This window comes from Loxodonta africana, chromosome 11 (genome assembly GCF_030014295.1).
Source record: "Loxodonta africana isolate mLoxAfr1 chromosome 11, mLoxAfr1.hap2, whole genome shotgun sequence".
In the NCBI taxonomy this organism is placed as follows: domain Eukaryota; kingdom Metazoa; phylum Chordata; class Mammalia; order Proboscidea; family Elephantidae; genus Loxodonta; species Loxodonta africana.
In genome coordinates this window covers 38174990-38280841 of record NC_087352.1, presented here as the reverse complement: position 1 = coordinate 38280841, position 105852 = coordinate 38174990, and the positions used below count along the sequence as shown (strand labels likewise).

At 39.7% G+C, this 105852-nt stretch overlaps 1 protein-coding gene across 1 annotated transcript; it reads right to left on the bottom strand.

Annotated features, from left to right (window-relative positions):
- Positions 1-1164: 1164 nt before the first annotated feature.
- On the bottom strand, positions 1165-104930 carry CD226 (CD226 molecule). The gene is made up of 7 exons (XM_064294413.1): positions 104471-104930; positions 97400-97552; positions 96759-97097; positions 48067-48414; positions 20738-20840; positions 8314-8368; positions 1165-5731 (listed from the first exon to the last, which is right to left on the bottom strand). Exons 2-7 carry the CDS (start codon positions 97443-97445, stop codon positions 5618-5620), a joined length of 1005 nt encoding a protein of 334 aa, XP_064150483.1. The 5' UTR covers positions 97446-97552; positions 104471-104930; the 3' UTR covers positions 1165-5617.
- Positions 104931-105852: the final 922 nt, after the last annotated feature.

The following is a 105852-nucleotide window of genomic DNA, read 5'->3' as shown; positions in this document are numbered from 1 at the left end:
TGGACGAAGGGCGGCCCCAGCATAGCTGTGTATCACATGCAGAGCCACTTGCTGCCTCTCGGCCTAAGTCAAGGTTCTAAGGGAACCTCTTTACGAAGATACAAGTGTTGGGGTACCTGCTGCATCACAGATCTTGAGAAATGATTTAGACCACTGGTGAAGAGTTTAGGATAAATTTCTGGTAAATCCAAAAAAGTAAGCTAAAAAGAGAGGATTATTCACTCTAGGTAGGAAAAAAAAAGTTATGTAGGAAAGAAAACAATTTTTACCACATGTCTGAACTGTCAAGAGTGTCACCAGGCCATAAAAAAATAAACACCATATAGTCATATAATCAAAATTTGAAATGAATATTTTGGGAGGATGGGCAGAGGAGAAGGGTGTGCAAGTGTGGTGAGTTTAGGGAGCAGAAGGAGAGCTAAATCAATAAAATAATGTCTAAACTCACGTAGTGGTATGAGTGTGCTTTTAGAGAGATGGACAGAAGTAAAATAATCAGGAGAAGTGAAATGTATTGTTTCATTGGAGGGGAAATGGGGGAGGGGAGGAGGCTCTATTTTTCAAAAAAAAACCCCATTGCGCAGCTATTTGACCTTTTCAACTAAATGCACTTATAAAATACACAGAACCTTGCTGTTAAGAATTGAATTGTGTATTCTCAGCAATATAATCCCATTTGGGAATGGGTTTTCTCTGTTATGTTAATGAAGCAGTGTTAGTACAGGGTGTGTCCTAAATCAATCTCTTTTGAGATCTAAAAAAGTAAGATTAAGCAAGCAGAGAGGAGAGGAGAGATGGGGGAAGATAGATGCCACACCATATGAAGATCACCAAGGAACCAAGGAACAAGGACTTTCCCCCAGAGCCAACAGAGAGAGAAAGCCTTCCCTTAGAGCTGGCACCCTGAATTAGGACTTCTGGTCTCCTAAATGGTGGGAAAATAAATTTGTTTGTTAAAGCCATCCACTTGTGGTATTTCTATTATAAATATATATATATATATATAGCAGCACACATAACTAAGATAGTTGCATTGAGAGAGAAAATACAAAGTATCAGTGATTTTTCCATTTTTTTTTTTCTGCATCTAACATTTCATGATAATTTTACACTGTAGGAGTTTTCCCCTACTGTTTGCTGGCAATGAAACTAATGATTATGGAGAACTGTTTTATTCATTCAAAACAACAAGAAGACAGGACATCCAGGTAAACATTTACATACTCTACACAAACCAAGTAGCAGAAATTGCAGACTAAAACCTGACAGCATGTTCTAAATAGGATGACAACAAAATTTATCATTCAAATAGGTACGACAGGCATAAACCAGAATCAACCCAGATGTTCCTCACCCATAGCCCAAAATTATATCTTTTCTCACAACATCTTACAACATAGTGCTTTGAATCTGGAAAATATATATGTAAGCCAATCTTGAAATTTTATAAAATTTCTTTAGAAAGCATTGGGCAGTTAATTCTAAATGCCACAGTTCTGCCTATTGCCTCATTAGCAATAGAGACGTTAAAAAAAATTGGTTTAACTTTTCAGATAAATAGTCAAGAGCCCAGAGAATCAACTAGAATAATTCGAATGAACAGCCCAATGAAAAAATATACTAATTTATGCAAAAGCCTGAATGTCAGGGTCAATATTTCTCAGACATTACTTCTTAACAATGGCCAAACTATTAATCCTTGCGATCACCAAACAATGATGCTACATGTTTGTATTTTTTCATATTTTTCAAAGAGATTTTCTTATCACTATGTGGAAAGAAGCTAAACTTTGTACTCGGTTTAGCATCCCTACCTATGCCTCATGAGCATCTTTATTCTTCATTATCTTCAGCTGGAATTTCATAAAAGCAGCACAAAATAGAGCACATTATTATAAATCAAAGAGAAGCATTTTGATCAAGGAATTGATTTCCAATTTCAAAGTGGACCCTACCAATTTGGGCAAAATTCCTGTCTTTGAGATTTAATTTTTAGTTAATACAGTTCTATATCAATCAACTTCACTTGGATGTTTATGATAAAAGTAAACCTAAAAAAGTTATGTTTGTCTTAGTTTATCTTGTAAATTGATAGTCAATGTATTTTAAAATCTGTGTGCACAGTGTTTTTAGGAATAAAACGAAGTACTCGAAACAGTCTACGATTTTCAGTTTTTACTAAGTGAAAATTATAGTTCTCATCCATCTGTCTCCCAACCATAAGCATGAAGACAAGCTGATGAAATTTCTATTCTATTTCCTCTGAGTACATAAAGGCCATTAGATAACATTTGAAGGTCCCTCTGATGATAATACAGTCATAGTCAACACACAGTCATCATAGGTTAGTAAGACGCATTCTTTCCGACAAAATACGTTCTCCAACTATGACATTTCATCAGCTCCCCTCTACCTTGTCATAACACAGCAAATCCCTTTCATTGGTTACTTTAATGTAAATATTAAAATAAGGGCATTCAAAGGAAGCACAAATTTTTATTTAATGTTGTATTATACATTCACATTAAGTTGCATATGTAAAAAAGAATCTTAGGAAACATATTTCCTCCTAAGCAGCACCTTTCCAAAAGATTTAAAACATAGTTTATTATAATTCTGATCTTTAATTCTGTGGACCTGTTTTGATCTATTTCCTTAAAAACAACTAGAAGAGTTAGTAAAACAGATGAGGAAAAACAAAACATATAATAGGTAGAATTCCAAAACTCTAGTGAATAAAAGCATAATGTTACAAAAATAAAGCAGTTGTCATCGAGTTGACTCTGACTCATGATGACCCCACATATGTCAGAGTAGAACTGTGCTCCATACTGTTTTCAGTGGCTGGTTTTTTGGAAATAGATTGCCAGGCTTTTCTTCTGTGGTACCTCTGGATAGACTCGAACCCTCTACCTTTCAGTTAGCAGCCAAGTACATTAACTATTTGTACCACCCAGGGACTCCAATGTATAACATTAAAAAAAAAAAAAAAAAGGAAAAAAAAAAGAGGCTAAAATGCGAGCGCTTTGTTGAGTGGAGACCTCCAGAGGAAGGAAATGAATGAACTGAATTCCGTCAGGCTAGTTCAAGTTATGGGAGCACTAGGGGAGGTTAGAAAATTTTCAGCAGAACTTAAGAGGTTTGCCAAGTGCTGAAAAACACCCTGGGCTCTGCAGAGGAAGGACAAATAGAGAAGAGATAGCGTAGGTAGTTCTCATAAATTTTTAAGTGAGAGATTTTTCTAAAAGAAATTTAAAGTTCCCACAGAAAAAGACAAGTTCTATTTGTCCTGGAGGCTTTGCAAATGTTAAGTGGTGTGCCACAAAAGTCTACCGTGAAACCTGAATAAAAGCCACCAGGACAACACTATCTGGCTGTACTCTTCACACCCCCAAGAGTCACTCACTTTCTCTGTTGAAATAGGATTTACATTTCCATATATTGCAGTCACCTATATTAATCATTGGGAATTTGGTTATCAGAATCTTCCAGAAAGTAATATTTTTACTTTAAAAAAAAAGACAGTTTTCCTTTTAAATGATGCTAAGCCCTGATGGCACAATCATTAAGCACTTTGTCAACCAAAAGGTTGGTAGTTCAAACCCAAAGAGTTGGTGGTTCAAACCCAAAAGGTTGGCTTCATGGGAGAAAGAACCGGCAATCTGCTCCTGTAAAGATTACAGCCTAGAAAACCCTATGGGGTAGTTCTACTCCGTCACATGGTGTCACTGAGTCAAAATCGACCCAACAGCACCAAACAACAACACGTTTCTTTAAGTTTGCTTCACTGTGCAGCTGACAGAGACTCAGCAATGCAATCTTTCATAGGTCTCATACAGTTTACAATACAGTAGATCATTTTCTTGTAAACTCTTTCAGCTCTGTTACACTAGTATCTTTGTGGAAACACTTCATGAATCCAGATGTAAAGGTCTTCCAGCAAACATAACAAAAAGGAGAGTTGTTCACTCTTCTTGTGTATGCACAAGTCAACTGGGAAGTGGTCATTTTCTCCCGTCTCAAACAGATAGGGCCACTCACAATTTCCCTAATTCATAGAATATTTGCATCATCTGGCATGCATGCCATTTAAAGCTAAAGTCATAAAAATATTCACTGATTCACTTAAAATAAATTACAACCTAGAATCTGTCTAGTCAACATGAGAAATTGATTTTGTCTTAAAAAAAAAATTTTTTTTTTAAGATTATTGTGAGAAGTCTGTAACTTTGATATTGAAATGCAGCTTTAATCAAAATGAGTAATGAAATCTTTTAGAGATGAATAAGCACTACATTTGGTAATGACCATTGTGGCTTCAAGGTGACCATGGTAGTTATATCTAGTCCCACAAATGCTTGTCATTGTTTGCTTCCATCTAGAATTTCGATAATACCAGATACATCTCCGAATGCTTTGATTTTCAGTGACGTCACTAGGATTGTCTTTGGCCAGTTTGTGAAACAGAAGTTTCTCTTTGTATCTTCCAAGTCTTTGATTCCTTATCATGCTCCCCGTGCCCTTCCAGTTAGCAGGTTCCTTTTCCCTCGATTTTCTACCCTACTCCCGTATATCACCACCTTCTACTGTCATCCTTTTTCTTGTATTCAGGATTCACGTCATTATTTTTAAAAGGCCTAAGACAATTTATATATTAAAAAAGTAATTCTCAAAAAAAAAAAATCAAAAATATGAAGTTATTATCAAACCATCTACTACATCTGATCATAATTCTGGGCTGAGTTCTTGACAGAATAAAGATAAATTTGTTTGTGAATAGAAAGGGAAGAGATCTCCCTGTCACATTTAACCCTCTTAATCACCCATTAATCACCCATTTATTCTATAGCCAAGTACTCTTCTGGACTATGCTGACACAGTAGATGCTAAAAGTCGGAAAGAGTACACTAAGCTAAATCCACTTCACTTTTTAGTTGGTTAACAAAAGATATCTTGAAATGTCACTGCAGTCAACATTTGTTTGTCACCTCCCCAGCTTCCAGTCTCCCCTTTCCAGCAATATCTGGAATTTCTCAGTAGTGTAGTTTGGCCTCACTCCCAGCTCTAGAAGTAAACCCTTAACTGACTTAAACCATTTCATCCTTTCTGGTCATGATGCCAGTTTAATGATGGACAAATCATTCAATTTGTTTGTTTCATCAGAGAACAAACTTTCTAGCAGACAGAAACAAGGATGTATGGGTTGCCAAGAGTTATCGGCACCCATCTTGGAAACACAAAAGGAGAGTGTACTGAGAGTAAGGCCAGCACTAAGAAGTGGATCCAGAAACCAGCTTATACTCATACTTAATTCTAGACGCAGCATTTAAGCCCTAATAAATAAGCCTTGCCTGAAGCTAAATCTGCTCCTGGGTGGTTCCATTACACGATTCAGTAAGTTCCCTCTTATATATAAGCTAATTATATATAAGAGTTCAGGTTTACTGAAACATTTCTGTTAAGAATGTTTTCTAGACAATGCTGCATTTTTCCTGTCAAAATGAAATAAATACAGTCAACCTGCATCTAAGGTAGACACTGGATAACAGGAAGAAATTGTCCAAAGATTTCATGTTCATAATACTCATTGTTAATTTTCTCAGATCAAAGAAAAAGCTTAGACTCTAATCTTTGGTCTACGGGGGAAGGCTGGATAGTTGACATAAATATCCTCTCTTGCACCATCCGAGGGTTGGTTGGTAGAGGTGGGACTTCTGTAGTTGTTGGCTGTCTAGAGAGACAAACAGCAAAAGATTTTGATAATATTCTTCACCTCAGCAACTAAAATAGACAAACCATAAATCTGCTCTTTTCAGTTCAATCAAGATACAGGTCAAATTCCCATTGAGATTAATTTCATAACACATTCCCTTCATTGTGCTGAACTTCTGTTAGAAATCATATTCTTGATTTGCGGCATTCTGCGTGAGATGCAACCAAAGCTTAATCGAGATTAGTGCTTGCCATATTGTGTTATGAATTACCTGCTTAGGTATTTAGCTTCGTCTCCCAATATTAAGCTACTTTTGATGAAAACAATTATTTATTCATTTTTATATAAAACATCTTTGTGTATGGGGTTTCCATGAGTTGGGCTAACTCAATGGCCACTAACAACAATTAGAATGTCTAATATAGTATTTTCCCATAGTAACCCCCCCCCAAAAAAACCAAAACCATTGGTATGAATCAATTCCAACTCATTGCGACCCTATAGGACAGAGTAGAACTCCCCCATAGAGTTTCCAAGGAGTGTCTGGTGGATCTGAACTGCTGACCTTTTGGTTAGCAATCATAGCACTTAACCACTATACCACCAACGTTTCCTTTAGTAGATACCCATTAATGCCTGTTGAGTGAATGCCTTAATAAATTAATATTTTTTAAATCATACAGTGTCATGGCTTGAAAAATAAGCAGCTCTGAATACAAGAAAAAAATTAAAAAATAAATTGTCATTCACTTTCAAGATGATGTTATACAATCATTAATCTTCCCCACTCTAACCAAGTCACTTAGACCACCCATAAGTAGATAACGGAAAGAATACAGGAAAGAGATGGGAAGGAGGGAAAAAGAAAGACAAGAAGGAGGGAGAGGGGGGTAGGAAGGGAAGAGAAAGGAACAAAAGAAAAGAGGAAGGAAGGGAATGGAGGGGAAGGAGAAGGGAAGGGAGAGAAAGAGAGAAATGTCCCTTGGTGGGTAGTTAGAAATTTAGAACTGTTTTGGTGTTTGCAACAAGAGAGTTTAAGTGTCATTGTTACATACATAGCCTGCCTAAACAAAAGAATCAAGAAGTTCTAACTTCTTGATCTTTCAAAGTCCAAGTTACTATCTAATTTTCTCCAGTAACAATCATGAAATGGCACAAGACCAGTCAACGTTTTGTCCTGTTATATATCTATTATGTTATACGTAAGTTCAACATGAGTTGGAGCCAACTCGGCGGCAACTAACAACAAGAACAAACAGGAGCCTTAAAATGTTCGATGTCTAATGTAGAAAGTTGCAAAGATCCTTTCCTCTCTTGAAATTCATGATAACAAATTTGGCTTTGGACTGGATTAAGTGGTCAACAGCTAAGGAAGAAGAAGGAGGTCCAGAAATTGTATATGACCAAAGCACCACTTCATTGCATGCTAGGGTGCAGATAAAACAAGGCAAGGCTTCTTGACTCTTTGCAGTTGAAAGAATCATCCCATGAATTTGTTAGGGAAATTTTTTTTTTTTTTTTTTTGCAAAGAGTAAGTACTTAATAAAATAAATTGAAGATAATAGATTAAGAAGTCTGAAGCACACGTATTAGATTGTCAGAAACTAATTTTTACTTTTAGGAGACACAGAATTCAATTGCAAATAATTAAATTGAAGGGAAATTGATGCAATGTGGATAGAACTTGGGGAAAATGTTTTATTATAAAATTATGTACAATCAAATTTCTACTAGAGAGAGATATTTGACTGATAAACCAAAAAAAAAACCAAACTCTTTGCCATCAATTCCGACTCATAGCAACCCTATAGGACAGAGTAGAACTGTCGCATAGGATTTCCAAGGAGCAGCTGGTGGATCTGAACTGCTGACTTTTTGGTTAGCAGCCAAGCTCTTAACCACTATGCCACCAGGGCTCCATTTGACTGATAGTACCATTTTAATCAAACAATAAGGGGCAGGAGCAAGGTAGGGTGAGGAGGAAAAATTTATACTTTCTCAGGCTTCTATAACCATAAGACAGTTCTTTAGTTTTATAACTATCTTGAGCATTCATTAAATAATAAATTAATTCAAATATAGTAGTAATAATAAATAGCATGCATTGTGCCCTTTTATGTGCTTGATACATTTCTGAGTCTTTCATGCAGTCTAATTTAATTTAATCCTCACAATAACCTTATGACATAACAAATACTGCTATGCCCGTTTAACAGAGGAGGAAACTGAGGGACTCAGAAACATGCCAAGGTTCACACCTAATAAAGCAGCAGGGCCGGAATGTGAAGCTAGTGCATTTAACATCCGTGACCTACTGTGCCATCCTGCCTCCCGAGTTCATGCCAATGTTGACCATCATGATGTCGGTGGAATGGCTCCTTTATTTATATTAATATGAAACAAACTTAGTCTCAAAGGGTGTTGATAAAAGGAAAGTAGTTCAGAAAATAACTATTTCCTCAAATAGCTGACACCCAAATTATAGGCAACTACTCGCTTGGCCAGGTTATTGAAAGAAGAAACAAAAATTGTTAACTGCAAAATGGACTGACTTTACAAGACATATGATGCACAAAAATGACAATTCTGAGTGAACTTACCTTATTTCGCGTATCCCAAGGCCCTTGAAATAGACCTCTTTTCTGTTTCCTCCTTCTGGGAATACATATTCAATAGAGGATATTAAGACATTAAACTTTAGCACTAGTATTATTTCAAATTCACTATGCTTTAACCTGTACCCCTAGCCCATATACACTTGTTAAATGTGTTGAAGTAACTATCCACAGTTGCCTTATACATACTTACTCAAAATTCTATGAACCTGAAATCTTTTTCATAAATTTTTTTTTTTCTCCAAGATGGTTACAGATGGTGAAGACAATTAAGTGGATATCCAGCCAGTGTACATCAGTTATTATTTCAGTGATTTTACCAAAGAATTGTTCATAGTGGGGTTATTACACAGATGGCTCAAAGACCGCTCCAAATAACCTTAGGACTTACAGATTTCCCACAATAAAACCACTTAAATTTCAACGGTATAACTTTTTGGATGACAATAGTAACAGTGAAGTTTTATGGAACCTTCCTGGTGTTATTCGAAACCACCGGTATGTGTTACCTTACTTAGATTTCACCATCATGCTGTATTTAACAGATGAGGAACTTGAAGCTTAGAGAAGAGCCACGAGTTGCCCCAAATCCTGTGTTGGTCAATGGTAGTATTAGGATTTGTAGCCACAGCCCTTCCTCTTGACTCTCAGGCTCTACCTCCTCTGGAAGCACGTCTTTATGCTGAATGGGTCATCTAGAACCACACTATTAAATAAACTCTCCACAGTTCCCATGAAAGCTATAGAAACCTAACTTCAGGAGGAATCTTAGAAGAGAAAGCACAAAAGAAAAGTGACAGCTGTAACTGAATGCAATAGATGAAACAACTATAACCAAGTGCTGTAAAACCTGTGAAAGCTGGCACCTGTGTAAGGCGGAAACCTGTCAGAGAAGGAAAACTAAGAAATTTTCCACTAAAACGGGCAATAGAAAAGTGATAAGACTGCACCCTGCCGAAGGCAGAAAACTTGCGAGACCTTGAAAAACAAGGCAGGCTCGTCGAGGGCAGGCTCTCACAGGCTTCACCGTATGTGAAAAGAGCTGTGGGGAGATGCCGACTATCTGTTAGGTCTCCCTAAAAAGAAGATTCTTGATGAAGAGCAGAGAAAATGGGTTACATAAAAATTTAAAGATTTTTTCTTGTCGTTTTGTTTTAAGAGGTTATAATTCCTCCATGAAAATCTTGAAAACCTGGCAAGGTAGTCTCTAAGTAAGGAAAGGTTGTCCATCTGATGGATACTGACCTCTGATGGCCTCTTCTGGTCACTTTGCAACTCTAGTGCAGCGTCAGCAGAATTGCAAAGAATCTCTTTAGCAAAATGGTCGTGTGAATATGGCAATAAACAAAGGTTTCTGAATAGATGATAGGATCTAATACTCATAGATTGTTATTATGTGTAAGGTGTGTTTCTAGATGTTTTAAACAGTTTAAGTCATTTAATCCTGAATAGAAGCCTATGGTATGAATGCTATTATTAGCCTCTTTTCACAATGAGAAAACTGAGACACAGGTTTATGACCTTTGCTCTTTGGTTAGATCATGGTGTACAAGGCTTGCTATCCCATAATATAAACTTAACATTCCCAAATAGATCCAAATATAGATTGATAGACAGAGAGAAAAAATAAGCCTAGCGTATACAATGTGACGAAGAAAAGAAAAGGGCATATGGTGCTTAGAATCAGATGATCTGTGTCTACTTGTACTCTGCAATTTTCCAGCTGAGTTATTTACATTTCTAAAGTTCAGGCCTCTCGTCTATAAAATAAAGACAGTAAACATAATGCAGATTGCTCTAGGTTGACCAACCATTCCAGTTTGCCTGGGATGGAGGGGTTTCATGGAGCATGGGACTTTCAATGCAGAAACAGGGAAAGTCCCAGGCAAACCAGGACAAGTTGGTCACCCTATTTGTTGTGAACATCAAAGTAGACAACTGTAAAAATCAATGTCTAACATTTTGCAGAGGCTCATTAATGCTAACTTGCTTCCTACAAACACAGGCATCCATCTATAAAATATATTTAGGCTCCTCTCATGTTTATCAGGGCTGCACACTTCCCCTAGCCATGTCCATTAATAGTGTTCCTCTCCTATCACTAAATGACAACGAAGCAAACAAGTCACAAAGCAACTATTCAACTGCCTCTGCACATCAGCTACTGGCCCTGGTGTGAAGTGAGAGCTCAGTCTGGTTCGGTGCCCTATCTGATTTATCATGTCTTCTGTTTGAGTCAGTGCACATGAAGCTGCAGAGTTCGGAAGGGCGATGTTTAAGCCCTTGGGCTGTTTTTTTCAAAATGTTCCCATTTGAAGTAACAAGATACTAGTGGTGAGGCAGATAAAACAAGTTCTTTTTCCTCTGTGGGTTTCCTCCATCCACTAATCTTCTTTTTACCACATTTAACCATGGGGGACAATATATTCTATAGTTCAGTTTAGCTGTTCGTGTAAAAGTGATACATTTTCATGAAGCAAATGCCATTATGTCTGACATCTATGACCTGCAGACATCCACACTGTGACTCTCTCGCTCTTGGTCATGTTGCCCATGTTACTGTGGTTTCCCAGCATCTCTGCCCAATGTGCGTTTTTTATCAACCAAGGCAAAGCAGCAGAGAAATCCTTGGTGTCACCAACATCCTGAGTTTCTTACCCTAATTTGCTCATTTCTGATCAGAGAAAGACTTGAGGGCAGCCTGTGGTGGAGAGAGGTAAAACGACCGTTTCATGTTTCAGTTTAATTAGACAAAGGCTTACTGAACATCCATTATTTGGAAGGTGAGTGCTAAATGCTATAAAACACTAAACGATGAATAAAACACAATGCCTGCCATTATGAATAATAGGGGAGACAAGCATGAGAAAAATTAAAATACAAAGCAGGGTGGGAAGAGTAGCAGATAAGATGATGACATCATGTCTATTTGCAGAGAGGGAGAAACAGTACAACCACAGAGCGAGGACATGCTCCCTGTACCTCGGATTATGCACAGGGTTAAGGTCACATATGGGAGAAGCAACATTTTGGTAGATACCCAATGGAAGGAGACCTGGGTGTAGTCAATGAAAAAAGTTATATTTTTAACAAAATTTGTCAACATCAGAGGAGTAAGTAAAGTAGAAAATATGAACTGAAAATGAACCTGGGGTCAGAATCCAGACATCTTCAATGACAGGGTTAGTGAGTTTTAACTTTTGTCTGGGCAGTGGGACAATAACAATGCTTTTAAACAGGAGGATGGCATGGCCAGCCCAGCTTTTAGGAGAGAAACAAGGAGAAGTTGGCTGGGTTAGAAAGAGAGAAGCTACCTGGGAGCAGGAGGCCAATCTGAGAGCAGGTTGGAGAGTTTTACAAAAAATACAGGAGAGCAATAATAACAGCCTCTGAAAAGGTAGAGGCTGGGCATATGGAGAAGAGACGATGGGTGAGAAACGTACTGAAAAATCCACTGAACAGACCCACATGTGTTGGGCGTGTGTGGGGGGGGCGGTATTTTCTTGGTAATATTACTGGGCTAAAGAGTTGGTATATTCATTCACTCAACAGACATATGTTGTGTCTACTGCAGTGTGCCAGACACTCAAAATGTGGACATCAAAGATTTGGTCCCTCCCTCCTTTAAGAAGAGAAACTTTAGTTGGAACACAAGTATAGGGAGTAATTCCAACGTAATATGATTACAGCTAAGAAATTCAACAAATACCTGGAAAAGTGGGTTGATAAATATGGGCAGGAAGGAGCCCTGGTGGTACAGTGGTTAAGCGCCTCAGCCACTAACCAAAAGGCCAGCAGTTCAAACCCACCAGCCACTCCTCAGAAGAAAGATGTGGCCGTCTGCTTCCTTAAAGATTATGGCCTTGGAGACCCCATGGGTTAGTTCTACTTGTTCTATATATAGAGTCACTATGAGTTGGAACCGACTCGATGGCAACGGATTTTGAAAGTCTTTTACCTTTTCAGTCTCGTGGCACACTTGAGAATTTTCTAGGATATTCTAGATTGATCCTTTCTTCTTCTCCCATGTTTCAAAACAAACAGACAAACAAAAAAACCCAAACCCATTGCCATCGAGTAGATTCTGACTCATAGTGACCCTAAAGGACAGGGTAGAACTGCCCTATAGGGTTTCCAAGGAGGTAACCTTTATGGAAGCAGACTGTTATAGCTTTCTTTCGCAGAGTTGCTGGTCAGTTCGAACTGCCAGCCTTTCCATTAGCAGCTGACCACTTCACCACTGCACCACCAAAAAGCCTAAATAGCAACCTATCCTCTTAAAGTAGCCCCCTCTCTAACCCCTTTAACCCTCAATAATTTTTAAAAATAGCACCTTGATTGCTTTTTTCTGAGCATATACAACAATAGGAAATTTATTTTTTGCTTTTTAGAATTTGAGCTTCATAACATCTTGCTCATCACACCACTGTGCACAATATATATTTGATGGATGAATAAATGAAGGCATTATCGCTGTTAAACCTTGTTTTGCCCCTTCCCAAATCAGACAATCAGATCAGTCAATCTTTCTCTCTCACACCACACCACACCACACACACACACACACACACACACACACACCCTCTCACTCTACAGCGTTTTCCTGGGGAGGAGGAAAATAGGAAGAAAGAGCAGAGACATCAGGCAGCCTGCTGCCAAGAATATGTTAACATGGGGCAGACTGCCAACTCCCACTACTTCTTGAATGAACGACTCTAGCTTTTTCCTCTAATACTATTAAAACCACTTCTCCCCTTTTGTGTAAGAACAGCACTCAAAAAAGTGTATGTGGGGGCAGAGCCAAGATGGCTGAATAGACAGACGCTTCCATCGAGCCCTCTTTACAACAAAGACACAAAAAAAACAAGTGAAATAAGAATATTTGTGACAAGCTGGGAGCCCTGAGCATCAAAGGCAAGCTTAGATGACAAACTGAGGGGCAGGGGGAGGAAGAGACCGTTCAGAAGTGGAGAGGAGTTACCGGACCTGAATCGCAGGGAGCCCTCAGGCACCATTCCCAGAGCAAAGGCAGCGGCTGTGGCAGTGGCGGCAGGCTGATACTAGCATTCGGCCACAGTTTCCTCAGAGAAAAGCAGCCAGCCACACAGCCCACTCACACCTCTGGAACCTGAGAAGAACTGCGCTCTCGGCAAAAGCTAAGTACTCGCATATATTTTACCACGCCCCCCACCCCCAAGCTGGCTTCAGCGGCTGAATCCCTGGGCCTGAGATAGACCCTGGTGAGCACCTAGAGCCATCGTCCCAGCCTTGGGAAAGGAAAAAATTCGCAACTGGGGGGAAAAGACAGTTTGCTATCTCCATTAACCAGGGTAGCTCAGGACAGAAGCGGCTCCTGTCTAGGCACAAATCATCTGTGGACCTTGAGTGCATTTCCCTTCTGCATGGACCTGTGTGGGCCTATTTCGGGAGAATAGGCCCTTGTTGGCAAACTCCAACCATTTCAGCTGTGCAGTGGAGAGGTGGGTGTTTGACATTTGACATTGCTTTGCCTATTAAACAAAGTCCTCACCTACCCACAACAGGGACCTAAGGACTGGTGGCTCCACTCAGGTCACCCAGAAACCCACAACAGGGGTCCAAAGATAACTGGTACCTCCCAGTCCTTACAATAAAAACTTTGGGTGCCCATGATCCCTCTGCAGAACCCACCCAGCAGCGCACTCTAGGGAACAGAGACGCGTATTCCTCAGAGACACTTGGGGGTCGGTTCTCAGGCCCCTACCTTGTTCAGAGCATGACCCCCTGCTGCAATCAGATACCAGTATATACGTCAATCACCCCTGCCCCTCTAAGACTGTAGAACAGAGCCTGTACCACACACTTGATATCAGCTACCTAGAAACCTGAGCTGAATTCATACAAGAAAACTGAATGGACTCCTAGACTGATATACCTGACAACAGCTCTAGCCAGCTGGGGACAGGACACCAGAGCTCCAGGGGCAAAAATAATCAAGCTAGCTCACTCAAACAATCCATAGGGGTATACCAAAACAAACAAACCAAGCAGCTATGACACAGTAAGCAAGCACAAACTAATACAATAACTTATAGATAGCTTGGAGACAACAGTCAATATCAAGTCACATAAGGAAACAGACCATGATCACCTCAGCAGGCTCTCAAAACAAAGAATCCAGGGATCTTTTAGATGAAAGTGCATTCCTGGAATTACCAGATGCAAAATACAAAAGTTTAATATACAGAACCCTTCAAGACATCAGGAAGGAAATGAGGCAATATGCACAACAAGCCGAGGAACACACAGATAAAGCAACTGAAGAACTCAGAAAGATTATTCAGGAACATAATGAAAAGTTTTAATAAGCTGGAAAAATCCATAGACAGACAGCAATCAGAAATTCAGAAGATTAACAATAAAATTACAGAATTAGATAACTCAACAGAAAGTCAGAGGAGCAGAATTGAGCAAGTAGAAGCTAGGATTTCTGAACTCAAAGATAAATCACTTGGCACTAATATATTTGAAGAAAAATCAGATAAAAGAATTTTAAAAAATGAAGAAACCTTGAGAATCATGTGGGACTCTATCAAGAGAAATAACCTACGAGTGATTGGAGTACGAGAACAGGGAGGGATAACAGAAAATAAAGAGAAAATTGTCGAAGATTTGTTGGCAGAAAATTTCCCTGATACCATGAAAGATGAGAAGATATCTATTCAAGATGCTCATCGAACTCCACATAAGGTAGCTCTCAAAAGAAAGTCACCAAGACATAGTCAAGCTTACCAAAACCAAAGATAAAGAGATAATTATAAGAGCAGCAAGGGATGAAAGAAAAGTCACCTACAAAGGAGAGCCAATAACCTCGTTTTTTTTTTTTTTTTTTTTTACTCAGCAGAAACCATGCAGGCAAGAAAGCAATGGGATGACATATTTAAAAAATTGAAGGAAAAGAATTGCCTGCCAAGAATCATATATCCGTCAAAACTGTCTCTTAAATATGAAAGTGAAATTAAGACATTTCCAGATAAACACAAGTTGAGGGAATTCGTAAAAACCAAACCAAAACTACAAGAAATACTAAAGGGATTTCTTTGGTTAGAAAATCATTAATATCAGGTATCAGCCCAAGACTAGAACACTGGGCAGAGCAATCAGAAGTCAACCCAAACAGGGAAATCCAAAAAAACAAAGATTAAAAAAAAAAAAAGAAGCCCAACACAGGGTAACGGCGATGTTATTATATAAAAGAAGGTAACATTAAAACATTAAAGAGGAACTAAGAAATGTAATCATACACCTTCCATATGAAGAGGACGACGTGGTGAAACAAAGAAATAAAAGTTAGTTTTAAATTTAGAAAAATAGGGGTAAATAATAAGGTAACCACAAAGGAGACAAACTATCCTGCTCATCAAAATAAAATACAAGGGAAAAATACAGACTCAGCAGAAACAAAATCAACAACAACAAATAGGAGGAAAGGACAATATATAAAGTAAATCCACTCAGCACATAAAATCAAGTGGGAAAAAGAAACCATCAACACAAAAAAAAGACATCAAAATGATAGCACTAAATTCATACCTATCCATAATTACCCTGAATGTTAATGGGCTAAATGCACCAATAAAGAGACAGAGAGTGGCAGAGTGGATTAAAAAACAAGATCCGTCTATATGCTGCCTACAAGAGACACACCTTAACGTTAGAGACACAAACAAACTAAAACTCAAAGGATGGAAAAAAATATATCAAGCAAACAACAATCAAAAAAGAGCAGGAGTGGCAATATTAATTTCTGACGAAATAGGCTTTAAAGTTAAATCCATCAGAAAGGATAAGGAAGGGCACTATATAATGATTAAAGGGACAATACACCAAGAAGACATAACCATATTAAATATTTATGCACCCAATGACAGGGCTGCAAGATACATAAAACAAACTCTATCAGCATTGAAAAGTGAGATAAACAGTGCCACAATAATAGCAGGAGACTTCAACACACTGCTTGCGGTGAAGGACAGGACATCCAGAAAGAAGCTCAATAAAGACACAGAAGATCTAAATGCCACAATCAACCAACTTGACCTCGCAGACATATACAGAACATTCCACCCCACAGCAACCAACTACACCTTCTTTTCTAGTGCACATGGAACATTCTCTAGAATAGACCACATATTAGATCATAAAGCAATCCTTAGCAGAATCCAAAACATTGAAATATTACAAAGCATCTTCTCTGACCATAAGGCCATAAAAGTGGAAATCAATAACAGAAAAATCAGGGAAAGAAATCAAACACTTGGAAACTGAACAATACCCTACTCAAAAAAGACTGGATTATAGAAGACATTAAGGATGGAATAAAGAAATTCAGAGAATCAAGTGAGAATGAAAACACTTCCTATCAGAACCTTTGAGACATTGCAAAAGCGGTGCTCAGAGGCCAATTTATATCAATAAATGCACACATCCAAAAAGAAGAAAGGGCCAAAATCAAAGAATTATCCCTACAACTTGAACAAATAGAGGGCAACAAAAGAAACCCACAGGCACCAGAAGAAAACAAATAATGAAAATTAGAGCTGAATTAAATGAAATAGAAAACAGAAAAACAATTGAAAGATTTAACAAGACCAAAAGCTGGTTTTTTGAAAAAATCAACAAAATTGATAAACCACTGGGCAAAATGACAAAAGAAAAACAGGAGAGGAAGCAAATAACCCAATAAGAAATGAGATGGGCGATATTACAACAGACCCAACTGAAATTGAAAGAATCATATCAGATTACTAGGAAAAACTATACTCAAATTTGAAAACCTAGAAGAAATGGATGAATTCCTAGAAACACACTACCTACCTAAACTAACACAAACAGAGGGAGAACAACTAAATAGACCCATAACAAAATAAGAGATTGAAAAGGTAATCAAAAAACTCCCAAGAAAAAAAAGCCCTGGCCTGGGCAGCTTCACTGCAGATTTCTACCAAACTTTCAGAGAAGAGTTAACACCACTACTACTAAAGGTATTTCAGAGCATAGAAAAGGATGGAATACTACCAAACTCATTCTATGAAGCTGCCATATCCCTGATACCAAAACCAAGTAAAGACACAATAAGAAAAGAAAATTATAGACCTATATCCCTCATGAACGTAGATGCAAAAGTCCTCAACAAAATTCTAGCCAATGGAATTCAACAACATATCAAAAAAATAATTCACCATGACCAAGTGGGATTCATACCAGGTATGCAGGGATGGTTCAACATTAGAAAAACAATTAATGTAATCCACCACATAAATAAAACAAAAGACAAGAATCACAGGATTTTATCAATTGATGCAGAAAACGCATTTGACAAAGTTCAACACTCATTCATGATAAAAACTCTCAGCAAAATAGGAAAGAAGGAAAATGTCTCAACATAATAAATGGCATTTATACAAAGCCAACAGCCAACATCACCCTAAATGGAGAAAGCCTGAAAACATTCCCACTGAGATCGAGTACCAGACAAGGATGCCCTTTATCACCACCCTTATTCAACATTGTGCTGGAAGTTCTAGCCAGAGCAATTAGAGTAGATAAAGAAATAAAGGGCATCTGGATTGGCAAGGAAGAAGTCAAAGTATCTCTTTTTGCAGATGACATGATCTTAGACAAAGGAAACCCTAAGGAATTCTCCAGAAAACTACTGAAACTAATAGAAGAGTTCAGCAGAGTATCGGGATACAAGATAAACATACAAAAATCAGTTGGATTCCTCTACACCAACAAAAAGAACATCAAAGAGAAGATCAACAAATCAATGCCATTTATAGAAGCCCCCAAGAAGATAAAATACTTAGGAATAGATCTTACCAGAGATGTAAAAGACTTATACAAAGAAAACTACAGTACACTTCTGCAAGAAACCTAAAAAAAAAAAAAAAAAAAAAACCAAGAAACCAAAAGAGACTTACATAAGTGGAAGCACATACCTTGCTCGTGGATAAGAAGACTTAACATTATAAAAATGTCTATTCTACCAAAAGTGATCTATACATTTAATCCAATTCCGATCCAAACCCCAAGGACATTCTTTAATGAGATGGAGAAACAAATCACCAATTTCATATGGAAGAGAAAGAGGCCCCGGATAAATAAGGCATTACTGAAAACGAAGAACAAAGTGGGAGGCCTTACTTTACCTGATTTTAGAACCTATTATACTGCCACAGTAGTCAAAACAGCCTGGTACTGGTACAACAACAAATACATGGACCAATGGAACAGAATTGAGAATCCAGACATAAATCTATCCACATAGGAGCAGTTGATATTTGACAAAGCCCCCAAAACAGTTAAATGGGGAAAACACAGTCTTTTTAACAAAGACCCATACCTCACTCCATGCACAAAAACTAACTCAAAATGGATCAAAGACCTAAATATAAAATTTAAAATGATAAAGATCATGGAAGAAAAAATAGGGACAACGTTAGGAGCCCTAATACATGGCATAAACAGTATACAAAACATGATAAAGAATGTAGAAGAAAAACTAGATGACTGGGAGCTCCTAAAAATCAAACACTTATGCTCATCCAAAGGCTTCACCAAAAGAGTAAAAAGACTCCGTACAGACTGGGAAAAAGTTTTTAGCTATGACATTTCTGATCAGCGCCTGATCTCTAAAATCTACATGATACTTCAAAAAGACAAATAACCCAATTAAAAAATGGGCAAAAGATATGAATAGACACTTCACTAAAGAAGACATTCAGGTAGCTAACAGATACATGAGGAAATGTTCACAATCATTAGCCATTAGAGAAATGCAGATCAAAACTACAATGAGATTTCATCTCACTCCAACAAGGATGGCATTAATCCAAAAAACACAAAAGAATAAATGTTGGAGAGGCTGTGGAGGAATTGGAACACTTCTACACTGCTGGTGGGAATGTCAAATGGTACAACCACTTTGGAAATCGATTTGGTGCTTCCTTCGAAAGCTAGAAATAGAACTACCGTATGATCCAGCACTCCCACTCCTTGGAATATATCCTAGAGAAATAAGAGCCTTTACACGAACAGATTTATGCACACCCATGTTTATTGCAGCACTGTTTACAATAGCAAAAACATGGAAGCAACCAAAGTGCCCATCAACGGATGAATGGATAAATTATGGTATATTCACACAGTGGAATAGTACACACCAATAAAGAACAGTGAGGAATCTGTGAAACATTTCATAACATAGAGGAACCTGGAAGGCATTTTGCTGAGTGAAATTAGTCAGCTGCAAAAGGACAAATATTGTATAAGACCACTATTATAAGAACTGAGAAATAGTTTAAACTGAGAAGAAAACATTCTTTTGTGGCTGAGAGAGGGGGGAGGGGGGGAGGGTGGGAGAGGCAGATTCACTAGTTAGATAGTAGATAAGAACTACTTTAGGTGAAGGGAAAGACAGCACACAATACAGAGGAGGTCAGTACAATTGAACTAACCAAAAGCAAAGAACTTTCCTGAATAAACTGAATGCTTCAAAGGCCAGCACAGCATGGGCAGGGGTCTGGGGACCATGGTTTCAGGGGATATCTAAGTCAACTGGCATGATAAAATCTATTAAGGAAACACTCTGCATCCCACTTTGAAGTGTGGCGTCTGGGGTCTTAAACGCTAGCAAGCAGCCATCTAAGATGCATTAATGGGTCTCAACCCACCTGGATCAAAGGAGAATGAAGAACACCAAGGACACAAGGTGATTACGAGTCCAAGAGACAGAAAGGGCCACAGGAACCAGTGACTACATCATCCTGAGACCAGAAGACCTAGATGGTGCCTGGCTACAGCCGATGACTGCCCTGATAGGGAACACAACAGAGAACCCCTGAGGGAGCTGGAGAGCATAAGACCAGACTTAATGGTCTGAGACTGGAAGGACCCCAGGGGTCATGGCCCCCAGACCTGTTGGCCCAGGACAGGAACCATTTCCGAAGCCAACTCTTCAGACATGGATTGGACTGGACAATGGGTTGGAGAGGGATGCTGGTGAAGCGTGAGCTTCTTGGATCAGGTGGACACTTGAGACTATATTGGCATCTCCTGCCTGGAGGGGAGATGAGAGGGTGGAGGGGGTTAGTAGCTGGCGAAAGGGACACGAAAAGAGAGAGTGGAGGGAGAGAGCAGACTATCTCATTAGGGGGAGAGTAATTGGGAGTGTGTAGCAAGGTGTATACGGGTTTTTGTGTGAGAGACTGACTTGATTTGTAAACTTTCACTTAAAGCACAATAAAAATTATTAAAAAAAAAATGTAAGTACTGAGACAGCTTGACAACTACTGGGTTGTTAATAGAAACCCTCTTACATCACAATTACTCAGCTGAAACAAGATTCAGGATAAGTTGTAATACTCACCTGTTACAATAAATGACAATGACGATGGTAATTAGGATAACCAGCAGCAACAGGAAAAATGCCCCTCCAGCCAAGAAGAGGGTATATTGGTTATCTGTTTTACCTACGAGAAAAAATAATAATATGGGAATTAGGAACTCAACTAAAACCAAGTAAAAGGAAAGTAGGAAACTGAGGAAGGGCTGATAGGTCATTAGACAGTAAGTACTCAAAACAAACAAAAAATCCAGTAAAAACTAGGATGAGAAAAAAAAAAATGATGAGAAAGGAAAAAAGTTATTTTTTTTTAGAATTCCCTAAATATTTCTGACTTTTCACCCAATGTTATTTTTATATTTGAGTACATTCAACATAGAATTGTATGTAATTTTGATGTTTATATAATTAGAATTTTGTTTAAGAAGTATATTTATTCAAGTTAAATCAATGAAAAAAAAAATCAAGAAAAATATGTCACTTCAATTCAGTCTCTAACTGAAAAGAACAGTGGCCCAGGACCTGAAGTACTCATCCTCGTTCTGTCACGATTTAGCTGTTTGACCTCCAGCAAAGTCCTTCACCTTCTCTGTATTCATTTCTTCATCTGCCAAGAGTGGCAATGATAGCAGTCCTAATTACATCACAGGATGGTGGCAGGAATCTAATGAGCTAACACCGTAAAGGACAAGCAGCTACTAGAGGGGCTTCTCCTCTGGAGGGTGAGCTCAGCCAGCTCAGAGATGGTTCATATTTATTTTATATCTTCCTCCCCACAATGCATCTCACCCACCCCCCACAAACAGAGGGCCTTGAGAGGTGCTTTACGTGAAGAAGAAACTCAATAAATATGTGTTGTTGGGAATGGAAGTTGGCTTTATTGCCACCTCTCTTTCGGTTGTACTGTTGTACTGTGGTGGATTGCATGTAGCTGTGATGCTGGAAGCTATGCCACTGGTCTTTCAAATACCAGCAGTGTCACTCAAGATGGATAGGTTTCAAATACTAGCAGTGTCACTCATGGTGGATACATTTCAGTAGAGTGTCCAGACTAAAACAGACTAGAACTAAGACAGAAGAAAGGCCTGACAATATACTTCTGAAAATTATCCAGTGAAAACCCCTATGGATCACAACGGAATACTGTCCAGTATAGTGCTGAAAGATGAGTCCCCTAGGTTGGAAAAAGGAAGACACTCAAAATACACAGTGGCTACAACAATGGACTCAAACATACCAACAATAATGAAGATGGTGCAGGACCAGCCAACATCATTCTGTTGTACATAGGGTCACTGTGAGTCGGAGCCAACTAAATAGCAACAAACAAAAAAAGCTCTTTGGGACAGCAAACTTCCAAGTCTCTCTGGACGAGTGGGCAAGGCCTGGCTGAAGACAACAAAAGTTCCCCCTCTCATATTGCAAGCTCAAACACAGTGGCAGGCTGTCTAGAATTCTACTGCAACCTGAAAATCACACTTTTTGACTGATTTGTCCCTGTCTTTTTTTTTTTTTTCAGAGTATTTCTTCCTTCCTAATCCATTATCTAGCTGCAATTTTTTTCAGTATAAGACCTCAAAGTCTAGCCTCACCCTTTCCTTTGTAAGCTTGGCTACAAAAACTAAGAAAAAAAAATGAACATCATTTTTATTTCTTAAATTTGTTTAACCTGTAAGGTGAATGAAACCAGGAAATACAGGAACACTTCAAAGACGTGTACGTAGAGTTTGAGAAAGGCTTTTGTCAAAATATGATAGGGAGAGGGAAAGCTAAATTTATTCAGAACAAAAATAAATAGATTAATGATACACAAAAGGAAAATTTCTCCCCATTAAGAAATTAACCCTTTAAGCTCACTTAATTGTGCACACGAGGAACCTTTACATAGATCAAGAGGCAGTTATTCAGACAGAACAAGGGGATACTGACTGGTTTAAAGTCAGGAGAGGTGTGTGTCAGGGTTGTATTCTTTCACCATACTTATTTAATCTGTATGCTGAACAAATAATCCAAGAAGCTGGACTATACGAAGAAGGGCGGGGCATCAGGATTGGAGGAAGACTCATTAACAACCTGTGATACACAGATGACACAACCTTGCTTGCTGAAAGTGAAGAGGACTTGAAGCACTTACTAATGAAGATCAAAGACCACAGCCTTCAGTATGGATTACACCTCAACATAAAGAAAACAAAAGTCTTCACAACTGGAACAATGAGCAACATCATGATAAACAGAGAAAAGATTGAAGTTGTCAAGGATTTCATTTTACTTGGATCCACAATCAACACCCATGGAAGCAGCAGTCAAGAAATCAAAAGACACATTGCATTGGGTAGATCTGCTGCAAAGGACCTCTTCAAAGTGTTGAAGAGCATAGATGTCACCCTGAAGACTAAGGTGCACCTGACCCAAGCCATGGTATTTTCAATCACATCATATGCACGTGAAAGCTGGACAATGAATAAGGAAGACTGAAGAAGAGTTGATGCCTTTGAATTGTAGTGTTGGCGAAAAATATTGAATGTACCATGGACTGCCATAAGTACGAACAAATCTGTCCTGGAAGAAGTACAGCCAGAATGCTCCTTAGAGGCAAGGAGGGCGAGACTGTGTCTTACATACTTTGGACATGTTGTCAGGAGGGATGAGTCCCTGGAGAAGGACATCATACTTGGCAGAGTACAGGGTCAGCGGAAAAGAGGAAGACCCTCAACGAGGTGGATTGACACAGCTGGCTGCAACAATGAACTCAGGCATAACAACGATTGTAAGGATGGCACAGGACCGGGCAGTGTTTCTTTCTATTGTGCATAGGGTCACTATGAGTCAGAACCGACTCGACAGCACCTAACAACAACAATAAAGCTCATGTCATGTTATGAAAAAATAAACAGAATAACTCAATTACTTTGAGTTTTAACACAGAACTATAAAACTTGTTATACCTAAGCTTACCCTAGGTAATGCAAACAGTAACATGCTTAGATACTAGTCAAAAGCTTGGAAGTACGAGTCCACCCAGAGGTGCCTCAGAAGAAAAGTTTGGAGAAATGAAATAATATAAAAAGAAAGCAACTATCATATTTAGGGAAAAAGAAAAAAAAAAAAAAGCCTGGAAATCTACTTCTGAAAGCTCAGCCATTGAAAACCCTGTGGGTACAGTTCTACTGTGACATATATGAGGTTGTCATGAGTCGGAGTCAACTCCACAGCAACTGGTAACAGGTTATACCTAACTAATTTGAAGGTTAAATCAATCGAGCCATCGTAGTGAGAAAATGAAAGCTACAATTTAAAAAATTCATTGACATTATTCTGGGAAAATTGCTTATTTTTTGAAATACTAATTAGACTTTCGTTACACTTAATATACTAAAAAAATTCTGGATGGATTAGAGATCTAAATTTTTGTAAGGTAAACATTAGAAGAAAAATAAATATTTAAGCTCTGGAATGAGAAATGATTTTACAATTTGGAAAAACAAACAAATAAGATTGACTAGGCCAAAACGGACAAAACACCATGAGGACATAACTATAGTAAATATCTACACATCCAATGACAGGGCACCAAAATGAAAAAAAGAAATTGACAGTTCCATAATAATAGTAGGAGACTTCTACACACCACTCTTGGTAAAGGACAGAACACCTAGAAAGAAACTCAACAAAGATACAGAAGATCTAAAGGCCACAATCAACCAACTTGACCTCATAGACATATAAAGAACACTCCACCTAACAGAAGCAAAGTATATAATCTCTTTCAACGCACATGGAACATTATCCAGAATAGACCACATCTTACGCCACAAAGCAACCCTCAACAAATTCAAAATACTGAGATAATACAAAGCATCTTCTCTCTCCTCTGATCACAATGCCATAAAAGTAGAAATTAATAACAAGAAGAGCAAGGAAAAAAAAATCAAATACATGGAAACTGAATAACACCTTGCTTAAAAACCACCGGCTAATAGAAGAAATCAAAGATGGAGTGAAAAAATTCCTAGAAGCAAAGGAGAATGAAAACACATCATACCAAAACGTTTGGACACAGCAAAGGCACTGCTCAGAGTTCAGTGTATAGCAATAGATGCTCACATCGAAAAAGAAGAAAGGGGCAAAATCAAAACATTAGCTATACAACTCGAACAAATAGAAAGAGAACAGCAAAAGAATCCCACAGCCACCAGAAGAAAGGAAATAATAAAGATCAGAGCAGAAATAAATGAAATAGAGAAGAGAAAAACAATAAAAAGAACCAACAAAACCAAAAGTTGATTCTTTAAAAGGACCAACAAAATCAACAAACCACTGGCCAAACTGACAAAAGAAAAACAGGAGAGGAAGCAAATAGTCCAAGTAAGAAATGAGGGACATTACAACAGACCCAACTGAAATAAAAAGGATCATAACAAAGTACTATGAAAAACTATACTGCAACAAATTTGAAAACCTAGAGGAAATGGACAAATTTCTAGAAACATACTACCTACATAAACTAACACAAACTGAGGCTGAAAATGAACAGGCCCATAACAAGAGAAGAGATCGAAAAGGTAATTAAAAAAAAAAAAATTAACAAAAAAAAGTCCTGGCCCAGATGGCTTCACTGGAGAATTCTACCAAACATTCAAGAAAAGCTCACACCAGTACTACTCGAACTACTTCAGAACATAAAAAAGGAAAAGATACTTCTAAATTCATTCTATGAAGCCAGCATAACCCTGATACCAAAACCAGGCAAAGACACCACAAAAAAAAAGAAACTTACTGACAAATATCTCTCATGAATATGATGCAAAAATTCTCAACAAAATTCTACCCAATAGAATTCAACATCATATGTAAAAAAAAAATTACACCCGACCAAGTGGGTGTCATACCAGGTATGCAAGGATAGTTCAACATTAGAAAATAAACCAACGTAATCTGTCACACGAATAAAACTAAAGAATCACATGATCATCTTAGCCGATGCAGAAAGGCATTTGCTAAAGTCCAGCACCCATTCCTGATAAAAACTCTCAATACAATAGGAATGGAAGGGAAATTCCTCAGCATAATAAAGGCCGTCTATATAAAACCAACAACCAACATCATTCTCAATGGAAAGAGGCTGAAAACATTCCCCCTGAGAAGAGGAACAAGACAAGGATGCCCTTTATCACAACTCCTATTTAACCTTGTGCTGGAAGTCCTAGCTAGAGCAATAAGCAGAAGAAATAAGAGGAATCCAAATTGGTAAGGAAGAAGTAAAATCATCCCTATTTGAAGATGTTATGATACTATATACATAGAGAACCCAAAGGACTCCACAAGAAAAATGCTGGAACTAATGGAAAAATTCAGCAGAATAGCTGGATACAAGATAAACATACAAAAATTAGTTTTGATTCCTATACACCAATAAAGAGACTTATGGAAGGGAAATCAGGAAATCAATACCAATTATGATAGCCCCTAAAAAAAAAAAAACTTAGGAATAACTCTAACTGGGGACATAAAATGACCTATACAAAGAAAACTATAAAACACTACTGCAAGAAACCAAAAGAGACCTACACAAATGGAAAAACGTACCATGCTCATGGATGGTAGACTCAACACTGTGAAAATGTCAATTATACCCAAAGCGATCTACAAATACAATGCAATCCCGATTCAAATACCAACAGCATTCTTTAATGAGATGGAAAAACTAATCATTAACTTTATATGGAAAGGAAAGTGGCCCTGGATAAGTAAAACAGTATTAAAGAAGAAGAAAAAAGTAGAAGACCTCGCGCTATCTGACCTCAGAAGCTGCTATACAGCTATTGTAGTAAAAACAGCCTGGTACTAGTAAAACAACAGAAACATTGACCAATGGAACAAAATCAAAAGCCCAGATGTAAATCCCTCCACCTACAGCCACCTGATCTCCAACAAGTGCCCATAATCCAACAAATAGGGAAAAGAGCACCTTTTTAACAAATGGTGCTGGCAAAACTGAATGAAATAGGACCCATACCTCACAACACCTGCAAAAACTAATTCAAAACAGATCAAAGACCTAAATATAAAACCAAAAACTATAAAGGTCGTGGAAAAAAAATAGGGTCAATGCTAGAGGTCCTAATACATGGCATAAATAGGATACAAACCATAAGTAAAAATACGCAAACACCAGAAGAATCTTCTAAAAATTAAACACTTCTGCTCATCAAAAGACTTCACAAAAAGAGTAAAAAGAGAACCTACGGACTGGGGAAAAAATTTTGACTGTGACATATCCAACAAAGATCTAGTCTTTAATGTCTATAGGAAAATCTAACACCTTTACAACAAAAAGACAAATAATCCAACTAAAAAATGGGCTAAGTATATGAACAGACACTTCTCCAAAGGAGACATTCAGGCAGCTAACAGGCACTTAAGGAAATGCTTGTGATCACTAGCCATTAGAGAAATGCAAATCAAAACTACAATAAGATACCATCTCACCACAACATTACTAAGATGAATCAAAAAAAGAGAAAATAACAAATGTTGGAGAGGCTGTAAGATTGGAACTCTTATTTACTGCTGATGTGAATGCAAAATGGTACGACCGTTTTGCACAACAATGTGGTGCTTCCTTAAAAAGCTAGAAATAGAAATATCATAAGATCCAGTAATCCAACTCTTAGGAATATATCCTAGAGAAATAAGAGCAGTCACATGAACAGACATATGCAAGCCCATGTTAATTGCAGTATTCACAATAGCAAAAAAGATGTAAACAACCTAAGTGCCCATCAACAGATGAATGGATAAACAAACTGGTACATACACGCAACTGAATACTATGCAACAATAAAGAACAATGATGAATCTGTGAAACATCTCACAACACGGATGAATACGGAGGGCATTATACTGAGTGAAATAAATCAATCACAAAAAGACAAATACTGTATGAGACGACTATTATAAAAACTCATGAAAAGGTTTATACACAGGAAGAAACAATCTTTAATGGTTATGAGGGAGCTAAGGGAGGGAAAAATACTTACTAGACAATAGATAAGTGGTAAATTTGGTGAAGGGTAAGATAGTACACAATGCTGGTGAAGTCAGCACAACTCGACCAAGGCAAAGTCATAGAATCTTCCTAGACACAACCAAATTCCCTGAAGGATGGAATTACTGGGCCAAGGACTGGGAACCACGGTCTCAGGAGACATCTAGCTCAATTGGCATAACATAGTTTATAAAGAAAATGTTCTACATCCTACTTTGGTGAGTAGTGTCTGGGGTCTTAAAAGCTTGTGAGCGGCCATCTAAGATACTTCACTGGTCCTACCCCATCTAAAGCAAGGGAGAATGAAGAAAACCAAAGACACAATGGAAAGATTAGTCTAAAGGACTAATGGACCACAACTACCATAACCTCCACCAGACTGAGTCCAGCACAACTAGATGGTGCCCAGCTACCACCACCGACTTCTCTGACAGGGATCACAAAACAGGATTCCAGACAGAGCTGGAGAAAAGTATAGAACAAAATTCTAACTCACAAAAAAAGACCAGATTTACTGGCCTGACAAAGACCAGAGAAACCCTGAGAGTATGGCCCCCAGACACTGTTTTAACTCAGTATTGAAGTCACTCCTGAGGTTCACCCTTCAAAGATTAAATAGACCCATAAAACAAACAATAACACACATAGCTCAACCATGTATGTGAGACTAAATGGGCACACCAGCCCAACAGCAAGGACGAGAAGGTACAAGAGGACAGGCAAGTGGGACAAACGCAAATAGGGAAATCAAGGTTGAGAGAGGAGAATGTTGACATGTCACGGTGTCGGCAATCAAGGTCACGAAACATTAATTGTTTAATGAGAAACTAATCTACTCTGTAAACCTTCATCTAAAGCACACACACACACACAAAAAATTGACTAGATCAAAATGAAAAATATCTGTTATGTTGAGATTATCGCCAAAAAGTAAAAGTGCCTTTAATATATCCTTAACCCAGTGCCACTGAGTTGATTCCAACTCATAACGACCCTACAGGACAGAGTAGAACTGCCTCATAGAGTTTCCAAGGAGCACCTGGCAGATTCAAACTGCTGACCCTTTGGTTAGCAGCCGTAGCACTTAACCACTACACGACCAGGGTTTCCTAATATATCCTTACTGTTAAAAATAAGTTATTTTAAGACAATAGGAAAAATACAACTTCCAACAAAAATGCACTTAGAGAATAAGTTTATATAAAAGGAAAAGCATGGTGAGGTAGACAACCTCAAACACTATTCAACCAAAAAAGCAAACCTGTTGCCACTGAGTTGATTCAGACTCATAGCCACCCTATAGGGCAGATTAGAATTGCCCCATGGGGTTTCCAAAGAGCAGCTGGTGTATTCAAACTGCTGACCTTTTGGTTAGCAGCCAAACTCTTAACCACCGCATCACCTCTATTCGGGGAGTAAATGCTGCTATAACCTATGTCTGGAAAGAATTCTGTCTCTATGTGTCAGACCCTTTAACTAGATACTTGCACCTTTGATTAATTACTCTCAGGAAATAATCAGAAATGTCAACACAGAGTTTTGTGAAACATAACAGCAAAAAAAATTCTTATTTCTTAAAGGGAAGACTATGCCCTGGTGGCTCTCAAACTTAACCTGCATCAGAATCACCTGAAACCAAAAAACCCACTGCTGTCGAGTCGATGCCGACTCATAGCGACCCTATAGGACAGAATAGAACTGCCCCACAGAGTTTCCAAGGAGTGACTGGTGGATTCAAACTGCTGGCTTCTTGGTTAGCAGCTGAAGCACTTAACCACCACGCCACCAGGGTTTCCGAATCACCTGGAGGGCTTGTTAAAACACGGATTGCTGGATCCCACCCTCCAGACATCTAGTTTAGTAAGTCTGCTTTATCCAATAATTCTCATGGTTAACAGCTTCCAGGTGATGCTTATGATGCTGGTCCGGGGCCCATTCTTTGACAATCACTGCGGTAAACATTAGAACTGTTTTGTAAAGAATTCTAAAGAAATAGGAAAGTGCTGCCTACTGATTAAAATTAAGACAAAGTCCAAAAGCAGGATTCACAACTGCATATGCTATAATACCTCAGCTGGGGAATAGAATATATTGTGTGTGTTGGCCAGGGTGTGGCGGGGGGGGTGCCTGCAAGAAAAATATGTCAGCATTTTTTAGTGATGACCTCCAGGAAGTAGAATTTAGACTATTTGGTATTTTCCAAATTTCCTAAATGATGTATTGCTTTGCAATTATTAAAAAAAAAAAAAAAACTACAAAATGTAAAGGTTTGCGTACTTAGAATAATCTACCAAATGGGGGTGGTTAGATTTGAAGGGCAAGGTACAGATAGCTTCTCTTAGATGAATACTCGGAATGCTTAACAATTCAGCAGTCATCCTTCATTAAGCTCTACATTACATGAATTTGAAAGTAGAATCTACTTAAAAGCATGGCCATTTATATCACACTGATCAACTATAAATCCAAATTTCAAATGTCATTCTTTGATATGAAATATGTTACCTCTTTTTATCCCCTTCCTATAATGTTTGACCTTTTGGAGTCAGATCCATTTATTCATTCACTCATTTAACACAGAGCCTTCTAGTGCATGCTGAGTCCCTGGCATGATGGATAAAGTGGTGGGTAAAAACAAATTTGGTGCCTAACTTAATGGCATGCACATAGTTTTGAAAAGTTCTGGATAATTTTAAGACGCCCATGGAACAAGCATTTGCTCACAAGAAACAGGGTAAAAATGGGGGGTTAGATAGGACTTCAGTTACATGCCATAAACAAACAAAAAAAAACCCCAGTGCCATAGATGGTATAATCTAGAGTGTTCTAGCCTACAGCCAGTATCGCCTTTGTCTCTTTCCCTGTCCTCTCTCTGTTGCTTTGTGAGGAGTGGTTAGTACTTAGGTGCCAGGCTGGTATTACCACACAACTTGTTTAGCCCTGCATGGCTAAACAAACAAACAAGAAAAACTTAAAAATAAAGGGAATTGGGTCTGGTTGACTGCTTTCGGAAGCTAATCAATAGCTCATAACAACCATTTTCCCCCCAAGTTCTGTTCATAGATCTCAGGCTGAAAAATGTCAGCCCTCAAGCTCCTCTCTTAAAGAAGGAAGAATTATTGCCCGTTCTCAACAGGCACTTTTGCTGATTTTTTTTTTTTTTCACTTACGCACCAATGTTGTGCTGATTCACAGGAGGACAAAAGTGTCTTGACACATAAAGCCATTATTTTCCCTCCCATCACAAGAGATTAATACAGTTAAAACAATTTAAAGTCAGTGAAATATATAAATGAATAATTCACTCCTGGACTGTGACCCTCGAGGGTAAGCTTCTGTCAGTGACAAGTATTTATGACTGAGTTATAAACCCTAGGATGGACTCATGATAGAAGTTTGGCCAGGACCATCCCTCAGAGTCAGGCTGCTAAAAGTAGGCACAAATGTCTAGTGTTTACCCTTCGTCAGGATTTGGGGTGGGGTTAGGGAGTGAGGAAGCCAAGTAATCTAGAACCTAAATATCTGGACCAAAATACATGCTAAGAAAACTCATGGAGCCTGATCCTCCGGCCAGCTTTGTGCGGGTCAGGGTAGATGTCTGTTAAAATGATTCTTGCTTTCATACCTTATTATAAAGGGAGTAAGAATGGTAGCTGTCATACTAGGTACGAATGCAATGTACACTTGTGTGAGTTCGCTGGGAGGAAGTCTGTGACAGCCCACAAGCTCTACATTCCCAAGACCATTCCAAATTTTGACTCACTATATGATATTTTTTATATGATGCAGGAAGGAGCCCTGGTGGCACAGTGGTTAAAGTGCTTGGCCGCTAACCAAAAGGTCTGTGGTTCCAACCCACCAGTGGCTCCTCAGGAGAAAGATGTGGCAGTCTGTTTCCGTAAAGATTACAGCCTTGGAAACCCTATGGGGCGGTTCTACTCTGTCCTATAGGGTCTCTATGAGCTGGAATTAACTCAACACCAATGGGTATGGTTTGGGTTTTGGATACACATTCAAAATTAGGGTTAAATAGATAACTCATTTGTATTCTTTTCATGTTGAAGTAGTTATACATAAAAGAGGATGCTTTTTTTTTTTTTGGTTCCTGTAGCTGGACTTGCCTTCCTGGGGAAGGGTAGAGGTAGTGTTGACGAATACATAAAGTAACTGTAGCTTTGGAGGAGCACAGAAAATAATGGGAGGCCAAAGGTTGTTGAATTTCCATGAAAACCAGAAACATGCATCTGGTGAATTTTGGTATGAAAATATTATTCCAAGTTTTCAAATGGTCAGCTTTCTTTGTGCAAATCAATTTTATAACTCTGTACTTTGAAAACATTTCACTGTTTCATAGCAAGAAGGTCCTAGGGAAGAAATTATTTTCAGAGAATTAAAGGGTCATGTCATCAACCTCTAATCCTTCTTCTGAGTAAATAGCAACTACTCTTCCTCCAAATAGAAGTATTGTCTGATTTCCATTGAGAAACTAAAGGCACAGAAAATCTAAGCGACTCTGCTGTACTTTCAGAGCAGAGCAAGAGGGAAGTGAAATCCCAGATCAAGTCACAAACTTTGCTACAATGATTTTGCTTTGCTTGATGGAAAATTGTTTCCCAAATGGCTTAAGTGCTGCTTTAAAACTTTACCTTAGTTGAGAAACAGACAGGTTAAGAGAGGCTGGAAAATTTGCCTACACAATATAGATGACTGTCTCAGCTGCATTTTCTGGCTCATTGTGTGCCATTATGCTGTTCTGTGGCCACGATGCTGAATCAGGATTGGTGTGTGACAAGGGTCTCTAGGTCAGCATGGAAAACACAGGATGGTGAACACCTTTGATTTAACATACTCATTTCAGAAAAATTTCAATGCTGTCTCCAAATCTTAGATGTCACATCCTTATTTATCTTTCTTGAGCACTTACCTTGATTTTATAAATACACATTATTTAAAGGAGACTGCAAAGATCCCTGGTGGCACAGTGGTTAAGTACACGGCTACTAACTGGAAGGCCAGCAATTTGAACCCACTAGCCACTCAGTGAGAGAAAGATGTGGCTGTCTGCTTCCGTAAAGATTTACGGTCTTGGAAATCCTATGGGGGCAGTTCTACTCTGTCTTCTAGGGTTGCTATGAGTTGGAATCGACATGACAGCAATGGGTTTGGTTGTTTTGTTTGTTTCTGTGTATATGTATGTATGTGTGGGTATGCATATATATCTTAAGTCAGAATTTCAAGAAGTACACACGGCTGGCTCACTTTCTCAGGCTTATATAATAGTGTTATCAAATCAATTAAATACGTGACCCTTAAACATTTCCTTCTGTCTGATATTAACTTGTCACCATGGCTATTGAATTCAATATCTTGTTTATTTACATAAATATGCCATGTATTAAAGAATGACTAAAGGCAAACATTTTAGGATTTTGTGCATAAGAAAAAAATTAATAAATCGATACGTGGGGCTTCCAAAGCAAACTAGCAGACCGATTGCATTAAAAAAAAATAAAAAAGCAATGTCTCTTAAAAGAACTGATTTGAGCAGAGACAACTGTAAAATAAAGACAGAATGACATAATCGGCCATGATTGAGTAATCAACACGCTTGTGATTTTAGAAACAGTATGTTTCATCTGGAACTCAGTTACTGCTCAGAATTTTAAAAGCCTAACTAAACTGGGTTGAAAATTGTAGTTGATCCATTTCAGTAGGGGCTATTTGAACTTGCAAACAGTGACACCAGCACCTTGGGATTCTGGCCACATCATTCTAGTTCGTAAATTAACTGTCTTGGATGCTTTTTTTCCTATGTCAGTAAAGGTAACGAAAGGCTGAGGATCATCACACTATTTTCCATCGCAGACATGACATATCTGCAGCCCAGTGCCTACCAGCTAAATCCCCATGTCTATAATCTTCCTGTCTATTGTAAGTTCATAGAATGGGACAGAAGGCTTTGAATTGATACAATCCTGAAAGAAAACATCATCTTTTGTCTACAACCTGAAACTGTTCCAGAATCCAAATCAATAGGAAGAAAACTGGTTGAATTATAGCAGAAACTACAACCAGGGGTCTGTGAGTGGTACAAAGAGTTAGCAACCGGTTGCTAACTGGAAGTTTGGAGGTTGGAGTCCACCCAGAGGCACCTTAGAAAAAAGTCCTCATAATACACTTCTGAAAAATCAGCTACTGAAGACCCTGTAGAGCACAGTTTTACTCTAATACATATGGGGTCACCGTGAGTGAGAATGGACTCGATAGCAACTGGAGGGAGGGACAGACGAGAGAGTAAACAAAGCTTATTTCTCTTCTGCAGCATGCTTATAATCTGACTCAGGAGCATAGGGTCTCAAAGTCAGTAATCTCCCCTAAACCATCTTTAAGCAAGATTTCCCTCTACCACTTTACTATCTCAAGAATAGACTCGATGCATTGAACACCCTTGGAAATCCTATGGGGCAGTTCTACTCTATCCTGTAGGGTTGCAATGAGTCAGAATGACCGAAGACCAGAAGAGTTGTGGGATGACATCAAGGACATCACACATGAAGAAAGTAAAGGTCATTAAAAAGAGAGGACAGAAAGAAAAGACCAAAATGGATGTCAGAAAAGACTCTGAAATTTCCTCTTGAACATAGATTAGTTAAGCAAATGGAAGAAATGATAAAGTAAAGAATTAAACAGAACATTCTAAAGGGCTGCTCAAGAAAACAAAATGAAGTATTATAATGAAATGTGCAGAAACCCTGGTGGCGTAGTGGTTAAGTGCTATGGCTGGTAACCAAAAGGTTGGCAGTTCAAATCCTCCAAGAGCTCCTTGGAAACTGTACAGGGCAGTTCTGCTCTGCCCTATAGGGTTGCTATGAGTTGGAATGGACTCAATGGCAGTGGGTTTTTTTTTTTTTTAATGAAATGTGCAAAGATCCAGAGTTAGAAAATCAAAACCAAAGAACATGCCTGACATTTTTCAAGCTAAAAGAACTTAAGAAAAAAATCAAGCCTCGAGTTGTAATATTGAGGGTTCTATAGGCAAAGTATGGAATGATGCAGGAGGTTTCAAAAGAAGATGGAGGGAATACACAGAGTCGCTGTACCAAAAAAAACTGGTCATCCTTCAACTATTTCAGGGGGTAGCATATGGCCAAGGACCTATGGTACCACAGGAAGAAGTTCAAGCTGCACCGAAGGCGCTGGCAGAAAACAAGGCTCCAGGAATTGACGGAATACCAATTGAGACGTTTCAACAAACAGATGCACTGATGGGAGCACTCACTTGCCTATGCCAAGAGATTTGGAAGACAGCTACCTGGCCAACTGACTGGAAAAGATCCATATTTATGCCTATTCCAAAGAAAGGTGATCCAATTAAATGCAGAAATTATTGAACAACATCGTTAATATCACACACAAGTAAAATTTTGCTAAAGACAATTCAAAAATGGTTGCAGCAGTACATCAACAGGGAACTGGCAGAAATTCAAACCAGCTTCAGAAGGGGACATGGAACCAGGGATATCATTGCTGATGTCAGATAGATCTTGGCTAAAAGTAGAAAATACCAGAAAGATGTTTACCTGTGTTTTATTAACTATGCAAAGGCATTTGACTGTGTGGATCAAAACAAATTATGGATAACATTGCAAAGAATGAGAATCCCAGAACACTTAATTATGTTCACGCGGAATCTGTACACAGACCAAGAGGCAGTCGCTCGAACAAAACAAGGGAATACTGCATTGTTTGAATTAGGAAAGGTGTACAACAGGGTTGTATCCTTTCACCACACTTATTCAATGTATATACTGAGAAAATAATCCGAGAAGCTGGACTATATGAAGAACACAGCATCAGGACTGGAGGAAGAGTCATTAATAACCTGTGATATGTAGATGACACAACCTCGCTTGCTGAAAACAAAGAGGGCTTGAAGCACTTACTGATGAAGATCAAAGATTACAGCCTTCAGTGTGGATTGCACCTCAACATAAAAAAAATAAATAAATCTTCACAACTGGACCAATAAGCAACATCACAATAAATGGAGAAAAGACTGAAGTTGTCGAGGATTTCATTTTACTTGGATCCACAATCAATGCCCATGGAAGCAACAGTCAAGAAATGAAATGATGTGTTGGGCAAATCTGCTGCAAAAGACCTCTTTAAAGTACTGAAAAGCAAAGATGTCACTTTGAGGTGTGCCTGACCCACCCCAAAAGCCATGGTATTTTCAATCACCTCATATGCATGAGAAACCTGGACAGCGAATAAGGAAGACTGAAGAAAAATTGATCCATTTGAATCATGGTGTTAGCGAAGAATTTTGAATATACCATAGACTTCCAGAAGAATGATCAAATCTGTCTTGGAAGAATACAGCTAGAATTCTTCCTGGAACCGAGGATGATGAGACCTCGTCTCACATACTTTGGACATGTTATCGGGGGGACCAGTCTCTGGAGAAGGACATTATGCTTGGTAAAGCTGAGGGTCAGTGAAAAAGAGGAAGACTCTCAACAAGTTGGACTGACACAGTGGCTCCAACAATGGACTCAAACATAGCAATGATTGTGAGGATGGTGCAGGACCAGACAGTCTTTCATTCTGTTTTACATAGTGTTGCTATGAGTCAGAACCAACTAGACGGCACCTAACAACAACAACAATCACTCTATTTACTGATTCTACCTCTGTCAACACTCTTTCTCACATAGAAAATATATGTGAAGAGTCTCTGGGTTGTGGCTTATGATTTCCCTGTGAATACATCTGTAATCTTAATTTACAGACCCCTTCTCCCATTTCCTCCAGTTTAGAGCCCTGGTGGCACAGTGGTTAAGAGCTTAGCTGCTAACCAAAAGTTCATCAGCTCAAATCCACTAGCCACTCAGTGGGAGAAAGATGTGGCAGTCTACTTTTGTAGATTTACAGGACAACACACAAAGATAAAATGTAAATTAAAAAAAAATTTACAGCCTTGGAAACCCTATGGAGCAGCTCTACTCTGTCCTATAGGGTTGCGATGAGTCAGAGTCAACTCAACGGCAATGGGTTTGGTTTTCTTTTATCCTCCAGTTCTGGTGGAAAGCAATTATGCACCATTTATATTAAAAATGTAAAATAAAAAAAGAAAGTTTAAAAAAGGAAATAGACTTTAAAAAAATTCATATGTGGAAACAAAAGTTCGTGATAATTTTCTACCTACACACTGCAGCTGATATTCTGAACATTTAGGTGTTTTTGATAAGTAGTTGTTAAACCTCAAATGTTAAATGTTGATGGAGAAAATCTATAAATAATCAAGCTAGAAAACGTAATAAAAGGGACATGTCCCTACTAGAACAAACAGAAGCATTAGCATAAACTCCATCAAGAACATTTGTTGAGTATATTCTCAAAAGACACTTTGACAACCCTAAACAGAGATCCAAAATTTCTAATCTCAGGAATTTCCAATATAATAAGAATCTGAACCATTGCAAATGGAAGCAACTTTTCAGTCACTCGAACAATTTCCAAGTTACTAAATTTTTTAAAATTCAAGATGCTAAAAAGTTCAATGATAAGGAAGCAGTTAAAGCTAATGTGAAAATAACATGGAGGCTATGAGACAAGAACAAAACTCTGGTGCAAAGGAGGTAAAAGTGGTGAGAATTAATAAGTTGGTTAGTAGTTTGGGTTAAATTGTGTCTCCCCAAATTTATTTGAAATTCTACCTGTAAATACGACTCTGCTTAGAAATAGGGTTTTCTTTTGTTATACTAATGAGGTCATACAGGAGTAGGGTGGGTCCTAAACCTAATCCCTTCTGAGTGGTGTCAAGAAAAGAGCAGAACAGACACAGAGGCATACACAGGGGGAAGAGATCTTATGAGAAATTGTCTACAAGTCAAACGATGCCAAGGAACATCCAGAGCTACCAACAGAGAGGGACCCTCTCCTGGAGTCAGTGCCCTCATTTGGACTTTCAACTTCCAAAACTGTGAGGCAATAAATTCCTGTTCTTTAAATTTACCCACCTGTGGTATTTTTGTTACAGTAGCCTTAGGAAACTAAGACAGGAAAAGAACAAAGTAGGAAAGTGTGAGTAACTGTGTCGAGGCAGTGACAAGTACAAGCTAGCCTTTATATCACACTGATGACACCTCTCTCCCCTTGCCCAGGCCACATTTGTACCCAGTAAATGTGGATAAGAGATAGCCTATTCAGATTCCTTCCTGCAGTACACCATCAAGCCCTATAGGCCGCGAGGATCTGCATCAGCTGAAGGAAGGGGCACTTTGATCTAATGTGCCTGTCCAGAGGAGGTGTCATTTGTAATCTGTCTATCTGCAGTGGGCTCCTTTTTGTGATTCAAAGGCCCAGTATGTGAGAGTGGTAGCCTACTCTGATAGCTCAATCTTTCCTATACTGATCATTGCCACTGTCCCTGTACTAATTTTCTCTGCCTCAAATTTCTCTTTTTTAATCTATACTGAACTATTGGTCTTAATCTTCCTTGAATGCTATTTTGCATATTTTATTTGTGCTGCTCACCACAATCTGTTTTACCCTGTTCTCTCAGTTCTGATCAACAATGACTCATTTCTAACTTGATGGTTTAGCTGAGGCGCCTTGTTGGTGCAAGAAGACTATAGAAAGACATGACTAACTATGGTTTCATTTGAATCAAGCAGAAGTTTGTCAAAACTAGCCTCCTCCACCCTGGAGAAGTAACGCACTATTGAAGAAGAAGAGTAATGTAGGAGGCCTCGCCCTACCTGACCTCAGAACCTACTATACAGCTACAGTAGTCAAAACAGCCTGGTACTGGTACAATGACAGATACACTGACCAATGGAACAGAATGGAAAACCCAGAGGTAAATCCATCCACCTATAGCCACCTGATCTTCGACAAGGGTCCAGAGTCTACCAAATGGGGAAAAGACAGTCTTTTTAACAAATGCTGTTGGCGAGACTAGATGTCCATCTGCAAAAAAATGAACAGGACCCATACCTCACACCATACACAAAAACTAATTCACAACAGACCAAATAACTAAATATAAAACCAAAAACTTTAAAGATCATAGAAGAAAAAAATAGGATCAACACTAGAGGACCTAATACATGACATTAACAGGATATAAACCATAACTACAAAACACACAAATTCCAGAAAATAAGCTGGATAACTGGGATCTTCTAAAAATGAAACACTTATGCTCATCAAAAGGCTTTCCAAAAAGAGTAAAAAGAGAACCTACAGACTGGGGAAAAAAAATTGGCTATGACAAATCTGACAAAGTTTTAATCTCTAAAATCTACAGGAAAATCCAACACCTCTACAACAAAAAGACAAATAATCCAATTAAAAAATGGGCAAAGGATATGAACAGACACTTCACCAAAGAAGACATTCAAGCAGCTAACAGACACATGAGGAAATGCTCGCGATCACTAGCCATTAGAGAAAAGCAAATCAAAACTACAATGAGATGCCATCTCACTCTGGTATTACTGGCACAAATCAAAAAAATAGAAAATAACAAATATTGGAGAGGGTTCAGGGAGATTGGAACTCTTATGTGCCACTAGTGGGAATGCAAAATGATACACCCATTTTAGAAAATGCTATGGCACTTCCTTAGAAAGCTAGAAATAGAAATAGCATATGATCCAGCAATCCCACTCCTAGGAATATATCCTAGAGAAATAATAGCCATCACACAAATAGGCATATGCACATCCATGTCCATTGCAACATTGTTCACTATAGCAAAAAGATGGAAACAACCTAGGCGCCCAAATAAACTATGATACATACACACCATGGAGTACTACGCAAGGATAAAGAACAATGATGAATCTGCAAAGCATCTCACGACATGGATGAATGCAGAGTGAAATAAGTCAATCACAAAAGGACAAATATTGTATGAGATCACTACCATAAAAACTCATGAAAAGGTTTAAACACAAAAAGAAACAATATTTGGTGGTTACCAGGGAGGGAAGGGATGGGGATGGAAAAACACTAAATAGACAATAGATAAGTGGTTACTTTGGTGAAGGGTAAGACGGTACACAATACTGGGAAGCCAACACAACTCGTCCAAGGCAAGGTCATGGAAGCTCCATAGACACATTCAAACTCCCTGATGGACCAAATTACTGCACTGAGGGCTATGGGGACCATGGTCTAGGGGAGGAGGAAAGCTGATAATAGGGAACCGAAGATCGAAAAGGGAGAATGTTGACATGTTGCAGGGTTGGTAACCAATGTTACAAAACAATATGTGTACTAATTGTTTAATGAGAAACTACTTTGTTCTGTAAACCTTCATCTAAAGTACAATTAAAAAAAAAAAAAAACTAGACTCCTCCAGAAACTTTCTATGAGAGCCGATTTCATTTTGTTTGTCCTAGTTCTTACAGTCCATAAACTCAGTTTAAAAAGTAGTAGTCTTAAAAATAGGGACCCTAGGGGCCCTAATATACAGCATAAATAGGACACAAACTGTAACTAACAATACAGAAACACCAGAAGATAAACTAGATAACTGTGAGCTCTTAAACATTAGACACTTAACAAGGCAAGGTCATGGAAGGAAGCACCACAGACACATCCAAACTCCCTGACGGACCAAATTGCTGGGCTGAGGGCCGTGGGGACCTTGGTCTCAGGGAACATCTAGCTCAAAGGACATAACATAGTTAAAAAGAAAATATTCTACATTCTACTTTGGTGAGTAGCATCTGGGGTCTTAAAAGCCTGTGAGTGGCCGTCTAAGATACTCCACTGGTCTCACCTTGTCAGGAGCAAGGGAGAATGAAGAAAACTAAAGATACAAGAGAAAGATTAGTCCAAGGGACTAATGGACCACTTCTACCACTTTCTCCAGAGACTGAGTCCAGCACAACTAGACGGTGCCTGGCTACCACCACTGACTGCTCTGACAGATATCACAAGAGAAGGTCCCAGACAAAGACCCTCTGGGAAAAATGTAAAACAAAATTCTAACTCACAAAAAAAGACCAGATTTACTGGCCTGACAGAGACTGGAGAAACCCCAAGAGGATGGCCCCCGGACACACTTTTAGCTAAGTAATGAAGTCACTCCCAAGGCTTACCCTTCAGCCAAAGATTAGACAGGCCCATAAAACAAAACAAGACTAAAAGGGTACAGCAGCTCAGGGGTGGGGACTAGAGGGCATGAGAGGACAGGAAAGCTGGAAATAGGGAACCCAAGCTCGAAAAGGGAGAGTGTTGGCATGTTGTGGTGTTGTTAGCCAGTGTCATAAAACAGTATGTGCCCTGTTTAATGGGAAACTAGTTTATTCTGTAAACCTTCATCTAAAGTACAATTAAAAAAAAAAAAAAAAAAGAAGTAAAAATAAATAAATAAGTAAAAATTAAGCACTTATGATCATCAAAAGACTTCACCAAAAGAGTAAAAAGAGAACCTACAGACTGGCGAAAAAAAATTTGACTATGACATATCCAACAAGGGGTTAATCTCTAAAACCTATAGAATACTTCAACGCCTAAACAACAAAAAGACAAATAATCCAGTTAAAAAATGGGCAAAGGACATGAACAGAAACTTCACCAAAGATGACATTCAGGCAGCTAACAGACACATGAGGAAATGCTCGCAATCACTGGCTATTAAAAACCAAGCCAAACCCATTGCCGTCAAGTGGATTCTGACTCATAACGACCCTATAGGACAGAGTAGACCTGCCCCATAGGATTTCCAGAGTGACTGGTGGATTCAAACTGCTGACCTTTTGGTTAGCAGCTAAGCTCTTGCATACATTAGCCATTAGAGAACTGCAAATCAAAACTACAAGAAGATACAATGGAATACTATGCAACAATAAAAAACAACGATGAATCTGAGAAACACCTTACAACACGGATGAATCTGGAGGGCATTATGCTGAGTGAAATAAGTCAATCATGAAAAGACAAATATTGTATGAGACCACTATTACAAAAACCCAAGAAAAGGCTTACAGATAGAAAAAAAAATCTTTGATGGTGATGAGGAAGGGGAGGGGTGGGGAAAAGAAATCACTAACTAAATAGTAGACAAGTGCTAACTTTGGTGAAGGGAAAGACAACAGACAGTGTACGGGAAGTCAGTACAACTTGACAAAGGGAAAGTCATAGAAGCTTACTAGACACACCAAACATCTTGAGAGACTGAGTTACGGGGCCAGAGGACTGGAAATCATGGTCTCAGGGGATATCTAGGTCAATTGGCATAACATAGTTCATAAAGAAAATGTTCTACAACCTACTTTGGTGATAGTAGTATCTGGGGTTTTAAAAGTTTGAGAGTAGCCATGTAAGATATATCTACTGGTCCCATACAGTCCAGAGCAAAGGAGAATGAAGAAAACAAAAGATACAAGGAAAATATTAGTCTAAAGAACTAACGGACCACATGAACCACAGCCTCCACCAGCCTGAGCCCTGAAAAACTCCATGATGCCGGCTACCACCACTGGCTCTGACAGGGATCACAATAGAGAGTACTAGGCAGAGCTGGAGAAAAATGTAGAACAAAATTCAAATTCACAAGAAAAGACAAGACTTACTGGTCTGACAGAGACTGGAGGAACACCCAAGACTACAGCCCCCAGATGTCCTATTCAGAACTGAATTTACCCCGAAGTCCACCTTTCAGCCAAAGATCAGACAGGCCTATAAAACAAACAATAACACACATAAGGAACACGCTTCTTAGTTCAATCAAGTATATGAGATCAAATGGGCAACACCTGCTCAAAAGCAAAGGGGAGAAGACAGGAAGGGACAGGAAAACTGGATGAATGGATAGGGGGAACCCAAAGTATAAAGGGAAAGGGGGAGGGTGCTGATGCATTTCAGGGATTACAACCAATATCACAAAACAATTTGTGTATAAATTTTGAATGAGAGAAAAAAAAACAGTAGTCTGCCCAACATTTAGAAAGTCTTAAAAAAGACTTCACAAAATTCTTTTGATGAATCTTAAAATACTCCTCTCATGGATAACGAAAATCCAGAGGATCATGAGAGCCAAGAATAATTTTGGTCACTGTCACTATACAGACATTCCTTCAGTTCCTTGTCCCTGGTGTCTGGCCAAGTTCCAAATTCAAAAAGTCAGTATGGAGCAATTTCACATTACTTCCCAGGTCAGGAGAGCAAAAGGTAGGAGACAAATGATTCTTTTCATTCTGCAAAGAAAGTTGATAGCAAATCGGGGTCCAATTCATGCTTATGTGCCTTTCTCCCCATTCAAAATACATCAAGGCCTGAGTATACAATGTATTAGTTGACACTGGTGGTCTCATGGGTGATTTCTGACCACCTGGTACTTGCCAGAATATAAATTTAAGTAGGAAAAATTCAGGAGAAGAGTGCTCAGATGGTGTGTGTATGTGGCGTATATGGGGAAGTGTGTGTGTGTGTGTGTGTGTGTGTGTGTAGAATATGAAAGCCCTAAAAAAACTGTTTTTGTCCTGATACATGCTACAACTTGGATGAACCTTGAAAACAGGCTGAGTGAAATAAGTCAATCACAAAAGAACAAATACTGTATGACCGCACTTATATGAAATGTCTAGAATAGGCAAATGTATAGACACTAAAGTTCATTAGCAGGAGGAAAGAGGACCTCATTACTTGGGGAATACTGAGCTTGTGTTGAGGGTGATGGAAAAATTTAGAAACGGATAGTGGTGATGGTTGGATAACATGAACGTAATTAACATCACTGAATTGGACATGTAAAATATGTTGACATGGCAAATATTTTGTTTTGTGTATATATGCATATGTATGTATATATGTGTGTGTATATATTTACATATACACACACATACATACATACACTTACCCAAAAAGCCAAACCTGCTGCCATCAAGTCAATTCCAACTTATAGCAACCTTACAGGACAGAGTAGAACTGTCCTATAGGGTTTCCAAGGAGCAGCTGGTAGATTCGAACTGCTGACCTTTTGGTTAGCAGCCGAACTCTTAACCACTGCGCCACCAGGGCTCCAGTATATAATCACCATGGTTTAAAAAAAAAAAATCTCTCTTTGGACTCAACACTATGCCCTACAAAAAAAAGTGGATGGGAGCTAACAAAAGGATGCATAGCAGTTTAGAAAATCTGAGTCACAACCACCTTTCCCCTGACAGTCTAAATAAATTAAATCTGCTCCACGGCTTATAACTGTCTCTCAGTTTTAATCTCTGCATTGATTTTTGACCAAACAGCCTCAAGACTTGAAATAATCAAATGGCACGAGAGAAAACGTAGATTATATATTTTGTGTTCCATCTGATGCTTTTATTTCAATCTTCACTTACAGTCCCCGAAAAAAGGAATTAAACCAAAACATGCAGTCAATGAGTGTCATCCTCTGCCAACTATAACATTTTATTAATGGACACATTGCCCAGTTGATATTATTTCAACCTGTCGATTGAACAACAAAAAGCCATTTTTGGGGGAGATGGCATGGAAGAAATTTGTTCTGCATAATTAGTGTATTGTGTTCCACCTGTATGGTATCAAGATTCTGGGAGAAATCAAGTCAAGCACAGAGGTCCCTGTAACTCCATGACCTTCAGCTGTACAGGGCCTCCAGGATGACTGCCGTGTTTGTTTCTGCACCACTGACAAGTGGGGAACGTGGTGAAGATATAGCTCTTTAAACTTCGAGAGTAAAAGAAGACAACCTGGGACATTGCCCCGTATGCTAAATTCTAACAGCTAACATCCTGAGAATAGAAGGAGATGGTAACATAGACACCAGTGGGAACCAGTAGCTTGGACTCTTGAAGGAAGGAGCAATTAGATTGGAGTCATTCAAATATTCCAACAATGTACTAATCTCGGATAAGGGATTTAGTGTTGAAATTCTACTCAAGTGAAAGCAACTCTGTTTCATTAAGTATTTATACCATCTTTTATTTTGCATGGAAATCCTAACTGCATAGTGGTTAAGAGCTACAGCTGTTAACCAAAAGGTCAGCAGTTCAAATCCACCAGGTGCTCCTTGGAAATCCTATGGGGCAGTTCTACTCTGTCTTATAGGGTCACTATGAGTCGGAATCGACTTGACGGCAACGGGTTTGGCTTTTGGCTTATATTTTGCATTCTTCAAATCATAAAAGAGTATGTCTTTTCATTAAAAAAAAAAAAAAGGCCATTTTTGTGAGTGTCCAAACCAAATGGACTTTCACTTTCACCTGGCAGATTTTTGACATTGTTTAAAACTTACGTTCAAAGAAAAGCAATAGTTTTGTTCAAGAAAGTAGTCAAGTTTGGACAAATGACTTTTTGAACTTCATTGCAAAGAGTTTAGTAACTACACTGCATAAGAACCTGTCATATTACCTGCATTTTCTCTATGGACGAAGAGGTTTATAATTACTTTTCCGGCATGTAATGGACAATATTTTGTCCCTATGTGTTTGATAATGACTCTTTATGACAGTTTTCTCAACAGAACACTTTCTTGCCTTGGTCTCTGAAAGAAGGCTAGCATCTGTGTTCACTCTTTATTTTTCCTGCCATGTTCAAAAAACACTCTGCAATATAAGGGCTCTTTTTAGATGAGAAATATTTTCTGTATATGTCTGAAGGAATGGAGTCAACATATAAAATGAGGAATTTCTGTGAATTTTTCCTTCCCCCAAAATGCATCAGCCCCTCCTTTGCATTACCTTGGGTCCAATGTATATCTCACTCACAGCTCCTATCAGTAAGTGGAACAAAGCAGGAATGACGTAGTCTTCTACAAAAGGTGGTTCTGTATGAAAAACCACCTGTCTCTGCCGAGTGTCCTCCTTAGTACACACAGCTGCAGCAATGGCAGCAGCAGAAGCTGATGTTTTTACAGAACCTTTTCTTCTTCGTTTCCGATGCAAGAACAAATATGAGTCTGGGCAATGTAAACAGAGTCCATAAAGGCGGAGAGCCCCTGGGTGGTGCAAATGCTCAGCTGCTAAGCCAAAGGTTGGCGGTTCTAGTCCACCTAGAGGTGCCTCAGAAGAAAGGCCTGGTGATCCACTTCTGAAAAATCAGCCATTAAAATGCCTGTGGAGCCCAGTTCTACTCTGGCACATGTGGAGTCACCAGGAGTTGAAGTTGACTTGATGGCAACTGACTTGGCTTTTACTGGCTTTCTGGAGAGTCAGTCAAAGCTCAGGAAGCCATGGCTGTAAAAGTCTAAAGACAAGCTGACTGGAGGCAGAGGACAGAAAAGAAGGAAGGAAGAAAGAAAGACATGAAGGAGGGAGGGAAGGAGGACAGAGTGGGAGAGACGGGAAGAAAGAAAGGAGAAGAGAAGAGGGCAGAAAAGGTAGAGAAGGGCAAGGAATGGGAGGAGGATAAAATAAAATAAAATTTCTGTCACCAATAAAACCTAATTATTTTCTGCGGCGTATCATCTTCAGGAGAAAGTTTGCCTGGAGGCAGAGTTGGGTGATGCTGAGATGCCCCTCCCACTCAGTTGTCACACAGGCCATAGCACAGACCCCACACGGTCTCTATGTTGGTACTTCAGGAAGTGAAGCCATCACTTTTCCTTATTCTCACACACGGGTGAATTCAGGTTTTGTGGGGCCCAAAGCTTACACAAGTTAGGGCTTCATTAAGACAAAGACAAGAAATTACTAAAACAAAGTTAGTACCGCACCTTGGAAGGGGGCCTGTTCACGTGAGAGGCTCTGAAGGTAAACTTCGTTGGCTTCAAGATCTGTCCTTCTGCTTCCAAGTATGAAAAGTACTGGCTCTGCTCCTGGCAAATTAGTGCCCACATGATCAAACACCTATTGAATTCCACCCAACACTGGTTCAGCAAACACTGATCTACCCTATCTTATTATTTTAGCCACCACTATTGAAAAGTTGTAATATAATTGGGAATATAGGAGTTGTATATCTGAAATATACAGGCTGTCAGTATCACGTATTTTTCAACCTCCCTCTAAATTATTTTTTTTAATTTCAGGAATGTGGCAGATCAAGAAAACAGAAAAGATTATTGTCAAATCTGTGATTCACAGGCCAGGAGCCCTGGTGGTGCAGAGGTTAAGTGCTTGGCTGCTAAACAAAAGGTCAGCGGTTCAAACCCAACCAGAGGCTCCACAGAAGAATAGACCTGATGATCTGCTCCCATAAAGATTACAGCCAACTTATACCAAAAATATTCCCTGAAGTGCTCTTAAAACCAAACAGTAGTTTAACTTAACTATTAAAGAGTGTCTGCCTTGAGCACATGCTCTTTTAAGAACTACCTATATCAGATTAAAGTGACAACAGTAACTCAAAGATTAGATAGGAGCCTTAGGGGGCAGTGAGTTTATGTTAATGGGAGGAGAACAACTCAGAAAAAGAGGATGAGAAAGGTTGCATAATTCAAAGAATGTAATCAATGCCACTGAATTGTCCATGTAGAAATGGTTGAATTGGGTATGTTCTTCTGTGTATATTCTCAATGACAACAACAACAAAAATTTATAACTAAGAAAACCCTGTGGGGCAGTTCTACTCTGTCTTACAGGGTAGCTATGAGTTGGAATTGACTTGACAACAATGGATTTTCGTTTGGTCATTCACAGATTAGCAAGATAAAGAAATATCAAATACTAAAATTCAGTAACTGCCAACCAGGGTTATGAACTGGTTCGAACCACTTCAGTCATGGCCAATGAAGCAAAATTTGAACAGACCTGAATTTTTTAAATTTGAGTGATCCACAACCCTAACTGGCACAGGAACAATTACGAGTCAAAGCCCTGGAATGGGAGACTCAGAAGAGGTGTGGGTGAGCCCTTTCAGGAGCCTGGTGCTTGAGACTGGATTATTGTCAGGACTGAGAAGAGGGATACACATTCAAAGCCATGTGGCCAGCTGCCACCTTTGATTTGGGGACCTGTTTCCAGCCCAAAATCCACTGGACAAGAGATTTGTTTGCTAGGTAACAAGTACACTGCCCTCGTTTTCTAATAGAGAGATTAAGTTTCTAACAGGGCTTTGACCCATAATTTTTCCTGTTCCAGTTATAGTTCTGGCTCACCCAAATTTAAAAAATTTGCATCTGTTCCAGTGTCATTTCTTTGGCCATGATTCAACTAAGAAGAACTGGTTCAAAGCCCTGCTGCCAATGTGCCTAAATTCAACCGTTAAAATAAAAATTCTGAAGAAAAGTCATATTAAATAGATGAGAAAAGACAATGGAAACCAATCCATGGTGGTTGGCTTTCCCCGTTTTGACACTTGACAACCTCCGTGCTTTACTCACCATCAGTCACGGTCAGCCTCACCACAAAGGTCTCCTTCTGTCCTGTGCTGGCCTCAAAGCTGCACCGGTAAAGTCCTGAGTCAGAGGCAGTGACATTTTGGATCACAACGAAGCTCTTTCTCATTCCCTGGCTGCAGCTGGTCAATATTTGTCTTTGGTACTTTGAAGCATAACTTCTCCCTTGGGACAAGTTGCAGAAAGTTAGGAGATCAATCTGATGGGGCTGGATCTTTTCCCACATAACTAGTTGCATTGGCTCCTTGCTCTGAAGCTGATAGGTGAGTGTGATATTTTTTCCAGGTTCTGAGTCCAGATGTTTATTGGATGGCACAGCAGTCTCAAAACGATCTGAAAAAGAAGAATGGAATGATTGGACTTAGGTCACCATTTTTGGATATGGAGGTAGAAGCCACCCAGAACCTTCAACCAAAATGATTGGTGACATTACTTAACACAGTTTCATCCATTGTCAGGGATAACTTTACATCACATTTTTGTAAAAGAAAATAGCTAGGAAGAGGCTGGTACATAAACACTAAAGATGATGCATGTGTTCACACGTGTTCCCTTGAGTTTTACTTGGTTAACCATATAGTGAGAAACATAACTGAAACCCCCTGGTGTTTCTCGTGGTAGTGATCTCATTAAGAGCTAAATTTCAGAGCAACACTGCTCTAATAGCATTGGGCTGGTGACTCAAACATTGACTTTGAGTACTGAATGTCCAGATTATTATTGTATCAACTAAGGAGCACCTGGCTGCTAACAGAAATGTTGGTGGTTCGAACCCACCCAGTGGCTCTGCTGGAGAAAGACCTAGCAATCTGCTCCCATAAAGATTACAGCCAAAGAAATGTTATGGGGCAGTTCTACCCTGTCACATGGGGTCATTATGAGTCAAAATTGACTTGAGGGCACATAACAACAACAACAATCATACCAACTAAGATTTGAATGGCCACAAAGAAGATACCAGATCATTTTCACTAAATAAGCCCATTTTTCATGTACACAGAATTGACTTACGAATAGGCAGAGTAGGGACCCACACATGGTATGAATTCCTGGGCACCAAGAAAGCCTCTTTTTGTATTCTGCTCTTTTTATAAGCCGCCACTCAGAAGCAATTAGGTTTAGGACTCCCGCCTCAACTGAGATATGATCTCATTAATGAAAGAAAACCTCTATTTCCAAACGGAGATATTTTGCCACCATTCTGCCACCATTACTAGAATGCTGGAATCACTGAAGATCTAAAGCAATGGTTCTCATAGAGTATTCTGGGGATCCCAAGGTCCCTGTGTCCCTCTCAGGGGACCTGCAAGGCAAAAACTATTTTTGTAATAATAACAATAATAAAAACCCAAACCCCTTGCTGTCAAGTCGATTCCAACTCATAGTCACCCTATAGGACAAAGTAGAACTGGCCCATGGAGTTTCTAAGGAGCACCAGGTGGATTCAAACTGCTGACCTTTTCATTGGCAGCCATAGCACTTAACCACTACACCACTAGGGTTTCCCTTTGTAATAATAACCCACTGCCATCCAGTCGATTCCGACTCATAGTGACCCTATAGGACAGAGTAGAACTGCCCGATAGAGTTTCCAAGGAGCACCTGGAGGGTTTGAACAGCCGACCTCTTGGTTAGCAGCAGTACCACTTAACCACTACACCACCAGGGTTTCAATCAGGTGTAATTGATGTTTTTTTACTTTCCTTCTCTCACAAGTATACAGTAGATATCTCTGGAGGCTTTGGTATCTAATAGGATGTGCCCATGTAAATTCTTGTGTTTTTAGTTTTGCTCAATTCTAATTTCTAACTCAGTAAATATTAAGAAATAGAACCCACATAAACAAAAACTCTTTGGGGTCTTCGTTTATTTTTAAGAATGTCCAGGAGGCGGGGCCAAGATAGACGCTACCCCAGATCCCTCTTGCAACAAAGACTCGGAAAAACAAGTGAATCAATCACATACATAACAATCTACGAACCCTGAACAACAAACACAGATTTAGAGAAGGAGAACGAACAAATACGGGGAAGCAGCAACTGTTTTTGGAGCCTGGAGCCAGCGTCCCACTCAGCGGAATTTCTGGAAAAACAAGTTTCCCAGTGATGGCTCGGAGACAACAGTTGATATCAAACCACATAAAGAAGCAGACCATGACAGCTCCTACAACCCCCCAAATAAAAGAATCAAAATCTTTCCCAAATGAAGATACAATCCTGGAATTATCAGATACAGAATATAAAAAACTAATTTACAGAATGCTTCAAGACATCAGAAACGAAATAAGGCAAACTACAGAAGAAGCCAAGGAACACACTGATAAAACAGTTGAAGAACTCAAAAAGATTATTCAAGAACATAGTGGAAAAATTAATAAGTTGCAAGAATCCATAGAGAGACAGCATGCAGAAATCCAAAAGATTAACAATAAAATTACAGAATTAGACAACGCAATAGGAAGTCAGAGGAGCAGACTCGAGCAATTAGAATGCAGACTGGGAAATCTGGAGGACCAGGGAATCAACACCAACATAGCTGAAAAAAAAACAGATAAAAGAATTTTAAAAAATGAAGAAACGCTAAGAATCATGTGGGACTCTATCAAGAAGGATAACTTGCGTGTGATTGGAGTCCCAGAACAGGGAGGGAGAACAGAAAACACAGAGAAAATAGTTGAAGATCTCCTGACACAAAACTTCCCTGACATCATGAAAGACGAAAGGATAGCTATCCAAGATGCTCATCAAACCCCATTTAAGATTGATCCAAAAAGGAAAACACCAAGACATATTATCATCAAACTTGCAAAACCAAAGATAAAGAGAAAATTTTAAAAGCAGCCAGGGAGAAAAGAAAGGTCACCTTCAAGGGAGAATCTATAAGTTCAGACTACTCAGCAGAAACCATGCAGGCAAGAAGGGAATGGGACGACATATACAGAGCACTGAAGGAGAAAAACTGCCAGCCAAGGATCATATATCCAGCAAAACTCTCTCTGAAATATGAAGGCGAAATTAAGATATTTACAGATAAACACAAGTTTAGAGAATTTGCAAAAACCAAACCAAAGCTACAAGAAATACTAAAGGATATTGTTTGGTCAGAAAACCAATGATATCAGATACCAGCACAACATGAGGTCACAAAACAGAACATCCTGATATCAACTCAAAGAGGGAAATCACACAAAAAAAATTAAGATTAATTAAAAAAAAAAATGCTCATAACAGGGAATCACTGAAGTCAAAATGTAAAAGATCACAGTAAGCAAAAAGAGGGACTAAATACAGGTGGCATAGAACTGCCATATGGAGAGTGATACAAGGAGATATAGAACATTACAAGTTAGGTTTTTACTTAGAAAAATAGGGGTAAATATTAAGGTAACCACAAAGAGGTATAACAACTCCATAACTCAAGATAAAAGCCAAGAAAAACCTAACAACTCAACAAACATAAAGTCAAACACTACGAAAATAAGGATCTCACAATTTACTAAGAAAAACATCGCAGCACAAAAAAGTATGTGGAAAAATGAAATTGTCAACAACACACATAAAAAGGCATCAAAATGACAACACTAAACACATACTTATCTATAATTATGCTGAATGTAAATGGACTAAATGCACCAATAAAGAGACAGAGAGTCTCGGACTGGATAAAGAAACATGATCCGTCTATATGCTGCCTACAAGAGACACACCTTAGACTTAGAGACACAAACAAACTAAAACTCAAAGGATGAAAAAAATATATCAAGCAAACAACAAGCAAAAAAGAAGAGGAGTAGCAATATTAATTTCTGACAAAATAGACTTTAGACTTAAATCCTCCACAAAGGATAAAGAAGGACACTACATAATGATAAAAGGGACAATTGATCAGGAAGACATAACCATATTAAATATTTATGCACCCAATGACAGGGCGGCAAGATACATAAATCAAATTTTAACAGAACTGAAAAGTGAGATAGACACCTCCACAATTATAGTAGGAGACTTCAACACACCACTTACAGAGAAGGACAGGACATCCAGTAAGAAGCTCAATAGAGACACGGAAGACCTAATTACAACAATCAACCAACTTGACCTCATTGACTTATACAGAACTCTCCACCCAACTGCTGCAAAATATACTTTTTTTTTCTAGCGCACATGGAACATTCTCTAGAATAGACCACATATTAGGTCATAAAACAAACCCTTGCAGAGTCCAAAACATCGAAATATTACAAAGCATCTTCTCAGACCACAAGGCAATAAAACTAGAAATCAATAACAGAAAAACTAGGGAAAAGAAATCAAATACTTGGAAAATGAACAATACCCTCCTGAAAAAAGACTGGGTTATAGAAGACATCAAGGAGGGAATAAGGAAATTCATAGAATGCAACGAGAATGAAAATACTTCCTATCAAAACCTCTGGGACACAGCAAAAGCAATGCTCAGAGGCCAATTTATATCGATAAATGCACACATACAAAAAGAAGAAAGAGCCAAAATCAGAGAACTGTCCCTACAACTTGAACAAATAGAAACTGAGCAACAAAAGAATCCATCAGGCACCAGAAGAAAACGAATAATAAAAATTAGAGCTGAACTAAATGAATTAGAGAACAGAAAAACAATTGAAAGAATTAACAAAGTCAAAAGCTGGTTCTTTGAAAAAATTAACAAAATTGATAAACCATTGGCCAGACTGACTAAAGAAATACAGGAAAGGAAACAAATAACCTGAATAAGAAACGAGAAGGGCCACATCACAAAAGACCCAACTGAAATTAAAAGAATCATATCAGATTATTACGAAAAATTGTACTCTAACAAATTTGCAAACCTAGAAGAAATGGATGAATTCCTGGAAAAACACTTCTTTTTTTTTTTTACCTAAACTAACACATTCAGAAGTAGAACAACTAAATAGACCCATAACAAAAAAAGAGATTGAAACGGTAATCAAAAAACTCCCAACAAAAAAAAGCCCTGGCCCGGACGGCTTCACTGCAGAGTTCTACCAACCTTTCAGAGAAGAGTTAACACCACTACTACTAAAGGTATTTCAAAGCATAGAAAATGATGGAATACTACCCAACTCATTCTATGAAGCCACCATCTCCCTGATACCGAAACCAGGTAAAGACATTACAAAAAAAGAAAATTACAGACCTATATCCCTCAGGAACATAGATGCAAAAATCCTCAACAAAATTCTAGCCAATAGAATTCAACAACATATCAAAAAATAATTCGCCACGATCAAGTGGGATTTATACCAGGTATGCAAGGCTGGTTTAATATCAGAAAAATCATTAATGTAATCCACCACATAAATAAAACAAAAGACAAAAACCACATGATCTTATCAATTGATGCAGAAAAGGCATTTAACAAAGTCCAACACCCATTTATGATAAAAACTCTCACCAAAGTAGGAATTGAAGGAAAATTCCTCAACATAATAAAGGGCATCTATGCAAAGCCAACAGCCAACATCATTCTAAATGGAGAGAACCTGAAAGCATTTCCCTTGAGAATGGAAACCAGACAAGGATGCCCTTTATCACCGCTCTTATTCAACATCATGCTAGAAGTCCTAGCCAGGGCAATTAGGCTAGACAAAGAAATAAAGGGCATCCAGATTGGCAAGGAGGAAGTAAAATTATCTCTATTTGCAGTTGACATGATCTTATACACAGAAAACCATAAGGAATCCTCCAGAAAACTACTGAAACTAACAGAAGAGTTTGGCAGAGTCTCAGGTTATAAGATAAACATACAAAAATCACTTGGATTCCTCTACATCAACAAAAAGAACATCAAAGAGGAAATCACCAAATCAATACCATTCACAGTAGCCCCCAAGAAGATAAAATACTTAGGAATAAATCCTACCAAGGATGTAAAAGACCTATACAAAGAAAACTACAAAGCTCTACTACAAGAAATTAAAAAGGACATACTTAAGTGGAAAAACATACCTTGCTCATGGATAGGAAGACTTAACATAGTAAAAATGTCTATTCTACCAAAAGCCATCTATACATACAATGCACTTCCGATCCAAATTCCAATGTCATTTTTTAAGGTGATAGAGAAACAAATCACCAACTTCATATGGAAGGGAAAGAAGCCACGGATAAGCAAAGCATTACTGAAAAAGAAGAAAATGGGAGGCCTCACTCTACCTGATTTCAGAACCTATTATACAGCCACAGTAGTCAAAACAGCCTGGTATTGGTACAACAACAGGCACATAGACCAGTGGAACAGAATTGAGAACCCAGATATAAATCCAACCACATATGAGCACCTGATATTTGACAAAGGCCCAGTGTCAGTTAATTGGGGAAAAGATAGTCTTTTTAACAAATGGTGCTGGCATAATTGGATATCCATTTGCAAAAAAATGAAACAGGACCCATACCTCACACCAAGCACAAAAACTAACTCCAAGTGGATCAAAGACCTAAACATAAAGACTAAAACGATAAAGATCGTGGAAGAAAAAATAGGGACAACCCTAGGAGCCTTAATACAAGGCATAAACAGAATACAAAACATTACCAAAAATGACGAAGAGAAACTAGATAACTGGGAGCTCCTAAAAATCAAACACCTATGCTCATCTAAAGACCTCACCAAAAGAGTAAAAAGACCACCTACAGACTGGGAAAGAATTTTCAGCTATGACGTCTCCGACCAGCGCCTGATCTCTAAAATCTACATGATTCTGTCAAAACTCAACCACAAAAAGACAAACAACCCAATCAAGAAGTGGGCAAAGGAAATGAACACACACTTCACTAAAGAAGATATTCAGGCAGCTAACAGACACATGAGAAAATGTTCTCGATCATTAGCCATTAGAGAAATGTAAATTAAAACTATGATGAGATTCCATCTCACTCCAACAAGGTTGGCATTAATCCAAAAAACACAAAATAATAAATGTTGGAGAGGCTGCGGAGAAATTGAAACTCTTATACACTGCTGGTGGGAATGTAAAATGGTACAACCACTTTGGAAATCTATCTGGCGTTATCTTAAACAGTCAGAACTACCATACAACCCAGAAATCCCACTCCTCGGAATATACCCTAGAGAAACAAGAGCCTTCACACAAACAGATATATGCACACCCATGTTTATTGCAGCTCTGTTTACAATAGCAAAAAGCTGGAAGCAACCAAGGTGTCCATCAACGGATGAATGGGTAAATAAACTGTGGTATATTCACACAATGGAATACTACGCATCGATAAAGAACACTGACAAATCTGTGAAACATTTCATAACATGGAGGAACCTGGAAGGCATTATGCTGAGCGAAATCAGTCAGAGGCAAAAGGACAAATATTGTATAAGACCGCTATTATAAGATCTTGAGAAATAGTATAAACTGAGAAGACCACATACTTTTGTGGTTACGAGGGGGGGAGGGAGGGAGGGAGGGAGGGAGGGAGAGGGTTTTTTACTGATTAATTAGATAAGAACTGCTTTAGGTGAAGGGAAGGACAACACTCAATACATGGAAGGTCAGCCCAATTGGACTGCACCAAAAACAAAGAAGTTTCCGGGATAAAATGAATGCTTCAAAGGTCAGCGGAGCAAGGGTGGGGGTTTGGGAACCATGCTCTAAGGGGACTTCTAAGTCAATTGGCAAAATAATTCTGTTATGAAAACATTCTGCATCCCACTTTGAAATGTGGCATCTGGGGTCTTAAATGCTAACAAGCGGCCATCTAAGATGCATCAATTGGTCTCAACCCACCTGGAACAAAGGAGAATGAAGAACACCAAGGTCAGACGACAACTAGGAGCCCAAGAGACAGAAAGGGCCACATGAACCAGAGACCTACATTATCCTGAGAGCAGAAGAACTAGTTGGTGCCTGGCCACAATCGATGACTGCCCTGACAGGGAGCACAACAGAGAACCCCTGAGGGAGCAGGAGATCAGTGGGATGCAGACCCCAAATTCTCATAAAAATACCATACTTAATGGTCTGACTATGACTAGAGGAATCCCAGCGGGCATGGTCCCCAAACCTTTTGTTGGCCCAGGACAGGAACCATTCCCGAAGACAACTCATCAGACATGAGAGGGACTGGACAGTGGGTAGGAGAGAGATGCTGAAGAAGAGTGAGCTAATTATATCAGGTGGACACTTGAGACTGTGTTGGCATCTCCTGTCTGGAGGTGGGATGGGAGGATAGAGAGAGTTGGAAGCTGACAAAATTGTCACGAAAGGAGAGACTGGAAGGGCTGACTCATTAGGGGGAGAGCAAGTGGGAGTAAGGAGTAAGATGTATATAAACTTATATGTGACAGACTGACTTGATTTGTAAACGTTCACTTGAAGCTCAATAAAAGTTAATAAAAAAAAAAAAAAAAAGGTCCAAGGGTCCTGAGACCAAAAAAATTGACAAACCTGATCTAAAGAATAAACTTCAGGGATTATTTTTTAAAATTCAAATGTTATGGATTGCATTGTGTCCCCCAAAAAGATATGTGGACGTTCTAAACCCTGGACCTGTGAATATGACTCTGTTTGGAAATAGAGGTTTTCTTTCATTAATGAGATCATATCTCAGTTGGGGGGGGGTCAGTCCTAAACCTAATCTCTTCTGAGTGGTGGCTTATAAAAAGAGCAGAATACAAAAAGAGACACACTTGGGAAACACAGAAACCATGTGAGACCTTAAGCAAAGGAACTCCAAGAATTGCTGGCAGACACCAAACCTAGGAGAGAGTCCCACAGAAGGAATTGACACAACCAAGACCCTGATTTGGACTTTTAGCCTCCAGAACTGTGAGAAAATAAATATCTGTCCTTTAAAACCCTCCCACTTGTGCTTTTCTGTTATGGTAACACTAGGTAAGTAAGACTCACAAGGAGTTATTTATTAGTCATTATTAACTCCTTGTTTAATATGATCCTTTTACTGCTACTAAAAAGAAGTTTTTGTATACCGTTTAAGTAGAGAAGAGAGCCTGGCAGTAATGGTGCCACCAAGCACCTGGACATTAGACAAGGAATGCAGAAAAGTGAAAACTACCCATCATAAACTTCACCTGTGCCACCATGTTGCCCAAGGCTGGCTGGGAGACAGTTTCTTGTTTTCCAGTTAAAGAAAAAAAAAAAGAAGAAGAAAAGAAATGATACCACACTTGAAAAAGAGATAGAATGTGAGAAATTAAGTCTAAAATACAGTAAGAAGCCCTGATGGCACAGTGTGCTGTAAGATTTCTATCTATATTAAGGTAGAACACTATGTCTGTGTTAGTTTCAGCCCCACAGAAAAGTGCTCCTTTTGCCAAAATGTCGAAAAGAGAAATCCACAGCACTCCACGTTTTCAGTCTGTAACCATAGAGTTACTTACCAGAGTTAACACTTTACCCACATAACAAGCACACAGAAACAGTTCATCTCTAAGTAACAAGCTAACAAAAGAAAAGGGAAGAAAAAACGGAGAAAATTCATAAGAAGTGGAAAAACCGAGAAAATAAAGTTAGCAGGGAAATTAAATAAAACAGTAAGAAAGGGAAAAAGATGCATATTTGTCTCACACACTTTTTTTTCCTCTCCTCTGGATGCTGCCCTCGTCCAATCTCAGGAGCAGTCTTTACCTCCTAACCAAAACCTGCTTTCCCAGGAAGCAACCCCATGTACCTGTTCACACGGGTATGAAGAGAGAGCCTCTCAGAAGTGTCTGCATTTTCAGAAGGACAGATCCGTGTGTCAGTGGAGAGTGTCTCCAAGGATAACCTGCTAGGTGTGGGCACATGGACAGGCTGTCCCTGGGGAAACAGGGCACTGGGAGGTTTCCAGCACCCCCTCTAAGTCAGAGAATGGACCCACTTCTCTACACTCACGGCCTAGAACAGGAAGAGCCAGGCCCTCGCCCCACAAACAGGTGGTTCAGAAGCACAGAGGAGCCCCCAATTAACCTTTCCTTACTAAGAGTCACCAGTTGTTGCCAGGTGAAAATGCAGACCAAGACGAGACCAGTAGAGCCTGCCTTGTGCTCGCAGTTGCATCAACTGCTCAAATCACCTGATCCTCTGCACAGGCTGTAGGTTAGACTCTGAAAACCAGGAAGACGTCACACAAACAAGTGGACCCATCAGCCTAGGGTACTTGGAATTGGAGAGCGAACCCACTTAAAACAGGACCAAAATGTCTGAGTGAAGAGGGAAGAAAAAGTTTGATTCTAATTTAATCCGAAATATACAAATAAAAACCAGTTTATTTTATGCCTATATTTAACTATTCATTAATTCTTAGAATAAGCATAGATTAAACTGTTATCTTTACACAATTGATTTTTATTACAGGATATCATGACAAACTACTGTTTACTGTGTGTTTGGCTCTTCTGGCAGGATTATCGATCATTTTTGAGAATTATCTCCGTGTGTTTCACTACCTCTTCCAAGGACCACATAGACCTTAGGTCGACAGCCATTCTTGACCTTGCCCACCACCCCTGCTGCTCGCTTATCTGCTTTTCACCATCCTCATGGGTTGAAGGCTGTGTGTGCATTTGAACAACTCTGCAACATTGCTCAACTCCACAAAACCCCGGGTCTTTTTGCTATAAGCTTCATAAAGCCAGGCCTTTGTACAGACCTCATGCACAACTCTATCTTTAGAGCCTTGGGCAGTGCTTGGCATATAGAGAGAGCTCAGCCATTGTTTTTTGAATAAAAAATTTAATTTTTAATTTCACTTTGTCATCGATGTGCAAGGTGTTTCCATAGATTTTTGGTCTTTTTACCGTATCTCTAATATTAAAACATTTGTTTAAAATTGGATTTGTACTATCCAAATCAACCAATGGTTCTAGGTAACAGTCATAAATGTCCTCAAATTCATAGAACACTCTGCTCGAGACTACCTGGGAGGAGCAGCCATGACAAAATATTCAATCCTGACTCTAACTGAGCTTCTAAACCTAACTATCAACTTACAGAACTAGAAGGAGCAGGGTAATGTGCTAAACAATGTCAAGGGAAAGCAATTAGCAGGTCCAGACTACGGGAAACTCAAAATGACAACAAAAGAGAGAGAGAGAGGGAAGAGAGGGAGGGAGATGGAAGGGAAGAAACCTATAGGTTAAAAGAGACGTATGAGGCGTATTAAACAATGACGAGATATAGAACTTGGAAAAAGAACACTCATAGAACTGGGGAAATGAAACTATTAGATGGCATTTCCCTAAACAAGTCAGAACATTCCCAGATGACCAAGTCCAGGGTCAGACCTTCCTTGGGATGATATTTTGCTTTGGGGTATAAATCAGAACTTTCCAAAACTAGCTGGGGGCAAGAAATTCTCTCCTGTTAGGATCAACAGCCTTCACAACCACCCTCGCCACATATTGTCATTTTCTGTCCTTCATTTAAAGTACAGATAAAAGGTAATGAACCCAAACAAAATAAAAACAAGCTAAATGATTGCTTAACTGAAAGGCAGAGATAAAACAGGAAGAATGAGAGCTACAGAAAAAGATTTGGGGCAAAAACAGACTGGGAAAGCTATCATGAAGCCAGGCCACACATGGCCATTCGTTTAAATGGAAAGAAGTAACTAGAATCAGGAAAGCATCTCCTGGCTGGCAGATCAGAGCTTCAGACCAGAAAACCCATATTGGGAGAAGGTTTGCATTCCTGTCCAAATGTGCTGCCCCTGTCTGGACAATGAAGAACAAACAACATTCAACTCAGGCCTGGGCAGATTTTTGCCCCCAGGATTCAAAGAGGAGCCCTGGTGGCACAGTGGTTAAGCACTCAGCTATGAACTGAAAGGTTGTTGGTTCAAACCCACCAGGGGCTCCTCAGGGGAAATATATAGCGGTCTGCTTCCGTAAAGATTACAGCCTTGGAAACCCCACGGGACAGTTCTACCCTGTCCTATAGGGTCACTATGAGTCAGAGTAGATTCTAGGGCAACTAGCTTGGGTGTCTGTTTGTTTATTCAAAGCGTACCAGTAAACCCACACAAAACAGTTTTATGAAAGGTCCACCCCCCTAGCCCCATACACTCCGTTTCATGGAGCTGCCAAAGCTTGAGAATGTCTACTGGACCTGGATTCTCACAGGGTAACCTCTGTTCATAGATTCCGATTGCTAAAGTAAGTGTTTAATCTCTCTGTCACGGTGCAATGAGAACGATGCTTTTTATGTATGTCAGTACCATAACGTTTGCTGAAGCACATGAAAAAGTCTAATGTTTGGGCAATTAATTCCATAGTTTCTCCCAACCAGGAAAAGAAACAACCAATGGGGTATAAGAATTTTAAACGGTACCTTCTGAGGGCTTGAAAAACTGAAAGTTGACAATACAGCCAAAGAACATTGGCTTGTTTTCTATTAAAATGTTAGCAATTGGTCCCCAGGATTTCAAAATTTACTGCACTCTTTCTGCATAGCAGGATTTTACAAAAAAAGAATCAAAAGATTAACACTATCTCTAATCATGACCTGCTAGAGAATAGGCCATATTAGGGAATTGTCGTTGTAGACTACACTAAGCATTTTGTCTTCTATACACCTTAAAAAAAAAAAAGTTTTCAGTATTGTTACGGATTGAATTGTGTCCACCAAAAATATGTGCCAACTTGGCTAGGCCATGATTCCCGGTATTGTGTGATTGTCTATCATTTTGTCATCTGATGTGATTTTCCTATGTGTTATAAATTCTACCTTTATGACATTAATGAGGCAGGATTAGAGGCAGTTATGTTAATGAGGCAGGACTCGATCTACACCATTAGGTTGTATTTTGAGTCAATCTCTTTCGAGATACAAAAAAGAGAAACGAGCAGAGAGGCTGAGGGACTTCATGCTACCAAGGATGAAAAACCAGGAGGGGAGCATGTCCTTTGGACCCAGGGTCCCTGCACTGAGAAGCTCCAAGACCAGGGGAAGATTGAGGACAAGGACCTTCCCCCAAAGCCCACAGTGAGAGAGAGCCTTCCCCTGGAGCTGGCACCCTGAATTCAGGCTTCTAGCCTCTTACAGTGTGAGAAAATAAATGTCTCTTTGTTAAAGCCATCCACTTGTGGTATTTCTGTTACAGCACCGCTAGACAACTAAGACAAGTATATATTTAAGAACAAAATAATAAGCCTGGGATGAGTTCTTATTCTGTGCCAGCATTCAATGTGTTGCATGTGCTAATGCATTTAATTGTCACAAGAACCAGAGACAAGTCACCCTCTGATGAAAGGCAGAGACTGGACCCTCCTCTAGCAGCAGGAGGCTGATGGGGCTCCCCTGTCAGCACTATCCTCACATATCCCTGTGGCAGAGTATATGGGACACCCAGCTCCTTCTGTCCTGCACAGAAGCAGAATTTCACTGCAGCAAAATAGGGTCCAAGAAGCCCCTCTTCCTAAATATCATCTAATTTTTTGATGCTTTAAGCCCTACAATTAGAGATCAATTTCTTTATTTGCCCTTGTAAAATGCACAGAAAAACTTCAGCTCCTGGCAGGCATCTACACTTTGGTGTGAAATTGTCCGTTAGAATGTTTCCAGGGGAAAAGAAAGGAAGCAGCTTCCCACAGACAAGTGACCCAGAACAGACAAGCTGTAGCCAAGGAGGGAGAAAGAAGTGGGAGCCGACCTCGCCAGAAGGCACCAAGGCTTCCTGGAAGCAAACGGTAGAGAAGGAGGGGTGCCTACAGGAAGACAGGTTACAACAGAGGCAAGTAAATTTCACCTCCTCATCAGTCCTTCTTTCACTCATTCACTAAGGACTTCTGTGATGGGTTAAACATGACCTCAGAGAAATCCGTACAACAGAAGGAATGACTTTCACACCAAGGAGAATGAAAGGAAAGAATTTAAACCTCCGAGACTTGGCTATTTTTTCAACTACAATATTAAAGTAGTTGCTTCAGTGATTTCTCTAATTCTAGCCCTTTCTCCCTCCAATTCACACTGTGTCCAAAATTGCATAGCTGTAATGCAAACCTGATGCTGCCACATGGCTGCTTGAAAAGGTTCAGGTGTTTCCCTGTGCTACAAGACAGAGTACGTATCCCTTAGCTAAATCCTTTCTGATTTTACTTCTGCCTCTGTCCCAAGTCTCATCTCCTGCTAGAATCTACCAGACACCCTACTTATGATCCAGCATCAGCCATCTCTTTTCCTGAAATGGCTTAGATGTACTCTTTCCTCCCCATCCCAGGAAAATTGTGACTTATCCTGCAACACTCAACTGCAATACTACCTTCTTTGAGGAACTATTTTCTTGCTCATCCCAAGAGAGGCTAACTGCTTCCTCTTCTGTTTTATTTCTGTCCTTTCTATTGTGTTGTCTTTTGCTTGCTACCATATCTCCCTGCCCTAAGAAACTGCCAGCCCTAAAAGACAATGTGCCTTCTACATGTTTGAATCCTAGCACAATGCCAGGCACACTAAGTTGCTCAATAAATGTAGAATAAGATGGATGAGAAACTATCTCAGAAGGTGGAAATCTGTTTTCAAGTTAGTGGATAATACCAGGAACCTAGAGCCCCTGGGTGGTGCAAATGGTTAGTGTGCAAACCCAAAGGTTGAAAGTTTGAGCCCACCCAGAAGTGCCTCAGAAGAAAGGTCTGGCAATTTTTGTTGTTGTTGCTTGCCATCAAGTCAGTCTCCAACTCATGAGGAGCCCACGCACAGTGGGATCAGACCATTTGATCCACAAAGTTGTTCACTGGCTGATTTTCAGAAGTAGGTTACCAGGCCATTCTTCCTAGTTCATCTCAGTCTGGAAGCTCTGCTGAAACCTGTTCAGCATCATGGCAACATGCAAGCCTCCACTGATGGACAAGTGGTGGCTGTACACGAGGTGCTTTGTCCGGGGATCAAACCTGGGTAGATGAGAATTCTACCACTAGATCACCAAGGCCCCCGCCTGACAATCTGTTTCAGAAAACTCAGACATTGAAAACCCTACGGAGCACAGTTGAGCTCTTACACACACGGGATCACCATAATTTGGAATTGACTTGACAGTGACTGTTTTTCATCAGGAACCTAGAATAATATTTTCCAGCCGAGGTCCTATGTGAATTTGGGTCTTGGTTCCCAGGTTGGCCAAGTGAAGCCCTCACAGAAGCTGCCCTTCCTGGAGCCACAGCCCTGAGTGTCAACCAGCACTGCAGTATTTATGGCTTTAATACCTTCTCTCCAAAGAGCTTCCAGTGCTTTTCAAACCATGGCAAGGCCAGCAATATTTCTCATAACCCTCCGAGGTAGGGAAGGCTGAAATTATTTAGTTCAAGTTATAATGAAGTTAAAATGAAAAATATAAGTATACTGAAAAACCAGCAAGAGTGTGGCTGTTGGCAGGGATAGTTGTACTCTTCAGACCTGTCCAGAAAAGCAAGAGACAGAAAGAACTGGCAGCAGGAGGGAAACAGGGAGTGCCCGTGCCATTTATTTGGATTAAAAAGGAAATTCAGGATTCATATAAAAGAAACAGACATAGCAGAAAAAAGGAAGAATAATATATTTATTTAATATTCAATTTATGCTCATTATAAGTTAGAAAAAAAATGTCTACAAATCAGTTCTAGGAAATGAACAAATTTTAAAAGCATTCAAAGTGTGAAGATGGGTATCAAGCATTATTTGAAACAGTAAATAATGGAAATAAATGTCCAGCAACATAATAAGGCTAAGTGACTTATGAAAAATAAGGACACTGGTAAATCAACATTTGAAATGCTTATGATATAATGTTAAAAGAAAAAAATTATCAATGACATCTATACTTTGATGATAGTCAAAATACATGCATGCCTCTGAACAGAACCAAAGAGGAAATATAAAAAACGAAACAAAAGAATGGGATTTGGAGCTTTTTATTTACTTATTTTTATGTGCTTTAAAATCTCTGTATACTACATGGTTAGAATATTCTTGGTGCTGTGCGTTAATAATTATTTTCAAAAGCAGGAGAGTACCCTTTGGAGGTGGGCTGAACTTAGTGACTCACTTCCAAAGCACAGAGTAGAAGTAACTTTACAGGGGAGAAGTCTGGCAAATGCCACCTGAACCAAATGATGAAGGTTAACATCACCAGTGTTAAGCCATGTATGTATCATGTACCACCCATGTGACATAATGAGAAGGGCGCCCTGCCTCCATGATATTCTTTCCAAAAACCTTAATGCCATTCTAATCATGAGAAAAACACCAGACAACCCAAAATTGTGGGACATCCTAACTGGCTAGTACTCAAGATTGTCAAGTCATGTAAACAAAGAGAGACAGAAATTGTCACAGAGCAGAGGAGACTGGGGAGACATGACAATGAAATGCAATGTGGGGCCTTGGACTGGATCCTGGAACGGCAAGGCAACCTTAATGGAAAGACTGGTGAATTCCAAATGAAGTCCAGAATTTAGTTAATAGTATCCCAAAGTCAGTGCCTTAGTTTGAACAAATATACCACAGTAATACAGTCCAAACCTACCCAGTGTCTCTGCAGGAGAAAGACCTGGCAATCTGTTCCCATAAAGATTACAGCCAAGATTACAGAGCAATTCTACTCTGTAACACGTGGGGTCACCATGAGTCGGAATAAGCAGGATGGCACACAAAAACATCAACAATGTGAGATGTTAACAGTGGGGGAAACTGGGTCAGGGGAACATGATCACTCTCCCCACTGTCTTTGTAACTTTTTTGTAAATCTAAAGATACTCCAAAATAAAAATTTTATTAGGGAGGGGGGTAGGATTTGGGAGCCTAGAAAAGAAAAGGAAGACAAGGCAGATGGTAGAGCAGCAGGAATGCTTTTGCAATGTCATCTTGAATAATACAAACAAAACTGAGTAAATACCATGGGGGCGTTTGGGCTGCGCTACAGTTGGTTAGAGAAGGAGAATAATAAGAAACTATCATGGCTCGAGGAAACCCTGGTGGCGTAGTGGTTAAACACTATGGCTGCTACCCAAAGGGTTGGCAGTTCAAATCTGCTAGGCGCTCCTTAGAAACTCTATGGGCAGTTCTACACTGTTCTATAGGGTTGCTATGAGTCGGAATCAACTCAACGGCACTGGGTTTGGTTGTTTTGGTTTATCATGGCTGGAACCAAAGCCATAAACATAAAACTGGGTGTTAGGAAAGTGAGTTAGTGCACCATGCTGGAGTACACAAAAAAATGTTAATTAAAATTGCCCTACATTTTTTTAGCTAAAGAATGCAATTTCTCTGTATCTCTTGAGACATGTAAGCATTGAGAAGCAGGGGTTAATCCTATTTTTTAAAGTAAGTCAAAAATGTTATAAAATTCAGAGAAAGCTTCAATGAGATAGGTTTGGGTCACTGAAGATGGCTGCGAAGTTGTCTTTCCTTGAGGAAGGGGTAAAGGATGAAGTAGATTAGCAAAAGCTGCTAAACTCCAGTACCATTTCCTCTAAATGCTGATACATATACAGCTAAAATAATGAGCTACTGAAAGCCAATATGTCCACCAAGTCCTGGGACCAAAGTAAATTGAAAATGACCCATAAGTAGATGTATCTCCAAAAACTGTGCAAGGAACAACCTCAAAATCAAAGCTCATAGAGCAGAACAGAACAGAGTAGACCTAGTCGATCATTCATGATTTAACTTCAACAGGCCAGTACACCATCAACTTTACAGATGAGAACACTGATGGTCACAGAAGTTTGGGTAATGACCAATGTCACTCAAAATGAGGCCAAGATTCTCCATCAACACGTGCTGGTCCAAAGCACCTGCTCTTACGGTCACATTCTCCTCCCCCTCATATTGCCCTGTTTATGTTTTCCTTTATCTTTTCATCACTTGGTTAAAATAAAGAGGTAAATACTTTGGTATAAATTTTTCAAAAAACTGTGTTTTTTATTCTTTACTCAAAAAAAAATAGAAATTATGAATATACTAAACAAAGAATCATTGTTCACCAAAAGGTATCTCCTAATCATATTTCTTGGCTGTGAACTCCTTAACACATTTTTGTTCAATTGAGTATAGTTTTTTTTGTTGTTGTTTGTTTGTTTTTTAATTTCCTTATACCTACTCAATGTGTTTCTTTAATATCTTCTGTTCAATATAAAATGATTGAGTCCTATTATGTGAAGGAGACAGGAAAATGAGAAATACTGGCATAGTGTGAGTCACTGGCTACTCTCTAAATGGTGTCCATTTTATGCTTTTGCTGTCTCTACTCCACACAGCTTTTTCTTCCTCAGTCCTGACAACTGGCAAATAAAAATTCCACACGTTTTGAGATTGTGATATCTAGACTATGAAAATCTTTATAATTTTGGATCCAAAAATCCTCCCCACACAGAGAACTAGAACAACTGTCATCCCTGATTTGCTGTGGGTTTCCGTTATGTTTTATGATCCTTATCAAGAAAAAGAAGGATGATGATAATCTAGTCTCTAGGTCTGAGATAAGAATAATAACAGCCAGGCTTCTTGAATGCTGATAATCTGCTTGTCACTATGCAAAATGCTTTGCATATACTACTTCATTTTAACCTTCACAACAATCCAATAACCCACCGCTGTTGAATTGGTTCCAATTCATAGGGACTCTATAGGACAAAGTAGAACTGCCCCATAGGGTTTCCAAGGCTGTAAATCTTTATAGAAGCAGACCACCACATCTTTCTTCCATGGAGCAGCTGGTGGGTTCAAACCACCAACATTTCAGTTAGTAGCTGAGCACTTTAATCACTGTGTCACCAGGGCATCTGAATCTAATAATGTATTATTACCATCATTTTATAGGTGATAAAAGTAAGGCCAGAGAAGCAAGGAGAGGTCAGGACTTGAACCGAATCCTTCTTAACAAATGTGCTATCTTTCTGTCTCCCCTCAGCCATAGGTAGGAAAGCAACACAGGCCAATGAGGAGCTATCAGATAGTGTATCCAGGGAGCCACCTGAAACAAGCCGCTTGATCCACTGGTTTCTTATAACTAGAGTAAGTTCCCCCAGGTCTAATAGAGGCTCTGCTTATCAGGAGTACAGGTGAGAAAGTAGATGACCTCTGGTGGGCAGAGCATGCTTGCACCTACAACCAGGGGTAGACACAGGCCATCTCACCAGCCTGGCCCAGCATCCACCAGCAACACTGTACCTGGAGCTGTTGGATGTCTTCCCCACTCCACCCCTGCCCTTTTCAAAGAAGCAGTAGAGAGGAGAGAGAGGCTCGTCTAAAGAGGAACAGGAAAGGGTGTGTAGAATATCAAGAATATCATAGAAAGAAAAACAACATGAGCACATTTAGAAAACAGATTGGCAGAGCTTGGGAAACAAAAGAAATCTTGATTGAGGAGACAAATACACTTAAATCACCGATAAGATTATTTTGCCATTTAAGTTTCTCATTTCTCAAGTTGGGAAAAGGACTGGGTTGGCCACAAAAAGAAAACAACATAAGCTTTTAATTTTCTAACCATATGATTTTATCTAAGTGAAAACTGCCTGAAACAACTCTAGAATTTCATTCATCTATGTTTATACATTAAACTGTGAATATTCTGTCTTGAGGGACATCTAGGCCAATTGGCATAACATAGTTCATAAAGACAACGTTGTACATCCTACTTTGGTGAGTAGCACCTAGGTCTTAAAAGCCTGAGAGCAACCATCTAAGATATATCTATTGGTCGTATCACATTCAGAGCAAAGGAAAATGAAGAAAACCAAAGATACAAGGAAAACATAATTCTTAAGGACTAATGGACTACCTGAACCACAGCTCCCACTAGCCTGAGCCCAGGAGAACTGGATGGTGCCCGGCCACCACCACCGACTGCTTACAGGGATCAAAATAGAGGGTCCCAGACAGAGCTGGAGAAAAATGTAGAACGAAATTCAAATTCACAGAAAAAGACCAGACTTACTTGCCTGATAGTGACTGGACGAAGCCCAGAGACTATGGTCCCCAGACACCCTGCTAACTCAGAACTGAAGCCACTTCCAAAGTCTACCTTTCAGCCAAAGATTAGACTAGCCTCTAAAACAAACAATAACACAGGTGAGGAATGTGCTTCTTGGTCCAATGAAGTATACATATGAGACCAAATAGGCACACCTGCCCAAAAGCAAAGACAAGAAGGCAGGAAGGGACAGGAAAACTTGACGAATGGACACGGAGAGCCTAGGATGGAAAGGGAAAGGGGGAGAGTGCTGCTGACACATAGCAGGGATTGCAATTAATGCCATAAAACAATTTGTGTATAAAATTTTTGAATGAAAAACTAATTTGCACTATAAACTTTCACCTAAAACACAATTTTTTTTAAGATAAAAAAAGGAGAGCACCTTAGAGCAAAATCGATAAGCCTTTATCTTACTCTTAGAGTGACAACCCCTGTCATCTATCACTTAAATTCCCAGTGAGGGGGAAGTGTCAGCAGTAGCTGAGGAGGAAGTCCTAGTGGTCCCTTTGCAAGGCAGGTAGGACCACTGTGGACTGAGGACTGTTCTCCTTGGACTCAAGTGTCCAAGTGCTCAGCCTACATATCATCAAGGAAGGAACCAGCCCCAGGGAAATGGGGCAACCTCAGACCAGCTGAGACAGCTGGAGGGTTATAGACCACCTCATGAAGGGAAGGGAAAGAAAGAAATGCTTCTTATCTAAGTGTGGTGGGAAGAAATTGGCATCTTGTGCTTTCTATATATTTCTAATGCTGTTGAATGAGCTTTCTGGAAAAAAATGAGTTGGAGGAGATGTATTCTTTTTATTAGAGACTTTTCTATAATTTAGAAAGCTATCTCATTGTGATATTGTCTTATCATTATTTCAGAAGACTGATCTAAATTTTTACAATACCATCTGTCATAGTTATCTAGTGCTGCTATAACAGAAATACCACAAGTGGGTGGCTTTAACAAAGAGAAATTTATTTTCTCACACTGTAAGAGGCTAGAAGTCTGAATTCAGGGTGCCAGATCTAGGGGAAGGCTCTCTCTGTGTCCATTCTGGGGGAAGGTCCTTGTCTCCTTTCAGCTTCTATTCCTTGGCTCCTTCGTGATCTTCCTGTGGTGTGGCATCTATCTTCTGCCACGTGTGCTTGCTTTCTTCCTTGCTTAATCTGCTCCTTTATATCTCAAAAGTGATTGATTAAGATATACCTTACACTCATACTGTCTCATTAACATAACAAAGAAAACCCATTCCCAAATGGGACTATAACCACAGGTATAGAGGTTAGGATTTATAGCACATACTTTTGGGGGACACAATTCAATCCTAATACCATGTAAGAGTTTGGTTTGTAAATCTTACCTTAGAAACCGAAAGCCTTCTGGCTCTGAAATTCTGCCTTTCTACAACAATATTCCATGCACCACATGCCAGACAGCTTTGTGACTCTTAGCCTAATAGCTTACCACATGCTAACAAGCCACAAGACCAACTGCATCCCCCAGCCAATCTAAGAAGTTTGGTAAGAACTTCTTTGATTGTCTACAGCCTATCACCTCATAAACAAGTGCCACTGGCATGGGGGGAAGAACAAGAGGGACTTGGTTCAAGTTCATTGCTGTTGTAGTTATTCTACGGCTTTGAGTCGATTCCAACACATAGCGACCCTGTATGACAGAGTAGAATTGCCTCATAGAGTTTTCTAGGCTGTAAGTCTTTTCAATCTTTACAGGAGAAGATGGCCAGGTCTTTTCTCCTGTGGAGCCACAGGTGGGTTTGAACTGCAGACCTTTCAGTTTGCAGCTGAGTGCTTAAGCCTTGCATCACCAAGCCTCCTTCAAGTTCATTAACATTACCATAAAAGAAACTCACAATGCACAATGTATGTCAACACATCAGTTGTTTCCATGTACAAGGCAAAATATTACGCTTCAAATTTTGACTTGAGCCCATGATTGCCAATTCCTGGTAATGGTTCTGCCAGTCTCCAATTTTCTCACTGAAGGTTCAGTAGTTGTCCCAGGTCCTACATATCACACTCTCTTATAAAAGCATTTCTACCAAAAGAAATTGGAAAAGAAAGGAAGAGGAAGAAAGGCCAGATTTTGGTCCCTCTTCTAACAGAGAATGAATACCAAACTTTTTAGTTGCATTCGGCTGTCACTGTGTAACTCCCAATAAAACAGAAAAGTCCATGCTGTAAAGAAACTCACACAAATAACCATCCACTGAGGATCTGCTCTATTTAAGATGATGTCTTGAGCTCTGGGACAAAACCTGACAACCTTCAAAGGAATTACAAAGAATAATGTAAGAGGCCTTGTCTCATCTGAATGTAAATACAAAAAAAAGTCCACAAAATTTTTCTGAATTGTTTAAGCATACTCTGACTTTTCTAGCAATCCTATTTCTGTTCCATTTGAGGGAATATTGCACTTCAAAGTATTGAAACTTTACCAGGAGTTGTTTATTTTGGAAACAACATCAGTGATGAAAATTCCACAGAGGGTAGTGCCTAGAGTCTTAAAAGCTTGCATGTGGTTATCCAAGGCACAATAATTGGCCTCTACTTGCCTGGAGCAACAGAGAAAGAAGGATTAGTAAGCAACAGGAGGAGGACATGGAATGTGTGGCTAACTGCCTCCATGAACAACTGCCTCCTTTGCCATGAGACCAGAAGAACAGAATGGTGCCCAGCTACCACTACTGAAAATTCTGATCAAAGATTCTATAGGAGAATCCCGATCAAAGGGGGGAACAAGCAGAACAGAATTCCAAATTCTCATGAACTCCAGACTTTCTGAAGCCATGGAGGCTGGATGAACCCCTGAAACATTTGCTGTCAGATAATCTTTAAACCTTTAACCAAAAATATCTCCTAAAGTCTTCTTAAAACCATAGTTTAGCTTAACTAGTAAAAAATGTATGTCTTGAGTATTATGTTCTTTTAAGAACTATGTATATGAGATCAAAGGCACAACACCAACTCCAACGATTACACAGGAACCTTAGGGGACAGTGAGTTTATGTTAATGGGAGAGGAACAACTCTAAAGGAGGATGAGAGTGGTTGCACAACTCGAAGAATGTAATCAGTGTCACTAAATGGTTCATGTAGAAACCGTTGATTTATGTTTTGCTGTGTATTTTCGCAACAACAATAAAATAAACAAAATTTTTTTTTAAAACTGCCGTGCAGGGTAATCGAGTCACCTAGAACAAGTGCAGTGGTAGGATTCAAGGTGATTCTAAGCATTAGTGCACACATTTATCTTCTCATGTAATGGTGCAAGAACATTTACATATTAAAATACATACTATCTAATTATATATAAGATATATTATTATATATCTTATTATAAACACATACTGTTATTTCTCCTTTGTATTACAGCTAGAGCTTTATATTGATTCTTTCGAGGTTATCTGTGTAGGTGTTGTTATTGTTAGCAGCCATCAACTAAGCTCCCAATTCGTGGCAACCCACGCACAGTGGAACGGAACGCTGCCCAGTCGTACTCCATCTCCATAATCAGCTGCAGATCACACCATTGTGATCCATTGGGTTTTCATTGGTGGAATTGTGGAAGTAGATCATCAGACCTTTCTTCCTAGTCTGGCTTAGTCTGGAAGCTCAGCATCACAGCAACAAGCAAGCCTCCACTGTCAGACGGGTGGTGGCTCAGCATGAGGTACATTGGCTGGAAATCAAACCCAGGTCTCCCTCATGGAAGGTGACAGTTCTACTGGTGAACCACCAACATTCCTCTAACGCTTCACTGCAGTGCCTTTCACACCAACCAACAGGCCTTTGATTCCGTGTAGGCAGGTTTCATTATCTATGAATATGATTTTGAAAATACTTCAGGGGACTTACAATGTATTTATTATAAAAGGGAACAGTGGGTCTGATAGGGCTGGGAATCACTGCTACTTGCTTTCTTAGTAGTAGATTTGGTTGAAGTAGACAGAAATGTATAGAGGTTTTAATAAATAACCAAACATCCTGTATGATGTGTTTTTAATCTAATAAATGAATCCAATCTTAATGTCACTAACCAAAGAGGCCTGTGGGATTCTACTGTGCTGGTGCTCCCATTTGCTACAACTCATTCAAGAGCTGCAGTAAGTTGTAAATACTGGAAGCGAAGAAGAAACAGAAAGAAGAAACGGAATCCTTTTTCAGATGACAGGTGCCACTCAAACATACTGTCTGAAGCTAGATCAGAAAGAGCTGTGATTATTATGCCTCTAAAACCAAAGCCAAACCCTTTGCTGTCAAGTCGATTCCTACTCATAACAACTCTATAGGACAGAGCAGAACTGCCCCATAGGATTTCCACGGAGTTGCTCGTCTTTTCAAACTGTCAACCTTTTGGTTAGCAGCTGAGATCTTTAACCACTGTACCACAAATATGCCTGTACATATTGGCATAGAAGCCCTGGTGGCACAGTGGTTAAAAACTTGGCTGTTAACTGAAAGGTTGGTGGCTTGAACCCACCAGTCACCCCATGAGAGCAAGATGTGACATCTGCTTCAGTAAAGATTACAGCCTTGGAAACCCTACGGGGCAGTTCTAGTCTGTCCTATAGGGTCATTATGAGTTGGAACTGATTCAACGAAAATGGGTTATGTATTGGTATGTGCTGAGCCCTGACAGTGCAGTAGTTAAGAGCTTGGCTGCTAACCAAAAGGTTGGCAGTTTGAATCCACCAGTCGCTCCTTGGAAACCCTATGGGGCAGTTATACTCTGTCCTATAGGGTTGCTATGAGTCGGAATCAACTCAACGGCAACGGGTTTATTGATATGTGCCAGTTTTTTAATGCAAAAAGTAATCGAAATGGTTACGTCTGAAATATATAAGTTCAACATTTGCCATTCTCCCTAGCTCTTTTATCTCCATGTAAACTTTTTTTCTCTAAATTGGGGATGATTTTCATTTCCCCAGCATGGTCCACACTTCCCTCCAAAGTCTGTGGTTTAATTTCCACCTCCATAATTTTAAATATTTTAAGTCGTCATTTTACACTCTCCATTTTCCCCTAAAATTGCCTTCAGTAATAGCTTCCTAACTGCATTATCTTGGAATTACATTTATTACATTTATTACATTTATGGGTTTCCCTTTTAAAAGCAAAACAAAACAAAATGCCGTAAAATTTCAGGCTCCGGTCTAATCACAGATTGTTATGGAGCCAGTAGTCACGATTACAAATATACCCCAATGCACTTCAATCCAGGTGAAGTTTGTCACAGCAATGCTGTTTCGTTTCAGAGGCATGTTGCTGTAGAGTAATAGTTCGGAGAATAAAGCATCTCTTTTGCCTGTCAATAGATTAATTGTATTCAACAGCAAAAATAATTTACTCACAGGCTGAAATTGGCCATCTAAATGGGGAATATAGAAAAATCCCTGACAGTTTCAGCACCCAGAGATAACCACTAAGATGAGGATTTGAGATTTGTTTCAGATACAACACAACAAAACTAAAAACCTCACTAGATATTTCAGGAAAAGAATAATTTGATGCATGCAAAACCAAACCCGTTGCCATGGAGTCGATGCCGACTCGTAGCGACCTTATAGGACAGAGCAGAACTGCCCCCAGAGAGTTTCCAAGGCTACAATCTTTATGGAAGAAGATCACCAGATCTTTTCTCCTTCAGAGCCTCTGGGTGGGTTTGAACCGCATGACTGTGGTATATTTGGTGTATAGTTACTTATAAAATCCTATCTCTTAAAATCAATCAAGTAGAACCGATTTATACAACAGAACTTAGCAATACTCTAGCCCTATCTAGGAAGTAATTTACTATGACATTGACCATTGCACATTTCCACTCTCCCATCCACCAAATATTGATTGGACCCTAAAAAATGAAATATATATATGTATATATATATTTTTTTAATTAAAAATAAAAGAGAAAACAGAATAGTTGCTGAGGCTGTATAATGAAAAACCTCATGGGATTTGGTTTCTTGGTTTGGAGGTTTAGAGTCATGGTTTCATGGAACAACCTAGTTAATTGGCCTAATAACATGTTTTAGTGCCTCTGTTCTACCTCCTAGTTCAATGTGTAGTATCCGGGTTCTTATAAGCAGCTTGCAAGCAGCCATCCAAGGCACAACGATTGGTCTCTATTCACCTGGAACAACAGAGGAAAGAAAGTCGGGAACAGGAGGAGGATATGGAATGTGTGGACGATTGTCTCCATGAACAACTGCTTCCTTTACCACGAGACCAAAAGAACTGGATGGTGCCTACCATTACTGAACATTTCGATCAAAGATTCTATAGAAGAATCCTGATCAAAAGGGGGAACATGCAGAAAAGAATTTCAAGTTTTAATGGACTCCAGACTTCCTGGAGCCATGAAGGTTGGATGAACCCCTGAGACTGCTGACCTGAGATAATCTTTAAAACTTAAACCAAAAATATCCCCTGAAGTCTTCTTAAAACTAAACAGTTCAGCGTAACTAGTAAAAATGTCTGCCTTGAGTATTATGCTCTTTTAAGAATTATCTATGTAGAATCAAATTGACAACAGCAACAGGAAAGATTAGATATGAACCTTAGGGGGGCACTGAATTTATGTTAATGGGGGAGAAGCCACTCAGAAAAGGAGAATGGTTGCACAACTCAAAGAATGTAATCAATGTCACTAAAGGATACATGTAGAAATGGTTGAATTGTGTGTGTTTTACGGCGTATATTCTCAATAACAAAATAAATAAAATGATATTTTAAAGAAGTAATACGAGAGAAAAAATAGGCTATCAGACTAATCTGTATGAAGTAAAAGGTTAACCAGAAAGCTGTGACTCAAAACATATACCATCTCAACTAGAAACAGAGATGTGTTTGACTCACAGAGTAATACAGTGTATTTTCTCGATGTTTGGACAAAAGTAGAACCACAAGATAATATTTCTGAATCATTCCCAGCAGACTAGAGATCTTAGTTTCACACTTTATAATGAATAAACAGTTCATCAATTAAAGTATAAACCTACCAAGAGTATAAAGCATACTTTTTAGATATTTTGGTATTAGAGAACACAAAAGAACATTTTCATACTCAATAAGCATATCCAATAAACATTCATTATATGCTCATCAATTTTGCTTTAAAGGAGGTAGAAATAGTGGTATAACCTTGGGTATATACATTCCGAAGCTCTGCAAGGTGGTATTCTTCTGATGCTCTCTATCCTGGCAAATGGCATCCCCACTCACTCTGGCACCCATATAGAATCCATCCTTCACTGCTCATCACTCAAATTCAACCCTCCTCAAGTTCTGCCACCTCTTCCTCCCTTAAATCCACATGCTGCTCGCCATCCTTGCTCCCCTGGGTTGTAGCAATAGCCTTGCAATTGTCCTCCTTACTTGAACTTGCCTCATCCCCACTCACCACCCTCCCATAACACAGCCAGAGAAATCTTTCTAACGCACAAAGCTGACCCTGTAAGTCTGCAGCTTAAGATTCGTGGATGTGCCCTCAAGACTTTAGAATAAAATTCAAACTTCTTGGCACATACTATAAGACCTAACGGAATGGGCTCCTACTTCTCCAAGCTTCAGGAACCCAGGTGATGCAGTGGTTAAGTGCTTGGCTGCTAACTGAAAGGTCAGCAGTGTGAACCCACCAGCAGCTCTGCAGGAGAAAGATGTGGCAGTTTGCTTCAGTAAAGGTGACAGCCTTGGAAACCCTATTGGGCAGTTCTACTCTGTCCTATAGGGTCTGTGTGAGTCAGAATTGATTCAACAGCAATGAGCTTTGTTTTGTTTTGTTTCTAATTCTCCAAGCTTCCCCTTCATTCTGCCAGTCTTCTTGGCCTAGTGGTTATTCTTAGGTCCCTTTATCTACCACACATACTTGGCCTCAACTGTGATCTCTAGTATAGCTACTCCCTCTCCCAGCACCATCTTTCCTTCCATGCTTCACCTGGCCTACTGTTTCTGTCTTTCAGAATCAGGTATCGTGTCTTCCATAAAGCATTCAGATCGCTCCTCCTCCTCTGACAATGTTGTTGTTGTATGCCATCGAGTCAATTCCGATTCATAGTGACCCTATAGGACAGGGTAGAAGTTTCACATAGGGTTTCCTAGGCTGCAATCTTTACGGGAGCAGATCTCCAAGTCTTTCTGCCACGGAGCTGCTGGTGGGTTTAAACTGCTGACCTTTAAGTTAGCAGTTGAGGATTTCTCCATTGCACCACCAGAGCTCCTTCAGACTAGGTTAGCCCATAACCCATTGCCATCAAGTTGATTCTAACTCATAGCAACCCTATAGGACAGAATAGAACTGCCCCATAGGGTTTCCAAGGCTGTAATCTTTAAGAAAGCGAACCACCACATATTTCTCCCACGGAGCCACTGGTGGCTTTGAACTGCCAACCTTTTGGTTAGCACCTGAGCAGTTAACCACTGCACCACCAGGGCTCCCAGACTAGGTTAGGGTCTTCTATTTTATGCTTAGATTTTAACCTATATTTACCTCTTTATTAGCAGTGTGCTGCTAAGATAAACCTCTCATAGTTGTTTTTTTTTAATAAAGCAGAAAGATGTACATGTGTTCCTACCTCATTTTGTCTTGTTAGTTTAAGTGCTTTTTTCCAAATTGTCACTTTCATCTCTCTGTCCTCATCCAGCACATCAAGTATCCTCTGAGCTATTTGTATAAACATATCTCTAAGTCTTCGTAAAGCTTAGGGGGAGAAAGTCATTAAAAAGGATCAAAGACTGTGGCTCCAGTTTAATTATTAATCCATTGATCACTATTCTTTGAGGTCACAGGAGCAAGGTTTGGTGAAGGAAAATACCAGCAGTTTGGATTCATGCTGAAGAGGAGAAAAACAGCTTTACAATTACTAAGAGCCCCTAGATTCAGACTTTGAAAATGAGTCAGAGGCACCCTAATTCTATCAGACAACATCCAGGGTGTGCCAGACCACACCAAACACACAAAGAGGCACACCCAACACTTCCCCATGTGTGACAGAGCATTAATGGTTTTCAAGGCTGAGGTGAATAAACATCAACAACAAATCAAGCCGTAAGAGCCTCCTGCAGAAGGAACTATGAGACAATACTTATAGACTATAAAAGTGGACAAGACTTATCCCTACCCTGAAGGCACTCATAAAAAAAAAATCCCTCATCCCAATCATTAATTCAGGTGAAAAATATTTAGTAAGGGCCTGGTAGACTACGAAGACTAAAAAAGCTATTAGGGATAAAATGGATAATAAGGCAGACACGGTCCTTATCCTCACAGGGCTTATAATCTAGTAACTAAACAAGCTGCCATCAGGTAGATTCTGGCTCATGACGACCCCATGTGTGTCAGAATAGAACTGTGCTCCGCAGTGTTTTCAGTAGCTGATTTTCCAAAAGTAGATTGCCAGGCCTTTCTTCTCAGGCACCTCTGGGTGGACTTAAACCTCCAATCTTTCAGTTATCAGCCAAGCACATTGACCACTTGCACCACCCAGGGACTCCTATAAGCTAGTAAGGAAGCCAGAAAACTAAGCAGATAATCACAGTATAAACATTGATATGAGTTATGAGAGGGAAGCAATCTCAGAGGAGTTATATCCCAGCCAGCAAAGCAATGTCTTGACTTGACTTTCAGCAAAGTCACAGTGGTAGACAAGTATCCAGTACATCTGAGTAGGACATTCTACAGTAAATGGAATTTGCTAGAAATACAGATGGAAAATTAGACAGTTGGGAATGTTGGCCAACATGCATGTGCTGAATTTTGTAGACGATGGACACCACTGGCCATTTGGCCAGAGTAGTGATGCTTTGGGAAGAGCAAGTTGATTGCTGTGCAGAGTATGAACATAGGAAGCCACTGGGGAGGCAGGAGTAATGGTGAGCCTGTCCCAAGCCTAGAAACTGAAAGATGAAGGAGCATTTGAGAAATCACCTAGCTTCTGAGAACCTAGCAACTAAAACAAGAGAAAAGAACAAAAGGGAGAGAAAATGTTAAATGTGTTATTGTTGTTGTTAGCTGTCATTGGGTTGGCCCCCAACTCATGGCGACCCCATGCACAACAGAACGAAATGCTCCCTGGTCTCCACTGTCCCCGTGATCTATTACGGAACAAACTGTTGTGATCCATAGCGTTTTCACTGACTGATTTGTAGATCACTAGATCTTTCTTTCTAGTCCTTCTTAGTTTGGAAGCTCTGCTGAAAGCTGTTCTGCATCATAGCAACTCATAAGCTTCCACTGAGAGAGGGGGGATTGGCTGTCCATGAGGTTCATTGGCCAGGAGTTGAACCTGCGCATCCCACATGGAAGACAAGAATCAAACGTAGAAAAAGGTTAAAACTTTAAAAAGTAAATATTTTGATGGCTGAAGCCACAACCACTACTTCAAATGAGCACTGTATACTATCTCAGCTGATTTGCTGCTTTATTTCTCCAGAAACATCAAGAACTAGCCATGGTACCTCCATTCCTATTATGCTCAAGAACTCTGGAGAAACTCTGACAACTCCAACATTCCAGAAAAGCTGAGAGGGAGCTTTTCTCAAATGTAAGAGGAAAAAAAAAAAATGACCTTTCATATTGCTCAAAAGAATATCTGAAACATTGTGAAGGAAGACTTGAACCAGGGAATTTTATCACATAAGACAAAATATTTCATTTCTACCACAATATTTAAAGGATCACCTGGAAAGGTAGATAAAACCCTTCAAACAATCTCTAGTACCAAAAGAAAGCTAATGACTATGCTTTTTGAAAGAACCGCAGGTGAGAAAGCCATCTAAAATTTAAGATAAATAAATGCTGAAGAGACAGAGAGTATTATCTCTGTGAAATAAATGGCACTCAGTGAAGCGTATTTTCTTCTTATTTTACTGAACAATGCAGGACAGGGTTATTAAGCCTGACAAAAAGAATTGTTTATCATGACTGATTCATAACTGTGAGCAACAAGATACATAATTTGGTGAATAGTACCAGACACCCCATGAGGATTAAAAAAATGAAGTTCTTTCCAAAAAGAGTCAATTAGCTCCCTTAAGAAGCAAGAAACTAGCTCCTCACTGACATCTACTGTTGTTCTCACTCTTCCCACCAAGGCTCAAGCCTAAAACTGGAAATGGGAAAAATGGAAGACTGTCTTAACTGCTTTCGTTACCTAACAGAAGCTATTAGAAATGAACTTTTTCTCTACCTCCATTTGTTCTGATAAAAAGTGGTCTAGTTGTCTCCTTGTCAATGGACTTCTTTTTGTTCTTCGCATTCACAAACCTCCTGTGTATGTTTTTGAAACACAAGAATTCCCCATAGAAAGCTCTTCCCCTACTACCCTCGAATGTCCATTCAGACAGAAGATAAAAGTCATGCCCCATGCAGCTCGTCTTAGTTATCTAGTGCTGCTGTAACAGAAATACCACAAATGGATGATTTTAACCAACAGAAATTTATTTTCTCACAGTTTGGGAGGCTAGGAGTCCAAATTCAGGGTGCTGGCTCTAGTGGAAGGCTTTCTTTCTCTGTTGGCTCTGGAGGAAGATCCTTGTCTCTTCTGAACTGCTTCTGGCCTATCTTCATGTGGCTTGGCATCTCTCTTACCCTATCTCTACTTTTAGCATCCTTGTTTAATCTCTTTTATATCTCAAGAGATTGACTCAAGACACATCCTACCCTAAACCTGCCTCATTAACATAACAAAGACAGCCCATTCCCAAATGGGATTATAACCACAAGCACAGAGGTTAGGAATTACCACATGTATTTTTGGGGGGGACACAATTCAATCCACAGCACAGCTGATAAAATATAGTTACATATAGTCTCAACAATACTTCCTTCTCTTATTTCGTATTATGTAAAAAATCCTAGACCTGCTTTATTTAACTTCTATGAAAGATCCATCCTCTGTATCTCTCTCTCTACCGTGACATATTGTATTGGGCAAATGTGCTGCAAAAGACTTCCTTAAAGTGTTAAAGAGCAAAATGTCACTTTAAGGACTAAGGTGTGCCTGACTTAAGCCATGGTATTTTCAATCGCCTCATATGCATGTGAAAGCTGGACAATGAATAAGGAAGACTAAAAGAAGAATTGATACATTTGAATAATGGTATTGGTGAAGGATACTAAATATACCATGGACTGCCTGAAGAACAAACTAACCTGTCTTGGAAGGAGTACGGCCAGAATACTCCTCAGAAGCAAGGGTGGCAAGATTTCACCTCATGTAGTTTGGGCACGTTATCAGAAGGGACCAGTCCCTGAAGAAGAACATCATGCTTGGTAAAGTAGAGGGTGAGTGACAAAGAGGGAGACCTTCCACGAGATGGACTGACACAGTGGCTATAACAATGGGCTCAAACACAGCAAAGATTGTAAGGATGGCACAGGACCGGGCAGCATCTTGTTCTGTTGTACATAGGGTCGCTATGAGTCGGAACCGACTTGACAGCACCTAACAACAAAAACACCCCACGCTACTCAAAATTCTTCTTCAGCTGAAAAACAACTTTAGTACCTGCTTCTTGTGTATTTATTTTGGCCAATTCACTACGATAATATTGGATATTTACTAAATACAGTATAGCATGCAGTGTGATACACTTTCCAGGGAATGTTTCATTGACTTTTGTAACCACCCTACATTTTAGGAACTATTATTATTATCATTGTAAAAATATGGTAGTAAAGGTCATGGCTAGTGAAGGCAGAGTCTGTATTTGAACCCAGAAATTTTATACAATTCTTAATAGAAAGAGCAAAGGCTCATTATGCAACAGAGTATTAGCTACAGGTAGATCATAAGGCACACCGAGTCTCCTAGTAATTTGGAGTCTTTTAAAGAAATCTGTGGCCTCTCTCACTTGGGCAGCCACGTGTGTTTGTCCTTTCCATCTTCACACCACCAGTCACTGCCATCTTAAAAGCCAAGTGCTCAGTGTTTCATACTGAGGCTATGGAGATTATACCTAATCTTTCCTCCAGGAAGGCAATCTTTCCCAATGTAAATCTGTTCATGCGCCTTTCTACTTATAAACCTACACTTTAAAAACTTCTGCCTCCTTAGAGTCTCCTGAAGGACAACCTGTCTCTACACTACCCTCTCAGGCTGCACCATTCACCACTTCCCTCCACACCGAATAAATGCCAGCCCCAGCAAGCAGCTCAGGACCCTCATGTATTCACAACTCTCATTCACTCCTCCACAGCTGGTCTGTCTGCCTGGGAACCTCTGAAAATTTCCTCACCTGTCCCTCTTTTATGACTTCAAAGAGAGGACATTCCCGTTAGAAGTGAGCACATCAAATTGTGCCATTAGGCTGTGAGCACCTTCAGGGCATGGATTGCTTCTGAACCTAATAAAAACAGCGCCAGTATTTTTACCTTCCCTACCCAATTTCATTAATAAACCAGCAATTCCTCCCTACAGACCCAGTTATCATGTACAGAAGGTCAAGCATAATGATAGGCCTTATAGGAAGAGTCAAGAGTCCCTTTCTCACTTTACTTTATCTTTGAATATGACCGTTAATGACTTCTCTGCTCGCCAAAAACCAAAACCAAACCTGTTGACGTTGGGTCGATTCCAACTCAGAGACCCTATAAGACAGAGTAGAACTGCCCTATAGAGTGTCCAAGGAGCACCTGGTGGATTTGAACTGCTGACCTTTTGGTTAGCAAGCGTAGCTCTTAACCACTACTTTACCAGGGTTTCCAGTCAGTATTAAAACCCAGTTGCCAATAAGCCAACCCCAGTTCCTAGCGTCACCATGTGTGTCAGGGTAGAACTGTGCTCCACAGGATATTCAATGGCTGAGTTTTCAGAAGTAGATCTCCAGGCCTTCCGTCAAAGGTACCCCCAGGTGGACTGAAACCCCCAACCTTTCGGTTATCAGTCAATCGTGCTGACTGATTGTGCCACTCAGGGGCTCTATCAATATCAATATTAAGTAGCTGTAAATCAAAGTTAAGGACACAAATGTTATTTAACCTAACCACTCCAAATTTTATCCAGTGCTGTTTGGCATGATTTGCCTCCTTGATATTCTTTACGCAGTGTCTTCTTACCCTAGAGATTTCTTTCTTCCAGGTGTTTTTTGTTTGTTTGTTTTGTTTTATTTTGTTTGTAGAAATTAAAAACAAGCCCCCATTTCTGTTTTTGGATAACTATACTAAAAGGAATATTGCTAAGAATCCTCACTGTTTTTATTACCCACAAATTCAGTTTCATCAAACATAAGAAATTCCCCACAAGAAATGGCCAGGTATCACTTATTAAATGGAGCACTAAGGCATATACAATGCTGGAAAAAACAGCCTTGGAGATGTGGCAAGTGTATTACAAACTTTTAAATTTGTTCTAGCAAAAGGAGGAATAATGTTTTAAAAATATTAATAGAAGCCTAAGACAAAGACTGAGAAATGGCTCCATTGTCAAGAAAGAGAGGCATCGCATCGAGTACTTGCTGAATATCTGTAGTTCTTTATGCTAAAAACAAACAGAGTGAGAGAAGCTCTTGTATGGAAACTCATGTCCCTAATTCAGAAATGCTGGACCTCAACAGAAGCAAAGCACTTGTCTTTCCACTAATCCCAGCAAGTCCAGAAACTAAGACCTGGCCATTCCAGAACTCACAGGGTTGAAAACCAATGCCTGGGAAGGTCACCCTTCAGTCAACCCAATTCCACCCCCACCAACGGTTTTAAAGTAATGAGGGCAGATAAAAAAAATTCGCATTGAGAACAGTTTTCAAGGGAAGTACAATAACAAAATAGCAAATACATCATAATGTTGGAAAGGAGGGTCAGGTTGCACCAAGGCAATATAGTGGCATGGAGGTGGTGAGTAAATACACATGGACTGAAGCTTTGACCAAGTAGACTCTCCAGACATATGATTTTTTTTTCTAGTCTCTTAGCAGGAACTGACAAAAGAAATGAAAGCTCTTCTCCCTCGTCCCTACCCTGCCCCATCAGCTCCAATCTTTTTAAAAAAATGTCTGTTCCCTACTGATGGCTCTATCACCCTCTTTATTTGGAAACTGACCAACAGAAATTCCTAACTTGATCTCTACAAATCTCAAAGGACTAAAAAGTTAAGAAGATTAACAGGAAACTTGGAAGAAAGTGACAACCTTGAAATAAGTGACACATGTGATTCAGAGTAGAAGGAGGTTAATCAATAGAAATCAATGCAGTATTGTGCCTGTAGACTAAAAAGATATTTCCTGAAGATAGATAAAGGACTTTTTTTCAGGTACAGCATACACAGAAATCATATCCTAGTAGGCAAACTGCTACAGAAAAAGTAACATTTCACCAGGTAGAAACTAGCTTCTTGTGTTGTACTATAGACTCCCCCTAGCCAAGATCATAAAACCAAAAGAATAATATCAAATAAAATCAATAAACTGGAAAATCACACTAGGGAAGATTGGTGAAGTTCTGAAATAACTACGTTCCATCTAAAATTCTACCTCTGAAAGAATATGGTGCCATTATATTGGGATCAAGCATATAACTTGGTTCCTAAACCCACAAGAAATAAAAATATATTGAAATTTATATTGCATTATGGAATATAGTATGCACTTTGTATCACAGCACCATCAAAGGACTAAGGGCAATTCTGACTAGAAAAGCAAAGTCAAACAAATTCATCAGGAATTTTGCATAATCACAATTGGAAACTGTAATAAAATGCAAAAATTCTGGTTAAAAAAAATAAAAGGTATAGTTGAAAAGGTGAAAATCCCAAAAGAATCCCCAAGACTACTGAAAAACACATCTTTGAAAGTCCAGGGAAAATATATGCTGCAGATCTAAAGGACTAGGTGCTTGAAATGAAACCCCTTATGGCTAAACTGGGAAAGTCAAAGGGCCTCAGTGGGATGAAGGTATTGCCAAAAAGCAAAGAGGCTGTTCATTCACTTGAGGAGAGTTATTAAGCCCAGAGGTACAAATAAGTAACTAGGCCAAAGGAGTATTTGAAAAATATCCAGCAAAAGGCTCCAAAATACATGCCAAAAAGTTTTTAGACACATCAAAGAGAGAAACTTGATAGTATTTGAAAACAGTACACATAGTAAAAGTTTTTCAGAGAGAATGACAAAAACAAAGAATTCTTTGGATCCATCTTTACAGAGGATGTTATTAGGGAGTTCCCAAAAGGCAGCTGCTACTTATCCCAGACAAAGCTGCCAGGTATGAAATTCAGACCAGGACTGACAGTTCATCAAGACTGTTATATATGAGCTTTACCAATTTTCCAAAAATATGCTGGTCAAATGGAATGGGTCTAGGTGCCACCAGTTTGCAATCTCTGGTGTGGATGGTGAGGAGTCTCTGGGTCTAATAATACCCCTTTCGTCTTCTTTTCTTCATGTACACTTAACATTGTTTTATCATCATCGGTGCCACTAAGCCTGATTTTCCTCTAGCAGGAATGTCATCTGCTAACAGCATGACCATCCCTCAATCCAAGAAGGTTCTAATCTTCCTTCATGAATAGGCTTAAGCATCTTTTGCTCTATGAAGCTTTCCTGAATGATTCCCTTTCATTGCTCTATAGAGATCTCTCTAAAAGACGTGCATCACCTCTACTACCACTACCACCATCGCCACTACTGCCGCCACCACCACCATTGCCACTGCTACCCTATCACCACTAATACCTGTCCTGTGCACCTGTCTTAGTCATCTAGTGCTGCTATAACAGAAATACCACAGGTGGATGGTTTTAACAAAGGGAAATTTATTCTCTCACAGTCTTGTACGCTACAAGACAAATTCAGGGCATCAGCTCCAGGGGAAGGCTTTCTCTCTCTGTCTGCTCTGGAGGAAGGTCCTTGTCATCAATCTTCCCTTGGTCTGGGAGCATCTCAGCACAGGAACCTCAGGTCCAAAGGACGCACTCTGCTCCCAGCACTGCTTTCTTGGTCATATGAGATCCCCATGTCTCTCTGCTCACTTCTCTATATCTCAAAAGAGATTGGCTTAAGATACTATCTAATCTTGTAGATCTCATCAGTATAACTGCCACTAATCCATCTTATTACATGATAGTGATAGGATTTACAACACATAGAGAAATCACATCAGATGACAAAATGGTAGACAATCATACAATACTAGGAATCATGACCTAGCCAAGCTGACAGATATTTTGGGGGGACACAATTCAATCCATGACAGCATCCACATTATAAAAAAAAAAAAAATAGTAAGTACCAAATTGAATTATAATTGAAGATTGAACTTGAGATCTGGGTCTGGGATGTTCTCCTATGAACCGTCAACCTCACACAGACCCTGGGCACATAATAGACATTCAACAAATATTTACTGAATGAAAGAGGGAAGAAAGAGAGAGGGCTAGGAACAGAAGGGTGAAACTTGAGAAGGAAGAAGCTTTATTTGTCGGAGTTTTAAAAAGTAAACAGATATTGCGAGGACTGTATTTGTTAGGCCGTTCATTGGAGGCAAAGCCAAAACACCAAACAAGGTACCATCGAGTCAATTCCAACTCACAACTTTATTTCAGGACCATAGGCACTGCTTTCTCCTGCCTGTTTTCTAGTCTCCTTTTCTTCTGTTAGCCTGCCTCTAAATCATACACAGTTGCTAGAGTAATGGCTGTAAATCATGGCTCCAGTCATGGCTAACATGTGGCTTCCACTATTTGAAAACTTTACTCACCACCAAATGAAGTCCAAAACCTAGAACTTCTACCCTATGACCTTTCCCTAAACCTCTGCCAAAATGCATTGTTGTATCATCTGCCCCAAACATGCTTTACTTTCCCTGTTTTCAAGTAATGTTTTCACGATGCATCTTCCTTCTGTAGTTCCCTTCTTTCCACCATCCCTCATCTACACCCGTCCAAATCAGAACCCGACTTCTATGCCTGGTGTGGACACCTTCCAAGGTTTCCCCAAACTTGACATAATCTGTGTCAACTCTTCCCAACTCCCCACAGCCTTGTTCCATGCTGTGGATAAGTTCTACCCTGCATCACATGCACTTGTTCCACGTGTTTACGTAGTGCAAGGTACAAGCCTCCCTCTCAAAAAACAAAGACCTCCCTACTCATTTCTTCTTCTCCTTACAGTAAACAATAAATGTGTAGTCAATACACATGGAAAAGATTTGCACAAATTTTAAAATTACTGTTATCAACATTTATACGATACAACAAACTTCAAAGCCTCAAAGTGTCATATAAACAACAAGGTTTAACAATTTTCTCTTTGCTTCAATTTAGCTATTTTCCCTTTGGTTCAATTTTGCTATCTTCACTGAAAACATAATAGTCAGACTGTGTTAAGGATAAAATTTCAAATATTGTGTCAGCTCAAAGAAACACAATGCCAGTGAGTAGAAATACTTCCATCATAGTAAATGTTCACTGTTTTAGAGAACATTTCCAGAATTTAAGAAGAATAGAAGGAAGAAGAGATAAGCCCTATGTTAAATAAATATTTACTCACTGATTTAAATGAGGAACTATGTTCCTTGAAAGATAATAAAGAGATATTTTGAGAAATATGATGTCATAAGCTAATTGGTCTATCTTAGTTATCTAATACTGCTACAACAGTATTAACAAAGAGAAATTTGTTCTCTCACGATCTAGGAGGCCAAAAGTCTAAACTCAGGGTGCCAGCTCCAGGGGAAGGCTTTCTCTCCCTGTCAGCTCTGGGGGAAGGTCCTTGTCATCAATCTTTCCCTGGCCTAGAAGCTTCTCAGCACAGGGACCCCAGGTCCACAGGATGCTCTCTGCTCCCAGTGCTGCGTTCTTGGTGGTATGAAGTCCCCTTGTCTCTCTGCTCACTTCTGTCTTTTATATCTCAAAAAAGATTGGTTTAAAACACAACCTTATCTTGTAGATTAAGTCCTGCCCCATTAACATAACTGCCACTAATCCCACCTCATTAACATCATAGAGGTAGGATTTACAATGGTAGGAAAATCACATCAGGTGACTAAATGGTGAACAATCACACAATACTGAGAATCAGGGACTAACCAAAATTTACGCACATATTTTTGGGGAACACAACTCAATCCATAACAGGGTCAGAGAAAATGGTCTCATTTGGGGGGATACACTAATGTTGCCGAACTCGGTTTCAGACAAAATGACTAGATTTCCCGGCTGTTTCTCAGATGAAAAATAGTATACCTTCACTTGCAGCATTCAGTTTGTACAGAGAAAAAAATGCACTCTATCCATTAGCAGAATAAATTATGCAGAACCTCTAACATTTTCTAATGTCTCAAGTTCTTTACCTGTCATGAAGGAAATTATCCTATAAACCAAACAACAAAAACAAAAACCATTGCCACTGAGTCCATTCCAACTCACAGCGACCATATAGGACAGAGTAGAACCGCCCCATAGGGTTTCCAAGGCTGTAAATCTTTATGGAAGCAGACTGCCATATCTTTCTCCTGCGGAGAAGCTGGTGGGTTTGAACCGCTGACCTTTTGGTTAACAGTTCAGCACTTAACCACTGCACCACGAAGGCTCCTCAAATTATCCTGTCCATACAGAGAATACACATGTGCACACACGCACACCCCTTCACTAAGCTATTCTGGAAATGTCAGTGTTAGTAGCATATAGAAGTTCATGCAGCCTGCCAAGAAATGGAGCAAATATGTTGTTAAGAGCATGTCTGCTGAAATGAGAATGTTAAGTTTCTTAAGCATTCTGCTATTTAAATGGTGCACTTAAAGGCTCACAGATTCATGCACAGACTTTGTTCTTATTGGCCATAATCATCACCCCACTAAAATCAGCAGGTATGACGCATGGAGCTATTTACAGAGAGAGTCAGTGGGAATCCTGCATATCACATCCTTGTCCTAAGGAGAGTTTTTATATCAGTCTTCTAGGAAACATAGGTCTTTCTCTCTGGGCAGATTATGGAGACAACTTGAAAAAAAAAAAAAAGGAAGTTGGTTAAACAGCTGAAGTCAGGGGAAATCATCTCGCATTGAGATTTATTGGATTGTGAATAATGTCTCCAGGGAAGTGCCAGAAGCCCCATCAGTGAGTTATTTAATTAAAACCACTCTGGAGCAAGTAGAAGAGAAGCTGCCTACAGGAATAATTTCACTTTGATCCCTGACGAATTGACTTGATAGTCTTAAAGTTCTTAACCGTTTCAAAATCTTAAATGTTGTCTTCAGAAATAGTCTCCTAACATTTTCTCGAAGGAAAGGAAAATCCATCCTGCCTGCCAACCCACTCTCTATAAAACCAAAGAAAAACAAAAACCAGCAAACGAAAGCATAGCTTAGAAACCAAGTCTCTTTGATCAATGCCAAATAAACTGGCACCAGGCAGCATTAACTCAAAGAGAAGGCCAACGGAGGAGCCCGAACCATCCAGCAAGCCCAGAGCTTTACTTTTTTCCTTCCTTCTTCAATTACTTATTTTCCTTTTTTGTTGCCTTGTTGTTTTGTTCTTAACATCCAAAATCCAGCGCTTCCATTTTATAAAATGTAAAATATATTTTGCTTTTTTCAAGAATGTGATCTGTCGGTGGGTAAATTCCTGTAAATTCTTTTTAAAGGTCACCGATACCTCCCCACTAGTTCTACGGAGAATTTCCGGGGAGAGCGTTGGAGAGCAACCCTCTGTCACTGTGGCTCTCAGCCTTAAATGAGAGTAATATTTCAAACTTACCCAGCCTGAAAGAGAAACGAAACTCTGACACGTGCTACAGCATGGATGAATCTTGAAAACACTATGCTGAGTGAAATAAGTGAATCACCAAAGGGCAAATACTGTATGATCCCACTTATATGAAACAGGCGAATGTTTAGAGACCAAAGCTTATGAGGGTTTACCAGGGGTGGGAAGGAGAAAGTGAGAGTTTTTGCTTAGGGGGCACTGAATTCCCTGTTAATGGTGGTAGAATAATTTGGAAACAGATAGTGGTGATAGTTACACATGTAATCAATGCCACTGAATTGTACACGTAAAAAATGTTGAATTGGCAATTGTTTTGCTTAATTTATATATTGCACCACAATAAAACAATTAAAAAAAAAGTATTGTTGACTAGATGGTGTGGGGAGGAGCTGGCCACATGTAGGTTGACCATGTTCCACTCCACAGTCATTCAGACAGACACTAAAGGTTATAGGACTCTGGCTCTTACTCAGGCATGAGGCCATACTCCCCACCCCATCCCCACACCCCACCAGCACCCACTCTGCAGAGGAAATGGGCCCCAGGTCTGTGGTTGGCAGCCTCTGAAGTGCTCTGTAAAAGCAGCTGTGGTTAGGAGCAGTGGAAGGTGTTTGAAATGTCTTGATCACTGAAAGTTAAAGGAGGAAAAACCAAGAACTATGTAGTCTCCATGCCTACGAACACAGTCTTCAGGGTCTGCAGGGGAAGACTTGTCCCTGAGCTACAGCCATCACTGATTCTCTAGAAATTCAGCCAATTACGCCCCCACCCTACAATCATCTTGGAAATAAAAGGGAAAAAGGGTAGAGTTTGTGCACACGAAAGTCACAAAACATCTCATCCCCTGCTCCGGTTGCCTGAATGCATTTTCAAGCAACTCCAAAGTAAAGGTCTTCTTCTGGACTTTGCTATAGCTGAGAAGTATAAGGGCCCAGGGGAGAGTGGTTCAGTGGTAGAGTTCTCTCCTTGCCCGTGGGAGACCCTGGTTCCATTTGGCCGAAGCAGGTCATGTGCAGCCACCACCCGTCTGTCAGTGGGGGCTTGTATGTTGCTACCATGCTGGACAGGTTTCATTTCAACAGAGCATTCAGACTAAGACGGTCTAGGAAAAAAGCCCTGGCAATCGATCTATGTCTGAAAATCAGTCAGTGAAAACCCTATGGATCACAACTGTCCAATCTGCAACCAATCACGGGGCTAGCACCGGACCAGGGCGGCGTTTCGTTCAGTTGTGCATGGGGTCACCATGAGTCGGGGTTGACTCACGGCAGTTAATAACAACATTAAGCATCAAGGACTGGGTGTTCTCATAGGGCACAAAAGCAGGTGGAAGAAGACGAGGCAGGTGCATGCATGGAGATAGACAAACAGGAGCCATCACTCCCGTTAAACCCCCAGCAGGAACTGTTGCCTGCACAGGAATTAAACTTTATCAGCCATTCAATTTGTTGAATGTAATGATGAATATAAACCCAGTACTGTAACGTTTTAGAGTTGTTTTTTGATTTCTCTCTTTGCAATTTTTGATTACAGAGCTTTACCCCAAAGCCTGAGTATTGGATCCATGGTGAGATGTACTCTCCAGCATGTTCTTCCCTGAACTTGGAAATGGAAAGCAAGCCAATAAAAACTACTTGGCACAGGTGCTGGTCCTATTCCACTCTTGGATTCCCATTAATTTCACCCTTGAGGCGTGCAGTGGCCATAACCTTGCTTTCTACAAGCCTTAAAAGACTCATCGTCTGCCTTCTCTATTTACTATTTTATTTCATTATGAGTGAGATTTCTAAGCCCCTCAAATGTTTGTTTCATCAGTTGACTATTTCTTACAGGGACTATTTAATATCATTTCCCTCTTTTTAAATGAAAAACTGTGAAAAAGTAACATTTTACCAAACTCTTATTCACACACACAGAGATAAGTAAAAAGGAAAATTTCTGACCTATTTCTGAGCTTGCTAGAATGGGCCAGAAGAGAGTGTTTATGGCTTCATTCTTTAAACATTAGATTTGAAACAATATTTTTCCATGCGACTTAAAAAAAAAAATCAAAGAGATAGCGCTGCATATAATGGGCAAAAGCGAAAGAAGGAAAAAGCAAACTGGCATGTATTGATGACCCTCATAAAGCAGAATAAGAAAGAATCCTTCACCATGGCCTTTTTTAACCCTTTTTTGGGATTTCCTTAGATAGGCAAAAGCCTTTTAGAACAAGTCTTTCCCTGTGTCACTCTGCACCTGTCACTAATATATAAAACCCAAAAGAATCTGTTCCCATCAAGTCGATTCCAACTCATAGCAACCTAACAGGACAGAGTAGAACTGCCCCATACAGTTTCCAAGGAGCAGCTGGTGGATTCGAACTGATGACCTTTTGGTTAGCAGCCGCAACTCTGAACCACTGTGCCACCAGGGCTTCACTAATAGATAAGGTAGTATCATTTTCATACATTTGTTTCCCTCCTTCTGACTTTGGGACAGGCAAAATAAAAGCTGAAATGGAAGTGTGCAAATTTCTTAAGACAGACTGTAAAATAAAGTATATAATATACCTAGCATCCTATATTTTTTGAAGCGCTAAATCAGCATCTTAAAGGAAACCAAGCCATGAATTGTAAACCATAATTAATTGCATTAGTTTGCCAATCAATATCATGCGTTGGGTTAATTTGAGAGGTTTTTTTTTTGTTTTGTTTTGTTAGCTTTTTTGTTTTTAAATGAAAGTTACCTTCCAACCCAGGTTATGCTAAAGCCAAAGCCGTCTATTTTCTATATAATTTTCCAAAACAGTTATCCTGAATGCTACTCCACCCATCTCTTACTCACTTGAAGTTAAGTTCAAATTCCTCTTTTTCAAGGAATCTATCCTTAATTTCTCAGTTGAAAGTAAATTCTATTCTCTGAACTACAATAACACATAACTTGTTGCATTAAATTATAATCTGCTACATGCAACTTTTATTGCCCTTAATATTCTGCATGACATTTAGAGCTAAGATCTATGCCCTCCTGTCCTCCAAATCACCTGAACATTACTCCAGTAAAGACTTGACGAGTGAATCCACAGAGAGGTGAATTCCATTCGCACAAATCAGCACACTCCTTTACACCAGCCAGATCGGAACTACTTCCCTCTTTCCAGTTTTAAGTCAAATTCAAATCTGGCATCACCTCAACATTAGAAAAGAGGCAAGTGGCAAGAGAAAAGTGAATGCCAGTGGTGATTATAGTCAGAACACAGGCCAGCATGGCCTTTAGAATTTCCTTCCACCATGGGATTTCTTGGCACTGCAGGGACAATACTGAAGGAGCCTCTTTTGCTTCCCAGCCCCACTAACAAATGTGAGAGAATGCATGAGCACTTTAGCTGCTGTGTCAATGCCAGTAGCCTGAACAGAGGACACTTTGGTCATGAACGAGGTAGAAGGGAAGGATTCTAACAATAAGAGTGGCTACCACCCAGGGAGGAAACCCTAGTGGCATAGTAGTTAAGGGCTACGGCTGCTAATCAAAAGGTCGGCAGTTTGACTCCACCAGGCACTCCCTGGACACTCTATGGGGCAGTTCTACTCTGTCCTATAGGGTTTGTAGGAGTCGGAATCGACTCAACAGCAACAAGTTTATGGGTTTACCACCGAGGGAAGGAGCTCTGGTGGAGCAATGAGTAAGCATTCAGCTACTAGCCAAAAGCTTCTTGGTTCGAATTCATCAGCTTCTCTGCCAGAGAAAAGACCTGGTGATCTGCTCCCACAAAGATTACAGTCAAAGAAAACCCTATGGGGCAATTCTACTCTGTCACATGGGGTCGCTATGAGTCGGAATTGACTCAACGGCACCTAACAACAACTACCCAGGGACTCGTTGTACAGTCTAGGAGAGAATAAAATCCTTGAAGGGAGACAGTGAAAGGCAGCTCTGTACTCAAGTTGAAATAATGGACTGGAGCATGGGAGATCACAAAGTAAGAAAAATATGTGATGTGGCTAACACAACACACTCAGATGTGCAGAGTGAGAATCTATAATCTCCTCTGTAAACGTGAGCTAGAGAGTTAAATACATCTTCTGCTCACACATCAATAATTCTGCATATCCTCCATCTTTCTCTCCTTCCCTCATCCTGAGATTCTCTGAGTTTAAAAGTTCCTTCCAACTCTTCAAGACCCAGCACTATGTTTCCCTTCCTGAGCCTTTCCGATTCACACTGCTGAAATCATGCTCTCCTTCACCTCATTTCCAGCATTTCAGAAATAGGGACTGGGCTTGCCCTAGGGCTGTGACTTGGCAGCTCAGCCACCTTGGACAAGTCAGTTAACCACCCTGAACCTCAGTTTATTCAGCTGCATAATGGCATAACATTACCTACCTTATAGTGTCTCTTGAGTACTAAACAAGCTGGCTTCTGACTACCTCTTATACAGTAAACTAGTCGCCATGGAGTCACTCTGACTCATGGTGACCCCATGAGCGTTAGAGTAGAACTGAGCTCCATAGCGTTTTCAATGGCTGATAATTTTGAAAGTAGATTGCAGGACCATTCTTCTGAGGTGCTTCTGGGTGGACTCGAACTTCCAAGCTTTTGGTTAGCAGCTGAGTGCGCTAACCATTTGCACCACCCAGGGACTCCTCATACAGAATAAAAAAAACATACCCAATTGTCATCAAGTCGATTCCAACTCATAGTGAACCCTATAGAGGAGAACTGCCCCATATTGTTTCCAAGGCTGAAAATCTTTACAGAAGCAGGCTGTCACATCTTTCTCCCACGCCTACAGAATAGGCACCCAGTAAAGGTTAGGTAACACATACTTTGGGTAGGCCACCCCCTTGGGAGAAATTTCCATAAATATAACTTTAAGTGCTCTAACTCTATCCTGTGGGCTAAAGAAAGAATGGTCCACTGTGAATATATTCTTTTCTTGGCCAGTTCAACTCAGTGTAAACTTGCTGATAAAATTATTTCCAGAGTGACAGCTGCCTGAGATTAGACTTTCTAGAAACAAAAGTGAGAGGAAGCACAAGACATGGGCCCCAGCATGGTGGCATGAAATGAGCCTAGGCATTGTCATTAGAAAGAACAGGTCTGGGACAGGTGCGATGTTTGAGGTTTGGGAGAGGTCACCAGAGCTCTTTGCAGCTCAGAATAAAACAAGGTGTTATCAGCATCAAAGTGGGTGGTGGGGGTGATGTGAGATATGAGATAGCACATGGTTAGTTGTCAGTATAGAACAGAAATCAAGATATTTCCAGAGCACGTGGCTTAATTCTCAATCCCTTTGAAGCTCTTACAATCAGTTATACATATTAGGATTTTTGAGTTCCTAATCTCATTTTCTACTGTCAAATAGATCTTCCACTTTCCTTTTACCTTATACACAAATTCAATATTTATAAATCTTGGTATGTTTTTAATAAAGCACAAAGAGAGATTTTTATATATATTTAAGGTTAATTTTTAAATACAGAGAATAAATGATTCCTCCCAAATCTCAAAAGTGGGTTGAAAATGTTTTCAAATGCTCATGGACTTCTGACTTTCCAAAGCCATGGAGGCTAGATGAACTCTTGAAACTATTACACTGAGGTAATCTTTAAACCTTAAACCAAAAATATCCCCTAAAGTCTTCTTAAAACAAGCAAAAAAAAAAAAAAAAAAGACCGGGCTTGCTGGCGTGACAGAGACTAGAGAAACTCTGAGAGTATGACCCCCTGGACACCGTTTTAACTCAATAATGAAGTTACCCTTGAGGTTCACCCTCAGTCAAAGATTAGACAGGTCTATAGGTAAACAATAAGAGAAAAAAAAATTTAGCTTAACTGGTAAAAAATGTCTGCCTTGAGCAATATACTTTTTTAAGACCTATCGATATGGAATCAAATTGACAACAGCAACTAGAAAGATTAGACAGGAATCTGAACAGGCAGGGAGTTTATGTTAATGGATGAGCAAAAACTCAGAAAAGGAGATTGAGAATAGTTGCACAATTCAAAGAATATAATCAAGGTCACTGAATTGTACATGTAGAAACTGTTGGATTGGTATATGCTTTACTCCATATATTCACAATAACAACAACAAAAAAAAACAAATGAAATTTTTTAAATACTGGGTAGAACACTCCACTGAACCTTTATCTCAACCCATTCTTTAAAATATAAATGCACAACAGCAGCAAAGAACATTTTTAAGGATGCCACCAAGAAGAACTCAAATGACTAGGAGGGTCAGGGCCCCTTGCTGGGTGGGGGACTGACTGAAAACATCACCACTGTTTCTGAAAAAGCCAACGAGGCCGAGATCTCACCTTCCCTGCCCTCAAAAAATAGCAGGAGCAATCTGAATGATAAAAATAAGAAAATATTGCCTTTTTTTTTTTTTTCCATACATGATGCTAAGAATCCCATCTTGGTGTTGTACCCATAATTTAGTTCTCTACAATTTGTCTCACTCTCTATCCTGAGCTTTCAGAAGACATCAAGCCACCAGGTTTCAACTGGTTGCCTTCTGACAGAAATCAGAACATCTGATCTGGGCTCCACACTGCCAAGGCTGGCCATGCAGGGCAGAAAGGAGACCCATCTCGTTCTAACCTCAGTGGTTCTGGCCATCTGCTGAAGGACCACTATACATTAACACCCTTGCCAATTTACTCCTTTATTGCCATAGCTGATCAGAAGTGGACCATCCACTAAGAATTAGCAGATACATTCAACAGATGACTGCAAACAATAGCAAACAAAGACTTCAGTGGCAGCATGAATTCTTTATAAATGAGTGACAGATGAAAAACAGATTTTGTTAACTGACACTCTGTAAGCCCCAATCAGAGTCACGAAATCAACCCTGAGTTCAGCTACACCTGAAGAGAAAGGGAACCCTAATAAAGGGAATTTTTTCTCACCTTCTACCATTTGATATTACTTATAGTTAATACTATAAATTGTTCTTTTAGGATGCAGATGCCTCAAAAGAAAGCATCCTATCAGATGTCATGGCATGTCCCCTGTTGGATGTTCACAGGGTTTAAGTTGAATGACCCCTGACAAAAAACATACAGTTCTAAAATATTTCCTCCCCTAGGATGTAACCGACATTGGAAAATTTCTTCACTAGTCACTTCGTATCAAAAGCATAAGAAATAATAATACTAGCAATAATAATACGTACCTTTCTCTATCATGGGTCAAATTCTTTAAAAATATTATCTCTAAAGCACTCAACAAAGAGAAAGGTATTATTACCCCAATTAACTGTTCAGGAACCTGAGGTTCCAAAGGATGGAGCAACTAACAAAGGTTATATAGAATGCAATGAATATAAAACTCAGGTTCTTTCCAATCTACGAAACCCATCTCATGTGGCTATTGATAGAATGATTAACATGCTAAGCACCAAGCCAAAAGTCACTGTTAGGTACAGCAGAAAACCCTCCAAGACATCTTCAAATTCTTCCCAACACGACAGTTAATAACTTCTAGAATCCTCTCTAGCTGAACTTGGATGAGGCAAAAGAGGGAGCGAGTATTGCGATCCTGCCCAGAATTCACCAATAATTCCAGATCTGGCACCATAGAAAGGACTTTGAACATCCAGACACTGAAGTTAGCACTGAGTGCCCAGCGAAAGGGAATGGTGTAACATCACCAGGATAAAGCACCAACTGGGAGGTACCAGGCTCCTGAACCCAAACATTGCCACCATCAGTTACATCTAGGCTCACGTCACCATTCAGACAATATAAAACCTGCACTTTCTCCCATTACTTTCAAATTTCTGAGATGCTTCTACTCAGAAATGAGAGCATCATAAGAAAAATGAGATCAATTTGCATTATTATTTCTTTAAAACAATAAAATCATAAAATCTATAAATAGAACTAGAAAATGCTACAAAAATATGATCAAGCTTATTGTAGCTTCTACTTGAGCTTTCAACTTGAGGGCAACTGGTTTAGGTTTTTCTTTCTTTTGATTTTTACTTGGGTTTTATGGAATCAAATGTCATAGGTGGGGGAAAAGGAAAATGAAACTTGTCCTTACCTGACTGAACCACTCGTATTACCTTTTCCCAAGGTCCAGATGGAAATGTGTAAAGAAAACAGGAATAGAAACCAACATCAGCTTCAGAGGCATTGTAAAAGGACAGGGCCATATGATTGGGACCCATGGTTGAATTTAAGAAGTAGACTCTATCAGCATAGCGTTCTCTTATGATGGCACCATAAGTAGGGTTGAAAATCGCCATGGACTCTTTCTTTGTTGTATTGATCTTGAACCATTCCATTTGGGTTAAGGAGTCCATTGACAGATACGCACATTCTAGAGTCATATTCTCGGCCAATTTAATAGCTGTGTCCCAAAATATCTCTTCACACAGAGCTGGAATATACAACGTCATATTAATTCAATTAGACTTAAGGAGTGAAATACCAAACAAATATCTTAAGCTTTCTAGAACCTAGAAAGATAGTCAACTGAGATAATAATAAAAGAATAACAATTTCTATCTTAGTCTAAAAAGGTTTCCATCACTGACAATCGGCATTTGTAACTTTTAGTTTTTCTAAACAAGTGAGAAATTACCTAAGCCAATTAAAGAGCTTTACAAATTGTGAACATGTTACACTATAAGGCCAGCAAAAGAGTAAATTTTTAAAATGAAGACATAAGATTATTTTTACCTTTGTATACATGAAGAATAGCAAACAGGAAAGTTAAATAACCCATCTCTGGAAACCTTTTGGGAGGCTGGTCTATAAAAAAAATAATTTTTATGATGGTATGCGAAGCACCATTTCCTTCCTCTCAGATTGTATCAGCAGTGTCTTCTTTTTCTGAAGAGTGAGCACAGGAAAAGGATTTCAGCTTCAAAGGCACATTTGCTCTCATACACGGATGGGTAGATTCGAATTACTTTTCTCTCAGGGAAATAGCTTATTTCCAAGCTTTTATTTCCTACAAAGTTTCATTCATTCAACAAACATTTACTGAGTGCACACTCCCGGCAATGAAGATACAGCAATCAATTAAGAAAAAAAAAATCTCTTGCCCTCATGGAACTTACATTCCAGTGGGAAGAGACAGAAACTAAAATAAAGAATTAAAAAATATAGTATGTTAAAGGTCATAAGTGCTATGAGGAAAAATAAAACAGGAACATGGGGACAGGGAATGGGGTGTGGTATTAGTGCTCTTTTTAGAGAGGAAGTCCTCATGGAGAGATGAGATTGGAGCAAAGACCTCAAGGGCATAGGGGGGTGAGTCTTGTGACTTTTGGGAAGGGGGTATGGGCAGGGTGAGACGGGGCTCAGCCCAGAGCTGCTGGCCCATGAGGAGAGGCCTTCCCTTCACCTCTACCTCCTCACTTACCTCTGGCATTTGTTTTGATGGTGATGTACAGACCACTGGAGGCCCCCTAGATACTACAGTATGGTGACTAAGGGTATAAACAAGTCAATCCTCAGGTTTTTCTACTTTTTATCTTGAAATAACGATAGACTCACAGGAAGTCACAAAGATAGTACAGAGAGGTCCCATGTTGTGGCTCTCTTCCAATTTCCCCAGTGGTCATGTCTTAAATAATCTAGTACAATATCCAAACGTGGCTGGTTTTTTAGGTCCATCACTGCTCCCTTCCCCCACTTGTTACGTAACAGTTTAATTCTTACAAACTTGTTAGGAACATATTAATGTGACAGTATAAAAATATGTTTGTACCTCTATAACAAGAGGGATTGTATGAATGGATTTGGTCCATGAGCAGAGGGTCAGAATAAAATGTGGGTAAAAATTAGGAAAAGGGGGAGCAAGACCACTAAAGACGATTTTGCCTTCTGTCAACACTGAGCTTCACACGTGTTTCAATCCAGAAGTTTATTGGTAGGTGTCAGCCACTCGATATCAGCATGCAGCAAGGTAGCAGGTGGCCAGGTGCAGGGCAAGATCTCCAGGTAGTTGGGAGAGCAAGTGAACAAATCCAGAGATGATCTGGGAACTTTTCAAAGCTGTTGTCACTAGAGTAATTGAGGAGAGATAGGGCAGAAAATGGCTGGAGATTTGGGTTACAAAGACAGATCAGGTGAGACTCTGTTCACACTTATAGACTTGCTGACTCTAAGAGCAACTGAAAGTTACTGGCTGTAGACACCAGAATGATAGAATCTGATTTAAATTCTTAGAAAGATAACTGAACTTAACCCATTTCCCTTCCTTATTTCTAACAGAAACCTGACTTTGAGAATCCACTCCTTCTCATACACCATAGGGATATTACAATCAATCAAGCCATCCCCATGACAGCTATTATTGATTGGGGGAAGGAAGCAATATCCATGGCACAAGTTGACACCATAAGAGTGAATTAGTCATATTCCATGCCAAAAAAGTTTTCCTGCCCTTCCTTCACTTTTCTTTCATTCTCTCTTCCTCTCTCTCTCTCTATATATGTATACAATAAAGAATGTTGCCCCAGTTACTACAGGCAGACATCCTGAAGCAAATTGGCCTGAGGACTGAGATGACTCATGGGGAATCACAGAAAGGGGTAGAAAAAAACCTCGGGCCTCCGATGGCATCATTGAGCTATTGAATCCACCAACACTGGAGTCTGAGCTTCTTGTGTGAGGTGATAAATTTACTTGTACTATAAGCCAGTCAGAAAACCAGTTTCTGTTACCTGTATCCACATACGCACTACCTGGTTCAATCATTCTGGCTACTGTATGAAAACTAATTTGGACAGGAACAAGAAGGGATAACAAACTATTAGGACACTATTTCCATAATCTGAGCAAAGGTATGACGGTGGCTTGAACTAGGATGATTCCCACGGAGTTGAGGAGAAAGGAACTGACTGCCAGGACATTATCTACCATCATATAGAGATATACCAGTAATAGGTATCCTTAACCCCATGTTTCCCAGACATGATCTAGTCAGGAAAATAAAGCCTATACCCAGCAATTCAGTAAAAATAAAAAATAAACTGTTGCCATCGAGTCGATTCTGACTCATAGCAACCCTATAGGACAGAGTAGAACTGCCCCCAAAGAGTTTTCAAGGAGCGCCTGGTGGATTCGAACTGCTGACCTTTTGGTTAGCAGCAGTAGCACTTAACCACTACGCCACCAGTGATTCAGTAGAGGATAATTCACAAGAGGAACTACCAGAAAGGGTAATGGAAGAGCTAACAAGCCAAAAGGGATGGGGAGGTGACTCAGAGAGGAGCACTAGAGGAAAGCATGTCGGCCCTTAGGGCTAGAAGGCCCAGGACTGCTCGGGATGGAGGCTGCCTGGATGAAGCTGAATATATAAAGAACACTTACAACTCACCAACAAAAAGACAGATAACTCAATTAAAAAATTGTCAAAAGATTTGAATAGACATTTTTCCAAAGAAGATACACAAATGGCAAGATATACTACATCATTAGTTATTAGGGAAAATACAGTCCTAGTATTACAGTAGTAGCAAGATTTACCAAATTAGACACCAAAAAAACCAGACCCAGTGCTGTCCAGTCGATTCTAACTCATAGCGACCCTATAGGACAGAGTAGAACTGCACCATAGGGTTTCCAAGGAGCGCCTGGCAGATTTGAACTGCTGACCCTTTGGTTAGCAGCCGTAGCACTTAACCACTACTCCACCAGGGTTTCCAAATTAGACACAGGAAAAAATAAAAATAATAATAAAGCACTAAGTTCCTAAAGGCTTTGCCTTGGCATTACTTCTTTGGAACTGTATAAACGTATAGAATTATATAGACACATGATTTCTTAACATCACCCAAACCAAAACCCACTGCTATCGAGTCAATTCTGACTCTTAATGTCACATACATCCCTGATGCAGATTTTCAAAGAGATCTTTACTATGCTTTATACCGTGTAACTAAAACTCAACCAGAAATGGATCAATGGCTTACATATAAGAGCTAAAACCCTAAAACTCTTAGAAGAAAACATAGAGGTAAAGCTTCAGGACCTTGTTTTTGACAGTGGATTCTTAGATATGACTCCAAAAGCAGGAGTAACAAATATATGTATAAAACCAGAAGAACTGGATGGTGTCTGGCAACCATTACTAAACATTCTGATCAAAGATTCTATAGAATAATCTTGCTCAAAAGGGGAAAAATGTAGAACAGAATTTCAAATTCTCATAGAATCCAGACTTTCTGGAGCCAAGGGCGTCAATGAACACCCGAAACAATTGCCCTGAGATAATCTTTAAACCTTTTAAACCAAAAATATCCCCTGAAGTCTTCTTAAAACCAAACAATACTTCACCTTAACTACTAAAGTATGTCTGCCTTGAGCATTGTGCTCCTTCAAGGTCTATCTATATGGGATCAAATTGAAAACAGCAACTTGAAAGATTACGAAGGAAACTTAGGGACAGTTAATTTTTGTTAATGAGGGAGGAACAACTCAGAAAAGGAGGGTGAAAATGGTTGCACAACTCAGTGTAATCAATGTCATTGAATTGTACATGTAGAAACTATTGAATTGGTGTATGTTTTGCTGTGTATATTCTCAACAACAAAAAAATTATTTTATATATATACAGATACATATATACATACATACATACAATATTTTATGTATTTATAGATACACAGAGAGAGAGAGAGAGGGAAACCCTGGTGGCATAGTGGCTGAGAGCTCAGATGCTAACCAAAAAGGTAGGCAGTTCAAATCCACCAGGCGCTCCTTGAAAACTCTATGGGGCAGTTCTACTCTGTCCTATATGGTCGCTATGAGTCAAAATCGACCCGACAGCAATGAGTGTGGTTATATATATACATGTATATGAGTCCTGGTGGTGTGGTGGTTAAGAACTTGGCTGCTAACCAAAAGGTCCGCAGTTCGAATCTACCAGCTGCTCCTTGGAAACCTTGTGGGGCAGTTCTACTCTGTCCTATAGGGTCATTATGAGTTAGAATCAACTCGACAGAAACTCATTTGGTTTGGGTTTTATATATATATAAATTTCATAAAAATTAAAAACTTTTGTACGTCAAAGGACTTTATCAACAACCTAAATATTCATCAACAGATGAATGGATAAACAAATTGTGGTATATCCATACAATGAAATATTGTTCAGCCATAAAGAGGGATGAAGTTCTGATACATGCTACAATGTGGACGTACCTGAAAAACATCCTGCTAAGTGGATGAAGTCAGACACAAAAAGTCCCATAATATAAGATTTTTTTTAATATGAAATGTCCAGAATAGGTAAATCCATAAAGACAGAAAGCAGGTTTGTGGTTGCCAGGGGGTAGGGGAATGGAGAGTGACTGCTGAATGGGTACAGGGCTTTCTTCCAGTGCTATGACTATGTTCTGGAATTAGATATAAGGTGATTGCTGTACAACATTGTGAATGTACTAAATGCCACTGAACTGTACAGTTTAAAATGGTTAATTTTATGCTATATAAATTTCACCTCAGTAATTAGCGCTAGTGAGTAGCAAGAGCCCAAACACCCCAGGTGTTCGCAATTGCAGAGGCCACCTAATTTGCTGTGGGCCTTGTACTCATCGATATCACTTGATCCTCAACTACCCTGGTGGGCAGAAACAGACTGAGCCACACAGCACATCCCGAGAGCCCAGTGGCACAGTCCTTGTCACAAACACTATGCTAACAGCCGGAAATAAGTAACCCAAAAGACTATATAGTCCAGGTGTCAGATAAGTAGTTTATGATTAAAAAAAAAAAAAAAATCACTACCTTCCTAAACGAATGCCAGAACATACATTATGCACATGTATATGTGCCTGTGTGAGTTTTCAGGAAAAGAAAGCAGGTCAGAGCTGGGTGAAGTGAGGCAGAGATGCAGGTAGAGAGATATAAGGGACAAAGGAACACAGTAGGCATCTGCTGCAGTGTGCTGGGTATGGACCCTAAAGAAATTAGGTGTAATATAGCATCCTCCACTCTCAGTAGCTCCTACAACAAACCTTCTCCCCCTGGGATTAAGAGATCGGGTATGTGGAAGGATCATTGAAAAAGGGGTACTAACTGACAATACTGTTTTGTAACTCCTTCATGCCCAAGGTAGCCAAAGTAGACTTAGTTAAGAGACAAAGAGAACATAAGCACCTACCCTCCAAGTGTCTAAAATCGAGAGGCTAAAGGTCAGAGGTTCAAATCAAAGGCAAGGAGAGACGTGTGGATAAAGGTAAAGTTCAGCTCTTACAACTTTCCAGAGGATGACCCCTATTTATCAACATCTGACCAAAGACAAATAAATCCTGCACTTGAGCTATTTTTGTTGCATAGGCAGCCATTTTTTGCATGATTTATGAAGGGATTTTGGCTTCAGGTTTTTTCTAATAGAGCTGTCTATATGAAAGAGCTTTATCCTCAAGGAAGTCATTAATCAAAATAGTACTGAATTTCTCTACTACCGAGCTAACCACATGAGTTCCTCTTAAAAGCCTGCCTCTGACGGCAGACTCTTGATGACCCAGGCTAGGTGATGCTCTTCAGATACGCTGTCTTCTTTCTGTTAGGCTGGCCACATGGACAGGAGATTCGCTCTTCTCAGTTGCATTGCTATCTTTCTGCTTTCTGTACTGTCTCTATCCTTTCTGAACATTGGGAAAATTCTAGTCTCTACTACATCATTCCAACCCCACCATCCCCAGCTCACATGCGAAACTCCTCACATGGACAATGGTGAGGCTATCCCTGTTCTGATGCCATCCCACAGTTGTTTGGACAACTACTGACATGTGTGGAACATGCTGGGAAGAAGGGGACTGCAAACCAGAAAGCCTGTGCTGCGTTCTGACAACAATTGACTAGGGCTGGGGAAGATGACGGTGTGAAGTCCTTTGTTCCTCCCCTTCTTGTCAGATGCAAGAGCTTGACATCTTCTGCCGGGACACCCTAGCTGTTAAGAGGCTCACGGTTCCAGCAAGACTTCCACAGGACTGTAACACCTAGGTTTCTGCTCCCTGCCTCAAAGAATCTCCTGAAGAGAGTATTTCCAGTGAGGGATACGGGGTTTCTCCCAGTCTGGAATACCTAGAACTTTGGCAAGTCATGGATCTGCACCAGGGGTTAAACTACCCACCTCCACTCAGGGTAGGGGCTTCTGTTTGGGTTCAGCCAGGAACCTCTAGTACTAGGGGTTGGCAAACTAGGGTCCGTGGGCCAAATCGAGCCCACTGCCTAATTTTGTAAATGAAGTTAGTTGCTAGCCACACTCATTTGTTTACGTATCATGTGTAACTGTTTTCACCGTATGAAGTTGAGTAGTTGTGACCTATAATGTATGGCCTACACAATGTAAAATATTTACTATCTGGCCCTTTACATATAAAGTTTGCCAGCCCTCATTGATAATAAGTCTGTAGATAGTATTTATATTTAAGCTCAGTCTTTCTTATGAGAGGAAGGTTAAGCCTGGTAACTCAGACACGGCTCAAATCAGCTTAATTTTATTATTCTCAAGAAGTAAACTGTCAGACCTATTATAAATGCAATTCTAAGAACAGACTGAGCAAAAAGTACTTAAGCTACACCCTTTTACTAAACTATGCCCATCATTAAACTTATAGGTTTATGGAGCATCAACCATTCAACTAATTACAGCTTTCCCCCATAGCTCTCTTTCCCTGCGATCTCACCGGTCATAGGGTTTTACTGTCAGCCCCACCCTTTCACTCACTACTAATTTAAAATGTATGAGCTTGGCCACCTCCAACCTTTTTTTCTAAGTAGGTTACTGACCTTCAGAGGTGAGAGGCTGCTTGCTCTAATTCTCTTTCCCAGTCTGTTTCTTAGTTACAGGCTTCCTGTTTGTGTTGGCCTCTTCGCCTCCCCTTTGGTCATGAGCAGTGTCCCTGCTGTCCTACTCCCTTGTTGGCATGCAGGATCCAAAGGAGGCTCTGAGCTTGTCCAGCACAGCTTCTTCAGGTAGTTGCTGAAGGAGAAGCGTTAATATTTCATGGAGCAATGTTTTTTGAAGGATCAACACCAGTCAAGAAGCACACCAGCTTCTGCAGGCATCTTTTCCATTTCAGCCACTCAGACGCACGTCACACTCAGATACAGCTCTGTCCCTCTTGTTATCCCCTGAGTTTCTACAACTTGAAAGGATGTTTCTCAGCCTCTGTTGTAACGTTAAATGAAAACTACACACGAAACACTTGAAGCTGGCTTCTTTGCCTTTTCTTCCCTTTTTTTTTTTTCTTGTGCCAATCAAAGCACTCTTATTCAGAACCCTCTTAAGTTCAGGAAGTTTTCTTATCTCTGACCATATCTACAAGTTTCGGTCCTACCTTCTACGTGCCTCTTTTTCTTTTTTTGGCCTCGCATTCTCTGACAGAAACAGCACATAAATTTGTGTGTATCTCCACATGTTAGCAGCTTCTGCAGAGTAGAAACCGTTTGCACTGGAACTAACCTAAAGATTGGCGTTTTGAACCCACCTAGCAGCACCACGGAAGAAAGGCCAGGCACTCTCCTGTAAAGGTTACAGCCAAGAAAACCTTATGGAACAGTTCTACTCTGTAACACACGGGGTTGCCATGAGTCAGAATTGACTTGATGGCTAGGGGTTTGGTTTGGAATTTGGAGTCTTAGAAATGCAATCATTTCTATGCTATACCAGAGGACAGCAAAGTTAGTTTTATTTATATATTAGGTTGTGGAGGTTCATTATCCCTTTGATATATGAGGTTGTAGAGGTTGAACGGCCATGAGGGATGGTGGTAGAGGTTAGAGCTCATGCAATTCATAGAAATACTGAGAAGGAAGGACTGCATTTGACTGTCAAGGTGGCACTTGCCTGGGCTACCTGACCTGCATACTTGGTGATGCCATCACAGGTGCAGAGAAGATCTCTCCTGCTGGACTACATTATGTCTGGAAGCAAGGACCAAGAAAATTAAATGTTGTCTGCCCTTACACAAACACCTACCAAAAAAAAAAACCAAACCTGTTGCCGTTGAGTCGATTCCAACTCATAGTGGCCCTATAAGACAGAGTAGAACTACTCTATGGGCTTTCCAAGGCTGTAAATCTGTGGAAGCAGACTGCCATGGGGCAGCTGGGGGGTTCGAACCACCAACCTTTCGGTTAGCAGCCAAGCTCTTAGCCATTGTGCTACC

Bases quoted from the DNA above. Each gene is read 5' to 3' on its own strand.
- CD226 (XM_064294413.1), bottom strand. From the start codon at position 97,445: ATGGGTTATTTAACTTTCCTGTTTGCTATTCTTCATGTATACAAAG. The intron at 48,415-96,758 runs GTAAGGACAAGT...CTTCTTTTTCAG, and splicing joins AATACGAGTGGTTCAGTCAG to ATCGTTTTGAGACTGCTGTG. The intron at 8,369-20,737 runs GTGAGTATTACA...ATGTATTCCCAG, and splicing joins ATTGTCATTTATTGTAACAG to AAGGAGGAAACAGAAAAGAG.